At 37.8% G+C, this 144,179-nt stretch overlaps 3 protein-coding genes and 1 long non-coding RNA gene across 7 annotated transcripts; 3 read left to right on the forward strand and 1 right to left on the reverse strand.

The window, feature by feature from the left end:
- Positions 1-30,368: 30,368 nt before the first annotated feature.
- On the forward strand, positions 30,369-31,763 carry LOC149844375 (vascular-related unknown protein 4-like). The gene is made up of 3 exons (XM_089997136.1): positions 30,369-30,680; positions 30,982-31,044; positions 31,561-31,763. Exons 1-3 carry the CDS (start codon positions 30,369-30,371, stop codon positions 31,699-31,701), a joined length of 516 nt encoding a protein of 171 aa, XP_089853262.1. The 3' UTR covers positions 31,702-31,763.
- Positions 31,764-44,395: 12,632 nt separating this feature from the next.
- Positions 44,396-81,792, forward strand: LOC149844376 (protein disulfide isomerase-like 5-4). Of its 4 annotated transcripts, none has more exons than XM_089994345.1 (15): positions 44,396-44,573; positions 48,670-48,760; positions 49,033-49,127; positions 49,319-49,376; positions 57,650-57,834; positions 58,107-58,164; positions 62,663-62,703; positions 62,825-62,899; positions 63,973-64,029; positions 75,393-75,459; positions 75,596-75,742; positions 80,149-80,373; positions 80,658-80,819; positions 80,895-80,972; positions 81,353-81,792. In XM_089994345.1, the coding sequence occupies exons 1-15, from the start codon at positions 44,533-44,535 to the stop codon at positions 81,428-81,430; spliced, it is 1,458 nt and encodes a 485-aa protein (XP_089850471.1). In that variant the 5' UTR covers positions 44,396-44,532; the 3' UTR covers positions 81,431-81,792. The 4 variants fall into 4 exon arrangements, with proteins under 4 accessions (XP_089850471.1, XP_089850476.1, XP_089850482.1 ...); XM_089994350.1 differs by having other exon boundaries at positions 44,479-44,573; positions 48,670-48,707; XM_089994356.1 differs by having other exon boundaries at positions 44,544-44,573; positions 49,055-49,127.
- Positions 81,793-110,092: 28,300 nt separating this feature from the next.
- LOC149844377 (early nodulin-like protein 9) lies at positions 110,093-111,047 on the reverse strand. The gene is made up of 2 exons (XM_089997137.1): positions 110,861-111,047; positions 110,093-110,391 (listed from the first exon to the last, which is right to left on the reverse strand). Exons 1-2 carry the CDS (start codon positions 111,045-111,047, stop codon positions 110,093-110,095), a joined length of 486 nt encoding a protein of 161 aa, XP_089853263.1.
- Positions 111,048-112,963: 1,916 nt separating this feature from the next.
- LOC149844378 (uncharacterized) lies at positions 112,964-113,976 on the forward strand. Its single transcript, XR_016430399.1, has 3 exons — positions 112,964-113,031; positions 113,107-113,184; positions 113,537-113,976. It is a non-coding gene; the product is annotated as an uncharacterized LOC149844378 (long non-coding RNA).
- Positions 113,977-144,179: the final 30,203 nt, after the last annotated feature.

A 144,179-nucleotide genomic window follows, 5' to 3' on the forward strand; every position in this document is an offset into this window, starting at 1 on the left:
TTGTGTTTTTGCATGTGTTTGTGTTCTTTTATGGTATCAAAGCCACCATAATTGACACTACTTCAAATGCCAGTTTAGTCGCTCGTGATGGACCATAGCTTAAGCTCGACTGCAGGATATTCCTCCTCCATAACTGGTATGGTTTCCAATAATATTTCTCCCATGATGCCTAATAATGTGCATCTTCAGAGAACTACCTTGTCTAGGAGTCTCAGTTTATCCTAATTTTACATACTTATGGGCTTATGGGGTATGTTGCTGGTATCAAGCCTGAACCTCTAAAGTTTCTAGAAAACTCAATGTACCTAAATCCTACTTTCATTGAATCATTAAAATATGATCAACTTATCCTAAGTTGGATCATATTATCGTTAACTGAACTCATTCACATTCAAATCGTTGGCCTTCACTCTGCCCATGCCGTTTGGTATGCCTTTAAAAGTTCTTATGCTGCCCAAACTAGATCTCATATCATGCAACTTAAATCACAGTTGTAGGATCTAAGAAAAGGAAATCAAAATATAAATGAGTATTTTTAGCAAGCCAGAGCTATTGCTCACCAACTCGATGAAGAAATGATTCTTCAAATCTTGAGACACCTTCCAAATGAATACATGTTGTTAGTTTATGAAACATGGATTGAGGACTTTGATGACTTCACTATTGATTCCTCTGTCTATACCGCAAATTTCTTTGCCAGATAATTTGGTCGAGTTAGAGGCGGTCGTGAGAACAATAGAGGTCGTGGCAAATTCGATGGTAGATTTATTAACAATCAAGGTGACAAACCTAGAGTTGTGTGCTAATACTACAACAAACTCGGTCACATGGCTCGTCAGTGTTATCAAATTTTGAATGTCTCAAGGTCAATCGGCTCCATCTCCTCCCATTGCTCCACATGCTGCACCCCACACAAATACACCTACTTATAGTGATGAATGATGGTACCTAGATACATGAGCTATCAATCATGTCATCAATGACATCAATGGTCTTTCTATTCACAGTGAATATTAGGAACCTGATTCGGTGAAGATTGAGGATGGTTCAAATTTGAAAATTGATCATACTGGTTCTTCTAAATTTCAGCATGAATTAATTTTAAAGGATATTCTACATGTGCCAAGCATTACTAAAAAATTATTGTCAGTTCAAAGATTTTGCAAGGATAACAATGTATTCTTTGAATTTCATGCTAATCGATGCTATATGAAGGATCTCAGCACCAAGAACTACCTCTTTCAAGGATCAAGTAAGGAAGGTCTTTACAAGATTCACATTAAGAACTCCAATAATGAAACCCATGTTGGTGAGTGTGCGTCTGTTGATTAATGACACAAGAGGTTCAGTCATCCAACTTTGTGGTTCAGGAAACATTGTCTAAATTTGATTTGTCAGTTGAAAAGTTCTCTAATAATAATATGTGTGAGGCATATTTGAAAGAAAAAATCCATAATTTACTGCTTGAACAATACTCTAACATAAGACATGGTCCTTTAGATATTATTTATTTTAATGTGTGGGGACCTGCTCTCGTGGCCGGTAATAATGGTACTAGATATTATGTTACATTCATAGATGGTTATTTCAAATTTACTTGGCTTTATCTTCTTAAGCATAAATATGATGTTGTAAGGGTTTTCAAAAAAATTAAGATGCTTGTTGGAAATCTTGTGGAAAGAAAAATAAAGTATCTTCATTCTTATTGGGGAGGAGAGTATCAATCACTCTGAAATATTTGGTTGAATGCGATATTAATCACAAAATATTGTATCCCCATACTCATGAGAAAAATATGGCAGCTAATAGAAAACATCGACTTATTATTGATACAAATCTATTCGTGATGACTCAAGCAGGAATACCAACCAAGTTTTGAACATTTGTATTTAATACTACAATTTATCTTGTTAATCGTATTCCTTTTAAAGTTATCAATGGTGTTTGCCTTCTCAAGAAACTTTTCAATAGTGATCCTGACTATAATTTTTTAAAAGTTTTTGGATGTGCCTACTATCCTAATCTTCGGTCGTACAAAAAGCATAATCTGGATTTCAAGTCGAAAAAGTGTGTTTTATGAGCTATGCTCCTCAACATCATGGATATTACTGTCTCAGTTTAGCTTCTGGGAAAATGTATACATCATGCCATGTTATATTTGATGAGAATCTTTTTCCTTTTTAAAGTTCGTCTATGTTCAACACGTCCCAAGGAAATAATCTTGCCATTATGTCTTATTCAGATAACCCTGTTATTATTTCATCTTCTATCACCACTATCCAAAATGTCCCACCAGAAACCCCTATGAATTGTTTCTCATCATCTCCTAATGAATAATGTCTCTCATGTGATCCATCTATATCTTCTCTATGCCCAACAAAACAATCCCTTGAAAGTCAAAGGCTTGAACATGTACCATCTAAAACTCATCTTCTGATTACTCAGTTTCAAGATGGTACCTTAAAACCCATAGTTTTTCAAACTACCAAATATCATATTCCTATTGTTCTTCTTACTTTACTTCTCCAAGATCAATAACCAATTTCCTTTAAAAGAGCTTTTCAAGATAAAACCTGGCATGATGCCATGCAAAAAGAATATGATGCGCTCATAAAAAATAAGACAGAGACTCTGGTTCCTGCAAATAAAGCTCCACATGTTGTTGGGTGCAAGTGGATTTTCAAAATTAAAAGGTGTGTTGATAGAACTCTAGAACATTATAAGGCAAAGCTTATAGCTAAAGGATACAACCAACAAGAAGGTTTAGATTATGTTAAAGCTTTCAGTCATGTGATCAAACCCGTTACTATCAGGTTAATTCTTTCTTTGTCCGTTAATTATGGGTGAACTATTCGTTAGTTGGATGTGCAAAATGCTTTCCTATATGGTTATTTGACTGAAGATAAGTACATGTAGTAACCTCATGGTTTTGAGAGTACTCAATTTCTTGGTTATGTGTGTAAACTTCAAAGAGCCTTGTTTGGTCTTAAACAAGCCCTAGAGCCCAGTTCGCTCATTTGAGCTCATGTCTCCAAACCCTTGGTTTCATTGGGGCTAAAACTAACATATCGTTATTTTTTTGCAAGAATGCTTAGGGGGTTGTTTATGTTTTAATCTATGTGGACGACATTATTATCACAGGTAGCTCTTCTCTGTTGGTACAAAAATTGATTGATAGACTTGGTGATGAATTTGCTATTAAAGATCTTGGTTCCCTTTATTTTTTTTGGGCATTGAAGCCAGGTTTAATCTACATGACTTTGTTTTATCTTAGAAAAAATATATTCTTGATCTTCTTATGAAGACATCTATGCAGGGAGAAAAGCCCGTTTCTTCACCTATGGCTCTATCTCCTCCTTTGTCTGTGAACCCTAGATCAAAATTCAGTGGTCTCACTCTATAAAAGTATTGTGGGGGCCTTATAATATGCTATTTTAACTCACCCAGATATCTCCTTTGTAGTGAATAAAGTATATTAGTTCACGCATTCACCTACTGATTCCCATTGGGCAGCAGTAAAATGCATACTATGTTACTTAAAGGGCGCCATTCACTATGGATTTCTTTTGAAACATTCCTCTCACCTGGTTCTTTCGGCATATTCAGATATAGATTGGGCAGGGTGCCCTGATGATCGACGATCCACAAGTGGTTAGGATATCTTTTTTAGTCATAGCCTAATTTCTTGGAGTTTCAAGAAACAATCTTTTGTGTCTCAATCAAGTACTGAGTCTGAATATAGAGCTATAGCAAATGCTACAGTTGAATTGACCTGGGTCTAATACCTCCTACATGAATTGGGTGTGATTAATATGCATCCTCCTACACTTTGGTGTGACAATGTTGGGGCCACATATCTGTTTGCTAATTAGTTTTTCTTAGTTGTAGCAAACACATTGAAATTGACCCCCATTTTGTTCATGAAAAGATTGCCAGAGGCTCTTTATGTATTCATTATATCTTGACACAGGATCAGATTGACGATATATTCACTAAACCTCTTCCCTCACCATGCCATCAACATCTTTGTTGCAAGCTCAATGTGATTCCTACCCATTGAACTTGAGGGGGGATGTTAGAATACATGTTGGAGTTGGAGCTGGACTCTCCTACGTTAGATGATCTCAACATAAGTCTATCCTATCTCAAGGCAATCTAGAAGATAGAGATAGACTTTTATCTCAAGAAAGACTCAAAATCCAATAGCGATCAAGAACAAATTTCTAAGGTTGGCAACATATATTTCAGAACCTAACAACATAGGCACATAAGCATTCATTTCAAAACATATATTTCAAAACCTAATCACATAGACATAAGAATTCATTTTAAATAATATATTTCATAATCTAATCGCATAGGCACATAAGCATTCATTTCAAAAAATATATTTCATAACCTAATCACATAGGCACAGAAGCATTCATTTCAAATACTATATTTCAAAATCTAATCACATAGGCACATAAGCATTCATTTTAAAATATATTTCAGACAATAGCAGACGTAGTTGTGCCGCTGATCATGCGTGTGATCAGCGGCACAATTTTTGTTTTTGCCCAAAAATGGCTTTTAACTACAACCTTCATCTTTTTTAACATTTCCAAATAGGTTATCTTTGTTGGAGACCATTTTCAATCTAGTCATCATGTGGTGTTTATAATTTTAAGAGATTATAGAAAAGAACCAGACTAAGGAATTAAATGTGAATTTAAAAAAGTTATGGTCTTAACATATTCAAACATTACTAAGAAGAATGTACTTTTGGATGGAACCTTAAATGGGGAAACATGAAGAAAAAAGACAAGACAAATTTTCACAAATAATCAATTATCTAATAATAGAACAGAACAAAATCATGTCTTACAACATAATAATTTGTACCTAACTCGAAGACAAACTCTTCCAATTTATCCTTTATTGGACTACTAAAAGTGTAAAATTTTCTTCTGCTATCACAACAATAACTAATTAACCAGATGGATATCTTGCAAATCAATATTTACCCCAAATGTTTTAATTTAAGTCTTGAGAGAGAGAAAAAAAAAAAGACGTGTGCAAGGAAGGTAAGAAAACACAATTTTTATGACTTATCCTAATTCATAAAATGTCACTTATATAATCTCTCAAGAAAAAAACGGTATTGAACCATCAATTTGCCTTTGTCCCATAGAAAAGAAACAAAATTGAAAATAGAATTTGGTTCAAATTTCATAATACCAACGCAAGAGAACCATCAATTTCCCTCTCTCAACTGAAATTTGCTTTAAAAAGAATTTTATTCGAAGCTAAACAAATTCCAACTTCTGAAAAAGTAAAAAAGTCATATAACCATAAGGGAAAAAACATCAAATTTCACCTTTAAAATTCAGAATATTCATACTTTTGTAAAAACCAAAATTTACTTCAACTACCTAAATACTAACCCAGAAAAAATACCCAAATATGCCTAACAAAACATTCTTAAATTTGAAATACCTCAACTTGTTTCATAATACCCATCCAACAACACTAAGACTAGAACTCAATCCATAACCCCCAAATTTCCCAATTTTGGGAAGTGAAATTTAGAGGACACAAACTAATATCCATTAGTTTGATTCATGTTTCACAAAGTAATCTAAATATATATCAATTTAACAACATATAATCTTTATTAAAATATTATGTTCTCGCACCATTATCTCAACTACCCATTTTGATATTCAAATGAAAAACAACATTGAGACAAAACAATTTTTTTGTAATATTTAGTTGCTCTTTAGGGATCCAAAAATTTTCAATTATTTCTACAAGTAATAGTGTCACATTACCCTAGAAAATTAAGAAAGAGATGTCAAAACCCTTGAGAGAGAGATGTCGAAACCCTAGAAAATCAAAGAGAGAGAGGTTGAAACCCTAGAAAATTAAGAGAGCAAGCGAGAGAATACGAACCAAAGAAATACATTAGAGAAGAACTTGATTATGGGCCTCTCCGCCCAAACATGAAAAAGGAGCAGTGATCGAGAGGTGGTCGTCGTCGGTGTCACCCGAGCAGGGAGGAGGATCGAGAGGTCATCGTCGACGGTGTCACCTGAATAGAAAAGAGGATTAGAGGTGGTCTGACAAGATCGTAGAGAGAGAGAGAGAGAGAGAGAGAAAAAGGGTCTGTCAGGGCCTTTTTAAATACAACTCTATAACGGTGACATAACTCTTGTAGTTATAGAGTAAAACCTATAACGGCGCAATCGAGATCTCATTGTTGTTGATCAATAACAATGAGATTTTGTGGTCGTTAAATATTATTGATAAAGTATTTTAACAACAATATTTAATTACAGAGAATCTCGTCGTTATAATGTCTTTACCAGTGATATAACTCTTGCCATTATAGAGTAAATACCCTATAACGAGGAGATTCAGATCTCGCCGCTATTGATTTATAACACGAGATTATTTGCCCGTTAAATATAGCTGTTAAAGTGTTTTAACAACAATATTTAACAACCATATAATTTTGCCGTTATAAACAAATATTTAACGATGACGTCCTAATGTAGCCATTATAGATATAAGCAATAACAACGAGTTGTGTGTAAGGGCAAGGCATTCAAGGCCCAGTCCAGTTTGCCGTTATTGATGAAGCAATAATGGCAAGATTCATGGTCATAGTAGAGTAATAACAGCATGATTTTTATGTCGCTGCTATTACCTATCAATTAGCATGTACAAAAATCTTGCCCTTAATACTTGATCAATAGCGGCGAGTTTTTTTCTTGTCGTTAAAGAGTCGTCGCTACTGACCCTCATCCTTGTAGTGATTTATATATATATATATATATATATATATATATATATATATATATATAATTTTGTAATCCTATTTTTAGTAGCTCTAAAACAATGTAATTTTTTTATACAAACAAGCCCGCTTCTGGTTTAACTCAGGTTTATTATGAGCTCAAACTAAGCTTGGCTCACCACAATAATAAGTCAAGCTTGTGTCAGCTCAGCTCGTTTACCAGCCCTAACTTCCCATCAGGCCTGCCATCTGATTATATGCTATGTATGAGATGATACAACATGAAACATAAAAAAAGGCCAAAAGCAAAAGGAAAAGGGAGAAGGTGACCCTGATCATCAATTCATCATAAACCCCCTTATAGGGCACGTTTGAATCTCCGTGTGAGCCCCTTCTGCACCAGGTGCGGGCCCCATGTGCATCTGCGTGCTCACGCAAATGTGGTATGCACAGACACAATATTGGTGCATTCCGCGGATGGTTATTTGACGCCCGCCGCTGTTCCGTGTCTTCATGGAACAGTGGAAAACAGACACTCTCGGACAAAAAAAAAAAGAAATCCATTTTTTTGGGGCATGTGGACAGGACAGGAAACTGCATCCGTTTGTAGAAGTGCGTGGACGTTCCGGCGCATCCTGTTCATGCACGTCCGCGATTCAAACACCTGTATAGTACACCTTAGTTTGAAGCATGGGATCTCCCATTGAATAATCGGTACCTTCTTCCGAAAGAACCCCTACTTTTAGTTCTAGTTGGTTGTGCTAACCTGTATTTGATTGCTTCAGTGCTCACACCAAAAGAAAACAGTCCATCACTTTGCATAATCCCATAAGAAACCCACAGTTTCGATGTGGAAGGTTCTTGCTCAAGGTGCGTCATTTGTCCTGGGCAGTCTTGGTTAAGATTGCCCACATAAATATACCGCGTATCAAACCCAGTACCGTGCCTGGGCAGGGACAGGCCTGTCCTGGTCCAGGTGCGTCGTGCGAGTCAAACACGCCTTAAAGGACCAAAATTTCCATATATGGAATACGTCATGGAGGGGATCGACCAGATGAAGTAGCTCCATTTTGAGTTGTTTCATCCTAATCAGCAAATGTTATGAAATAATTACAGAAAGTAGAAGATCACGAATTTAAAACTCTCCAAAACCAACATTATACAAAAAGCATCATAACGGAACATTGTGTGGCCGTATGCTTATGAGGTCTTAAACAACATAACCATAAAAAATAGATATCCGATTCTGCTGATCCTCAGACTGTTTTTAACAGAATTGGAAGGACTTTTATTTGCTATAATGCCAGCTCGTGTATATAGGAAATTAGTCATGGATGGAAGATTGCCCACATAAATATACCACGTACGATAACCAGAGATCTCATTAGGGAATGGCATGGCCAAGCCAGCTGGTTCGACCATTAGGGGTGTCAACGTGTCGGGTTTGGTTCAAACCCAGGTGGAACCAGCAGTCATGGACCAGATTTTCGTAACGGGTCCGGATTCGGGTATACTATAAGAGAAACCATACCTGAACCCGATAAGAACTACATGAAGTAGATGCGGACAATACCCGGTAAAATAATATATTTTTTATCATTTTTGAATTGAAAATTTGTGGGTCTTAATCGGAACTCGGGTCGAGTCTGGATCTAGTATAAAATTTCAAAAACTATACCTGAGTCCATGTATTAATCGGACCTTCGGGTCCGGACTCGGGTCTTCTTAATTATTTGTCACCATACTTGGACCCTAAAGGGTTTGGTCCGGGTATAACCCGAACCGTTGACACCCATATTGACCATGGTATCACCAACCTAGGGGCATCATGTGGACCCTGGTTAGATGGTACACACAATAATGCTGGGAGCCCACCTTGCCAGATCCTTAATTTCCCAAGCGTCTCTGGACATGCTTATAACCAACTTTTTAAGTTCATTCCTCAAAAGCGCGTCCCTCTTCCACTTGTTCAACAGGAGAACAGATGTAGTTGTTTTTCTTGAAGAAAATAAAATTTGATTATAATCAGATGGGAACAATTGAAAACGTTTTACCCGATCTAGTAAAATAGTGTTTTACGATATTTTTGTGAAACTTAGTCTACAAGTAACTACTTCACAGTGCAGGTACCCCTTCTATTCTATGTTGATCATATTACTTAAAAGTGTTTTACCTCATCTTCTCATGTTCAACACACACAAACGTATGGTCATGTACTCATGTACGGACACAAGTTATATTTTTGAAAAAAAAAAAAAAAAACCACCCTCAAGATCAGAGACCTAGCCGCGCGATCTCGCTGGCTCTGCCAGCAGTACATACGATCAATGTCTCCTGGCAGCATAAACACTATTCCTTGCCTTTTGTCGTATAAATTTTGCTTACATGTGTGTAGAGGTGCTATATCACATTGCACAAAATTGGTGTGCCGTTGCACATGAGAGCGGCCATCTTTCTAATTACAGCATGTGAACCGTGGGGCCCAACAGCAGATGGTGGGAGTCAGCACACCAAATTTGTGCAATGTGATACCCTGATCCGGAGCGGTATGTGTGTGTGTGTTTAGACTTTTACATAGGGCAAGAAGAATTCATTTTTGATGAAGGCTGAGTTTCTTTACTCCCGGCCGTCACTACTACACGGCCACCAACCTTTCTTTTCCCTTAAATAAACCTATTCGGGGGTCCTCTTCGTATGCCCGCCTACGAGAATGGTGGTGTATGTTCGCCCCCGATGATTCACTGAATCCCACGTCTGTGTTCGGGGGATCGAATGAGCGCCACGTATTCATGCACATGGGGCTCGTATTCCCGTGTATGTTGACATAACTTTGCATCGGACTCTGGTGCTGTTGCAAAGACTTAATCACCCTTACTTGCTTTTCCTGCCCTGAAATGACGGTTCGAGGAAATGACAAAAATATCCTCCATTCAAAAGTTGTAAAACGGCGGGTCGATAAAAAGACAAAAAAGTCCTCCATCCAGAAAGTTTGATGTTAACATGGAGACGTTCCCTATTCATTAAACTCCTGCGCCATCTGCTGTAACAGTTGCTCCCATTATCAACCAAAACTTTGCCTTCGTCTCCAGTCTAGCTTTCCGCCTTGTTTTTTATCCTGTTGTACAACACACTGTCGCCTTCTCGTGCCTGCCTTGCGTTACAAAACATTCCAGTGTCTTCTCTTCATTTTTGCTGTCCTTAGGCATCATGGTAGAAAGCAATGATTCACAAACATTCCTTCCAGTGCCATTAAGGCAGCGTGAGTAGCTTTTCATCTCATCATGCGATCGATGAAGAAGGCATGTCGTCTTATGTGCCATTAAGGCATTGTTTGGTTATTGCAGGTAGATCTTGTTCTTACGAAGGTTGGAAACTTATCGATATTTGTAAGACGCTGGGACCTATTGACAAGAATGCTTGTTTGCAGATGCTAGGAACGGCCTCTACCCCATCAGGTATCCTACATTCATTCATCGTATGCATTGTATCTCAAACCGTTGTATTAGTAACAGACTCCTGTTTTTGTGAGATACATTTTTGTTAGTTAATATCGATTTGTTTGCTATTATGCTCAACTTCTTCCTTATCGATATGTAATTTATTGTGCGATATATTTATCGACCTTTTAGATAGTATGGTTTTGTATCGTCGAGTTGTAAGTTATTATGCTGAACTGCCGCATCGATTTTCAATATCTTACAAATCGCTATACATACATATCGTTTGTGTAAGATATTATATTTCATGTAATATGTATTTGTAAGATATTTGTACACAGACTTTGAAAACATGTGGATGCAGAAACACATCGTTACACGAATGGCGGGGCGATTTTCGCATGCATATCGCTGCTCTCTCAGCGACTTCTATTGAACTCGCTTTAGAGACTCGTGGATATTATGAGAGCGTTATCGTCAACACACATGTACGACATGAGTATTTTATTGGCATGGTAAGCGATAAGTCGATGCTCAGTATAAGCAAACATCAAACTGCACTTGATTTGATACTGTCATGCATTAAATCGTTGCTTTGACTTGCTTAACCCTACTGGTATTCGTTGTTATATGCATCCTGATTAAATCGTAGTAAAGCTATGCCGCTTGCTAACGCAAATTGATATATTGCTTACAAAACATTCCACTGTCTTATTTTATTTGTCGTTGTTGTTAGGCATTATCGAAGAAAGCAATTATGCACAAACATTCCAACCAGTGCCATTAAGGCAGCGTGAGTAGCTTTTCATCTCATCATGCGATCGATGAAGAAGGCATGTCGTCTTGTGTGCCATTAAGGCATTGTTTGGTTATTGCAGGTAGATCTTGTTCTTACGAAGGTTGGAAACTTATCGATATTTGTAAGACGTTGGGACCTATTGACAAGAATGCTTGTTTGCAGATGCTAGGAAGGGCCTCTACCCCATCAGGTATCCTACATTCATTCATCGTATGCATTGTATCTCAAACCGCTGTATTAGTAACAGACTCCCGTTTTGTTAGTTAATATCGATTTGTTTGCTATTTTGCTGCAAAACACAAATTGATATATTGCTTAAAACATTGTTGAGCTTATCATCAGGTTGTAATAAAGACGATGTAGCTGAATCCATCGAAAGATCTAGAGAATTGAATATCTATACTTATGACGCAACTGAAGTATTGAACATCTGCACTAACAATGCACATGAAAAGAAGGGTGCAGGCATTAGACCCACTCTTGACTTGAATGTTCCAGCGGAAGAAATGCAATTCAATGATGAGTTAGACTACCATGACAGTGCACATAATAAAAGTGTAGGCCCCGGGAATGTACACGGAAGTACACTTGACTTGAATGTTCCAGGAGAAGAAATGCAATTCAATAATGAGGTAGATTTTTATGACAGTGCACATAATAAAAGTGTAGGCCCCGGGAATGCACACGGAAGTACACTTGACTTGAATGTTCCAGGAGAATAAATGCAATTCAATAATGAGGTAGATTTTGATACCGTAGGAACTAGGAATGTACATGGAATTACACGTGACTATGTTCTTGTAGAAGGAATGCAGTTTAATAACGAGGAAGATGCATATAAATTTTACAATGATTATGCCTTAAAAATTGGCTTCATTGTGAGAAGGTTTTCTTGGTCAAAAAATGCACAGGGTGTCTTGGTTAGAAAGACATATGTCTGTTCCAAGCAAGGTTGGAAGAAATCAATGGGAAATCCAACAAGGAGCATGCCAGAATCAAGATGTGGATGTCAGGCGAGATTGGTTTTGAGAAGACATCTGAATGAGAAATTTGTCGTGCGTACTTTAATCAGTGATCATAATCATGATTTATCTGCATCATATATGACTGCTATGCTAAGGTCACATCGTAAAGTAACTGTAGCGCATGCTGCAATGGCTGAAATAGCCGATAGCGCCGGCATTGCACCAAGGAAGACATACAATTTGTTTACCCGCATAGATGGTGGTCGCGAAAATGTGTCATTCACTCCTTTGGATCTAAGAAACCACTTGAGAAGGAAGAGGACAGATAACATGAAGAACGGAGAAATATGTTGTTTGGTTCGCTACTTACAGAATAAATCAAGCAATGAACATGGTTTCTTTAGTGCAATTCAAGTGAACGAAGATGAATATGCTGTGAATATGTTTTGGGCAGATTCAAAGTCTAGAATAGATTATGAATGCTTCAATGATGTGCTTGTGTTTGATACTACAGTAAAGATTAATACTGAACAGTGGCCATTTGCGCAGTTTGTGGGAGTGAACCATCACGCACAGAGTTGTATATTAGGCGGTGCTTTTGTGTATGACCAGACCAAGCAAAGCTTTGAGTGGTTGTTCAGAGTATTTACACAGGCAATGAACGGGAAGCATCCTGAAACTGTACTTACAGATGGTGATCACGCAATTGCGGCTGCAGTGCTTCATGTGTGGCCAGATGCACATCATCGCCTATGTTTGTGGCATATCTTTCAAAATGCTGCAAAGAACATAGGACACATATTTAATCAGAATACAGGGTTTGACAAATCGTTTACAAGGTGTGTACTTCATAGCATAGACGAGGTCACTTTTAAGTCAGATTGGGACAAAATGATTAAGACATACGACCTTACTGACTGTCTGTGGTTACAAAATTTATATGCAGAAAAAGAGAAGTGGGCATTGGCATATGGAAGACAATACTTTTGTGCAGGTATGATAAGCACACAAAGAGCTGAATATATGCATGCCACCCTGAAGAAAACTCTGTATTCATGTTTAACAATGTTTCGTTTCATGGAACAATATGAATTATTTGTAGACGGTCTAAGACAAAATGAGCTTGAACATGACGTGAAATGCTTCAATACACGACCTCAAACTTTTGGCATGGAAATATTGATGCGACCTGCAGCTCTGTATACACTAACTGTATTTGAATGGATCAAGAAAGAGGTGTTGCATGTCATGAATTGCAAAATAGAAGGACTCGTGCAAACTGAAAATATGCACAAATACCATATTTTTTGTCAGGGCGAAAAGCATCAGGAAAGGCAAGAAGCACATGTCACGTACAATGTTGACAACAGAAGGGTAGAATGTTCGTGCAAAATGTATGAATTCAAAGGCATTCTATGCTGTCATGCATTAAAGGCACTCAATCAAGAGAAGATACAAGAAATATCTGAGTCTTACGTAATGCGAAGATAGACCAGACGCGCGAAGATTGAAATGCTCGTTATGGACAATGCGAGTAAATCTGGTGTTGACGAGAAGTGCCACATAGCCTCCCGTTACCAACAACTGTGTAGGTCATTCATGCATGTTGCTGATTTGGCATCGAGAAGTGAAGAAGGCTATGCATGTGTGAGAAAAGCTGCAACGGAGTTACTTGAAAACGTGGAGTTAATTCACATTAAGTCCGTTGCAGCGAATGAATACCAGACGAAGATAATGGGATCGAAAAGCGTAGGTCAAAATCATGTTTCGCTTGACACTCCTGAGAAGTTGCACCGAAGCGTAAACATTATCTTCAACAAGTCAGTAGTGAACGTTGTTGATTATGATGGACATATTCATGAAGCGAAGGGTATCAAAAGAAAACCTGCCTCTGATCGCAGTCGTAGAAGGGCAAAGGGTGCAGTAGAATTGGTTGGCAAGAAGAGGATTAAGAAACAACCTACCTGTAATAAAAAACAACAAGGCCCTTGCAATGAACAGGTATGTAAAACATTATATTGCTTCCCATTGCGAGAAGCTTGTCAAATAGCTAACTCGTGTAATGTCCATCATGCAACAATACCATGCCGAAGTACCACCAAACGTTCAAACCTACATTCCTCCCGACCAGATTTCCGGCAACGATCGCTACAGTTTTACAAGTCTTTTGGTATGTAATCAATGTTGTGAGGAGGTATGCATTTCTTGTGAAACTTAATTCATTGTCTAATATTTTCTCTTTCATGACAGGCTCTAATGCATTCGACAGATAGGTATGGGACACAGGAATCTCGTGTGGGCCATTAATTTAGTTGTTATGCCTCTTTGCATGCTCTGATCTCCACAATGCCGGATTTGTTTTTGAGTTTATAGTCATTTGTAACTGACGACTTGCGGTCCGTGGTTGGATTTGCTTAAATCGATAGATAGCGATTTTTTGCTTCTGCAGGAAGTCGATCGATGACATCATTGTATGGCGATTTGTGATTACCGTTGATTAGCGATATGTGGCATCGCAGCGAAGTGATTTGAGTGTATTGTTCGAATGTCGATCAAAGCGGGATGACAAAGGTTGTTCAAGTAAGCTTTTTTCAGGCAATGAGCAAGGTTGCGTTCCATTTTATGATCTAAGTATGCTATCACCTGCGCGGTTGAAAGCCTACTTGGATCATAAAATAAAGCGCAACCTTGGTCAATGCCCTAAAAAAGCTTACTTGAACAACCATTGTCATCGCGCTTAGAGCGACAGTCGAACAATACCCTCAAATCGCTATGCTGCGATGCCACATATCGCTAATCAACGATAACCACAAATCGCCATACAGTGATGTCATCGATCGACTTCATGCAGAAGCAAAAAATCACTATCTATCGATTTAAGCAAATCCAACCACGGACCGCAAGTCGTCAGTGACAAATGACTATAAACGCAAAAACATACCCGGCATTGTGGAGATCGGGGCATGCAAAGAGGCATGGCAACTAAATTAATTGCCTACACGAGATTCCTGTGACACCTTCAATTGCCTTTTTAAATCATTATTGTTATCTTGTGAAATGTTGTATCCATATATTATAAATAAAAGGCTACTCAATGTGTCTTTTCTCTTCCTCACTTCATTTCTTAAGAGGTAAGTCAACCTCTTCATCTGGTACAGGGGGAACATTGTTCGCTTTAACAGTCGAAGTGCAAGTGTGAGTGGTAAAGTATAATTTCTCACAATCGATATGTGGTTCAACCCATGGGTTTTTTTTAGATCCGTGGGGTTATTATGAACAAACGTTCACTATCAATTTATACTAGTATCGTTTAACACCGCAAATCGGCGTTGACTAACACCCTTTACAAAGGCCGAGTATTGCTGCACAAATCGCTATTCAACGATAACCACAATATGTAGTCGAATTACTCAGTTACAATGGATAACAATAAATGTTTGATTTGTCGTACAATATTCATTGATCATGTTGGTTGAGCAGTACATCTTTTAGGTCATAAATAGTCGCACGGGTACTAGAAGCTGTGTTTGTCTTCTACTTCGTGAACCAGCAACAATCAAACAGACGGTTCCTTCATACATACAAACTTACACAGACGAAGATAGCTACACGATCAACAATGGCGAATCATGGGTATATTGTCTACACATCGTCTATATTTTCATCAAAATCCGTCTGTTTTATGCCGTTTTTTGCGATTTGTGTTTTGTGTACTGTTTAATGTATTTTCAATATCGTTCGTTGCAATGTCCACATTCATTTCAGTCGCACATCCACCGACAAAGTTGGGCGAAAACTTAGTCAATCACTCGTGGAGGACATCAACATAATGCAGAGTGAATTCGCACAATACAACATGATCAGTAATTTTGTTAGTATGAAACTAGTAGCAGTTGTCTATATACGTAAGCCATGTGTACGTCCGTTAACAACAACATATTTGCTGCAAACAGACTATATCCGATTTCGTCAGTTATATTAAAAGCAGCGCACCAAGCCAGACTATATGCATCGTAAGCCCGTATTTTATGGTATATCGGTTTTATTTTATGTTGTTTTCCGTTATTGATTTATTCCAATTGATTTGTATGTTATCGTTAGTGTTAGCAATGTTTGGGTTTGCAGACTATCTTACGTCGTTTGCCATACTCTAGTGGATTTCAAGACGGCATACCTTATTGGGTTAACGGTAATCACTGCAGAGACCCTTTGTCAAGTGAAAATGTAAGCAAACAAACCTAGAGTGCAATATTACAGCACAACAAGTGCTAACATCAATTTTTCGATCTATTTGCAGATATTGATTCCTACACTATGGCAATCTGAAAAGCATTGGGTCTTATACGTGATGGATTTACGCGAAAAACAACTATGGTGTTACAATTCGTTGGAAGTTGACAGTGGTTTACGGCTAGACATTTCCCATCTCGTAAGTTTCAATATCTATGTGAGGAATAAGTCATGTACTGGGGTCATGAATTTACTGTCGGTCGCATTATTCTCAGATCGGTTTCCTCAAAGCCATTTTGGGAGTCGATGCTAGCGAGTGGATCTATCGCATGGCATACAATGCTCTTTTACAAGATAATGGCGTTGATTGCGGGGTATTTGTAATGAAGTACATTGAAGCAATATACAATGGTGCAGAACCCTTATTCGACGTTGTATGCCATTTCTTCGCCTCTGCTATTGGGGATTAAGTGCATGTCTATTGCTTCTACTTTACAATCTGTTTTTGCAGGTTGATATACCCGGATTCCGCGAAGAACTCTGCAAAAAATTGACGTCCTTTCTAATTGTGGAGGAGAAAGTGAAGGAGGCCTTGCGAGCATCTAAAAGGCTTGCAATTGATAAAAGATGTGTGCTCAACCGACGTGGTTGACAGTCGCTGAGTGAGACTGCGATGTATTTTAATGAACAAAGACTTCTAATGTTCGAAATGATAATATTCAACATCGCTATGAAATGTTGTATGCTTAAACATCGCTTTATTGCTGGCATATGAAAAAAGTGGTGAATAACGGCCATTAATGTAGCTTTCGTATTTTACGAATAGTACGAAGCGATACGCTTAGTGGTCTACCGTCAACTACACTGCTACCACCATGAAAACTTGTCGGTGTGAATATTATCGATTTGTCGGTTCCTTATTCGCGAAGCAAAGTGGAAGTGTGTGTTGTGTCAATCAAATATTAATGAAACGTTCTATCACCCTCCGTCAGTTTTCAAGTATATACGTCAGTTTCATTAAACCAAAAGCAAATCTTCAGTAAAAATGCACTCCGCATTAATGATATTGAACAATGTGGGGGCTATTCCAAATATTAATCAATGCGATTGGACCGAATTTTTTGATCTCAAATAAATCCAAAAGTACGTCCAGACGCGTCCCAAGAAATCGCCTTAGGCGTACCTTACCGTAGGTTCAGCAATACAGCGATTTCTGATTACGATTTACATTTCATAGAACACCCGTCACTGGAATGATATGAACGCCCGTCACCGAAACGGCGGCTGTGCTGAGACCTCCTCGCTAGGGAGAGGAAGACAACGTGGTGGAGCTTCTGCTGGCATCCTGAGCGCGACTGCACCGACTGGGTTGCTGTCGAGGAGGAGGGCAAGAACGGTGATGGCGGAGAGGAAGACAACATATTTTGTCTGCCGTTCTTTTTAAACTCAATCAATTGTTCGCATATTTTGTCGCGTATTTCCGGCATAATATCCTGCAACAAAACATGTAATGTGAAACGAATATATAACAGGAATAAACAATAACATCGGATACAAAGCTCATACAGCGTGGAAAGTAACATCTATTCCATTGTATATTGCTTCAATATGCTTCATTACGAATATGCCACAATTGACCCCATTACTTTGTAAAGGAGCATCGTCAGCACAGAGCAACATTCACTCTGCAATGTCGACACCCATAGCCTCGTTAAGGAATCCCGCCTGTGATAAAGGGATAATATATTACACTCCGGTCCACCTCGAATAGCTACGATTCACCTATGGCCACAATCTTACCAAATGCATAGCGTCGCGTTCTACGCCACTGTGGCAGTCCAAAGAGTTGTAGCACCATATTTGTTTTTCCAGAAAATTCATCTCGTATAGGACCCAATGGTCGGGATTTTGCCAGAGTGTAGGAAGTAAAATCTGCGAATCGAAAAAATAATTTCTCATTCCAGAGACATATCGTGATGGGGATGTTACGACTAAACCTTTGAGAAAAGGTTTGTTCACTTACCTTTCCAAATTTCGAAATGTCTAGGCACTTATCATCGTTGTTCCAACAAGTTACTGCATCTTTGAATCCAATGCTATATGGATTTTGCCGGACGTACATCTGTTGCACGAAATAGTAAGATTTAACCATCAAGAAACTTTAGTACGTAATAAAAACAAACAAAACAACAGCGGAACAACCATACCATGAAATAAGGGGTGATAATGCGTACTGTATTGCTCGTTGGCTTGCTTTGGATGTAATTGACAAAATCACACATTGTCTGCTTGCACAAATTTACGAACTTCAAAACATACAAACCAGAACGACCTAGAAATTGATAGTGGTTAAATACTTACAAAATTACTGATAATGTTCCCAACTGCAAATTCATCTTGCATCTGCTCGATGTCATCTACGGACTCGTCAGAGCGTTGCCGCCCAACCTTGCCTGTGGATGTTGAATTGTGTGCACCATGAGCGTGGCATCCAGGATTTGACATTGAAATTATTGTCTATAGTAAACAACAATAGTCCAAATACGACATGAAAAGGCAAATGTTGACTAAACCGCTCAGGCGTTTCAAAAAATATACGTCTTAAGTGCTAATGCTGGTAATGTGGATGTGGTTGTGTTCTTCTTCGGTGCCATGTCTGGCTGTTTTGCTCCCATCGTCCTCTCCGTTGCCGCTGTGCCTGGTCGTTTTGTTCCCATCGTCCTCTCCGTTAGCGCCGTGTCTGGTCGTTTTGCTCCCATCGTCCTTTCCGTTGCCCCCGTTCCCGGTCGTAGTGCTCCCATCGTTTTTGGCGCCGTGCCGGGTCGTATTGGCCCCGTAGTCGTCTTCTTGGACGCCATGGCTGGTCGTACTGCTCCGATTGTCCCCTTCTTCGGCGCCATGCCTGGACGAAGATATCGATGGCACCTTTGCAACGCAGATACGGAAACACCGTCCTCAGTCAAATACAAAGGTTAAAGTCCTTTTTCGAAAACGCCACCCTTTTTCGAAAACAGCGCCCTTTTTCGAAAACAGCCCGCTAATTAAATGCTTGCGTTTTAAATAAATAAAAATACGTCGTTTCGCATGCCGCCCTTTTTTCCGATAGCCTCTGCCAAATTGAATGATTGCTTTCGAAGTATTTAAAAATACGTCTTTCCACAAACCGCCCTTTTTCGATAGAAATAATTAAAAATACGTCATCTCACATGCCGGACATTTTCGGAAAACAGCCCGCTAATTAAATGATTGCGTTTTAAATAAATAAAAATACGCCTTTTCGCATGCCGCCCTATTTTTGATAGCCGCCGCCAAATTAAATGATTGCTTTCGAAAAATTTAAAAATACGTCTTTCCACAAACCGCCCTTTTTTCGATAGAAATAATTAAAAATACGTCGTCTCACATGCAGGACTTTTTCGGAAACACCCCCGAAATTTAATTATTCACTATTAAATAATAAAAACCCCGTCGTTTGTCGGTCGCATTATAACAAGCTTTTGGGTATGAATAATCTTTCACGATTATTTTATTGATTATCGTATATGGATACATCGATATATTCATGCAACGACAAACCCTTTTCTTATCGCTATTGACTGTTATCATTTACGCCGTCAGAACTCGTTAAATTATTGTTCAAGGCTTACATCGTCAATCCTTATTGCGATATTCTTTCGAGGCGGAGACAAATACAGCGATTGTTAAACAGAAATGATATATCTTAGCGATGCTAGAGAGGTTAGGCAATGCCACGATTTTTGAACAAACATCTATTTTCGATGAAAGTTTATTTATTACAAAAAAGAATTAAACAATAAAAGAATGTCACGTTACTACAACTCATTATACAATTACAACAAAAACCTAGCGTGATAAAAATGAAAAACTACGATTTATTCCGAGGCACTTGACGAATCAGATGAAATATCATAGACTTGTCTCTCACTTTTTATTTGTGCACTGTCTATCCTGCATGACATCTTCGTTGCGAGACCTTTATTAAGAAAACTGGTCATCATCTCTACCACTGAGTTCAATTGAATCCCCATAGTGCTTACTTCTGCCCTTAATTTCTTATTCTCCCTCTCCATAACTTCGAACATTGAGGCAGAGACAATGTTCTCTTTTAGTGCAAGTGTTCGCTCTTCCTCGTGCTTTGTTACTGAGGGACCAGTCGTAGTAACCGGAGAGAGACGACGTTTTCATTGTAGAGGTTGGGTTGCAACATGAGAAGGGGCAGTTGGGAGGCATGGGTTCACAATTTTTTCAATCTTCCGATTTCGCCGCATTGGTTCCCAATACCTTTCGAAATAGAAGGGATCAAATTGTCGTCCTTCATGTGGTTTCGAAATAGAAAGGATCAAACCACCTGAGTTCCAATTTATTAATTCGTCCCTGTAGCGATCGGGCCAATTAACGTTTCTGCTACCACCACTATTCATCTTCCTTCTCACTTCCAAAGGCTTATTTGGGATAGACTGCCCAAAGCTAGATTGTAGAAGAACTCGACTACCTTGCTGCAACTCGGCTTCAAAATTGCAGAATAGCCACAAATCGCGGTAAGACAATCTAGCAGCCACCGCAATGACGTCTTCATCATCGTCCTCCCCATCTCCATAAGGTCTCCACAAAACCTGTACATTGGTAATTCTTTTTAATAACGAATGACAAATATATTAACATTTATTTACACATGATATGGCAACAATGATATGTACTACGGAAGACAATCCTGCAACGATGGATACTTAAGAATGCTGAACATTACAACGATTTATAATACTCAATGGTAAATGCTGTCGCGATTGTAAACAATTTTAGAACGTTTACCTCGTTTAGTTGCAGCCCATCTAAAATGGACTTAGCATTATAAACTGCGACGTTTATTCTAGCCCAACGACCGATCTTTGGAAAACCACAAATTGGAGGACCACAACGAGGACGCAATGGGATAATATGTTCCAACGCCCAGGCCTAACAAAAACAATATTATTAGTAACACTACAACCTGCAATGAGATTGTTCTACAATTACTAAGTATGTAATCAACAAATACCTGAACAAATGGCCAAAATCCACCAACTGTTTTCGTACCGTTACTCGCACGGTGGAGTTGACTGTACAAGTGTGCGAGCATAGCGGCACCCCAGGCATAGTTGTCTACTTCGTCTAAGTCTGTCAGGTACTGCAGCCACATGGAACTTATTCTCGAACCAGAACAATCGGAAAATAATGTAAGACCAAAAAAATATAGAAGGAAGTCGCGCAACTCTTGGTCAGCTATTTCAGATGCACAAGTAGCGGAGTGGCCTTCCCATTTATTACGAAAAAATGAGACCTTCATTGATGTGGAATTTATTCCACCAGAAATACATTGACTCCATTCGTCTATCGACATTCCTAACAGGGCCGTGCATTTCTCCCTTGCGTTATAGTTTGAATGCCGTAACAGGACAGCACTGCCATCGCACTTAAGGCCAGTGATCCTCGCCACATCTTCTAGAGTCATGGTGATCTCAAAAGAATCAAACTGGAATGTGTTCGTCTTATCATTCCATTTATTTACCAGGTGGGTCATGGTATTCCAGCAAGTTTCAAAATATTGCTGGTCCAAAAGGCCACCGAAGTGCATATTTCATAATCGGTCCTTCTAATATGCACTCAGCTGACCATACCACGACAGAACTACAAGCCATTGACACCGACCTCCGAGCTTTTCACCTGGTGCTCTACTTCTCCTGTGAACTCCCTGTAACACAAAATAACATATTATTCCTACCAATTGTAATTTAGTTCCATTTGTACTTATAAATACTATTCTACTAACCGCTATAAATAATATTGGTTGCAGACAGAATATCACAGTAATCGCTATACATATTAATACCTAACACAGTAATCGCTATACCAAAATCGCTAAATATGTTATTAAATCTTCACAGACAGAACGAATATATTTACCTTGATCGCTATTTTCTCCTGTTCTCCCTCCAACCTGGGACTTTCTGGTGGGTCCACTGCCACCAATTGACTTTCAAGCTCCATCTCTACCGGCTCCACCATCGCATGCCTTTCTCTCGCCTTCCTTTTCTCGGCCTCCTTCTCCATCCTTTCTCTATCCTTCCTTTTTTCATCCTGCTTCTCCTTCCTTTCTCTCTCCCTTTTCTCCTCCTCCTTCTTCTGTTTCCTTTCTCTCTCCCTATTCTCCTCCTCCTTCTTCTCCTTCTTTTCTCTCTCCCTTTTCTCCTCTTCCTTCCTCTGCTTCCTTTCTCTCTCCCTTTTCTGCTCCTTCATTCTTTCTCTCTCCTTTTTCGCCTCCTCCTCCTTCTCCTTCCTTTCTCTCTGCTTTTTCTCCTCATCCTTCTGCTTCCTTTCTCTCTCCCTTTTCGCCTCTTCCTCCTGCTTCTTCCTTAACCTTTCCTGCACTTCCTCCTCCTGCTTCTTCCTTTCCCTTTCATTTCCTTCCTCCTCCTTCTCCTTCCGCCGTCTTTCTTTCTCTTCCAGTTCTTGTTTCCTTCTTTCCTGGAATTCTTCCTCCTGCTTCTTCCTTTTTCTTTCCTTTTCTTCTTCCTCCTTCTTCTCCTTCTGTTGCCTTTCCTTCTTTTCCTCATTCTCCTTCTCCTGCCTTTGCATTTCCTTAGCTTCCTCAAACTCCTTCTCCCTCATTCGCCTTTCCTTTTCTTCCTCATATTGAGGATTATTCTGTTGCTTCTCTTCCTCCTCCTTATTCATTTGCCTTCGCCTCTCCTCCTCCTTCTTCAGTAGCCATGCCTTGTTAAACATTGCCCTGTGCTCCAAGTCTCTCCTCTTACATTGTGCCGCAGTTTCATCCACTAAAAATTGAACATAAGTTTGATACTGCTCCTCATTCTTCTTCATCTTTTCCCTTGCCCGTGCGTCAATCCTCAGCCTTCTTTTCAAATTCTCAGCAATATTTCTTGCATTTTCCTTCTCTTCGTCATCCTTGTTCTGCATCTTTCGTTCTTCAGAGTTCTTCCTTTGGTCCGCAGCCTCGATGTCTGATGGATAATCCTCCGCATAATACGATTCCAAGGCTTTTTCCCTATTTTTATCGTTCTCAATCTTAAGTATATTTTGGTATCTTTCAAACACCTTAGATAGATGGGACTGGCGGATCACTTCTCTAATAGACAACCCATAGAACGACGAGGTATCTCTAATCTGATGAGGCGCAGACATTGGTAACCTGCACAACATATTACACGATCATCAAGATTAGAAATCATCGGAATATTTGGGTTCATAAGAAACAAATCGTTGTATAAGAAGCAATCTTCAGATTGAATAAAGAAATTTTACACGAAACTCACTGAAACGATGGGAATTTGGATATTCCAACTGTAAAGTAAGCAGTGGTAACAACTATGTTGCGGTTGCGCGTAAGACGGAAACAGATGCTCTGGAACAAAGGGAAAGGATGCTCCGACGATTCTAGATGAAAGCAAAGAATCTCCGGTAGAGTGCTTAGAGCGAGAATGGATTGTTTTGAACTATTTGAATCCTACAACATAACGCTTGCTACATACGCAAACTCTGCGGAACGTTTTGGCGCGATAACGATGGAGGGCAGTTTTGTCCTTTTCAAGAACCGACGGTTCAGTTATGTAGAATGAGGGCATTTATGTCCGTTCGAGGAAGATGAAGCGAATGGCGGTAAAGGGTACTTAAGTCTTTGTTGCGGCACCAAATTACGATGCAGTATGATGCGGACTGTCATCGGGAACCATGCCGGTCTCGATCGTATACATGGCGCTATTTGGAAGCCCCGAACATAAGATCTCAGTATCGGCCCTGTTCGGGGGGGGGGGGACATATAACCTGCTTTGCCCGCCCACGTATCTTCTAATGTCTGACATCATATTTTCTATTAAACAATAGATCAAGCTCGATCTTATGTTTTTTTGTTTGTTTGTTTGAGGGTTAGACCGACCCCCACCAGTGATTATTCAATCGTACCGCTGAGGTTTTGAACCTGCAACCTCCCAATCACAAGAAGACGTGCACTGACAGCTCCTACCAACCATGCGGAGCCATCGTTGGTCAGGCTCGATCTAATGTGCTGACCATAAACAACGTGCTTCTGGTATAATGATTCTAATGATGCAACATGCAAACCGGAAAGGTGATAACAGAGAAAAATAAATAAACAAGAACGCTTTTTGATATATGGATCACTGGTTTGCAAAACTAAATCCAAATTTTACAGTTGTAATCCTTGCCAAAACAAAATGTTATTATTCAAATCACTTGATCATAGAATATCATGCACTAAATAACTCTTGATTATATCGCATCTTAGGGCACGTTTGAAAGCAAGAAAATAGTAGAAAAAATGCAAGTAGGAAAGAAAAAATGAACTTTTTTCAAACATTACAAACGAGAGAAAAAATTTCAAAGAAAGTTTTTTCTAAAAAGTTTGATTTTTTGATAAAAAGTCATTTTTGATAAAAGTTGTCTCAAATTTTCGTTTTGCTAATCCATATCACATCCCATTCCATGGGCTGCCACAAGAAGAGCTTCTTTAGTCTTATCTTCCTCCCACCCACCACTATTTTCCAGTCTCTCTCTCTCTCTCTCTCTCTCTCGAATCACCTTTCTATGAGAGGGGGCTGATTGACTCCCTCTCATTTGCTTTTACTTATATAAAGATTATGTTGAACAGATGATCCTGAGCAATGTTGTCAGTATCGGAATCGGACCTGTATCATTTTGGCCAACGATTCAGGTGTATCGGTACTCAAGTGTATCGTTTTGAATCGTCAAAAAATAATTAAAAAATATTACGTGTTAATCAGAATGCGACACATGTTAAAACCATTAAAATAATATTTAAAATTTTAATTTAAAGTTATTTTTTATATTTATTAAAAAATTGCCAATTCAGGTCAGTATCATATCGATTTCCTGAGGATAGGATACGTATCAACCAATACAGGCCGATACACACCGATAATGACAACATTGATCTTGAGCATTTTGTGTAAATCAATGTTTCTAAAGTCGGTCTGAACAGGCCAATTTAGATGGAATTGGTTCAATATATGATGATTTAAAAGGAGACAATTCAAAGCTGATTCAATTCATTTTTTACACATTTTTTTAAGGGGGTTACAATTTTTTTGGTATTTTTTATTTTTTAATGACGTTTTATCTGATGGTAAAAATTTGTCCATTAAAAAACCATTCGATTTTTAGGTTTTTTTTTTTTTTAAGAAACTGATTCACTTATTGAATCGATTTTAACAAAATTAGTGTACACACAATGGCATTTTCCATGTGTACAGTTTTGTCATATCATTAGTGAAAAAAAATGTCATGAGAGAGAACGAGAGAGTTGACGTGTCTAAATTCCATGAGGTAGAGGGACAAGACAATGTGGTCATCATGTGCCTGATTGTCAAACGCCAATAGCGTGCATGACTTCCTTGGATGGGAAAAGGCAAGCTGCTTTACCCAAGTTCCCTTGCCTAAAGACAAGAAATCCTCATTGTTTCAGTATAGAAAAACCCATGGCATATTGGCACAAAGCAATCTCTCTTAAGGACATAGGCTACTTGAAGTATCATGCCCACTTTTAGCTCTAATCTAACTCTAATCATGAAAATGAAAGAGCAAGTTGGTTTAATATCTCAATTGTAAAGAAAATATCACATTGACTCAACACACTATCGATAGATCAAACAAACAAAAAAGAAAAGAAGAAAAAAAAATTTAACCACAAAAAGAACAAAGATTTTACATAGTTCAGCAAAAGTTGCCTATGTCCATGGCCTTCATCAGTGAGATCTTCTATTAGATTGAGATACACACTCACAATTACAAAATATGAATTGCTCTCTTTAAATACAAAGAGTCTATGGCAATCTATATAAGACTAAAATTATAAAATTACCTGTAATTAAAAATTAAAGTTTTATATCAAAGTAAGAATCAAGCTCCACACTCCTCCAACTAAACTTCAACCTTGTAACAATTATATGCCTCAAGGTGAAAATGTTGATTAGGATGCTGCTCTATCAAACGTCCTCCACCAATTCGTGTTTGTCACTTCTTATGGAGTGCCCCTGTAATGCTGAGAAGTGCTAGGCCACATATGGACATGAAGTTTGATGAAAACATTTATTTCCTACCACGTCCATCTACATCAACATTCATCGCCGGCTCGTTAGAGTGTAGTAATGGATATATTTTTTTGTCTTTAATTTGAAAATGTGACCTTTGATTGGCTTACCTGCATTACACAGGTGCATGTTTGTTTTCTTTCTTACTTTTTTGGGGGGGGACATGCAAAACGTGGTTTATGGCACCTCTTGACTTCTCTCCAAAATGGGTTAGCTCATATTTTGCTCCTTTAGGGTTTAATAAAAAAAATAATCATTGTTCCTATGAATAAAACAGCTTTTGGGATTCTGTACTCAAATTCATCCTTTGGGAGATCAGTTGCAGATTCCGCTAGCGGATTCTTCTAGAGGTTTGAGTGTGCAATAAATCTAACAAGCCATTGTCACGGTTGAGGCACGTAAGGTTGGGTGGTTGTGTCTTCAACTCAGAGTTTTACTTCGCATGGAGGCAGGCCCATTAAGTGACTTGGTTCTTGGTGAGAGTTTTCCTTGCATTTAAAAAACAAAAAACTAACAAGCGGCTGTTTAGTTTAATGTTCTATTAGAAATGATCTGTTCAGGCATGTGAAATGGTTCCTCTTTGAGTGTTTAGGGTAAAATCCAAGGGAAAGATTTGAAAGAAACCTAACACTACTAATTGACCATAAACCCTAGTGGATTCCTTTGCCGAAAGTACCATGTGTACCAACTGCACCTGGAATTAATAAGCAAACACTAACAATCAGACCAACGGGGGCTCCATGCATCACCTTGTGTCGACGTTGCAAGTTTGAACCCCAAATGGTATGGTTGTATAACTGGTAGGGGTCTGCCTAACCCCAGCTTTCTCTATCGAAAAAAACAAACAAACACCAACAATCAGGTTTTGTTGGGCCTATCAGGGGGATAATATCAATTTTTGTGGACTCAAATCCTTGCCCTTCCATGGCTTTTGAACAGAACCATGTTTCCATTTGATCCCCTCCTTGTTCAAATTGTGCATTAAACTGGCCATGGGATTAGGTTGACAGGAGAAGGAATCCATCTATGAGGATCTAGGCCCATAATGAATTGACATGAATGTTTCCCCCAGATGTCATAAGAAAAAAATATAGGTCATCCCCATAAATCAATCAATAAAAAAAATGTTATCCATCTATGGGGATCTAAGCCCATGACGAAATTGCCACGAAGTTTCCCCCAGATATGATAAAAAATTATATAGGCCTATCCTAATAAATCAACAGAAAAAAAAAAAGAGTAACTAAAATATGAACCCATTCTTCTTTTTTTGTTAAAGTCTAAAGGATGTTTGTTGGGGAACATGATCAGTATGACGTTTACGTAACCCCCACCCTTAAATCATAATTGTCCTTTCAGAAAAGTTTCCACAAAAAGCGTTTGGGTGACAGAAGTTGTAGGGTACCCCTTGAAGGAGTCTAACTTTTGGATTTAATTGCAAGTGGGAATTTAAAATTAAAATTTGCACCTCATGGGGTTGGAGAAACGGTTAGGACTAGAAAGAATTTTGTAAAACAAAATTTTGTTGTTCCTTTCTGCAACTGTGTTATCTAAGACCCATAAAGTAGCAGTATGCTGGATGTTTTCTTCACCTTCCATTTATTTCTGCACCGTGTAAATGGTTACCAACGTGCTAGAATTGGAAATCCTCGTTAGCTCTCCTAGTTGTTTAATTTTGTCTGAATTATCTTTCTCCCAAACATTAAGAAAATACATTTTGATGTTTACCATTTGGTTATAATGTCCTCTGGTCTAGTATATATGTCATGTTTTAATTTCTTTATCATTCAATATGGTTAAGTGGTATAATCAACTTTTGACTATAGCATGTCCCCATCCAACTCAGGGTATACATCAGTGATTTAAACACAATGAAACTGACATGAAAGCCCCACAGGTTATATGTTCCCCCTCGGAACAGTTCTCAAGTCTGAATGAGCACCATGTATGTAAGCAAGTGGGGCTCGTATCCCCATGTGTGTCGGCATCACTTAGCATCGGAGTTTGGTGCATTTGCAAAGACTTAAGTATCCTTTCCCGCCATTAGCGCCATAAAATGATGTTTCGAGTAAAGAACAAAAATGTTCTCCTGCCAGAAAGGGTTACTCTTTGATTTGATTTCTACTGTAAATCGCTCTTTTCAATAAAGAGTAAAAAAAATCATAGCCGGCTAGAGAAAAATCTTATTGCTCTTTTCAACAGTTACAAGAGAAAAAAAAATTTATACAAGGCAAGGACGACAACCCTAAACCTAAACAAGTTGGGTCTGATCCATAAGAAACCGAGTCTCAAACATAAGCCCAAGAAAAAATTGTTTTATCTTACAGGAGCGGGAGGACATTTTCATCCAACGCATATTTGTCTTACGGGAGGATATTTCTGTCAAAAGCATATATACCTTTTTTATATGTTATTTTATTATAAAGTCATCGTGGGCAACCTTTGTATATGAATTATCACGAGTCCCAAGATATTCCTCTGTGTACACACATGAACACGCAAATTTGTGTTCCAGAAATAACACACACCACCCTCTCCACCAGTTGGGGCAAATTCCTGAAGATTCCCTTTCTCTCTCTCTATCCCTCTCTGTTCTGTGTACTTTGATTAAGTCTCAACTCAGCACTCTTCATCAACAGATCCAACAAGACTAAGGCAAATTCTGTGGACTCCCAAGGAATTAAGCTGATCCAATCAAGCCAGAACTTTTTCAACAACCATCTAAGACACCAGCAGTAATTGAAAACTTTGTGGCCGTCTTGTACTCTTTTTTAGTTTCCATATCAATTGCACCAAAGTCATGGCTCACAGAGATGGAAGTCTACTCATGACCTACATAGTCGTTAGGGCTCGTAAAGATGGAAGTCTATTCATTACCAACGTAGCCGTTAGTCCCACAAAAAGAAGTCTTCAGGTGACCATATAGGAAGATGGTGAGAACGGGTCTCATCTCATGTGTTCCTTATAACTACATCTCATGTCTATTCTATTATGAATAAAATAGTTTTTTCTACCTTACAGCTCATGATTATGTTAGCCGGGATAAAATGGTTTTGTTCTTCTACCACCACTCATCCTTGCTCACACTCCAAAAGAAGAATTTTTTCTTTACAACAAATGGTTGGAGAAATGCACCTTATGCTCATGTTATGCATTTTCATTTTCTAAATGCTGAAGATATGCCAAAAATTTGTTTTCCACAATGGCAAATACTGATGGATAGCATTTTGAAATTTGTTTAAAAATACTATAACATTCACACAAGCAGTGGGTTTGCAAAATTTGTTTATGGCCGACAACTCTAAGAGAGCACTTGAAACGCTCTTTGCTGAAGTAAATTACGATGGTATCCCTACCTGATTTAGTGGTCACTGAGCCATCCTCTACCGTTCATCACAAAGATGACTATTCCGGAGAACTTCACCGATAATTAGACATTATAGAGATCTACAAGGGTATCATGACCGTGCTACAAATGATTAGGAACTTGTATGTCACTCATGGAATAAGCTTCAAATCACTCATTTCACTTGTAACACATGAAATCTTATATTTAAGAGGGCATACTAGGTGTATCAGCAATATTATTATACTGAGACCATCCCCGTTAAAAATAAAACACCGTATTACCATGTACCAAGAACCATGGAGGTAATGCTGTCATGACTTCATTTTATAAATTAAATTCCCATTCAGTAAGTCAATACCATGAAAGGTTCATGGGACCCTCATGCTAGTTTTTCAAGGAAAAACCTGTCACCTATAAATATTTTGTTGAAATTTTTACCCCACAAACAGTTCCATAAAAAAATTCTTATGCCTTTGTGGGTCAATTGCCTTTTTGCTTTCATTGAACGCTACCTCTCTCCAACCAACTGCTGCTTTCAACTTCGCCTCGATATATATAATAATATCATCAATCCTTTCCTTGAGTAACTCCATCACCCTATAAATATTATTGACAGACAGCCCTTATTCTTGTAACTAGAAATTCGCAAACACTTTTCTGTTGTGATGAAGGCATCGGCGGATCACACCATCCTTTCAGAAGAAAGAGAAGGGTCTCAAGAATCCGGATGGACTATGTACTTTGAAGATTTCATGAAACAAGAGAGAGGGGCAAAGAGCAGCAGCTCATCTGAATCTGGGGGCTCTTCAACTGTGTCAGATGCTGCATCTGCTGTTCCAACAAAACTATTATACCGCACGGGGTTCTCGACACGAAAGGCATGCAAGGATCTGAGCTTCAAGAGGAGGAAGACGATGGCTGCGTTGGATGAAAACCCTTTCGAGGACACTGCCAGCTCCCCTGTGAGCAGCCCAAGGGTGAGCATCTAGAAAACTTTTTTTTTTCTATGGACGGAAAACAACCCTCGGAATCAGAAACCTAATCGTGCTGGCTAAGCCACCGCCGGACAGTTTAAACCCGTGGCGCTCCTCTTGCTCCCAGGGAGTCGCAAAAGCTTATCCCTTGCCCTCATTAATGCCCCCGTCTAATGACCAAGGCCCCTTTTACTACACCAAACCCCTTGGGGCTAACTTATCTTTTAGTTCTGTCTTCTTTTTTCTTCCGTTTCATCCTTTCCATTTCTCATGGCTTAATGTGTTTCCATGGTTTTGTTAATAGGATAGTGGGATAACCTCGGTCATAAATTCATGCAAGAATGACAGAAACCATGTGATTTCTCAGGTATATTAATCTCTCTCTCTCTCTCTCTCTCTCTCTCTCTCTCTCAAATGATCATTTCTAAATAATCACAAGAAAAATTAAAAGCCACGAGGTCCATCTGACATGGGACGGTCATGCTTCAAAACCCATTGGGGGCATCCTTTGCCGCAAGGTCGAAGCTGAGTGTGCTCGAGGAGTGGTTAGATGATCAGACTCGAGTACTCTACAAAGTACTCGGGCCATACAAAACACAGAAAATCACTACCCTGTTTTTATGCTACTAGATCTGCTCCAGGTGTGCTCTCTGGTGGGTCGGTAATTCTTCATGAGTTTTATCGATGGAAGGCCTACCTATTTTCAGTTGGTAATGGGGGTTTTGCCTTGTCCTAGCCGAAAAAAACGAAGGTACAAATGAATAAAATGGGGTGGAAGATCAAATAAACTAATGACATGATTGGTGATAAAATTACCCTGTATGCTCTTTTGCATTGCTTTCATTTGAATTATGTCTATTAATTCACGGGCTTTTGGAAACAGGCGGATAATTATTCAAGCAACTGCTCCACGTTGCAGCTACAGGACAGAAACAAGGTGTTTCATTTTGCTGGTGAAAATGACTGTACAGAACTGAAGAAGTGGGGCTTATGCCTCGTACCTGTATCAATGCTAATGGACTAAATTGGATAATTGAACATATGTGCAATGAATTATGTACAGCAACCTCATTCTTTCTGCCTCCATCTGCCCTCTTTTATCCTCTGTATTTTTTTTTCAATGGACTTCTTTGCCTTTTATTTCTTTGTTTTGAGCAGAAGTATATGGTGTTAGAAGGCCCCCATTCCTTGAGTTCACAGTAATTTCATTAATGAATGCAATTCATAAATACCAATTACAAGTGATTGATGGTTTCACCGGGGTTTCTTGTATAGTTGAAACATTCCTTACCGTACAGATGTGATCCATGAACTTGATTTTATAGAGATCACTTCTTTAAATGTTCGATTGAGACACAGGAGTGGGTTTTTATAAGGTTAAAAGAATCAACGGTCTAAAATCTTTATAAATTTTCAAGGCTCTAAATATCATTGTTTTCATTGAAAACGCATGATGCAGGTATTGGTTTCTCGTAAATCGACCATGCCCAACCCATTTATGGGGTTGGAACTGCAAAAAAAATACTGGAAGAGCAAAAAAGCCCATTTAGCACATATCATTTAGCACCTACCCATTACTCTCTCTCTCTCTCTCTCTCTCTCTCTCTATATATATATATATATATATATATATATATATATATATAGAGAGAGAGAGAGAGAGAGAGAGAGATAGATAGAGAGAGGTGCAAATAGCTTAGGTATAAAAGATGCATTTTCAAGGGTTTTTTTCTTTTTCCTTTTTAATCTGATCAGATGTTATGGGTATACTTGATTTTGTAGATATTAGCCTATGAGTTATCTGCAGACTGACTTGAATAATTGTTTTAGGACTTCAAAATCAACGGATCAAAATTTTTGTAAGTATTGGAACATCAAAGGATCGTGTTTTTTCATCAAGAAAACAAATCAACAGTCGATTCCTGACAAATGGAACATGTCCAACATAGATGCGAGGTTGGATTTGCGAAAAAAACTACCAGAGATGGCCCCTTTATACATAACATGTACCTATAGTTGTATGTACCAACTCCCAATCCCATATACACATAAATGAAGGTTAAATTGTGTCAAATTCCTATATCTTCCATCATTTTATAGCCCATGGATTTTTTCAAACAAGATTCTTAATTCGGCGACTCTTTAAAGTAATTGAATACATAGTTTTTTTTTGCTGATATTTAATGGTGGGAACCTCGATTCAGATGGTGGGGGCTGTGAAAGTTTGACAATAGCTTACCTTCAAGCGGTTAAACCACTTAACTGCCATGTCTGCCCAGTAGAAACCCTGCCGCTTTGGCCTTAAGACAAGGGACGCACACCCAGGTATTGAACTCTTGACGTTCTTCAACATGAACACTTTAAGCCGACCCATCTAGCTAGGTACATGAAGCCTTTTATGAGCAATGGAATACACTGCACCATTTCAGAATCGTACTAGTAATGTCATATGGTGGTTCACCAACTTAACATGGTTCCACCCTTTTGCCATGTTCAAAATGCGATTGGTCATTGAAATTCGTGCCCACTGTTCAATTATTCACTTCCTATGAGTCTTCCTGCATGTCTTGTATCATATGACATAGATTGTTAAATTAGCAAACGAGTACTTACGCATTGCAATAAGAAAAGCCCAAAATGAGAATCCACAAATGAATATGTTATTAGGGACAGACCGGGGCATCGGTGCCGCAATCAAAGGGCTAATTGGCTGTTAAATTGATGGCCTCTATCTGCAACCGACCAGAAAGATTGGATATTTTGAAGTGGGAAAGTAGCAAAGAAAAGAGAGGAAGGTGGGATCGAGAAATAGACCCCGGCATGTGCATGCATTAAATCAAGAGGTTTGAAACGTCATTTTGGTAGGAATATCTTGAATGGTTTGGTTTGGACTCCCCCACTAGCTTAAAGAATGTGGCCTAAGGTGAACCAACATAAGTTAGGAATCTTCTTCATGCAGTAGGAAATCCGAAAATCAAGGAAATTTGATTTTGCAGAAGATTTAGAATTTCATGGTCTTTGTGCATTCTCATTACTAATAATAAATTCAGTAAAACTCAATCTGGGTTGCATCCAAACATGCATCAAATATGGTTACATAGCTACAACAACAAATCAGGATTCTTAATTTGAGAAAGTGACCAAGTTCTCTTAGATTCAAGTTATGTAATCTGGCTTCTCACAAGATGAAAATGGCTTTGGTTTTGGGGCATCCTTCTCTAGACAATGATGAGGTGAAGGCCCTAGTGGTGTAAACAATAAGAGTTTTGAGAAAAATTGGATAATCGATGGGGAGACCGCATAACTCATCTGTAGAAGATACCCCTCAAAGGCTAAGGAAAGAGAAAGATATGGGGAACTCTGACAACTCTCAACCCACCTCATTCCTTATGGCTAGCTCATTTTGGTTCCAAACACTAAACAGGGCACTGCAGGCCGAGTCTTGACCCACGATCCCCTTCATGTCTCCAGCCCCCACTTTCGTCTTGCTTTCATGCACACCACAAACCACAAGATGCTGAATCCTAGATCGGCTCCACTCATCCCCTATGTGATCCCTATCTTCATACCCGTTCTTGGGATTTCATTGATAAAAGTTGATTTGATCAAATCGAACTCTACAGATGTGATATACATCTTTCATTTAGTGAAGATCGACATTTAAATTGCCGAAATCAGACTTGTGTGCAGGATTTTTTGGTGATCCAAAAATCAACGGTTCACAAAACACAAAATTTTGTGATTTCAAAATCATATTTTTTAATTGAAAGAATACGATCCTTACTAAAATTTACCATGCTGAATCTATCTATAGGGCCAAGTTTAATCAAAACAATTTTAAGCAATAAGATTTAAGAGGAGTATGAAGATGGAGGATGACATAGGGTATGAGTGAAACCTAACTCTGGTGGATCCTGATTTGGTGCTATCCAAAGCAGAGATTGGCAAAGTGCACTTGAGGCGAAGCTGTAGGCCCCACCAACTTGTTACCCCCTTAACCAGAGTACTCAAATTATTTTATTTATACAACTCTCTCTCTCTCTCTCTCTCTCTCTCTCTCTGTAGTTTGTTCCATCATACACCAAGCAAGTCATTGCCATTGCACCAACGGTGGGTGGCTCCGCTTGTCTGGTAGGAGCAGCTAGTGCACGTCACCTTGTGTTGGGAAGTTGCAAGTTCAAATCCCATTGGTATAGTTGTATAACTGGTAGGGGTCTGCCTAACCCCAGCTTACCTTTAAAAAAAGAGTCATTGCCATGGCAGGCCTTGGCTGAATTAAAAACTCAGGCCTACGACAGAACTGTGCGGCATTGATCTATCATAAGTCACAAAGCGTCGTACATTTCTACCAACACAAGATATGGTGTTCTCGTAACTCGGTACGTTGTGGAGAATATTGTATTGCACTGGATTTTGCATTTGCTATAATCCAAGATTAAGTGTGTTTTGCATTTTAAGCACATAAAGGTAGTGACATTCCAACCTGCAGGCCTAGCTGGGTTTGTTCACCAATTCAATAGGTTGTGGAGGGGAGCTGTTGAAGTGGCAAATTAGAATAACAAAGAAGGTTCTTTTTTTTTTTGAAAGGCAAGCTGGGGTTAGCCAGACCCCACCAGTTATTCAACGTACCACTGGGCTTTGAACCTGCAACGTCTCACCACAAGGAGACTTGCACTGACATCTCCTACCAACCAGGCCGAGCCCTCTGTTTCAAAAAAAAGAAAAAGGAAGTGTCAAATTAGAATAAAAGCATGGTAGAAGAAAAGCCTCATCTAAATTAAAAAAGGTGCAAGAGACAAGAATATTCTTAATGGTTAAATAAAAGTGGCTTCTTTAGTTTAACATAAACCCTCAAAAGCGCAACTTATTATACTTCTCCCGCAATGAGCCAACTCATTCCATTATAGGTGGTTTCGATGTTGCTCTCAATGCTATATATGTTACAGGTCAGGGCTATGATAGTTATTGGAAGTGATCCTTCTCCTCCTAGGCTAGTGTTACCTGAGCAGGTTGACATTCTTGTGAAGATTGGATGAAAGCTTGTTTGTGTGTATGTGTTTTTTTATAGGCCCGGGGTTAGTCTGGCCCATGCCAGTTCATTAATAAAAAAAACAATTTACAAAGATAATTCCTAAGAGGAAGCCAATCCCAAAAATACGAGACAATTTTCAAGAAATAGCCCTCAAACAAAATTCCAAGACCCAAGCTTAATATTACTATTCTATGATGGACCTTGATTTTCATTTACAGCTCCAGGTCTAAGATCAAGAGATCCAAGACCCATGTTGGGTTTCCCATTAAACTCTTTATCGTTTTAACTTTCCTTAAACGACTCACTTTTTAGGGGTCGAGATAAGAAACCTTTTTTCAACATAGCAGTTTTGCCACTCAATTTTTTTTGATAGGCAAGCGGGGGTTAGAAAGACCTTTACCAGTTATACAATGATACCATTGGGATTAGAACTTGCAACGTCCCAACACAAAGTGACGTGCATTAGCTACTCTTAGAAGTTTTGCCACTCAATTTAAGAGATATTTCCTGAACATTTGTGTCACGGGCCTATTTTCTTCAATAAGACAGTGCGGTGCAACGATCCTTCTTTACCATCGCAAACTTTCTTATCACTTGCTTGCCGGTTGCGGAAGCTTGTAATCAGAGTGCAAGAGGATAAGAGAGAATAGAGGAAGAAGAATTGCAATCACAAGAAGCGATCACAACGAGGGTGAACAAAAAAAAGCTCAACGCATTTAATTCATTCACAATTTAGCCTCTAGGTCTCTTACAGTTCAAGTATACAGGCTGCTTCTTCGGGGTATTGATTAACCTGAACCAGACAACTTACATCAGACTCAACGAAAGCAAAACAGACTCTAGACGCAACTTTACAATATAAGTCATAAGAGAACATGCTCTCCCCTCAAATCATGCCTCATCCTCGGATCCATCTGTTTTATGGTAAGCCCTGACTTCAGCCGGATAGCGTCTGTTCATCCGAAAAGCTGGCTCTCACATAGGTTTTGATGTTTCCTCCCACTGCACTAGGTATTTCTTTGTTTCGCCCAAGTAGTTGACCTTGTGGCGAAGGATCTGACTAAGGTGCTTCTCGGCTTGTTGTGTTGCCGGTGCCCTCCACATGATGAGAGCGCGTTGTGACATGTTATATTCTCGATTTCCATCATTTGTATGAAACTGTTTGAGGTTGCACACATGGAACACCGGGTGCACCTTGAAATCTGGGGTCAATTCTAACTTGTACATCAGTTTGCCCACCTTCTTTGTGATGATGAATGGTCCTTCATACTTTTTTATTAATCTGCGATGTCGCCCTCGAAAGATGCCTTTGCAATCAGGATAAAGCTTCACCAATACTTTGGTCCCCAACTTGAAACTCAGCAGATCGACGATGCATGTCTGACCACTTCTTCATTCTCTTTGTCGCTTTGTGTAGGAATGCCTTCGCCAACTCATTATGCTCATGTCAGTCTCGAACAAACTGATAGCTAAAGGATGACCTTCCCTTTTCTTGCACAACAAGAGTGTGTAGGGTCGGCGGCTGCTGCCCCGTGGCTATTTCAAATAAGTTGTGGCCTGAAGACTCACTCTTCTGCAGATTATAACAGAATTATGTTACGTCAATGAGCTTTACCTAATTTTTCTGATTGACACTAATAAAGTACCTAAGGTATTGCTCAAATATCCCGTTGATGTGCTATGTTTGCCCATTGATCTGCGGATGAAAGCTTATTGAAAATAGTAAATTAGAGCCAGGTAACCAAAATACTGCATGCTAGAACTTGCCCGTGAAGCGAGCATCACGATCACTCACAAGGTTGTTTGGTATTCCCCAGTGCTTCATCACATGCTTTACAAACAACTCTACAAGGCACTCCTTAAAAGTTGGAATGAATGTGGCATATTTTGAGAAACGATGAACCACCGCTAGGATAGAGTTGGTGCCATCTACCTTCGGCAAACTAACAATGAAGTCTATGAAGATGCTTTTCTAAGAACGTTCTAGAATTGGTAGAGGCTCAAGGAAACAGTCTATCTTCTGGTTGGTCCCCTTTTTTTGCTGGCAGACGAGGCATATTCGCACATACTCCTCCATGTTGTCTCTCATCTGCAACCAATAGTAGCTGCGCTCAAGGAGTGTTAAGGTTCGCTCCTGACCATGATGGTCGGTCCATAATGTATCATGGCACTCCTTAAGCAATTCTCGATGGAGGCTTTCCTACCGCGGCATGAAGACGCGTCCCTCTTTTGTCACGAGGAGGTTATCCTATAGCCAAAATCACTGAGTCTTCCCTGCTTGTGCCAGAGAAACAAGGTGTTGCATCATTGGATTCTGCTGCGTACCTTCATGGATGTAGCTCAGCAAAGCGCCCTCCAAATGTACTTCGAAAGGCTCTGCACGCACAACAACCAGTTCAACCCTGCGGCTCAAGGCGTCTACAACTATATTGGTCTTCCCAACCTTGTACTTTAAGGCAAAGTCGAACTTAGCCAAAAACATTTACCACCAAGCTTGTTTTCGCATCAGCTTCTTCTGTGTCTGAAAATAGTTCATGGCAACATTGTTCATCTTGACGATGCATTGGGCACCAAAAAGATAGTGTCGCCAGGTTCTGAGGCCATACACGATGACTGTTATATCACATTCATGCACCGTGTAACACCTCTCTACATCCTTTAGCTTACGACTCTTATATGCGATTGGATGACCATCCTGCATAATAACTCCACAGATGGCAAAGTCTGAGGCGTCTGTGTGGACCTCAAAGGGTTTCGAGTGATCAGGCAGTCACAACAGTGACACCCTTATTAAGGCTTTCTTCAAGTCGTCGAAGACATCTTGACATGCTCCTATCTAGAGACAAACATGATTCTTCTTTAACAAGTCAGTGAGGGGCGCAACAATGAGAGAATAACCTTCAATGAATCGCCGATAGTAATTCGCCAAACCAAGGAATAACCATAACTCTGACACTTTGCTTGGCAAAACTCATTCTTGGATGGCTCTTATCTTTTGCCCATCCATGTGTAGCATACCATGCCCCACAACGTGGCCAATGAAGTTGATCTTCTCCTGATCGAAGAGACAATCCTCTCATTTAACACAGAGGTCATTCACTTTTAGTACCTAAAACACTGTTCGCAAGTACACAACATGTTTCTTCATGTTGTTGCTATAGATCATGATGTCATCCAAGTAGACTACCACAAACTTGTCTAAGGATAAAAAATCTGATTCATTAGGGTCGTGAATATGGCTAGAGCATTTGTCAACTCGAATGACATTACTAAGAATTTGTAAGCACCATAGCGGGTGATGCAAGTTATCTTCGACTCATTACCATCTGCAATCTTTATCTGCTAGTAACTCGATCTCAAGTCTAGCTTTGAAAAGACTCAGACACTGCCCAACTGATCGAACAAGTTCGCTATTAGTGGCAATGGGTATTTGTTCTTTACCGTGTCCTTGTTTAGCGCATGGTAGTCCACATATAACTAGGGGTGGCAATCGGGTCGGGTTGGCGGGTCAGCATGCCTCAACACGAACCTGACCTGTTTATTAAACGGGTCGGCTGTGGCAAACACGAACCTGACCTATTTATTAAACGGGTAACCCGACACGACACGTTTAACCCATTCAATAAATGGGTCGGGTCGGGTAAACAGGTTGGTGGGGCAGGTTCGGGTAAACAGGTTGGCGGGTCGTGTTCGGGTAAACGGGTTGACCCGCCCGCCTAACCCATTTATTAAACGAGTCAGCCGGGTTGGCGGGTTGGCATACCCCTAACATGAACCCGACCCATTTAATAAACGGGTTAGGCGAGTCGACCCGTTTACGACACGAACCCGTTTAAGCCAAACCCGAACCCGGCTAAGAAGGGGGTTGGTAGGTCATGTCAAATTTTGCTACCCCTATATATAACCGCTTGGAGCCATCATGTTTCATCTAAAATAGGACTGGGGCACCAAATGGTACTTTTGATAAACAAACGATGCCTGTATCCAATATCTTGTCTAGCTGCCTGTGCAACTTCTTTAGCTCAATTGGCCCCATGCGGTATGAAACCATTGAAGGAGGCTTTGCTTCTCGGGTCAACTCAATCTTATGGTCAACCTCGCATATTGGTGGTAGACACTTTGATAATTCTTAAGGCATCACTCCCCAAAACTTCGCCAATAGTGGGGCTAGGGCTAGCAATACTGCTATATGTACCTTCCCTTATTCTGCGTGCACGACAACTAAAAATATTTGCTCTCCATGCTTGACACCCTTCTTCAATTGCATTATTGATAACATTGTAGTCTTGCCATTCTAAGTAAGGCATTGAACTGTGTGTGACAAGTTTGACCCTATAATCGTCAATGAGTTAAACTTTGGCAGCATCATCATATTTTGGTTGTGTAGAAACTCCACACCAAAAATCATTTTAAAATCGTTCAGGGCACCGCAGAGAAGTTGGCCTTGCCGACCCAACTCCCAATTTGGATAACCACATCTCTTGCTTCACTAAGGATGGGTTTGACCTCAAAGCTCACTGTCTTGATGGTCCTCTACTTTGGCCTAGGCTTCATGCCTAACCACTCCGCCTCTTCCGACGAGAAAAAATTGTGTGTGGCTCCGGAGTCTACCATTGTTGAAGTAGACTTTCTATTCGTAATGATTTTTAGATACATGAGTTCCTTATTGACCTGTATGTTTTCAACTGCGTTAATCAATTACATAACCTTCATCCTTGGTTGTATGGTCTCAGTATCACTACATTTTGCCTGCACCATATTAGCTTGCCCATCATCCTTTACAAGACGCTTCGAGCACTGCTTGACGATATGCCTATCCCCATAGAACCAATAAGTAACAACTGCTCCTTTGTTGCTGTTGTTATACTTTTTGAAGTTCAGATTCTTATCAAATTGGTGAGATGTCAATGCCTCACCTTTGTTGTCATGTCGCTCATCCTTCTTGCCTCTGTGGTCAGACTTCTTCCTAACCTTGGTTGATGGGGTAAAGGGCTTGCATTGAGTGTCAACTAAGCGCTCAGTCGTCACATATACATCTTCCAAAATACTGAGGTTGCTCTTTTTACTTTGGATTATGCCTATGGCTAAAGTCTCACAATGAACTAGTTGAGATTGTCCTCATCTAGCATGTTAGGCACCTCAAGCATAAGCTTTTGGAACGTTCTGACATAGTCTTGCAACAAACCAGTATATTTAAAATCTGATACCATCCTGTAAGCCTGTCTTTGTGCATTCTTCGATATAAAGTAGTTGCACAATTTCATTTTGAAGTCATCAAAGATGCTTATCACACATTGACCCCTCTCCATGTCACTACGCTTTCGCCTCCACCAAGCGATGTGATCTTCATCCAGTAGAGCTATTGTAGCCTTAATCCTAAGATCTTTAACCGTCACGTTTTGAATATTCAAGTAGTCTTTTACTTGAAACAAAAAATTCTCAATGGCCTTGCTGTCGCGAGAACCATTAAACTTTGCTGGTCTTGGCACATCAATCCTTGATGACCTCTCACCATTTTCTCCATTTAGGGTTACTGTCCGCTGTAATGTGTGGTTCTTTAACTGAAGCTCTCCTACTTCAGTCTGCAAGTTGACCACTATTGTCGTCAACGAAGTGACCCATCCCATCAGTAAGAGCACCTGCTCTTGTAGGCTCACCACTACATCATTCAGTCTACCGAATAATTCAACTGCACGTGAAATCGCTTCTTCGTGCGAAGTCACATCTTCCATCAGCTTGTTGACAGTTGCAGTCATCTGCTCTTGGCTCCAAGGTGAACCCATCTTCTCAACTTCGGTAACTGTCTTGCCTTTGGTGTTACGCAAGTTTTGATAGGACGCCATGATGTCTTACTCACAAATCATAGCTTATCGGTGCGTTTGTCGACACCGACTCCAGAGCCCCTTCCCTAGCACGAGAATGGACTCTGGTACCACTTGTCACAGACTTATTTCTTTCAATAGGCCAGTGCGGCACAATGATCCTTCCTTACCACCATAAGCCTTCTTATCGCTCACTTGCCACTCGCAGAAGCTTGTAATTAGGGTGCAAGAGGGCAAGAGAGAATAGAGGGAAAAAAATTGCAATCACAAGAAGCAATTACAATGAGGGTGAACAAAAGAAAGCTGAATGCATTTAATTCATTCACAATTTATCCCGTAGGTCTCTTACAGTCCAAGTATAAGAGCTACCCCTTTGGGGTATTGATTAACCTGAACCGAGTAGCTTACATCAGACTCAACGAAATCAAATCAGACTCTAAACACAACTTTACAATGTAAGTCACAAGAGAACAATTTGATTCTTTCATTAAAAGAATCCATCTCCTTAGGAACCTTGTTAAACCAATGCATCTCCTTATTAGATGCCAAATCAGTTTTGGGGCCCTTTTTAGCTAAGCAAGCAAAATTCTATCAAAATCTTCATTAGGCACATCTAATGAAATATCTGTGGTTGAATTATTGTTAAAAACTATATATGTCAGATATATGTAATACCATGATATTGGTGGGCCCTTCCTATGATTCTTATTTAGCCAAGTAAATAAATAAAGCTTAGCCACGAAGCGTTTGGTGTAGTGGAGGGGGCCTTGGCAACTAGACGGGTGATTAGTGTTTCATTCCCATTAGTGTCATGCCCCTTGCATTAATAAGGGCAAGGATAAGCCCTTGCTCAGTTGGAAGCAAGGTGACTCCCTGTTGCTAGGGGTGCGCCATGGGTTAAGTATAAAAGACTTAGCCGGTGCGACTAAGTCTCTGATCCCGATGGTGGTTTTCCCATCCTTCATAAAAAAAGGAAATAAAACTTTGAAATGTTTTCACATGAATTGGAAAGGAATGAGTTTCTTAAAGAAGGATCATGTCTAAAAAGTGAAGGTAGTCCTTAAGTTTTACACTAACAAAAATATCCTTTTTGAGTTTTGCCAATGAAGCATGGGAAGTAAGTAAAACGTCCTTTCTTCCCAATGTTTTTTTTTTCTTCGATAGGTCCGGCCCATTAAGTGACCCATGTCTCTACAAAGGTTCCTTGTCATAAAAAGGAAAGTTTGCAACAAAGCCTAAAAACAATAAAAAGAAAATAATCTTAACAAGAGGTTTTACAAAAGATTTTGCTGATAAAAATGGTCCTATCATAATAAGGTCACAATATATTTATGTTTGCTATAATATCTACATATTTATAATCTCTATTATTTTGCAAAATATCACAGCATTTTTGGAATGTTTTCAAAGACATATCAAGAACCGTGACGCAGATAAAAGAGGGACCAAGAAATTACCCTGCACCATATCACGACAAACCTGCGATGAAGTTTCCAAAAATATAAAAAAATACAATAAAATTTTAAATCATACAGATAAAACTGTGTTGATATCATGATAAAATCACAAGAATCTGAAATATGGATGATATTTCCAAAACGCTATGATTCCTTTGGGACGTTATCAGTTATTGAAAGTATCATGATAAGATTAGGATAACTTTCATAATATGGCCATATATGCAACTATGTAATTAACTCCAACTGACTTTCCATCGAGTCGGATCGTGTCGTGTCAACCCTCTACTCCAACTCCAACAAAGAAAATAGATGAACCGCCATCCTACGCTGCTAAAGAAAGGGTCCACTAATCACTATCCCTTTCAAATCCCCGGGCATCCGGTATTTAAAGAAAGACACCGCATCCAACAATCAGCACGTGCCATGTTCGTCCATCGCTGGCTTTCATACGCTTTCCACCATTGATTTGGCAACCGGGTGATCCAAATTGTCAGATGTGGGCCCACAACCTCCCCTTTCATCCATTGTCCCAATTCCTCTTTCTACCATAACATCTATTCACTCTATCAATAACAGAGCCTGAGCGATTTGCCTTTTCTATAGTTTCTAATGGGTTGGATAAATTTTTTTTTTTGAATGAGGTATTCAACTTCAAGGATGAATATAAAAAGAACTCTTTATTGGTTCTACCTTGTATTTTTTTTATGAAGTGAATGAATCTTTTTAATCGATGGATCAGAAAAAATGAGTTTGGATCTCGAGGCAATCAATCAATATAGATTGATCCAATAGTTTTTTTTTAATGAATAGATCCGATCACAACTTTGAATATGAAATTCAAAAGGATTAAATAGGAAATGTTAAAGGGGCATTTGTTGCACTCTCACTCAGGAGTAGTGATGGGAGTGGAGGCGGGAGACAAGGTCTCCACCCTGAAAAAGTCTCAAAATTCTGCCTTCATTCTCGCACAGGTTTTAATTTTAACTTCCAACTCTGCATCCATCCCCGTTTCATGTCTTCCATCCCTTGTCCAAATGGGGCGAGGCGGTGCGAGACCTCATTTCTCTCCCATCCACTACCATCCTTAAAGGTATTTTAGTTATTTTACTAATGAGGATCGGGACGGGGTGGGGCGTTTGAAAGTGTAAGTCCAACCTTACTCACCGTCTAGTGTTGTCCATTGACTTTTATCCCTTGCCAAGGGCTCGACACATTCAACCTTACTCACCGTCTAGTGTCCCTTTTTGTATTTATCATATGAATCTTACCACGTACTTTTCGTGAGCATGTTTGTTTCACTTTTCTTAAGAAAGATGGCCTATTTTCTATGAAAGAGAACCACTTTCATGAGAAAGAGCATGAAACAAACACCACCTAAAAAGGTAAGAAACGTAAATGCTGCTGCTCTGTGCAACAATTGGATCAGCTCTAGCAATCCGCTCCCGCGTTACGACCCCTAAAACCCTAGAGACACGAAGAAGAAGAAGAAAAAGAAGAAGAAGAGAAGGGGGAATTCCGGAGATCGCTCGTGCTTTTCCACCATGATCTCCTCCGGCAAGCTCAAATCCGTCGATTTCTATCGGTAGCGCATCTCTCTCTCTCTCTCTCTCCTTCTTCTTCGTCTTTTTCTTATTCTGCGACTAGATCAACCCAATCCCCCTTTAGTTTCATTATCCTTGTCGCGAGAAACTGGGGGAGTTTTGTTTTTGTTAGATCTGGTGGATTTTTCGTTTCGTTTTTACGTTTCTGAAATGGAAGTCGTTGATTCGGTTTGGTTTTGCTTTAGATGCTGATTCAATTGGTATCGTAGGGTAAGATCGGAGCTTATCTTTGTACATTGACTTTTGTTGATTGCTGTTTGGTTTCTCGATTTCGAACTGGGATTTGAGAGCGGAATTTGATGATATAGTGACATTTTTTGGCTGTTTATAGCTTGAAAATGTAAAATCTGGAAAGCAGGAAACACATGTGTAGATGAAATAAGGGTTGAGGGTCAGATCGTACCTTTTTTTTTGAAAGGCAAGCTGGGGTTAGGCAGATCCCTACCAGAATTTATTGAACTAAAAAAAAGAAACCTTACAAATGACTATGTGCAATCCCTCAATGGGGACCAGTCCGGGGGGTCGTCCTTCCAGGACTTGTGCAACCCCACTTTGGCCAATTTGACCAGATGTTTCATATAATGTTAAGAGTTAAAATGAACATGCTGTATGTCAAAACTATACATGGCTGGGATGAGCTCCACTGGGAAAGCAAGGGACTGGTACTTACCTTGGAGGATCGGTTTGATGTTTGCTACCAAGTCTGACCTTCCACTTTCTAAAACCACCCATGAGCTGGAATCTACCCGACTGAGTATGCGATGCCACCCGCACCACTCCTTCCTCTCTAGGTTGCCGATCATTGTGAAACAACCGGCCTCAGTGAAGACTCCGGAGTGGCTTTGGATTGTGAAACCGAAATGCCAGTTCATGTAGAAAATGCCACACACTGATTTGGGTCCAACCTGGTGGTGGGTGGGGTGTCCAATAACGTAGGCTCTTCCATGGGATAGCTATGGCATCTACCGAGTTGTAAAGGATACATAAGGTGTGTTCTCCTATAGCATGAAGGCCTTCTTTCTGAAGCTGAGTTGGGGTTTTCTTTGCTCCTTCAAAAAGTTGTTGATTTCGCAATTTCCAAATTGTCCAAATAAGGATTTGAAAGGATGTCTCCCAACTCCACCGGGTATGTTCTCGAAAGTGATGGAGAACCACGAGTGAAGGTCTCTTACCAACTTGCTGGAAGGCCTCCATTGCACACCATATAAATTTGATACCCTTCTCCATAGGTATGCTGAAACCAGGCAAAGGAGGAATAAATTGTCCGCATCTTCTGACTCACCTTCACATAACGGGCATCAGCTTGGGAGATGGAAGCCCAATTTTTGTAGCCGCACTTGTGCGAGAAGACAGTCCTCAACCGCCCATGTAAGCGTGATTGCAGCTTCAGGAAAGGCCTTCTTTGTCCAAATCATGGTGAAAGTTTTTTGCTTAAGACCCTTCTCTCTTATAGCCTCCCATACCTCTTTTGAAGAGAACGAGTGCGATGGCAACCAAGTGAGTTGGTCCGGGGCACTGGGGTCCCATGTTTGCATGAGAACTAATCTTTTCACCTCTTTTGGTACCCTGAAGATGGATTCCACATAGCAACATTGCGGAAATTGGTCTCTATCAATACACTCATTAAACTTTGACGGTCTCAAAATGTGATACATCACCTCACTCGTGCTCGGAGCAAGTAGGTGGGAGCATTGGCCCACGTGAGCTCCAAGGGTCAAACCAAAAGTCTATTTTCGATCCTTACCCTATCACCCACCTCACATGATTTAGGATGGTTGCTGCTCTATACTTGACCCCACACCATCCAGATTCCATATGACCCCCTCTGTTGGTGCCTCGGGATCCACAATGATTCCTCCCCAAGGTATTTGCATTTAATCAATTGAGCCCACAGTGAGGCTTGGTGATTGACCACCTTCCATGCTAGTTTCTTCAAACATGCTACATTCATTTCCTTGAGGCTACGCACGCCCTGTCCCGCCTCCTTTAGTGGTTTGTAGATTTTGTCCCAACTCAATAAATGCGGGTGCTTTTGAATTTCCGTGTCGTTCCAAAGGAACTTGCATATGATGGTTTCAAGGCTAGTGATAACATTCATAGGCAGGTGAAAGGAGCCCATCCAACAGATAGGAGAAGATAAAAGTACAAACCTAATTAACACTGTCATCGCTGCCGTGGATAGAAGGTGGCCACTCCATTAGGCCAATCTGGACCGGAATTTTCCGATTATGATTTTCACATAATGCCTTTGTGAGTCTACCTTTGAACATCGGAAGTCCCAAATATGTGAAGGGAAGGTTTTTCCATTGCCAACTGCGCCAACGGGATATAGTGTCAACTATGCTGCTGGGAAGGTTTCATGCAACAAAGATGGATTTATCCTTGCTTATCGATAGGCCTGACACTGCTTCAATGGCCTCCATGATCCTGAGGAAATGCCTAAGTGAGTGCCTGTCATCACGAAGAAAGAACAACACATCGTCAACAAAAAATGAGTGATGCCAGAGAAAGCCTTTTATGAAGATGGTCCAGACCGTACCTTATTTCTTTGTATTGGTTGATTTTTTATGTTCACGAGAAAAATGAGGGATTGTAAAGAATTGAGAAAGTGTGTGCTTAGTGACATTTATGGTGAGACTTGACTTCTGCTTGGTTGGAATTATTGGCATGCTGGCACTCGGAATACCATAGTGGAAAGAAGATTGGTGTTTGTCACTCTGTAATTGACAAAATATGATTTCTCAATCAATGAAAGATTGAAGTTTCTGTCAGCATGCTTGATTCGTCAAATGGATGCCCATCCTGTAGAGGTGTACTTTTGGGAATTGCATGAGATTCATTATGCTACCATTCTACAAAAATGAGGAAAAAACATATTCTTAAACATAAGAAATCTTTGTCTGCTATGCCTTCATTCTCGCACATTGGATGATGATAATGAAGCTGGGAAAACCATTTAATGTTTAGTCAAGTGTAATTTATTGATGTCATGTAGTTGATGGTGATAATACAATTTTATGCCACCTTTACGACAATAATCTTTGAACTATATCTGGAAACATTTCGTCAGAGTGAGTGGCTGACTGCTATTTGTTGGACCAAATGTGATAGGTTGAATCCAGTCTCTTTGGAGCCAATCTTTGATTTTGGAACTTTAAGAGATTTCCTGTGTTGCTTGTCAGATTGAAAATGCTACAAGTCCCTGTTGCACACTCAAAGGTTTCTGCAGGAAGTTGGCTATGACTGCACATGAGAAACTGAAGTTTGGAAGAAGTTAGTAAAAGGAAAGGAAACTGCAGTCAATGGACATTGTGTATTCTCATTATCTTTGATTTTTCATGAAATTGGTCTAGATTTATAGTGTTTTTTTCTTCAAAATCTCCTTAATGATAGTAAAATGAAAGTGAACAAGTTCATTCCCATTCTTATGTGATTCATTTTCTGTAGACCCACATAGCAATGCTGCAGAATAGAAACTATTCATGAATGAGGAGGCTTAGACAAGAATGATACCTTGAAATCCGTTCACAGGTTGGAGGACCTGGATGACGGAGAAGATGGCTAAGAATTGGAGGGATGTGGTGCAAGGTGACATGAAGGAAAATAGAGTTATTTAGGATATAGCTTTAAAATGACCGGAGAAACAATGTGCATAAGGCCAACACAGTATAGGTTGGACATGTCTTTGGCGATTTTGATGATCATGCCCATATGATGCACTGCTTGTAGGATACTCCATATGCTTGACAAGTATTCAAGTTCATATTAGTGGTAAGGATCACATGAAGCAGCCATACAAATGTTTTTTCATTTTCTTATCAGCCAGTGATTTGGCTTATTTCTAATATCAGTGTTTAGATTTAGAGTGGTTTTCTCTATCTTTAACATATGTGAATGCTTATACTTTGTTTTTCTTGTAGACTCAGTTTCAATGGAAAGCAAACATAGCTGTTTACCAAGAACCATCATGAATAATGTGTTACTGTTTAAGTCTGTTCTTACTTTTCTCTTGTCCAAGTTGTAGTACATTACGCATTAACTGACTCTAGATTTTTGGATTTTAACAATTAACTACAGGAAAATTCCTAGAGATCTGACAGAGGCATCATTGTCAGGTGCAGGACTATCCATTATAGCAGCACTCTCCATGGTTTTTTTGTTTGGAATGGTATGGATGTGAATAATATAATTGTTCTTGTGTACATGTATGTATGAGATTTTGATTTGATGACTTGAATTTTTTGTCTGGGTGTTCATATTTAACTGTGTTTCATTGTCTTCACTTTTTCTAGATTATGAAGCTTATCCTGATAAGAAAGTATCAACTTTTTAAAATGCATAAGCTTGTCTTGTAGACATGGCTTTGCAATGTATTCTTTTGTCCTTTTTACTATCTGTCTCTTGGTTATATTATTATATTATGCATACATCAAATTGCAGGAACTGAGCAATTATTTGGCAGTAAGCACAACTACGACTGTCGTTGTTGATAGGAGCATGGATGGGGATTTCTTACGCATTGACTTCAACATAAGGTAGTTGAATTTCTAGAGCCTTTCTCAAATTGGCTGCTAGCTTGGATTGGTTCATTCTTTAGATCATAGTTATGTTTTGTTTGGCAATTGAAATATTAACTGATTCATGTTAATGATCCTGGAAATGGGAGAAAAAAAAGTAAAATAAAAGCGAATTAATGTCATTCTAACTTGTTTTCTCCATCTTGCAGCTTTCCCGCTTTGTCTTGTGAGTTTGCATCTGTTGATGTAAGCGATGTGTTGGGCACAGTAAGTTCCTCAATCATGTGAAATATACACCTAACATGAATTATATCTGAGAAATGTGCTCGAACTCAATGATTTATATTGTTTCCCCATTTAAGTCATGTATATGCATATTTGATGGTATGAATATACCCTTGATTTATGATAAAGAAATACCTATGTATGTGTAGGCAATGTTTCTTTATGATGTTCATATGTATGTCATATGAAATGCTTATGATGATGATTGCATCATGTATGAGATTTTATGAAAGTGTATGTAGCATAAAAAAATATGGTTATTGTGTTCCACTATTATGGAATGTACGCATGTGTATGTCATGACCATGAACCTTGTGAACATTGTTAAATTATGTATCAATTGTAATCTTGTAAATATTCATATATATATATTGAAATACATATACATATGTACTGTGTATATATGTATATGTATCTCAATATATATATATATATATATATATATATATATATACTTATTTCCTTTTTTGTTTCTTTTTACCCAAAAAGGGTATTTCTGTAAATTCCTATTTTACGCATATTCCCCTTGGAATATGATTGTAATTCTTTTTTTTCTTTTTCCTTTTTCTTTTCTCTCTTTCTTTTCTTTTTTTTCTTTTTCTTTTTTCATCTTTGGTTTTTGCGCCACATAGGGAGGCTCCCCAAAGAGTCATTGGGGAGCCTCCAACGGTCACATATGTGACCATTGGGGGCTCCCAACGACTCTCTTGGGAGCCTCTTTTTGTGGCTCCTTTGTGTGATTATAAATAGGGGTTTCACCCCTTTGTATTTTTCATGGCTTTGGGTCAAAGCCCAAGTGCTCAATAAAGTGATTCTAATATTTTTTATGCCTTTGCATTTGTGAGATTTTGTGAGTTGTGCTTTTGTGTACAAGTGTTCTTATCGTGCATATGTGCTTAGTTTGTTATCAAGAATATTAAGGTCTTGATCTTAGTATCTTGTTAGAGATACTTTTACATTGTATCAGAGCCTCACTGAAGGAGGATCGTGTATCTCTTCATTTTTTAAGTGTCTCGAAAAACGTGTCTTCAAGCTATTGGAGTTTGAAGTGGATCATCTTCTTCGTGCAATATTTTAGAAGTCTCTTTTGTCAAGAAAGACTTGAAAATCTTTTGAGGTACGTGTTATTTTTTATCTTCTACCCTCTCTAATGGGTGAAAAAGACTCCCACTTCTCCCTCGGTTTTAAATTTAGTGGTTCGAACTATCATGTTTGGGCCTGCAATATGGAAGCCCATATCAAAGGAAAGGGCTTTTGGGAGTATGTTTAAGGTTCAATATCGGAACCCGAACCCAAACTTACCATCATTGAAAAAGGGGATATTAAGATTCTTGAAAGGGAAGATAGACAAAAAGCCCTAGAAGATTATTCAAAAAAGCATGATGAGTGGGAGATAAAAAACTTCAAGATCTTGTCTTGGATTTTTTCATCCGTAGAAACCAAGATCAACGCCAACATCATTAAGTTCATAAAGGCTTCCAAAGCTTGGTTGTACCTTGAAAAGATGTATACTTCAAGGGATTTATCACACAAGTATTACCTCCAAAAGAAGACATTGACCCTTCAACAAAACGATTTGTCTATTCGAGAATATTTTGCCGAACTATCGTTTATTTGGGACGAGCTAGCTATGCTCGAACCAAAATGGAGTGGAGAAGCAATTGAGTTAAGACACAAACAACTAGAGGAAGTTCGATTCTTCAATTTTCTAAATGGACTTAGACTCGAATTTGAACAACTTCGGTCCTCTTTTTTATCCGCCTTCACATCTCCCTCTATTGAAGATGTAATCACTAAGCTTAGTGGTGAAGAAACCCGTATGGGGATTAGTAAAAATAATCCTAGCATCCTTGCTACATCTTCTTCTCAAGATGATTGTGAAGGGGTTAATGCCGTGTCAAGACTCGGGAATAATATGAAGGCCTACAAACCTCCTCATTTCAAAAATCAAGGTCAAGGAGGAAATGATCGATATGGCAAAAGAGACTATAGCAAATTAACTTGCCTTTTTTGCAAAGAACCCCAGCATATCAAACCCATTTGCCCCAAATGGAAGAAAATACTTGCTGCGGCTATGGCATCCCAACCAGAGGAACAACCATCTTCATCAAATGAGCCTCTTTCCCTTCAACAAATTGTGGATGCTCTACAACCTCTTCTCAAGGGAGGCATTTTCGGAGCCGCTATGTCATCTTCCTCGCCTCCCGGTAAGACATCTTGGCTCCTAGATTCCGGTGCATCTTTTCACATGACTCCAAGTGCTTGTTCTCTTTCTGATTTTTCTAAAAATTCTCTTCCATCTTTTGTCTCAACGGCGGGTGAAACACCTCTTGAAATTAAAGGAATAGACAATTTTGAAAAACAAGACTTTTTTATTCCAAAAATTCGTCTTATACCAAAATTAAACTTAAATTTACTTTCGGTCTCTCAACTCTTGGACTATGGTTGCGATATAAAATTTTCTTCTAATAAATGTTGGATACATGATCGTTAGTCCGAGAAGTTGATTGGGGAAGGCTCTAGGAGAGGAGACCTCTACTATGTTGATTTTCTCCAAATTCCCAAGAACCAGTGTTGTAATGTTGCTCAAAACAAAGATATTCATGTATGGCATAAGAGACTGGGGCATCCCAACATTGTTAAAATCTCTTATTTGCCTTTTATTAAGCATATTTGTAATGAGAATTTTGTATGTAATAAATGTATTATTGGGAAAATAAAAAGTCTACCGTTTACTCAAAGATCCAAGTTTACAACAAAATCTTTTGAAATTGTTCACTCCGATGTATGGGGTCTGGCTCTTGTGATATCTAAAGGAAGTTTCTCATACTATGTTATTTTTGTGGACGATTACACTAGATTTTGTTGGATATATTTTCTTAAACATAAACATGAAGTTTTTTTAATTTTTAAAACATTTCATATGATGATTTTAAATTAATTCAATGGAAGTTTAAAAATACTTAGAACCGACTCCAGTGGCGAATATCTTTCAAATGAATTCAAAAGTTATCTTGAAAGTTATGGTATTCTCTATAAAAAATCTTGTCAAAAAATCTCATAACAAAATGAGTTGGCTGAACGAAAACATAGGCATATCATTAAAACAACTAGAATCTTGCTCATTTCACATAATATTCCAAAAAGACTCTGGGTTGAGACAACCCTTACATCGGTCTATCTCATAAATAGACTCCCATCAAAAAATTTGAGCAAAGTTTCTTCATTTGAACGATTGTATGAAAAAGAACCTGATTATAGCGGGTTAAGGGTTTTTGGATGTAAATGTTTTGCCCTTACTGATAAAAATGACAAACTCTCCCCCAAGGCCATTCCTTGTGCCTTTCTTGGTTATTTCGAAACTCAAAAGGGTTTTCGGTGTTATGATATTAAAAATGATAAACTATATGTCTCCAGAAATATAAGTTTTTTGGAAAACCTCAGTGGTTTCGAAAAACTTGAACCTAATGACGAGAATATAGACTATTATTTTCTATTTGATCTTTTAACGGAAGGTGATGAAACTAGTGATGATGAGTCAAATCAGAATGACTCAAGTGATAATGAAACCAGTCCTGTGTCCTCTTCATTTCATCAACATGTCAATGAGGAACCATATAGAGATCTCATAACCTATACTCATAGAGATAAAAATACTTTCAGGAGTGCCCTTGAAAGATATGATGATGCTGGTGGGACTGCTCCTCAAAGTGAGGAGAATCTTAGTAGGACCGAAAGACATAGAAAAATCCTTCTAGGTTCATCTCATATGAGTCTTTTTCACCTAAACATAAAGCCTGACTAAGCGCCATTCATTCTTACATAAAACCTAGAAACTTCGAGAAAGCACGAAAATGTCCTGAATGGATAGCCGCAATGGATAATGAACTCAAAGCTCTGAGAAGAGCCGAGACATGAGAATTTCAAGACCTTCCTAAAGTTATGAAAGCAATAGGGTGTAAATGAGTATTTAAGGTTAAGACTAAGAGTGATGGGTCCCTCGAGAGATACAAGGCCCGTTTGGTTGCAAAAGGATATAGTCAAGAATATAAGATTGATTATGAAGAGACCTTTGCCCCGGTAGCTCGAATGGTCACTGTCCGATGTCTTATAACCGTTGCCTTAATCAACAAGTGGAACATCTATCAAATGGATGTTAAGAATGCATTTCTAAATGATGATCTAAATGAAGAAGTGTATATGGATGCTCCTTCTGGAATGAAGTCTCTTAAAGGAAACGTGCTTCGCCTTCGAAAAACACTTTATGGTTTGAAACAAGCCCTCAAGGCTTGGTATGATAGGTTTAATTCTGTAATGATATAAAATGGTTTTTCATCCTGTTTTACTGATACTGCTTTGTTTGCTAGAAAATCCAATGCAGGGATTGTTATTTTACTTCTATATGTGGATGACATGCTTATAACCAGAAGCGATTCTAAATGGATTAAAAGCATAAAATCAATTTTAAAGGATAGGTTTGAAATGTCTGACTTGGGATTTCTACCTTATTTTTTGGGTATTGAAGTAGAATACTCTCATAGAGGGTATTTTTTGTCTCAAACTAAGCTTGCATCTGAGATTATTGAGAGGTCAAATATTACAGATGATAAGGTTTGTGAAACTCCTGCTATAGTAGGAGCTAAAATGAAGATTGATGATGATGTTCTTCTCTCCGATCCTACTCCCTACAAACAACTTGTATGATCGTTGATGTACCTAAGTATTACCAGATCAGATATCTCACATGCAGTTCATACGACAAGTCAGTTTCAGCACGCACCAACTTTTGTTCACATGAGTGCCGTCTTACGAGTCGTAAGATACCTAAAGGGTACTCTAAATAAGGGAGTTTTTCTGTCATCTTCTTATGATTTAAAATTAATTGCTTATACTAACTCTGATTGGGGAGGTGACCCAAATAACCGTCACTCCATCACTTGTTTTTGTGTGTTCTTAGGTGATTCACTGATCTCGTGGAGATGTAAGAAGCAACAAAAAGTTTCTCTCTCTTCAACTGAAGCTGAATATCGTGCCATGACAACTACTACCATGAAATTGTATGGATCTATTAGCTGCTTGAAGACATGAGGATCACTATTGAAGGGCCCACTAAGCTATGTTGTGATAACAAGAGTGCAATTTATATTACCAAAAATCATACTTTCCACGAGCGGACTAAGCACATTGAAATTGACTTCCATTATGTTTGTGAAGCCTATCTAAAAGGAATCATTGATCTACCTTATGTTACTTCAGAATATCAGTTGACAGATTTCTTCACCAGAGCTTTATGTACACCACGATTCAACTTTCTTCTTGGCAAACTTTCGGTCATCATGCCCTAAGTTTGAGGGGGGGTGTTAAATTATGTATCAATTGTAATCTCGTATATATATTCATATATATATATATTGAAATACATATACATATGTACTATGTATATATGTATATGTATCTCAATATATATATATATATATATGAATATATTTACTTATTTCCTTTTTTGTTTCTTTTTACCCGAAAAGGGTATTTCTGTAAATTTTTATTTTACGCATATTCCCCTTGGAATATGATTGTAATTTTTTTTTTCTTTTCTCTCTTCTTTTCTTTTTTTTCTTTTTCTTTTTTCATCTTTGGTTTTTGCGCCACATAGGGAGGCTCCCCAAAGAGTCGTTGGGGAGCCTCCAACGCTCATCAGACAAGCTTTCTTTGATTGTATCGATGTTTCAATCCCAGAGTTGTTATCTTTTGGACTCATAGGTTAAAGTCAACATCTCTTGTTTGACATGTATGCCTATTAAATTTGTGATCCAATGATTCAATATATTTTAGGTCTATGAAATGGATAAGGGAATAACTTTTTCTAATATGACAAAAAAAAGAGAGGAAAGAGTAGTACCCTATATGATTAATCCAATGCAAAAGGATTCATAATACCAGGAGGTCTAGCAGACAAGGTTAGCATTTTGTATACTCATCTAAGGGAAAATATTCAGAGGTGAAGATAAAGCAATAACATTTCACTAATGAATGGAGTTTTACTATCCATATGCATGTGTGATTGCATAACCTTAAGGCAAGAAGCAAATACTCTTCAATGATAAAAAGAATACCTATAGAAACATAGAAGTAAACAAATAATAATAATAAAAATAAAGAGTATGATTAGTTTTCTATCTACAATCTTAGCACTTCCATTGAGAACCTTTGGTCCTTTAGTACACTTGGACTGTGCATGAAAGTAGGGTTTGGCCCAGGGTCCTTTAGTACACTTGGACTGTGCATGAAAGTAAGCTCACTTCCCAATATCAGGACGTGGGTTTTCTTTTTTTTTTTGGGCGGCTTGGAGCTTTTAACAATTTTTTTTGCCCAATATCAAGAAAACTCAATTCCTATTCGTTTACCACTCGAATCCTAGGTCACTTCCCTCTTCATTTCCTCTTAACTTCTGGTTTGCTTCTCTTCTCGCTTCCGAGACGAATCCTGATTCGCTTCTAAGTCGTCCCTCACTTTCCGCTTCCTAAAATTTTATAAGTGCCCCGCTTCCACTTCCTGAATCGCTTTCCGCTCCCACTTCCTGGATTGACAACTCTGATTTGGCCATAACCTTTCAATTCTTAAATTCAAGAAACACAAAATTCTTGTTTGGGCAAGGAAATTTTTTCTCATGAACAAGACAATGGAGATCTCCAATGCTTTTGTATTGTAACTAAGGTATGATATTAGTCATTGTGATTTAAAATTTTTTTGAATTATAATCTGACTGAAGATGCGGATTCTAATATTATTATTTGTGGAACGGATGGTTCCTTGTACATTTTCCCACATGTTTTGACTTGAAATGAAAGGAAAGAAAACAACTATATTTCAAAATCAGTGATTACAAAATTTGTGTGATGCACTCTCATAATTCTAATTTATCAAAATGTGGAAATATTGCAGATTACTGATTGGCTGATTAAAACAAAATAGAAAAGTAGAGATCTGGGGAGAAAGTCAGAGATGATGTGGAAACGGCTGTTGTTATGTAAAGAAAAGGCTAAAGCCTAAAAAATGATTCTAGAGAGAATATGCTCTATCTATTAGCCATAAAAGCAATTTTGAGAGAATAGATAATGGCTAGTGGCTACTCTACCTGATCGCCAACACCTACATAGCAGCCTGATCATCAGCACCTAGATAATGGCTAGTGAGAATGCTCTATCTATTAGCCATAAAAGCTCAGTGATTGCAAAATTTGTTTTTGCATTCTCATAATTCTAATCTATCAAAATGTGGAAATATTGCAGATTACTGATTCGCTGATTAAAACAAAATAGAGAAGTAGAGATCTAGGGAGAAAGTCAGAGATGATGTGGAAACGGCTGTTGTTATGTGAAGAAAGGGCTAAAGCCTAAAAAATAATTCTAGTGAGAATGCTCTATCTATTAGCCATAAAATCTCATACATAAAAGCAATTTTGAGAGAATAGATAATGGTTAGTGGCTACTCTACCTGACCGTCAACACCTACATAGGAGCCTGATCATCAGCACCTATATATAGCAGTCCAAGGGGAACGGATGCTCAAACACTTCATAAGAATATTTGTATCCCTTCATCTACAACATTACCTATGTGACAGATACGCACACAGGAAAACACTTCAATTATGCTGGCTTTGTATCTATTTTAGTTTCCAACTGTTGAACTATTGTATGCTTTAACAACTAATCTGTCTTCATGACTGTGCTAATTGCAAATGGACTTGATCTGATGATTGAATGGAATTATCTTCAAGCATTATGTTCGCCTAAGTCAGGCATGTTGGCCTAGACTTTGGTAAAATCAAATTTTATGTTCTCCAATGTGGTCTCATGTTAGCTTAAGATGATTTCATAGAACTTGAATTGTATTTTTTGTCGGTGACAGGTAAAATTTCAATTGGTACTTTTCATTTTCTGAACAGTTTAGCAGTTTTAGGTGATGATTTTTTTTGTCATAAATATCACTAGGAGCTCTTCTTGTGATTCTATCTGTACATGTAACATTTGAGTTTATTTAGATTGTGTACTAGTAACATCTGGCCTTAGATGCATGCTATTGTTTCTGAAAAAAACTTGATTTCAATTGTTTTTTGTTTTTCATTAGAGCATGTAATCATTTCTTTCTTATATTTGTTTCTTCTTGTGTAAAGAAACATTAACTGTTCTCATAATTTTTATGTATGTAATATAGCAGTTCTAGACAGATTCTAACAATTATTCTACTCTGCAGAACAGGCTGAACATCACAAAAACTGTTCGTAAATTTTCAATTGACCGTAACTTGAAGCCAACAGGCTCCGAGTTCCATTCTGGCCCCATCCCAGCTATTCTGAACCATGGTGATGAAGTTGAGGAAGACTTTGGTGAAGGATCTCCTGACATGAACTCACTTGTTTTTGATAGATTTGTGCATCAGTAAGTTGAATTTTCACATGTTTTTTTCTTATGTAACATGGGGAAACCACTTTAATGGTTTGGATGTTCCCATACGGGCTGAGAGGTGTCATTTTCACATGTAATCTGTTGGTGAAATTATCATGTCTATCACTTGCTTTCACTTTTTATGCAAGTAGAAGAGGGAGGTGCATGAAACACCCTGTTTCGGCATGTGTATATTACTATATGTCTGTCTGCATAATTGCATATTTCAGTTGTGCTTATTTTGAACAAGGAACCGTTGTTTGTAGGTACCCGATTTTGGCTGTTAACTTCTTTGCCCCTTGGTGCTATTGGAGTAACCGCTTGGTAATTTTGCTATCTTTTCTTTACATTGTTGCTTCATTAAAATTTTTGATGTATTGGATTTTAAAATCTATACCAGTGTTTTCTCTGATTGGTCTTGACCCATGCATAATTGTTTTTTGCTCAGATGGAAATTTGACCCTTGGTCTTTTATCCTCTATTGCAAACTCTTGCTAGTATGGCTTTTGCCTTCCTTGACAAAAGCATCTTTTGGGTCATTGCTAGTATGGCTTTTGCCTTCTTTGACAAAAGCATCTTTTGGGTCATTGCTAGTATGACTTTTGCCTTCTTTGACAAAAACATCTTTTGGGTCATTAAGTAGTTCAGTAACTATGTATTGTAACTGGGATACATAACGGGAGTCAAAATGGAGAAAAACCTTGATGGAGCACTTGGGTTCACATAATACTTTATATGTTGAAAAAGTTGAACAAAAGTTGGATGGTTCAGATACATATCATTCTCAAAATGTCGAGTGTTTATCAAATTATATGAATTGGTTAATCAATGGTGGAAATGTAAAAGTATGGCCTGTGAATTGTGGAAGCACACTTATATTTGGGTCTTGGTTCCAGCAGCATATTCTTGCCTAAGCAAAACTAGTCAATTAAGCAACAGTTTTGCCTATCCAGACAGGACCAGGCTTCCACAAAACGTAAATCTTTTACTCCTTTACCAAATAGAAGCACACTTTTTTTGCAAGCTCTAGCTTGGGGAAAAAAATGTATGGGAGTTCAGTCTTCTTTTGAAGTAACGTTGTATCCAGATTTCTACACAGTCACTCCCAAAAGATGTTAGTGTTAACCCATAGGTTTCATGTCCAGCCATTCATTTGACATTTGACTACATTAATATGCAAATATCAGGAAGCATGCTATGCAGTCCCACAAAGAGGATAACAGTTCAGATTTCTGCTACTTTAATTCAAAGTCACATTTGTGTAAACATCATTACTGGAAGCTTTAGGTCAATCTGCAAAGGTTGACTAGAATGCAGGAGCCAAAATGCTTCCCTAAGTTGTGAAGCTCTAAGGGAACATGACGCCATCCAGTGGTCCATCATGAATTCATCTAGCTGGAATCATCTTTCCATGAAATAGAAGCATGGTTCCCAACATTTGGAACATGTTATTTGTTGTTGTTTACAGAAATTCCATATAAAGGTATATTTATTTATTTTTTGGAATAGTATGTTATATTGATTTACATAATTTAAGGTGCCGGCTTGCTGTTAGCATTCATGGCATTTTAGCACACATTAACTAGTTGATAAAATGCCTTGACATGTTTTGAAATACCATGGTGGTTCTTGACATTAATTAGGAGCTTTAATTCTTAAGCTACAACCGAAAAAGTACCTTTTTCTTTTCACAAAAAATCAGTAAATCAGCCCTGAGAGTGACCGCTAAGATATGGGTCCAACTATATCATTTAAAATATGTTTAGGGGCAAAAAATAACTAGAATTTCTTGCATGTACTAAAGCCTCTGGAGTTTGGACAATTACAGAGCCTGTTTACATGTTAATGCTTTCCATTCATTACGGCTTTTTGTTTTTCATCCCTCCACCCCTCACCTCTTCCCTGAAAAAATCCTCCCTCACTCCCTTACGGGTTCCTGTTCCCAAATCCCTAAAATCTTAACTTCAATGCTTTCCTTGAAGCTTTCTCACTTTTTTTTCTCTCTCCTCATTCTTTGGCAACCATGTCATATAACCACACGATCATACATTAAAGAAAAAAGAGAGTAATAATCTCATATTTTCTTTTTTTTTTCTTTTCTGTTTTCATTAGGATATGTTCTTGAGTCTGAACATCTGTCTCAGCTCACGTAAACAAACATTTTTGTTTCCTTCCTTTTTCCATTAGGATACGTTCTAGAGCTTATTAATGTTAAAATCTATGTCGCATGGGTGCAGGTGCGGGTGCGGCACTTTCAAAAAACTTGGGTGCGGGGGTGCGGCAAAAATATAAAAAATTATATATATATATATATATATATAAAGTCCAAAAGTTGAACATAAATGACCCTGGGTGCGTTGACTGCACCTAGGGTCAGGTTGACCGCATCGGTTACGGGTGCGACGCGGGTGCGACACCTAGTTGGAGAGTCCCTGTGACCTATGTCACATGGGTGCGGGTGCATGGGTGCGGCACTTTCAAAAAACTTGGGTGCGGGGGTGCGGCAAAAATATAAAAAATTATATATATATATATATATATATATATATATATATATATATATATATATATATATATATATATATATATATATATATATAAAGTCCAAAAGTTGGACATAAATGACCTTGGGTCTGCACCCAGAGTCAGGTTGACCGCATCGGGTGCGGGTGCGACGCGGGTATGGCACCTAGTTGGAGAGTCCCTGTGACATAGATTGTAAGTATGGTGGAGTGCCATTGAGAAGATGGTGATTATTGTATCTTCTATATTGCCTTGTCATAAACAATTTCCTATTTCCTTTATGGATATTGGCATCTTATCCTTCACAATATGTTTTCTCTGACATGTATGTTAAGCATAGTAAAAAATATTAGGATGTCGTGAAAATATTATGATATTTTGCAAGATAATATAGATTTTTATGATTTTTGAAAATATTGCAAAAATATCAAGCAGATGTTGGGAATGTGGTGGAAAATATTTAAAAAATTCACGAAAATATTGGGAGAATATCATAATCTTTCTTTTTTAAATTTTTTGTCAAAATTTGCAAATCTTTTTTGTTGTTTACTTATTGTTCCAGGTGGTCCTTGCTTATTCACACGGATTCCACGTGCCCCATGCTACTCGGGTCAGAGTGCCTGTGTTATGGATAATTCTTTACTTTCAATTAAAAAGAACTTTTATCTTGATTTTTATCTTTCTGTTTTGCCAAGTCTTTCATGTAGAGTTCATATAAAAAGGAACAAAATATCCCAACATATTCATTCTAAGAAAAAAAAAGAAAATATCCCAATACATTGCCTCATAAGATATTGTCAAGACCCATGTTGTTGACCATGGAAGATGAAAGTGCAAAGCATTAATTAGCAGCGATAAAATGTAGATGTTAGATTGCAGTCTCTAACATGGGCCAACATGAAACCGAGTTATCATCATGCAGATTGTAAATCTCTCTTAATGGAGACCACAATCATGCATTATGTGGGGACTCACATGAAGTATAAATCTCAGTTTTTGTTGCTTTGCGATGGGCATCTTTACTCATCATTGAATGAGAAGCGAACCCAAGTAAAATTTCCACCTTCTCCTCCTAGGCTGTCTTCAAGCAGAACGTTGCATGCTTAAGGTCACTTTATGAGTCAAGCACAAGAATTTATAGGATATATGTAACATGAACGTATTCTTGAGTGCTGGTGTGTGTTGCTTCTGTATATACCACATGTTATCCACTGCAGAATAAATGTTATATATATTTACATACTATATTGAGTTCACATATGGAAAAGGTTCTCTTTGCAATTAGAAATGCACGTCCACAAACTACTTCTTAGCTCATGCTCGTGAAAAACCTTTCAATTGAACATTCAATTCATCATCAATTACCAACCCTTATGTAGTAGCAAGCATGCATTTCTTTATAAGTTTCTATTTTCCTATTTAATGAGATAACAAGCAACACTTGGAGCCTTCACTATCTTTTTGGAGCACTTGGAACCTATATCACAGGGACTCACCTAAGTGGCCGCCGCACCCTCGTTGACGCGACGCAGGTGGGGGTGCGACACCCGGTGCGGTCAACCCACTCCCAAGGTTATGTTTGTCCAAAATGGACTTGGTCAATTTTGACCGAGTCCATTTTGGTCCAAAATAAAAAATTGAAAAGCAGGTGGTGGTGGTGGTATTAGGGCACTACTGCTCCCACCCGACTGCTCCTCCTCTCCCTCCCCTCCTCTTCCGATGACTGCGACGATGACAAATACCACAGAGAAATAGGTACCTCTGTCTTTCTTCTTCCTTCACCTCCTCCCTCCACCGCCTCCTCCTCTCTTTCTTCTTCTTCCTTCCCTCATTGGCGCAAGGGCCGAACCCAAGCCTGCTGCTGAATCCAGGTGCGGGTGTGGATGATATAATAATTGTTTATATGTTAACTGCTTTTATTTCATTAGTGTTAAAACTGGTAAAAATTATATGTACCCTCCCCGCACCCGAGTTTTTTTAAAGTGTTGCATCCGCACCTATGTCACCTATGTGACATAGCTTGGAACTAGTCATTTTGTTGAATCAGAATCTAAATGGATTTTTCTGTTGCAGGAGTGTTGTAAATTTGAACAGGTTTTAGGGTTACAAGTTGGATATTGTGTTTTTCGAACTGGTGGTTGCTCATCACCTCCTTAGCGTTACAATTTAACTGAGAATGAATGAACTGTTCCATTGAAGAAGAAATATAACTTGATATTTTTAAGGTTTTAGCAATGCAATTAACCATCAAATTTCAGTTCTGCTTTGACATGGCCGTGTTGCTGTTTGTTTGTGACAGAAACCATCATGGGAGAAAGCATCCAAAATAATGAGAGAAAGGTACTCTCTTGTGGTTTTTTATGCACCTATGTTTCATCTCTTTCTCTTTGCTGTTAGAGCGGTCTTTTCTCCTCTTGTCTTGCATTCTGTTTTTTGAGTCTATTCAATTCATCTTCTTCAGATATGACCCTGAAATGGATGGGAGGATCCTCTTGGCAAAGGTTGATTGCACAGTAGAAGTGGATTTGTGCAGAAGGTATTGCTTACTGAAAATTTTCAAACATCAACTTTTCAGAGATAATAATGGTGATGTCATTGATACAAACAAGGTTCATATCTTCCCTCCTTGAGCTGATTGGAACCATGGAAGATTGGAAACAGAAAGTGATACTTAGTATCAGTCGTCCTTTTGTCTCCATAATACCATTTCTTTTGAGAAAAAGTAATATTCACAGTCATGTATTTCCTTTTGAAATCGTTTGATTTTTTAAAAAAAAAACTCCTTTTGACTTTAATATTCGGGTTATACTTCTAGGCTGGACCAAAGTGTTAGTAACTAGCCAATGTGATTTTGCTTTTCTTTTTGAGATTTTCCAGTATCAAGCATTGCTTTTAGGGCATGCTTGGAAGTGATAAAATAGTAAGAAAAGTGAAAGTAGGAAAGAAAAAATTATAACTTTTCCAACCGTTCCAAACGAGGGAAAATTTTTGAAAGGAATTTTTTTTAAAAGTCTTATCTTTTATAGAAAAAATTCCTCCACCTAGAGGGGTGGAGGAATTTTTCCTATAAAAAATTCTTTTTTCATTAGGCCAACCATTCACCCACAACACATCTTCATTCCATGGGCTGCCACAAGGAAAGCTTTCTCCCACCCACCACCCTTTTCAGGTCTCTCTCTCTCTCTCTCTGGTGTGGTTGACCACCTCTCTCTCTCTCTCTGGTCTGGTTGAACCAGGCTGATCGACCCTCTCTCTCTCCCCCATTTTTTCTCACATTTTTCTAATCCATTTTTCTCATGCTACACAAATAAGTGAGAATTTTTCATTTGGAAAAGTTATGTCAAAACTTCTCAGGCAATTTTTTTTTCCTATGAGAATTTTTCTTACTTCCAAACATGCCCTTACTCTAGGCTATTTTTCCTGGAATTGTCTGTTCCAGCAATATTATGAAAATTAAATGGTACTCTATTTGAAGTTGAGCTTGTTTTCATATTAATCTTATTCATCAAATTTAGTAATGGGTTTACTATTATTAAGTTGCCTCTTTATGAAAGCCAACCCAAAGTTTTCAAAGTTTTCAGTTGCATTTTTCTATTTGTTTTGCTGCAGGCATCATATACAAGGCTATCCGTCCATCAGGATCTTTCGTAAAGGAACTGATGTCAAGTACGTATTTCTAGTCACACTATGTTTATAAATATAGCAAAAAACATTGGGGTCTTGTTTTGTTTCTAGTAACATATGGATGATTGTATAGCAAAAACCATTGGGATGCTGATTTTGTTATTTTTTTAGCTATTAACCTATGGATGGTTGTTGCTGGCTATAAGTCAATAAAAATACTGATTTTTTTTAAATTTCAAGTTATGCAGCCGCAATGCTGCTTTCTTGAGGTTCCTTTGGTTTCTTATTTTCTATATTGCATTTGTATTTCATTTGTCCAACAATTACAACACTTTTGCAAAAAGCTACTTGATTTTGGAGTGCATTGACTTTATGTGTGATAAATTTGCTGATTGAATCTACTAATATCTGCTTCTTGTGGACATTCACTTTTTGCTAGTAATTGCAAAGATATTCTGTCCAAAGTGTTTGGTGCAGAATAAAATCACAATCTCTGGTTTGTTACTTCTGTATTTCTACTTGTTTCCTAGGTGTCTTTTTATTATGATTGTATGTTAACTGCATTCTTTTCATGTTAAGTGGACACTGATGGCTCAAATTTTTAGCAAGGTTGACATTTTAATGAATCTTCTGGAGTTAGCTAGACCAGGAATCGGTTACACACCCATGCACACATGCCCACATGCACATGTTAAATTGTAATTCATAAGACAATGTATTTTCTATATATAAAAGAAGATACATATACATATATATTTCATATATGTGTACATGTATCCATCTACTTATATATATAAAATATATATTTCTTTCTTGTATTAGCTGTAGGGGTAGTTTAGTCATTTTATGCATATTCATGTTTTTGAATATGATTGTAATTCTTTCTTTTTTAAATTTTTCTTATTTTTTTGTAATTTTTCATTTATTTTTCTGTACAATTTCTTATTTTTTGTAATTTTTCAGTTTGAAATAAAGAATCGTTGGGCTGACTCCCAACAGCTCTAATTAGAGCCGTTGGGAATAGCCCAACGACTCTTTTAGAGTTAATGAGCCTTATAAATAAGGGTTGTGTGAGCCCATTGTATGCAGTGTATTACTGAGAGGAGTTTTGTCTCACATTTATAAAAACAGTGCATTTACTGCACTTCTTTTCTTTTGTGGTGGAAAGCATTTGAATGCTATTTTATACTATCATTTGAAGTATCAAGTTATTTGAAAACTTGATTGTTTGCACGGATTTTTAACATGGTATCAGAGCCGCTGGGAATTATTGAAGAAGAAAGGTGATTGCTGAAGAAGATCGTGTGCCTCGAAAGGCGTGCACCTACATTTCTCTTGATCCTCGACTTGGAGACTCCTTGCAATATATATCGAAAGAATCATACCACATCAAGTAAGCTCTAAAGACTAGCTTGTGGTAAGATGCTTTTCACTCTATATTTTTTTCTTCTCAAAATGGTGAAAAAAGACTCACTTCTCTCTTGGGTTTCAAACTCAATGGCTCAAATTATCATGTTTGAGCCAGTAATATGGAAGCCCATATCAAGGGTAGAGGGCTTTGGGGATATTTCCAAGGCTCAATACCGGAACCGGAACCGAAACCGAAACCAATGATTACCTTGGTAGAAAGAGGAGAAATAAAGATTTTTGAAGGTGAAGAGAGAATCAAAGCGCTTGAAGACTATTGTAAGAAACATGAGGAATGAGAGATGAGAAATTTTAAAATCCTATCATGGATATTCTCATCCGTTGAAACAAGAATCAATGCCAACATTATAAAATTCAAAAAGGCCTCTCATGGCAATATCTTGAAAAAATGTACACTTCAAGATACTTGTTCCACAAGTACTGTCTTCAAAAAAGGGCCTTGACACTCCAACAAGGCGAAATGACTATTAGAGAGTATTTCACGAAGTTGTCCTCTGTTTGGGATGAGCTTGCCATGCTTGATCCCAAATGGAGTGGCGAAGCCATTGAGCTTAGGCATAAACAATTAGAAGAGGATCTCTTTTTCAACTTTTTAAATGAGCTTAGATCCAAATTTGAACAAATACAATCCTCTCTTCTATCTGCCTTTACTTCCCCTTGTCTTGAGGATGTAATTACTAAATTAAGTAGGGAAGAGACTCGTATGCGTATAAGCAAAAATAACCCAAGTGTTCTTATAACACCTTCCAACCAAGAATAAGGTGAAGGTGTTAATGCCGTTTCAAGACCGGGAAACAATTTGAGAACTTACAAACCTTCCCACTTCAAAAATCAAAATCAAAGAGCAAGGGAAAATAGTGGGCAAGGCGGCAAAAGAGATTATAGCAAAGTTGTGTGCCACTTTTGTAAGGAACCAGGGCACATCAAACCGGTTTGTCCAAAATGGAAGAAGTTACTAGCCATGGCTACCATATCCCAACCCCAAAAGGAAAAAAAGTTCATCTTTTTTCAATGGAGCCCTTTCTTTGCATCAAATTGTGAAAGCACTTCAACCTCTTCTCAAGGAGGCAATTTTTGGAGCCGCCATGTCAACTTTCTCTCCTCCCGGTAAGACTTATTGGCTTTTAGATTTGAGTGTCTCCTTTCATATGTCTTCAAGTATTTGTTCATTTTTCGAATATTCAAAAAATTCCTCTCCATCCTTTGTTTCAACCGCGGATGAAACTTCTCTTGAAATCAAAAGAATTGGCAATTTTGAAAAATAATATTTTTTTATCCCCAAAATTAGATTTATACCCAAATTAAACTTAAATTTGCTTTCGGTCTCTCAACTCTCGGACCATGGATGTGATATAAAATTCTCATCTGATAAATGCTGGATACAAGATCGTCAGTCCGGGAGGTTGATTGGGGAATGCTCTAGGAAGGGAGATCTATACTATGTCGACTTTCTTCAAATTCCAAAAAACCCTTTTTGTAATGTTGTCCAACATAAAGATATTAATGTACGACATAAAAGGCTTGGACATCCTAATAATGTTAAAATTTCTTATTTACCTTTTGTTAAACATCTTTGTAAAAGTGATTTCACTTGTAATGATTGTACTCTTGGAAATATGAGAAGTTTATCTTTTAATCAAAGATCTATGTTTACAACAAGACCATTTGAAATTGTCCATTCGGACGTATGGGGACCGATACTTGTTTTATTAAAAGGGGGGTTTTCGTATTATGTGATTTTTGTTGACGATTACATTAGATATTGTTGGATATTTTTTCTTAAGCACAAACATGAGGTTTTTACGATATTCAAAACATATCATATGACAATCAAAAACCAATTTAATGGCGACTTGAAAATTCTTAGAACTGACTCTGAAGGAGAATACCTATCAAATGAATTCAAAAGATATCTTGAGAGTGATGGTATTCTCTATAAAAAATCTTCTCCAAAAACACCTCAACAAAATGGATTAGCCAAAAGAAAATATTGACATATCATTGAAACTACTCGAACCCTTCTCATTTTCGTCTTTTGAAATGTTGTATACAAAAGAACCCGATTATAATAGGTTAAAAAGTTTTGGATGCAAATGTTTTGTTATTATACATAAGAATGACAAGCTTTTCTCAAAAGCTATCACGTGCTTTTCTTGGTTACTCCGAAACTCAAAAGGGGTTTCGTTGTTATGATACTAAAAATGACAAATTATATGTGTCCAGAAGTGTGAGTTTTCTGAAAAATATTAGTGGTTTTGAAAAATATGAACCTCATGAAGAAAATATGGATTATTTTTTTTATTTGAGTTATTATCTATAAATGATGATGCTACTGATAATGAGTTCCCACATAATGACTCTAGTGAAAATGAAGTTGAGGAAAATAACTCTTTACTACACTCATCTACCTATCAACATATTAATGAAGAAACATCTAGAGATCCTATCATATATTCCCATAGAGATAAAAATAATTTTAGAAGTGCAATAGAAAAATATAATGAATCTAGTGGAACTACCTCTTCAAATGAGGAAAATCCACGAAGAACTGAGAGAAATAGAAAAGTCCCTTTTAGGTTCATTTCTTATGATTTATTTATACCTAAACATAGAGTTTGCCTTAGTGCCATTTACTCGTATGTAAAACCCCAAAACTTTGAAGAAGCCAAAAAAAGTATTGAATGGATAAAAGTTATAAATAATGAACTTAAAACTCTCAGAAAAGTGAAGACCTGGGAATTTCAAGATCTTCTTAAGGGTAAGAAAACCATAGGGTGTAGATGGGTGTTTAAGGTCAAAACCAAGAGCGATAGATCTCTAGAAAGATATAAAGCTTGTCTAGTAGAGGATATAGTCCAGAATACAAGATTGACTATGAAGAAACATTTGCCCCTGTTGCACGAATGATTACTGTCAGCTGCCTTATTATTATCGCTTCTATTAAAAATGAAACATTTACCAAATGGATATTAAAAATGCCTTTTTAAATAACATCTTAATGAAAAAGTGATTATGAATGCTCCTCCAGAAAGCACTTTATGGACTAAAATAAGCTGCCAAGGCTTGATATGATAGATTTAACTCTGTAATGTTAAAAAATGGTTTCTCCTCTTTTTTTACTGACATCGCTTTATTTGTCAGCTATGTCACATGGGTGCGGGTGTGGGTGCGGGTGCGGGTGCGGGGATGCGACACTTCCAAAAAACCCGGGTGCGGCAGGGGCAAAAATGTAAATATATATATATATATATAATTTTGAAATTTTAACAGTTTAACATTTAACAGTTAACATTGTCATAATATCATTCATCATGCATGCAGTATATCAACCTAAATATCAAATTATCAATCAAATAAGTAAATGCTCCCACCTCTATTTTCCTCATTTTTTGCTCACGTTGATCCTGCAAGCCGAATACCAAATATAGCTTCAATGGAACAAATAAACAGACCCCATAAAGCGAATACCAAATATAACTCAATGGAACAAATAAACATATCCTATAAGTCGAATGCCAGATATAGTTCTCAATGCAACAAATAAACACATTACTATAAGCCGATTACCAAAAATAGCTCAATGGAACAAATAAACAAAGCTGTCAAAACTCTAAACAAATTCAACATCCCATAATATAACCAGCAAATCACCACATGCACCCCACATTCATAAAAGAGCTAAGCATAAAGCTTGAATATTAAACAATCAAAGAAAGAACATACGAAAAGAGGAGGAGGGGGGAGGGAAGGGGATGAGTTTTTACTTCATAGTGGCAGGTTCGCAACTGCATTGAACGCAATGGCTAGCAGTAATGGCGTAGCTCCCATTCGCGACGATCAATTCGGCATCGGAAGCGTATCTCGGAAACCCAGAAGTACAAGCTACATTCAATCCAAACCCCAAATTTTTCACCGAGAGAATACACATAAAGGACTACTCTCTCAGGAAAAACGAGAAAGAAATCGAGGAAAACGAAACGATGGCGGGGGAGCCCATGGCATTGACGGCCATGAGGTCAGAGAGGGTGGTGCTGTACCTGGCAGCGATGGCCAGGAGGGTGTCGGGAGGCTGGACGACGTAGGACAGGTAGACGGTGGGGAGGCCGTTATCGGAGGAGTTGAAGCAGGCAAGGTGGAGGGGGATCTTGAGGGGCTGGCCGAGGTCGATGAGGGCGGTGGCAGAGATGCCCCTCACCTGTTGAAAACAGAGGGAACGAGAGGGGGGGCTCGGCCCCTCCCCTGCTGACCCAACAAGAGAGCGAGAGGGTGCAGGGGGGGCTCGGCCCCTCTCCTGCCGACACAAGAAGAGAGCGAGAGATGGTACGTACCTGCGAAAGGAGAGGAAGAGCCTGTGAGGTGGAGCTGGGGCGTCGGTAGGAGAGAGCTCGAGATTAGGGGGAGAGGAGAGGAGAGATTAGGGGATTTTTTTTTGCCCTAATCCTCCTTTTCATCGGGGATTTTTTTTTTAACGCTAGAAAGTGGATAAAAATGACCCTGGGTGCATTGACTGCACCCAGGGTTGTGTTGACTGCACCCAGTGCCGCACCCGCACCCGCACGCGCACCCGCGTCGCGTCGCATCGACGCGGGTGCGGCACCTGTTTTTGCCGAGTCCCTGTGACTTAGTTCGTCAGAAAATCCAATGTAGGAATAGTAATATTGCTTTTATATATCGATGATATGCTAATAACTTGAAGCGATTCTAAAGGAATTAAGCGCATAAAATCTATTTTAAAAGATAAATTTGAAATGTCTGACTTAGGATTTCTGACCTACTTTTTGGGAATTGAAGTTGCATATTCACATAGAGGTTGCTTTCTATCTCAAACTAAACTTGCTTCTGAGATTCTTGACAGGTCAAGTATTCTAGATGATAAAATTTGTTAAAACTTCTGTTATAGTTGAAACCAAAATAAAAATTGATGATGGAATTCTTCTCAAAGACCCCTCCCTACAAACAACTTGTAGGCTTCTTGATGTATTTGAGTATTACTAGACTAGATATTTCACATGCAGTTCATACTGCCAGTCAATTTCAACGTGCACCAACATTCGTTCGTATGAGTGTAATTCTGCGAATCATCAGATACATAAATGAATTTATGAATAAGGGAGTATTTTTATCCTCTTCTTCTAAATTAAATTTAATAGCTTATACTGACTCTGATTGGGGAGATGATCCAAATAACCGTCACTCCATCATTGGCTTTTGTGTGTTTTTAGGAGACTCACTAATCTCATGGAGATGTAAGAAACAACAAAAGGTATCATTATCCTCTACCGAAGCTGAATACCAAGCCATAACAACTACTACCATGAAAATTGTATGAATTCATCAGCTACTAGAAGATATGAGGATTAATGTATATGGGCCCACCAAGCTATGCTGTGATAACAAGAGTGCAATTTATATTGCCAAAAACACACATTTCATAAGCAGACCAAACACATCGAGATGGACTGCCACTATGTCCGAGAAGCATATATGAAAGGAGTTATAGATCTTTCATATGTAACTTCAGAATATCAGCTGACAGATTTCTTCACCAAATCGTTGTGCTCTTCGCGATTCAACTTCCTTCTTGGCAAACTTTCGGTCATTATGCCCTAAGTTTGAGTAGGGGGGTGTTAAATTGTAATTTATAAGACAATGTATTTTCTATATATAAAAGAAGATACATATACATATATATATATATATATATATATATTTCATATATATGTACATGTATCCATCTACTTATATATATATAAAATATATATTTCTTTCTTGTATTAGCTGTAGGGGTAGTTTAATCATTTTACACATATTCATGTTTTTGAATATGATTGTAGTTCTTTCTTTTTAAAATTTTTCTTATTTTTGTAATTTTTCATTTATTTTTCTGTATTATTTCTTCCACTGACTGCTGTACACAGTTTGAAATAAAGAGTCGTTGGGTTGACTCCCAACGTCTCTAATTAGAGCTGTTGGTAATAGCCCAACGACTCTTTTAGAGTTAATGAGCCTTATAAATAAGGGCTGTATGAGCACATTGTATTCAGTGTAATACAGCGAGGAGTTTTGTCTCCTTACATTTATAAAAATAGTGCTGCACTTCTTTTCTTTTGTGGTGTAAAGCATTTGAATGCTATCACTTGAAGTATCAAGTTATTTGAAAACTTGATTGTATGCAAGGATTTTTCACAGCACACACATGAACGGTCCATCCCAATGGAGGGTGTAAAATAAAGAATTAAGGTGATTAGTTAGCATTTTTAAAATTTAGGAAATAAAAATATTATTTATGTTTGTGATAGATTTAGTAAAGCAGTGTCAATTTGAATTTCTCCAAGAAAGGTTTTGATCTATAGTGAAAAAATTGAAACAAAAATATAAAAGAAATCCTACTCCTTTTAGGATAAAAGCTAATGGACTCCCTCTCTCTCTCTCTCTCATGGCATTACATTCCTATAAAACACTGAGATATCTTTAATTTTTTTTTTTGGATAACCAGAGAAGGTTAACATTACATTTTTGGGTAATTTACACACACAAACCATCCGTCCCAATGGAGGGTGAAAAATAAAGAATGAAGGTGATTAGATGGCATTTTTAAAATTTAGGAAATAAAACAATTGTTTAAGTTTGTAGTAGATTTAGGTAAACCAGCGTTAATTTGAGTTTCTGCAAGAAAGGTGCTGATCTATAGTGAAAATTGAAACAAAAATATAAAATAAATCCTACTCCTTTTAGGATAAAAGCTAATGGACTCTCTCTCATGTGCATTACATTTTTATAAAGCCCTGAGACACCTTTAATTTATTTCTTTTGGATAATCAGATAAGGTTAACATATCATTTTTGGGTAATTTCCAGATACCAATGAGCCCATCATAGTTTTTATGCTTTTCAAAGGCCCCCAAACTTTTGTCATTTTAACCAAATAACCTTAATTGTTTACCACCCTTAACCTTAAATTGGTATTTGATTACAGGATTAAAAACACTATATTACTGTCCTAGAAATGCATACACAACACTCTTCCCACATTCTCAATGAATAATTATTATTGCCTCTGAAATTATGAGGCTAGTATTGTAAGGTGATGTTTCTGCTAGTTGATGGTTTTTTTGTTGGAGAAAAGTGAGTAAAGCCAAGAGCCGAAGTTAAAGTGAGCTTTAGTTATGTTTATAAGGGTAGATTTGTCTTTTAACATGCAGCTTTTACAGCCGTTATGAACGTTTGAGGGCATTTGAAAATTGCCACATTATTAACTTTCTTATCAAGCAAATCAAATTTGCGCTAGGCTACCCCTGCATCAACTTTAATGAGGTTAGATGTATGTATGTGTATATATATTCATGGAAGTTATGGTTTTGTTGAAATAACTTTTCCTTTTGGAGTCACTTTTTCACGTTTTCTGTTGTTTAATGTTTTCAGCTGACATAGAATGCATCATTGAAAAACAGCAGTTTTTAATGTGGGACCAGAAATGTTTAACCAGTGTTATTAAAAACGCGCTTCAAGGCGCAAAAAACACGCCTCGCCTCAAGGCGAGGGGCTTTATGCCTTGAGGCGCATGTGTAAAGCTCAAAAGCCCCGAGGCGTGCGCCTCATAGGCCTTAAGGCGCACACCTCGAGGCGAGGCGTGCCTCAAGATGAGGCGTATACGCCTCGATGCATTTGGTCAAATGAGGGTCAAAACCCTCATTTGACCAACAATTAGGGCTTAAACATAAAGGGTCAGGGCTCTTTATGTTTTGATTCTCGTTTTTTTCTCACCCCTTTAAGAGAGAGAGAGAGAGGCGGGTGTGTTCCCATCACTTGGCTAGGATTTTTTGCATCTCAGAGGTCGATTTCTTCCCCTCTATTCTCTCTTTTCTGTTGTCGATTATGTGATTTCTTTTCTTTCTTTTGTTGATTTGTTGATCTGGCTTTGATGTCCATGCAGAACTCTTAGTATTCATCTATTTCTTTATAATGTGATCGCTATCGCTTGATGTATTGCGGGATGTGGTTAGATATCGCCTATGATGGTTACGTCCTCACTAATTTCTGTTATTCATAGCTAATTTCACAGACGAAGCATTTTTTTGTTTGATTTTCTGGATAGCTGGAAGGGTCTTCTGATTGAGAATCTGTTGTTTTTTCCTTCTGTTTTCTCCCATTTATAAATCGTTGGTTCTGTGGACGGAATTGTTTCTGCTTATTGTCCCGATGGATGGCTCATCGGATTTCCGAGTCTCTTTTCTGTTTATTCAAATCAATGAGCCTAATCATGTGTAGATTGCAAACTCTTGAAACTTTTGTTGCGGCTGGAATAGATCCGGTGACAAGTAGTTCAATCTTTGTCTTCCATTCCAAAGTTCGACAGTTGATGTTGGTTGAAATTTGTGGTATCGTTTTCTTTGCATTCATGTATTAGATCTATTATTTCCTATGTCACAGGGATTCGGCTAGCAGGGTGCCGCACCCGCGTCGACGCGACTCGACGCGGGTGAGGGTGCAGGTGCGGCACCGGGTGCGGTCAACACGACCCTGGGTGCGTTGACCGCACCCAGGGTCATTTCGGTCCATTTTTTTGGATTTTTTTTTATTTAAAAAAATTGCCCTATGAAATGGGCTGTAAAATTTAAAAAAGATAGCACAGACCAAGTACCTCAAAAAATAAAACAAATAAATTTGTTGATCGAAGTAATATACAAGAAAATCACTAGAAATGCACGAACAAAGATATACAAAGAGAGAAATATTGAGCATTTTCTTGCTTCCATATTTGTGAAGTCCCAAATATATGGAGAGAGAGAGAGAGAGAGATTACTTGTTCGTCGCGACTCTCGACCATCTCTCGCTAGAACGAACAAGCGATAGAGCCGGAGAGAGACAGAGAAAGTTTATCTCTGATGGCGCTTTTATATTGGCTAATTTTTCACGGAGAGCATTGTTCCTGTACAGGGAATGCTTGTGAAACGACTTGTACGGCTGCAACACATGATTCCTGGATGGACAGTGTAAGGTCATAATTGCTTGAGCGCTGTGCTTTTTCATGATGGGGTGAGCCACACCTTTTTCTTGCGTAATGAGAACCATCCATCTTTTCGACGTGGTGGGGATCGTGACAGTCTCGCGTTCGACGAGGGATGGTGGCAGGGCCATCATTTGTGCATTCTTCACCGTTCATCTTGTGACGTGTTGGCGCAATCTGACGCTACCTTTTTGGAACGCGGGAATATAATGGGCATGGTGCAGTGACAAGTTTGGGTTGGATTTTATCCATAAGTTCTTGCCCCGATCCATTTTTCTGAGCACGCTGACACCAAACCCGTACTCTAGTTTTGTTGGATTTGGGACTGGCATGTCGTATTATGGGCATCCCATGTCCAAAGATCACATTTTTGGTCTGGACCTGCAGGGGAAACCCCCGGACCCCCCTTATATATATATATATATACATTTTTTCCCCTGCCGCACCCCCGCACCCGGGTTTTTTGGAAGTGCCGAATCCCCGCACCCGCACCCGCACCCGCACCCTCACCCGCACCCGCACCCGCACCCGCACCCATGTGACATAGATTATTTCAGTTGTATTGCAAGTTTTCGTGAAGAAAAAAGTGAGTTTCTCCTCATGTTATGTTAGTACAAGCTGCGTTAGTTGTGTGGAATTGTTTGATGTTAATAGCTTGTGTACAAGCTCCTCATGTTATGTTAGTACAAGTGAGTTTTTCAGTATTTATTTGAGATTTTTTATTTTTTGTTGGTTGTTGCTTTATCAATAAAGCATTTTTTATTTATTTATAATTTTAGATATTTTTTATAGTTTTTTTAAGTTTAAGAAAAAAATTGAGGCTTACGTCTCACCTCAGATTTTGGTGGAGCGCCTCGCTACGCCTCAATGCTTTTCACAACACTGTGTTTAACATTTCTTGAAGTTCTAGTTATGAGTAGATATTGAAGTGCACATATAATTAATTTATCTTGCTATGGTTTCTGATACAGAGAAGATCATGGGCACCATGATCATGAATCTTATTACGGTGATCGTGACACAGATAGTCTAGTAAAGGTATGGATCGACCTTAGAGTGTTTGTGTATTGCTTTAGATGCAAGGTGCTAGCTGAATGTGTCCTGAGAAGTTAAATTCTCAAATAGGCCCTGTATTCCTCTTCTCTAGGTGGTTTACTGGATTTGTCATTTGCAGGCAATGGAGGCATTAGTTGCACCAATCCCAATGGAATCTCACAAGCTTGCATTGGAGGATAAGTCCAATGATACCACAAAGACTGCAAAGCGGCCTGCACCATTGGCTGGAGGTTGCAGAATAGAGGGTTTTGTGCGTGTTAAGAAGGTACAGTTAGACTTTATCTATTAGTGGTCATTCTGTTGTCATTGTAATGTTACCATTCCCTGGAATGTGAAGAGCTAGAGCAGAAATTGATTAATAATTTCGGCTTTTTATTTTCCATAATGATTCCAACAATAAACATTTTGCAAAACTGTTAAATTGGTTATGGAAAATATATTGAGTAGTCCCTGCAATTTCCTGTGCTTTTTCATGCCACCTTGAAGGAGATTAGCTAGCTGACCTAATCATTTTACAAATAATTATAAAACATTTATCCAAGTTACATTTGGAAAGGAAAAATGTGCTTGAATGAGATGGCAAAAGGTGCAGTGCATTTAAAAGATGGATCTATGGATAGAGTTGTAACTTTATGCTGCTGAAAAGTCAATGTTAGAACCAGACAGTGTTAGAACCAAGGTTGTAAGTATCGTATTGTTACACGTATTGGTCGAGCCCAAAATAAGATACATAGCATATCGTATCGTAAAAAAAATCATAAATTTTTAATAAAAAAATTTCTAAAATTCTAAAAAAAATGAAAAATCAGAAAAAAATTCTAAAAAGATATGGGTTAACTTCGTTTTTGGATTGTACAACCAATCCGAGTGTTTGAACATGTTTATTATGGATTTTAGCCCCAGATATAGATCTCAAATTGGATCCAAATACCAAAAAAATATAAAATTTATGTAATTTAAAGAAAAAATAGGAAATCATATTTTTTGATATAAAAAATTTAAATATAAAAATCCCTAATCACATTAAACCCTAATTCAAAAAGCTCTAATTTTAAACCCTAATTTAGAAAGCCCTAATTCAAAAGCCCTAATAAAAAACCCTAATCAATCAAACTCTATTTCGAAAAGCACTAATTCAAAAACCCTAATCAAGTGAGAGAGGGAGCCAACACGTAGCGTAGGCCCTATGGCAGGGATCCCAACCTTGGATATGAAGCATTTATGTCTCTATGAGCTGCATAAGACATCAACTATCTTACGAACACAATGCAAAATATTAAATATCTTGCAATTAAGAACATGTCACAAGACTCATATTTTCATATTAAATAAACAAAAATATTATGGCAATAGTTGCACTCTATTTTCAATCGGTTTTCACTCATTAATTGAGTGTCCCATTGCCATGTCGGATCATTTGATGCCATCTTTGGAAGGTAGTTTTGTAATTTTACTCATAATAGAGACTTTTTTACTTTAATCTACTTCTTTGAGTGAAAAAATGGTGGAAATACACTCTTGATCTAACTGTCAAAGCCCTCTCCCTTGCTTACGGATCAGCCCCCAAATCGCTCTTACGACTCTTAGGGTGCATGGATATCTCTCTAATGGCCTCTACACAAATAAGGAAGTCGGCTTTCAAGAGGTCTTTAAAACCCAAAAAATAAAAAACAGGTTTCGGCTCCTTTTAAAGTGTAGAAAAGGTGTATCCTACGATACACTCCATATTGTACGATACATATGATACGGATACAATATTCACTCATATCGCTATTGCCCATAGTAACGATACGTATCATATCGTACGATACTTCCGACATTAGTTAGAACTTAGAACTCTAATGTTACTTTAAAAGCAAAAATGATAAGTTCTGTTCGTGTATATATATATAAAATTTTTCCCACATATGTAAGGCCTTGATCATCTTCTCCAACTTTAATTCTCCTATTGTTTAGAGTTGGCCTGTTCATATTCTTCTCTATGAATAGTCTTTCCTTTTATTTTTTCATGAGCTCGGTTCCTGTCACAGAATCCACATTCTTAGAAAGACCTCATCCATCTTTTCGTCTAAAATCTTAACTCTCATGAACTTTTATCAACTTTTTGGCTTTGAGATGAGCCATTCATTACATTCATCTCTTTCAGGTACAATCATATTCATTGGAGAGGAAATTGTTTATTAACTGAATACAAGGTCATTCAACTACACGGAATATCAACTGCTAGTCATGCATTATTGACCTGTGATAGATATGAAACATTCAAAGAATGAAGATTGGAATTATACAGATGAAATATGTATTTACCTTCTCCATATGCTCCAGTTTCTGTCACTTCTTGTGCTATATATATATATATATATATATATATATATATATATATATATATATACCGAAATACCCAACAGGGGTATTTCGGTCATTTAAGCTGTAATAGGCATCAGCCCATTAGGGGCTGACTACCTTTTGTTTATTTTATTTTTTGTGTACCTTTGTTTATTTTTCTTTTTGTGAAATGATGGGGCAGCTGCTCCCAACGGTCACAAGCCCAACTAGCAGTTGGGATGCTCCCTTGTGGCCCCTTACATTTTAAATAGGCCTCTAAGGCCCTTGTAATTTCAACTCTCCTAGAGATTATTTTCTATGCAATAACAAGAATATTTTTGACCCTTGTGTAGGTGTTGTGACTTAATCATTCAATTGTTTCTCTTGATTGAGTGTGTTCTTACAAGTCCATAAGTGACGTCTCTTTATGTTTGATCAATTTCATTACGTGGTATCAAAGTTTTGGTGCTCTTGAAGTATTATTCATTCGGATAATAACAAGAGGAGGATCGTGAGCTTGGTGGAGCATCGGATTGTTGATCGTTGCATCGGGAAGCGCTCTATCAAAGAGCTTCTTAACAAATCTTGTATTATCTTCCGTTCTCTCTCTCTCATCTCTTTATGGTAAAACATGGAGAATAAAAGAGAAGTAATCGTCTCTATTTCCGTGCGACTCAATGATACGAACTATATGATGTGGGCATCCATAGTGAAGTACAAAATATGGAAAAAGGGTCTATGGGGTTTGGTTGATGGTATCAAAAGAGAGCCTAAACTCATTCTTACCAAAATTGAGAATGGAAAGGAAGTCACTTTTCAAGAACAAGAAATGTCTAAATCTGTCTTCGATTATGAAAAAAAATGAAAAGAGTTGAGGATGGGCCATTCCAAGATAATTGGATGGCTCATCAATAGTGTGGACATCCACAAGTGATCTAGCTTAATAAAATTTAATTTCGCTAGTGATGCATGAAAATATCTTAAAGATATGTGTAGTCTCAAGGATATTGCTCACATATGCAATGTGCAAAATAAAGTAAGAACTATAACTCAAGGAGAGATGAATATTAGAGAATATTACAATGCATTCTCTCTTCTTTGGGATGAATTAGCTCTTCTAGAGCCAAAATGACATTGTTCTCAAGATGTAGAACTCCGTGAAAAACAAATTAGAACGAAGCATTTCTACCAATTCGTTCATAGGCTTAGACCCGAATTTGAAGGGACCAAGTCGGCTCTCCTTCACAGAGGAGGTGTACCTACCATAGTTGAAACTCTTGAAGAGTTAACTATAGAAAAAAATAGGTTAAAGAAACCATCCGCCTCAAAGGATGAAGAATTCGTGCTTGCTATGTTAAAGTCCGGAAACCAGACTAGGAGTTATAAACCTCCTTTGTGAAAAATGAGAATGAAAGAAATTTCAATGACTATGGAAGAAGTCAAAGCGATAAAAGAAGTGATCATGAATACAAAAATGATGGCAAAATCGTATGCTACCATTGCTATGAACCGGGACACATCAAGCCATTTTGCCTACTCTCCTAGAGAGTATTTTCTATGCAATAACAAAAATAATTTTTTTACCTTTGTGTGGGTAGCGTGGCTTAATCAATCAATTGTTTCTCTTGATTGAGTGTGTTCTTGCAAGTCCATAAGTGGCATCTCTTTGTGTTTGATCCATTTCATTACACACGTCTAGTGGCAACTTTGTGCAACTTACTCTCAGGAAGGCCATGTCTACTGCATGAACCTGTGGCTGATGCTGCTGACCTAGACAAGTGAAACTAGTAGGAAGCCAAGAGTCACTACCAAGCAATCATTTTGTTTGGGTTACCTTAGTCTCTTCTTTGTTGACATGTAGACCCAGCTGCATATACTGCATGTCAGGCTAATAAAGTTGCTATTCCATCTGACATTTATTTCAGTCATAATTTCTATATCATCTTCTAACTTTTTTAATTGCCTCTGCTGAATCCATAGCTTCATAAACTTTTTGCATTTGGCTCATTTACATGTATCTGAGGACAAGGCATTATTTTACATTTCCTTTTTATGCATCCAACCTTGGAATAAGATGGGTGTCTATTTCACCAGAAAGTTATTGCATTTTTGTGTGAACAGTATCACAGAAAGGCTGCTGAAACTGTTAATTTCATTAGTACACGTGTGTATGCACATGTTTGCATGTGTGTGCACATGTGGTGCTACTGGCAGAAGTGTTGTGAAGGATTCAGAATGCATGATATAGACAGAACTTCCGGCTTGCGTTATGCATCATTCCTTCCATATCTTTAGACTTCCTAAGTACAATATTTCCTTAGCTCGATGGTCATTTCTGATGTGCAGGTTCCAGGCAGCCTTGTCATATCAGCTCGTTCAGGAGCACACTCCTTTGATGCTTCTCTGATGAATGTGTCTCATGTGATCTCCTATTTCTCATTTGGAAAGAGACTTTCCCCAAGAATGCTGAATGAAGTGAAGCGTCTTATGCCTTATCTTGGTGCAAGCTCTGACCGTTTAACTGGAACTGCTTACATAACCAAACAAGGAGATGCAAATGCTAATGTTACTGTGAGTCTATGAATCCCTTTGACTGGTTATTTTATCGATTGGCGTCAGAATAAAAACTTGCCTTTGGTTAGAATTAACATGGTCTTGAATTTTTGGGTATTTAAGTTTGTGATTTTTTCTTGTAAAAGTAGTACTGCCTTGGATGCTTTTAGTGGCTGATTTAGAAAGTCCACCTCCAGCAGCTTGAAAAGTTGGACATATGTAGATCACTACATTGTACAGATCTCAGTATTTGGGGATTAGATTGTGAAATCTTGATATGTCAAGTATTTTTGCTTATGCAGATTGAACACTACCTTCAGATAGTGAAGACTGAGGTTGTATCGAGAAAGGCTAGCCAGGAATTTAAATTGCTCGAGGAGTACGAGTATACTACACACAGCAGTTTGGTGCAGAGTCAGGACATTCCTGTTGCTAAGTTCCACTTTGAGCTCTCTCCTATGCAGGTTGGCTTATTTATGCTTTTCCTTGCACAGCTTTTAACATTTCAAAACCCCTGTAATCTGTTTGTTTTGGTTTAGGTACTGGTGACAGAAGTATCCAAATCCTTTTCTCACTTCATTACAAATGTTTGTGCCATCATCGGTGGTGTTTTCACGGTCAGTTGTCTTGTATCACTTGCTTGATGTTGGTGTTTTTGTGTGTGTGTGTGTGTGTGTGTGTGTGAGAGAGAGAGAGAGAGAGAGAGAGAGAGAGAGAGAGAGAGAGAGAGAGAGAGAGAGAGAGAGAGAGGCCATCTCCTAATGAGTGCTTTCCAAGAATACAAAAAGATCTCCTGACCTCTATTATCAATACAAAGGCTTGTTATAAGAGAGCATCTGTGACCACAATAGTAATGAAAAATTGGAAGCGATAATGCATGACAAAATTTTTAATAAAGGATCGAACATGAAACTATCTTTTCTTCTTTTATTGTAAATTAGGTTAAACTTTGCAGGTTTTTTATTCTTTTTCCTTAATGCTGTCAATATAATTCCAGGTTGCTGGGATATTGGATTCAGTACTTCACAGCACAATGCGATTGATGAAGAAAGTAGAATTAGGCAAACACATATAGCAGCAGGCGAAGTTGCTTCTATCAGAGGTGCTGAAAATTTGCCCCATTACACCTTAATAGGCCTCTGATTTTTTGGTGCTATGTAAATTTTATTAGTTTCTTTCTGTGTTCCCTTTCCCATGTAACTGTAGCCCATTAACAGTTGCCAACAGAAGGCTCATTGTATTTCAGTTCCTATATTAGGATTTCTTAGAAAATGATGTGAGGTTTACATGATAAATTGTACTTTGATTAGTTCGATCAAATCGAAGAGCAAAGTTAGATGGATTCCATTATTGTAATTTTAAAACAATTGTGTGCCAACATGTTCTAGCTTGATCTGTACAAATTCAATGCAATTCATCTGAAATATGTTTCATTGCTTACATGATCGGAACTTTTCTGGATTCAGATTCCAATTCAAATCAGTACCTTTTTGTTGGATCTCTAATAATTTTTGCCTGTCAACAGAACCTGAATAGGCTGAGGATCAGCTTGTCTTGCTTCGAGTAGGACTGCAAACAAGCAGAGGACTAACCGACTAATATGGTCTGTCTCTGGGACATTATCTTGCCAAGTGATGCTAAGCCTGGTCTGATTCACTAGGATTAGGACAGGTTCACAAGCTTCAGGCTGACTTATCCTACAAGCTGTAGTTCGATTTGGTTCATTCCTGTGCCAGATCAACAAAGTGGTTTGGTCTGTTTGTTACATATACTTGGCTCACAGTCCCAGTTAGTCAAAGGCCTGATTTGTGCTGGTTTGAGAAAACAAAAGATTTAAGACATTGCCTTGCCAATCCATGCTAGCCGTTGCCTTGTAGGAGCTAATGAACAGATTCCTAAAAATGAGACTGACTTGGCTCAGTCGTGCATATGGATCGGATTAGGTTGGATCTCTGATCCAAATCCAGCACTATTTTAGGATTTGGATCTTAAAATAAGGTCTGAATGCAAACCAAGACTGGATTTAGATTTACATTGGTCTTTTCGAATTTGGGTAAGCATCTTCTGCATTCAGATCCAGATTATATCCAATTCTTTTGCACTTTTTACATGGAAAAGCTTTGTTTTTTAATGTTTTCTTGTTGGATCCAGTAGACTCATATCAAATTCAATTTGGACTCAACTTTGCTGCATGGGATCTAGTTTAGATTTGGATCTGAACTCAGATCTGTTGCATAATGTTTGGATTCAGATTCTGTATATTATTATCCGACCATTTGCACCCTCCTTTTCCTACATCCTGTGTGGTATGTGTTGGCAAATTCCTATTCTAGATCAGTAAAGAAGCTCGGTTTGTTAGTCTCCCTGTTAGTTCACAGTCCCAAGTAGTAAACTGCGGACCTTTGAAGGGTGTACTTAATCAGGCTAGAGAGCTGGGTTCTATGCCTGTATTCACCCCTTTATGCTGTATTTATGAACAGCTTTAACAAGATTACATGTTTAGAGGATTTAGTTGTAGTGCAATCTACACACAATACTCAAGACCAGTGTTGTGAGAGGCGTACGCCTCAATACCTGAAGCGTACGTCTCATAGGCGAAGCGCACGCTCAAGGTATTGAGGCGTTTCAGGCTTGAAACACATGCTTCACTCATGTGAAGCGCACGCCTCAAGTCGAAACGCGCTTCGCTTCTAAAGCGTACACATTTGTGTAGTCCCTACAAACCGCCCCTTTCCTCCCAAATTCCGCCGTTGGGGACATTGACAAGCAGGTTGGTGCCGCGAAGCCGATGGCGAAGAGGGCAAGGATCCCGACGACGACAAGGATCACGATGAGAACTGCCGGGGAAACCTCCCTTGCACTTGCGCCGTCGGAGGAGCACCATCGGAGTGTTCGGGTTAGGGAAGGGTCGGACGCGCAAAGTTGGGGGTTCTGGAGGAAGCTTTGGTCGAACGCCGCGGTGTCGAAGGCGCTGGGGATCTTTCCGGTGAGGGCGTTGTTGGAGAAGTTGCGGAAGGTCGGCTTCAGTCTGCCGAGCTCCGGCGGTATCTCGCCGGAGAGGTTGTTCTCCGAGAGGTCCAGACTGTTTAGGGACGACAGGGAGGCGAGCGACTTTGGGATGCCGCCATTGAGTTCGTTGTGGCTCAGATTCAGGATAGATAGCCCCTGCAACGAGCTGATCTCCGAGGGTACCGGGCCGGAGAATCAGTTGCGGTCCTTCTGGGAGCCGGTGAGGCAGAACTGGGCGAGGGAGCAGACGGTGCCGAAGACCTCGAGAGAGAGAGAGAGAGAGAGAGAGAGAGAGAGAGAGAGAGAGAGAGAGAGAGAGAGAGAGAGAGAGAGAGAGAGAGAGAGATGAGGATGCCCTAGGGGTCCGGGTCTCGAAGGGTGAAAATGGATCGGGTTCGATTGGACCCGATTGATCATGAAGCGTATGCTCCAACGCCTCGAGGCTTACGCCTCGCTTCGTAACATGCTCAACGCCTCGCTTCGCCTCAGCGCATTTAACAACCTTGCTCAAGACTTTAACGTGGTTTGGATTCAAGATCCTACATCCACGGTACCCTCTCTCACTCAACCGTCATTGAGAGAGGTGTTTCTCATTATATATTATTCATGAGATACAAGATTTTATCTCCCTGTTGGGAGTGTCCAAGACAATTGTCTTTCTGCAATTAAGGAGGAATTTCTGCCATGATATCCCTTGAGCAATGGAGCCATGTAATGAGCCAATCTTTACTCTCTCCATTAGAAACTTTTTCTCTTCTTGCCATATCAGAATATGATAATTCCTTACCATTCTTTCTTTGATAACTTCCTTTTGGCTTGCCTATTCATCCAATTTACCAACCTTACTCTTACCTTATTTTGAGCTGATTACATATCTCTTCTATTCTTAACAGCCCCCATCAAGCTTAACAGAGTTGGAAACACGTTGAGCGTGCTGCATAGAATTTGGAACCACTGAGATTGTAAGGGTTTTGTGAGAACGTCTGCAACCTGATATCTTTAGATCATGTATACTGAACAATAATCTCTTTCTTAGCTAGCTTATCCCAAACAAAGTGAATGTCTATCTCTATGTGCTTGCTTCTGTTGTGGTACATAGTATATGCAGATAAGTAAGATGCTCCCACATTCTCAAACCACAAAACTGAAATTTTAGATAATAAAATCCGTAATTCGTGCATCAAATATCGCAACCAAGTTATCTCTGCAGTGGCATTTGCAAGAGCATGGTATTCAAACTCTGTACTGGATCTGGATACAATGGGTTTGCTTGCATGAGCTATAGGATATGAGATTTGGACCACAAAACACACAATAGCCACCTGTAGATTTTCTATCATCTGACCATCCAATCCAGCATGCTCTGAGTAGGCACTCAAGGACAAATCAGAACTTTTGAAAACAAGATTGTACTCAATGGTTCCTTTAAAGTATCTTAAGATACACTTTATAGCTGCCCACAATGATTTATAGTGTTATCCGGCCTTCCAACAACGATTTGTAGTATTGTCGGGCTTTCCTACAACGATTTGTAGTATTTTTGGGTCTCCAACGAGCCGCACAACGATTTATAGTGTTATCCGATCAACCAACAACGATTTGTAGTGTCTTCCGCAAATCACTATAGTGATTTGTAGTGTTTTGGGGTCTCCATCGAGCCCCACAACGATTTATAGTGTTGTCCGATCTTTTAACAACGATTTTTAGTATTATCGAGCCTTCCTACAGCAATTTGTAGTGTTGTCCGGGACCCGCGCCGGGGGAGAGCCTCCGAACCCCTCTTCTGTAAGGGCAAAAACTCTAAATCAGGCTCCACAACTCATCAAGTTGAACGATGCTACCCACGTTGGGAAGAGCCCCCAAATCCCCTCCTGTAAGGGCAAAAACTATGAATCAGGCTCCACAACTCATCAAGTTGGACGATGCTACAGTCAGTGTGCAGGTCAGTCGGTGTTTGATAGAGCAATGTAGGATCGTCTGCTGGATGTGCACAGAAGTAGAAAGAGAAGGAGAGAGAGTGAGAGGGTTGATGTTCATGGCCTTCTCCAGGGGAAACTCTTTGCCTCTCTTGATTTCTTCTCTAGAGAGAGAAGGTTTTGCAATGTTTTACGGAGAAGGAAGAAGAAGGAGATGATAATGAAAAGTTCAAACATACATTTTTGATGGATCAAGTTCGTTTCGTCGGATGACCATCGGATCGTCGACTCACCATCGTTTCGCCGGATCACTATCGGATCGTCGGCTAAGGTTCGTTTCGCAGTGTAGACTTTGAACAATCAACATCATTCTCGACTTTCTGGATGGACATGTTTGTCCTTTTTTTGAACCGTTTGTTTTCCTTTTTGAATGAAGGACATTTTTGTTATTTTCTCAAACCGTCGTTTTATGCCAAGAATAGCAAGAAAGGGTACTTAAAGTCTTTGTAACAACATCAGACTTCAATGCTGAGTGATGTCAACATACACGAGAATACGAACCCCATGTGCTTATATACGTGGTGCTTTTTGGGACCCCCGAACACAGACGTGGGATTCAGTGAATCAGGGGGCGAACATACACCACCCTCCCCCCATGTTTGATTTTTTATAGGAGCTTTGAATTCAACTTTCATTGCATTACGCCACTTGGATTCCTTGATAGTCTCTTTAAAAATTATGTTATCTTTATCTTGCAACAAAGTAACCAAGAGTCTCAAGGTATAGGATACTTAGATGTTGAAAACACTTTGGGTTTCCAAGTGCCATCTTGGAGCCGCGTGACCATATGATGAGTCCGAACAGGTTAGACCTGAACCTGTTGCTCATCATGACTCTCACGCGAGCTGAAAATCGAATTGGCAGGACTCAAAATAGGACTGCTACACATCTCCACAATATGAGAACCATGGCTCGGTTGAGCATTAGAATTAGTCTCTTGTCCTTGTTCTCTATTGTTTTGATTTTGCAAACACTACAACAAAGCAGTAGATTAGCGACGACCATATTCCGTCGCTAATCCGTCGCTAACATGGTTAGCGACGGATTAGCGACAACGAGGCGACAATATGCTTACGTCGCGAATATTTCGACGCTAACTGGCGACGAAATTATTCCGTCGCCAGGTCCGTCGCTAATTGCGAAGGAATAACGAGCGCTATATTCCGTTGCCAATCCGCCGGTACTAAACGGCGACCACGGCTTGGCGACAGATTTAATTCCGTCGCGAAGCCCTCGCTAGATTAATATGTATAGCGACAGAATCATCCGTCGCTAATCCGTTGCAAACACGAAAAAAAATCAAAAAAAAATTATTTAAAAATTTATATTTCCTGTACAATTTCTATTTCCTGTACAATTTATATTTCCTGTAAATAAAAAACAAACCACACAAAAAAATTCATATAACAAGTATCTACAATAATTAATCGTTCCACCTTAAAATTAAGAAGTTTAATTATTTACAATTCAACAATTACATTTAGGAAAAATAAAAAAAATAGAACTTCTTCAACACAGTCCTCTAATCATCGCCAAGATTTTGTGCGTCTTCTTGTTCATTGTCTTTATCTGTCCCTTCAGCTCCACTATCCTGATTATCGCTAGCAGCCTACACAAGAAAAGAACAGTCAGTATTGATAAACAAAATATAATGAAATAAATTACACACTATATGTGATTCTATCATGTGCTCATGTGTGATCTAAGGCAATAAAAAAACTCTATATGTGATTCTATCATGCTCATATGTGTGCTAAGGCAGTCAAAAAATTGAATATGTGATTATAGCATGTTCATATGTGTTCTAAGGCATCTAAAAAAACTCTATATGTGATTCTACCATGCTCAGATGTGCTTTAAGGCAGGCAAAAAACTATATATGTGATTCGATCATGCTCGTATGTGTGCTAAGGCAGTAAAAAAATTGAATATGTGAATATAGCATGCTCATATGTGCTCTAAGGCAGGCAAAGCCAAAAATTTTATATGTGATTCTATCATAAATGATATATAACATGTTCATATGTGTTCTAAGGCAGTTAAAAAACTCTATATGTTATTATAGCATGCTCATATGTGTGCTAAGGCAGTCAAAAAACAGAATATGTGATTATAATATACTCATATGTGTTCTTAGGCAGTCAAAAAACTGAATATGTGATTATAGCATGCTCATATGTGTTCTAATGCAGTCAAAAAAACTTTATATGTGATTCTATCATGCTCATATGTGCTCTAAGGCAGACAAAAAGTTAAATATATATATATATATATATATATATATATATATATATATATATATATATATATATATATATATATATATATATATATATATATATATATATATATGATTCTATCATGCTCATATGTGTGCTAAGGCAGTAAAAAAATTGAATATGTGATTATAGCATGTTCATATGTGTTCTAAGGCATATAAAAAAACTCTATATGTGATTCTACCATGCTCAGATGTGCTTTAAGGCAGGCAAAAAACTATATATGTGATTCGATCATGCTCGTATGTGTGCTAAGGCAGTAAAAAAATTGAATATGTGAATATAGCATGCTCATATGTGCTCTAAGGCAGGTAAAACAACTTTATATGTGATTCTATCATGCTCATATGTGTGCTAAGGCAGTAAAAAAATTGAATATGTGATTATAGCATGTTCATATGTGTTCTAAGGCATCTAGAAAAACTCTATATGTGATTCTACCATGCTCAGATGTGCTTTAAGACAGTCAAAAAAACTATATATGTGATTATACCTGAGAGGGACCTGGAATCGAAGATCCCCTATCCTGAACAGCGGCCTTGATCTCATTTCGGAGAAAGGGGGGCGACGGTGTATTGGAAGTAGTTATTCAGTGATTCATTAATGATCTCGCGTACATCATCACCGGAAAGAATAGTCGGCTGCTTGGAGCTTATGTCGGCGCAAGAAGTCGGTGAGCCGTAACTGGAAGAACCAATAACTGGTGAAGTGTTCATATTACTCCCAAACCCGAACACGCGACCTTTTTTGGGTTCACCTGCTGCAGTCACCCATGCTGTAGGATCAAATGATGGATGCTGAGTAGCGTCTTCGCCATATCGCTCTACCATCTGTTGCTCATATGCCTCCTACAAAATAATGTTTAAAGTATTCATTAATAATTAATGATAACATTATGATAACTTGCATATATATTGCAATGTAATAGAATTAATACATACCGTTGTCGTTCTCACCTTCTCTGATACGAAGACTCCCGTGGTCTTCCGTTTATGTGTTTCTACAAACACATCCTTATATGGTACACTGCCTCCTTTTTCTGCTTCATGTGAAGTTAAATGACAAAAGATTTAGTACACAAGTTTGCAACAATACTTATAAAATTAATATTATATATTGATGAGTTACCATTTTCTTTAGGTGGCTCCCAAATGTCTTAGATCCACCTGTGTGTAGATGGGCTTCGGGCATCTTCGATCGATTTTGTGAAGCCTTCGCAGAGCGATTTTTAAATGCATCTCCCGCCCACTTATCGCACATTTCATCCCAGTAATCTCTCTTGATAGTAATAGGACCATGGCCCTTCCACAGTAATGGATCATCTACTACGCCAGATGCTTTTTTGCTGCAGTCTTCATAGTGTGCAGCATGTCTACAAATCGATTGGCAGCCACCTTCTGCCACACCTTCCTTACATCATTTTCTTCCACCGTAGTTGCAAAGCGATTCGAAGCCTATAAATATTTTCAGAAAGTTAGTAGACATTGCTTAAATAAATTAAATATGAAACACATTAACTATGAGGAACAACTGTATACCATGAATGAGGACCACAATCTGTCTAGCACCTCCTTTGGGTACTCTTTCCATTGAGCAACTGGTCCTGGTAGATGTTGAAGAAGTGAATTCCTAATCTCCCGTACTATTTCTTGTGACTCAAACCTCGTGCTGCACATGAATTGTTACACAGTAAATATCAATATAAAATATTTAAAAGATATGCAATAATTGAAAACAAAATACTTACGGTCGATTATCGATATACACTATTCGAATGAGTCTTCTTGTGCCAGCCTGAGAAGACCCTGTTTCCTGTGTTGGCTGTTGACTTGTGCGATCAACTGTTGTAGGTGGGTCATGTACAGGCGCAACATCATCTGTAAAAAAATATATTAGAAATTCTCAGAATGTGCATTTGAACTAATCAAGCATCTAATTAGTTATATGATATACCTATCACAGGAGCCCGTGAAGATGAAGGTTGAGCCTGGCTACTACTGGATGAGCGACCACTATAACCTCCACGAACCATATTCTAACAAATAACATATGTCATACAATACATTCAAATAATTCACATCAAGTATTACAATGCATTCAAGTCATTCACATCAAGCATTGCAATGCATTCAAATAATTCAAATCATTGACATCAAGTATTGCACTAATTCAAATCATTCGTTAATTGCATAAATTATAATACATTCAGATAATTGAAATCATTTCACATCAAGTATTACAATGCATTCGAATCATTCGTATCAAGTATTATAATACATTCAAATAAAAGTTTTAATCATTCACACCAAGTATTGCAATACAACTCACATCAAGTATTACAATGCATTTAAATAGAGGTTTGTAGTATAAGATTTTGCTCACTAGCTTGAGAATTCTTCCTCGTCACTAGTTTGACTTTCTTCTTCTTCTTCTTCTTCTTCTTCATTGTTTGCCCATCCACTTGGTACATCATTTGGATCACATTCCTCTATGAATGTTTCATCAGCCAATGGAGATATGACATGCATATCATGCGCAACATCGTGACCATAAGCGAAGACACAGACATCATCTGATTGATAGTAATCACTGTCTTCAGCTAACTCATCTTCCTGTAACTGATCATACTCGGAGTATAGTTTGGATTTCACCTTGCAAACTGCCCACCATTCATTTCTATCTGACTTTTTTATACTCGGATATGAAGTATAATAAACTTGTTGAGCTTGCGAGGCTAATATGAATGGTTCATATGTTCCAAACCTGGATTTATGATTCACCTCCACAATGCCTGAAGCTTTGTCGAGTCTTGTTGCAGTTGGATCAAACCAATGACACTTGAATATCGTAACCCTGTTATTCATGCCTAAGTAAGTCAACTCCATTATTTCCTCTATAACACCGTAGTAATCATGTTCATTTTCACCGTAGCTGCTACCCTTGACACACACGCCACTATTTATCGTTGATTTGTTTATACCGTAGTCTTTTGTATGGAATCGATAACCATTTACGATATACCCGTTGTAGCATTGCACAACTTTGGTCGGATCATTTTTTAAATCACATATTCCTTGATCTTTAACATCACCATTGCGAACCTACGCACAAACATAAACAATGATTGTGATCACGATCAATTAAGTAACTTAGTGTTGTTTATAAGTACAAAATTTATGTTAGCTTCTTTACCAACTGTTTCAACCACTCCACAAACTTAGTTTCACGTTCTTTTTGTACTTCTGCATCAGTGAGATGTGAAACTTCATTTCGCAACTCCAGATCAAATCGTCTGCAAACCACAAATACTTATATTACCGAGTCATGTATCCACATATAGAATATAAAAGGATTTATAATTGAGTTGCATATACATATACTTACTCGATGTATGGGTCGATCGCTGAGCAATTAAAAAGAATATAGATGTGTGCTGTATTTTGCTCTCGATCTGTCAATAGCCTTGATCGGCAACTACCAAATGCATGCCCAAGTGGTTGAAATATCGACAGCTTGTCAGCTACAGTTACTTGTTCTCCATCATCGTTACGGGGCGGGCATGTGTAACGTGTTAGAATATGAGGTTCGAAGTACATAGATGAGAAATTTGAAATCTCTTCTAAAGCGTACGCCTCACAAATAGACCCTTCTACTCTTGCTTTATTACGAACCTTTTTTTTAGGTCGAACATGCATCTGACAAGAATATACATTTCAAATTTTAAATATCTGTCATTAAAGAGACAAATATAAAAAAACATATACCTTTCAAATGGGTACATCCATCGATATTGCACAGGGCCACCAACCCTTAGTTCATATGGCAGATGTATGATCAAATGTTCCATAACATCGAAAAATGCTGGCGGAAATATCTTTTCTAACAGACAAACAGTGGTGATGACAGAGTCCTCGAGATTCTTTACATCTGATACAATGACCTCCGATGCGCACAATGTTCTGAAAAATCCGCTCAACTCAGACAATACCCCCCATATAGGTTTGTCTAACATATCATGGAATGCTAGGGGTATCAATCGTTGTATAAAGATATGACAATCATGGCTCTTCAACCCATATAACTGTCCATCGTCAATCTTCACAGCCCGAGCAATGTTAGAGACATATCCATCTGGAAATCTCAGTTGTCTCAACCATTGACATACATGTTTTATTTGATCAGGTCCGAGCACGTACTTCGCCTTTGGTTTCAGTACTTTGCCATTATACTCTTTGAGTTCCAATTCTGGTCTTTTACATATTAATTTTAAATCCATACGGGCCTTCGGATTATCCTTCGTTTTTCCTTTAATATTCATTACTGTATTGAACACATTATCAAACACATTTTTCTCTACATGCATCACATCCAAATTATGTCGTATCAATAGGGTCGGCCAATACGGTAGTTCCCAAAAAATAGATTTTTTCGTCCAATTGTGTTCCTTCCCAAATCCACGGAAGGGTGTAGGACTGCGGGCATCTGTTAATACATCTGGAAAGTATCGCAATCTTCTTAAAATCTCTATGCCAGACAATCTTGAGGATGGACCTTCCGTTTCAGTTGTGCCTGCTGTAAATGCATTCTTTTGACGTCGGAACGGATGATCGCTGGGTAGAAATCGACGATGGCAATCAAACCAGCAAGGCTTCCTTCCATGCCTCAATCTAAAAGCTTTGGAATCCTCCATGCAGTACGGACAAGCCAACCTCCCATGTGTGCTCCAACCAGATAACATACCATATGCAGGGAAGTCACTGATTGTCCATAGAACAGCGACCTTCATGTTGAAATTTTGTTTTTTGTGGGCATCATACGTGGTAACACTGTCATCCCACAATACTTTTAATTCATCAATCAATGGCCTTAGATATACATTAAGATTTTGGCCAGGTGAGGTCGGACCAGGGATCAACAGAGACAAGAAAAGATTTGGACGTTTCATACACAAGCTTGGTGGAAGGTTGTATGGAGTTACAAATACTGGCCAGCATGAGTATGGAGTTGATCTACCCCCAAATGGATTAAATCCATCTGTACATAGACCGAGTCTAACATTTCGCACTTCCATTGCGAAGTTCTGATGAGTACGATCAAAGTGCTTCCAAGCTTCAGCGTCAACAGGATGCGTGATCTTGTTTTCATCGTGTCGAACTTTATTTGCATGCCATCTCATGTGTTTAGCTGTCTTTGAAGACATATACAATCGCTGCAATCTAGGAGTGATAGGAAAGTAGCGGAGCGACTTATATGAAACTTCCTTTGATCTCGTGCTACCATTGCCTCTTGTCTTTGGCTTGAACCGAGGATGCCCACATGACGGGCATGATATGTCGTTTTCCTGCTCCTTGAAATACAACATGCAGTGATTTGGACAAGCATCAATCTTTTTGTAACTCATACCTAGAGCGTTGACCATAACTTTCGCACGATAGAAATTTTGTGACAATTTCTCATCTTTAGGCAACATACTCTTCACAATCATGCACAAACGGTCAAAACATGATTGACTCAAATTATACTCGGACTTCAAATTCATTAGTTGAAGAACTGCAGACAAGATAGTGTGACTCTCACAACCGTTCCAAAGTGGCTCATCAGCATCTTTAAGTAAATCATAAAATCTACTAGCTGCATCGTTTGGTGATTCTTCATCTACGGCAGTTCTTACATCACTAGAACTCATAGCAGAACCCAGTTCTGTTCCTGCAGCATCAAATATCAAATTCGTATATGGATTATCGTGCACAACATTCACCCGTGCATCAAAATCGTTTCTAAATTCTTCTCCATGAAACATCCAGTTCTGATAATCACTCACAAAACCCTTCCTGTATAGGTGATGTCTAACGCCATGAGATTCTACAAATCGATTATTCTTATAAATCTTGCAGGGACACCTAATCCGACCTGTGGGATCTAGCGTACTGACACTCGCCGTTGCAAATTCAATAAAACTATCGACACCATCCATATATTCATGCGATAACTCATTGTCCACTATCCTACGGTACATCCATTCACGGTTTGCAGTCATTCTGTCGTATGATGTTACGAATAGTATCCTAACGAATTAAGAAAAAAACAATCAGAATGCTACGATGAAGAAAATATCAAATTTATCATGCAATATACTATGTCAAACAATAACAAGAATTTTGATGCATGCATTGATAACTTAATATTTTCATGTGCAAACTATTAATGACACGATACAATCATTTGAAGCATGCTTTTATTATAAAATTTCACATGGAAGTCAAAATCAAATTGAAAGTAACTACATGCAAGCATGGATACAATTACATCAAACATTGCAATACATCATAATCATTCATATCAAATAAATGACAAACATGTACCTGCAGCAAACAGACTTCAATATCTCACTAACTACTACCATGCTTAGCATGGACTCCGTACTCCAAAAATAAGAACACTTCCATATTTCTACATTAAAATCATGCTCAGCATGATCTCCGAACTCCAACAAAGCAGTCTTAGATATCAACAACTAAGTGAGTGTGTGAACAATAAAGTGCTGCATTCAATAAATTAAATAACATGTGATACATTTGCATCACTTACTCACCATGGGTATTTACCCGATTTGCATTGTTTTTGTCATTTACTTACCACAGGTGGCCGAGCACGAGTTGGTTCCGTTGAGAAATCTGCAAAAAACACTGTGTTAAAATGAATATTGAAGCTAATTAGGGAAACACAAACACTTATGCAATGCAAAAAACAACTAAATTGTTGATGATATATCTAATGATGAAATACGATGAAATAAAGTGAAAAAGAAGCATTGATGATATATTTTTTTAAACTAGCGTCTTCCCCTAAAAAAAAGGGAGAAAAATTATAAGTGCACTCCGAACCTTGTTTTTGAAGCTTGAACATCAAATTGTAGTGAGAACTCGATGAAAAAACTAAAGGCTAATTTTTCAAATTGCTCCCATGTTTTCAGTATAATTCAAAATTGCACCAATGTTACAAAACATAAATTTATTCAATTCATAAATTTAAATTGAATGCATTCAACTTGATAACCCAATTTAAAATTTAATAAGTTTCAAAAACAATCAACAACTATGGCCACCAAATCATAAATTGTCACCATCTCCAAGAAACCGGTCCTGCCATCACATTGCTCAGCTAAGACTGAGCCTCAGCAACTCCAAAAGGTTTTTAAAATTGAGGTAAGAACCATACGAGACCCTCTCACAAACCAACAATAAGAAAAGAAGCATATAGACAACAAAGACATCACGCCACTTTTCTTGATATACCAATAACTGCAACTCAGTCAGACACCACCCTAGCAAAGTGGTGAGAGTTTTTACAACTGTAGCTAGAAACACGAACCACCTATTGGGTTTTTGAAGTAAACAGTGCACACAGCGATCAGTATCATCACGGTCCTTCATGATCGCCGTTCAAGAATCTCACCATTTCAGAAAGCGATCAAGGAATAAAAAGATAATTACATTGTTTGGTCTCTTATACATTTCTTTAATTATTAAAGATTCTTCATAAAAAAACATGCATTATTCGATTTGGCCTTTAGGTAATATTCATGACACATGGGAATTTAAATCATAAGCATCTTTCATGATTTTATAACTACCCGGCCCTCAAATAGCTCAATCACAACCATTACACATCATCTCAAAAGGCCCTTAAATAGCTCAATCACAACCATTACGAAATATGTGCCTCTTGAATAAAGCACAGTTTCACACTAACATCTGATTCTCACAAATAAAATATACAAAATATATTCACATCAAATATCCGAGAATGAAGTATATATTTGCATCCCTAGCCAAACCCAGGTTTTGACAGTTTGGTCAGAAATTCAGATTTTAAATAATATATTCCAGATTTAAACCATTAACTTAGAAATCCATATTGAAGTAATAAATCCTAGATTTAAGCCCACTTTTAAATTTTTTTAGACCAACCAAGAAGTTAGTTTCATAATAGTAAAGAAAGAACCAAATTTTATCTACCACCAAAAAAAATAGATCTGACTAGTTACATAAGACTCAAATTTTATTTAATCTAAAGCCAGATTTAGCTATCAAACAAAAACTCAGATTTTGTTTAATAAAATCCCATATTTACTTGTTTAATAAAAACTCAGATTGTTTTAATTAAATTCAGACTCAAATCACATTTAAATGAAAACTCACGTTCATTTACTTGGGTCCCGAGTTAAATTACAATTGAATAAAACTCAGGTTTATATAGTTAAATCCTAAGCCAGATTTAACATACAAAGATCCAGATTTACCTAAGCTTAAATAAGGCTTTTCAGAACTAAATCCAAATTTAAATAAATTAAAACTAACATACATAAGTCAAAATTAACATGCTCAAATCAAATTCAACCTAAATAATCTAACATTAGTGAAACAAGGAAAATCAGCATACATAAAACATACTTACATAATGAAACAAAATTCCAGATTAAATTGCAAATATGCGTGAATCCCAGTTTCAACATATGCCGAATTTACAGTAACAGTACAAATGCCTATGCTATAAAAATGGACAAATAGTATGTTGATATACACAACATAAACCAAATTATGCACAACAAAATAATAAAGGGAACCAACCACATACTGTGCACAATTTATAAAAAAAAAGACAAACATCATCTACTATAAATCATATATAAACAGATTCTGATTGAACTCAACTCAATGTGAACATCTGTCCCAAAACTTTTTTTTATCAGTTCAAACCTTAAGAAAATTGGGGTTTGGACAGATTCGTGGGAGCAACCCAAAATCTAAACAGTATAAACACTTACCCATCTCAATGCATAAACACGTCAGATTCAAGAGATGAACTATGCGGTCAACTTAAGCATACTTATTTAACACTGAACATACCACTAATCTGAACATGATATTAATTTCACACGATATTAAAAATATTGGACTTTAAGTCAAGGAAAATCAGATTTCAAAGTAACACAATGCATCAAAGTCTGTGCAAGGTACATGAACTAAATAAAATCAATGCATGGGAAAAAAAAATCAAAGTATGCATAAATTTGCTCACGCTCTAAGCAATGTCAGATCTTACTCAAATAAACAAAACTGGTTCATGCTATTAAAACCTCAAAACACAGATTTAAATGACCAAACTTTTCGTTAACCTCAAGTTGTGCAAAAACGATAGTCTGATCATGCTTAACACGTCAATCTGGTCATGCTAAAAAAAATCTGTAACACGTGAACAAAATCTGCATAGGCTTGCATCTACGAATTTGCAGAAACGTGGTATTAAGGATCTGATCGAGTAAAAAAAATCCAACACAGGAAAGACCCAAAGTATATATATGTAAGCCCAAAAAAATATTGATCCATGATAGAGCAGAATATTGAACAATGGTGGCTCCAGGAGCCAGACTTTCACACAATTATCTCTAACACTTGGAACAAGCCCTCAAATGAGCAGTGGACGGCTATCCGGTGTCATGAGAAGCTGTCTCGTCTCGCTAAGAATATCAATGCTTGACTCTATAATCGAGATGTGGTTAAATTTTAGCAAATGGTTGCTTGAGAGCAAGAGATTTTGGCGTTGTATCAAACTATGTATTCCCCGGAGTCTCTATATGATTTGCACCTACAGAGTTTGCAGGCCAGATCCATTGAGTTATCAATGCTTTTGAAAAACTGGAGGGTCAAAGAGGAAATTAGATGGAAGCAGCGAGCTAAGGTGAAATAGCTTGCGGCTGAAGACAATAATACCAAAATTTTTCACTCATATGCTTCTCATCTTCATAGGAGGAATGTCGTTCAATCAATCACCATTGGGAGTGTTTAGTACTTTAATCAACACGTTATTTCAGCTGTCACTCAATATTTTAAAGATTTATACTCTGTTTTGCTTACCACAAAGGGTGTCATTGGTTCTGTTTCTGTTGGGTCGATTCAACAAGATCAAGCCAGATCTATGCAAATGAAGTTCTTTGAAAACAAGATTTTTAGGGCCATCAAAGGTTTGTCAGGGTGAAAATCTTCAGGTTCTGATGGGTTTCATGTAGATTTCTTCAAAATTTTTTGCTCTTGTGTCAAGCCTGATGTTATGAACATGTTTGATGAGTTCTATTGCAACTCCAGATTGCCTATTCAAACCCACTTGGTAATTATATCTTTAATTTTGAAAGATGATGATGCCACTTATATCTCCAGGTTTCGCTCAATTTCTGTTATGAGTGGCCTCTATCGAATGATCGCCAAGGTATTGGCTAATGGGTTGAAGGCCGTGACTCACCAAATATTTTCGAACTCTCAGTTCACTTTTATCCACAATAAGAGGATTCACCATTCTTTCATCTTGGCCTCTGAAGTCATTCACTCCTTACATCTTAGTGGTCAACCTAATTTTTCTCTTAAATTAGATTTTCATAAAGCCTTTGATTTTGTGCATTGGCCCTTTTTATTTGAAATCTTATCCAATTTTGCCATTGGTCATCATTTTTTTGGGTGGGTGAGAAAATTGGTCTCTATTGCTCAGACCATGATTAAGATTAACGGCATTAGAGGTGGCCAAATCAAGTTGGAGTGTAGATTACGACAAAGTTGCCCTCTCTCGCCTTTGTTGTTCAATGCCATTGTTGAGGGTCTTGTGGTGTTGCTTAAGCGTGCTGCGGAGAAGCGTCTGATAGATCCTTTAGATGTTTCAGATTTCCCGGACCATATTCTTATTTATGTTGATGATATGATTATTTTTTGGTGAGCAAACGTGCAACAAATACTTGGATTCAAACTTATTCTTCAGTTCTTTCTCTTTCTTTTTGGGCTTTCTCTAAATGATAACAAATTCTCTCTTACTATGTTCAATGTTGAGTCTTCTATGCTTGCAACGGGTCAACGAATTTTTAATTGCATGATCTTTGAGTTGCCGATAACGTATTTGAGTCTGTCATTATAAGTGAAGCTTCTCTCTTTCGCTGCTTGGGCTCCAACTATTCAAAAAGTAAAAAACAAGCTTTTTTCGTGGCAGACATCTTAACTCTTCATCGCTGGCCATCTAACTTTAATAAGACATGTTCTTTCCTCTATCCCTGAATTTTTCATGTCTATGTTCGTGATGTCTGTGGGTGTGGAGAAGCAGATTTGTCATTTAATGATGAATTTTCTCTGGTCTAGGTGTCAACTCCAGGGTAAGCGTCATTTGGTTGGTTGACGAACGATGGTGTTACCTAGGCGTATGATTGGCTTAGGTGTTTTTGCTCCTACACAGAGGAGTATTGCTCTTGTGGCCAAGCAATGTTGGATGGCCCATCAACCGATTTCTCCATCTGCTTGTTTGCTTCATGCTAAATATGGTGCTCCTGATTAATCTCTTCTTCGTCATGGAACCCGGGGGTTGGCGATCTCGCACTTGCGAAACATGTGGCTGGGAGCCTTATCATTCTTCAGAGATCAAATTGGGGATGCAAAAAATTATGACCAGTGATTGTAATGGGCGATTGCGCCAAATGGTGTGTTCCACACCCACAAAGTGTATAGATCATTGCTACCCCCGGGGGTCGATTGGTTCTCTGAGTGCGTGTTATGGGCTAAGGGCCCTTCTCCAAGATCTCGGGTCTTGGTTTGGTTAATTTTAAATGATAGGGTTTAAACTCACAGTTATTTAAAGAAGTTGGGTTTTCAGTTTCCTAGCTGGTGTGTGCTTTGTCAAGCTGCTGAAGAAACTACCTTTCATTTATTCTGGTCCTGCCCAATCTTTGTGGCCCTTTTTAATAGGGCATGGAGATCTCAGGACGTAATTGTCAAAAAGTAGTCTTTTGCGCTTGATCTGCTTTTGGGTCTTGTTGGAATTAGATGATGCAAACGGTGGAGGCTGATTTGAAAGACATGGTTGCTTACTACTTAGTGGTTTGTTTGGATGGCAAGCAATGATGCTAATTTTCATCAAATTCTGGTCATCCTTAATAATCTTGTCCATAAAATCCTGGTTGATGTATATGTGATTCTACGTATGCGTCTTAGAGACCTCCCCTTCTTTTTTATCAACGTTTACTCATCGGTGGTGCCTTCTAGTCCAGCGGATCCGGGTTGAGCTTGGCTTTGTTGTTTGTTGTTATCTGTCTGTAGTTTCTTTTTCTTTAGCTTCTTATCTTTCTATAGTTTTATTTCTATTTTCTATCTTGTTCGGTTCATGGGTTCAACATTTTGTTGATCTTCATGAGTGGTAATATTGATCTTCTTTTTACTCTCTCTCTCTCTCTCTCTCTCTCTTTCTTGCTTGCTCGCTGCCCTCTCTCTCAAAACACGATTTTGAGAGAGAGAGGTCTCATGTCTGTTTATAAAAGGGAGAAATCCCCTTTCTTCTTGGAGAGGAGACATCCCTCTTTGTTAAGCCATGATATTTAAAGATAATCTTTCCTTATCTTTAAATATCATGCTAATATTATTATTTTTTAACTAATTGAATACCTAATCTAATTAACTTTTTAAACTAAAAAAATAAAGCCAATTAGAAACCTTAGACCATGGATCTTATCCATAAGATCCACGATTCAATTAGGATCCAAAACCTGTGCCAACCTTTTATACATAATTAAATAATATTATATTATTATTTTACATCAAAATTGCATAAATAATTTTTTTAAAATTCCAGAAAATTATGAGATATTACAACAAGAACAATCAAAACAACAAGATTTGATATCTTTTGATTTTGCTCACAAACTTTTACTCTTTTCAAAAGAAAATTTCTTCTCATCAAATTACAACAAGAGCAATCAAAACAACAAGATTTGATATCTTTTGATTTTGCTCACAAACTTTTACTCTTTTCAAAAGAAAATTTCTTCTCGTAAAAAAAGGCATGCCTTGAAATAAATATCCTGCCTAAAGCCAAATTTAAGTAGTAGTAGCCATAGTATTGAGGGACAGCCCAGAAACTATGGGTGTGAACGCGTTGGGTTTACCCTGACCCAACCCGAACCAAACCCTATAGGGTCCAAGTATGGTGACAAATAAGAAGACCCAATTACGTCTTTGGTCTGGACCCAAAGGTTCGATTAATACATGGATTCGGGCATAGTTTATGAAATTTTATACCAGACTCAGGTCTGACCTGAGTTCTAATTAAGACCCATAATTTTTTAATGTAAAAATGAAAAATATTATTTTACTATGTATCATCCAGGTTTGGTTCATGTAGTTCTTATCAGGTTCCAATATGGTTTCTCTTATAGTAGACCTGATTAAACCTGGTTGCGACCCGATACCATACCCAAAAATTTGGTCCAAGTCTGCTTTCACCTGGGTCCGAACTAAACCCAACCCGTTGACACCCTTACCAGAAACACACATATGTCATATTTATATTCTAATTTATGTCTTCTATAGTCTCGAAGACAAGGAAAGCACAAGCATTCAATTTTTTAAAAAAGCCTTAATTTGGTTGGATTTTAAGCATGACTTCTAAAGGTGTTTTTCCTTTAAAAATGATGGTTGGCATGAGCTTAATCAAGAACATGGCAGAGTTGAAAGCGTAAGACCAAAACTTGGATGGCATGTGGGCTTGGGCCATCATAGACAAACTGGTTTTAATGACATGACAATGTTTGCGTTCATCAACACCATTTTATTTTGGTGTGTGAGGGCATGAGATCTGATGCCATGTACCATACTCTCTTAGGTAACTGAAAATTGGTTGGTACTCACCACCCCAATCAGAATCTAGAAATTTAACCTTTTGGACTGGTAGCATTTTCTATATGGGTCTTGAAAATTTTGAAGACATCAAAACTTTAGATTTTAAGTTCATCAAATAAATTCAAGCATACTTAGAAAATGAGTCAACAAAAATTGACATAATATACGAAGCCATCCTCAATCTCAACTGGGGTTGGTCCCTGACATAAGAGAAAATCAAGTCTAGGGGACCATTAATAGAACTCTTGAAGGGAAATCTATGACTCTTGCCCTTAAGATTATCAAAAGGGAGTCCAAACTTATTTATAACTTGAGAGACTATGCTCAAGGCTGGGCGCCCCATTCGTTAGTGTCACACATCTATATATAGTGGCCTTTTCTCCTATGTAAGTTGCTTTGTCCTCTTTTTAAGCCTCCAACCTCAAGTTGTATAGCCCATCCTTACTTGTTTTGCACAACAGAGTTTTTCCTGTTAAGAGATCTTTCACATAATAACAGTAAGGGTAAAACTCAAAAAACACATTATTTTCTCTAGAAAGTTGTTGTACCGAAAGCAAGTTTTTAGATATGTCTGGCACATAAAGAATAACATTTAGTTATGGGTTATGCTTATAAGATGAAGAAACATATGATCAAACCTGAACCATCTCTGATCTTTAATGCATCCAGACCTTAATATTAGATGTGTGGAGAGGTTATTAAGGTCGTTGGTAATGTGGTGGGTGGTACCCAAATTCGGGTACCAATTCTCATAACCCACAGAGCTCACATTGGATGATGATAGTGAAACATAAAAAGCTTGTGGTGTCGTGTTTTTACCTTGCACAAGAAAAAGTTGATAGCATTTTTTAGCAGAATGCCTTGACTTCTCACACAGCTAATAGTGTGAAAGATGATATAGGTTCAGCTTCATATAACGATCCAGGTCTGGTTCTAGATGTTCTAGTTCTATCGAAGAGTCCAAATGAACCAACATCAAAGAGTCCTAATGATATAAAGTTGTGCAAAAAGATAGGATCAACTATGAGGCAAGTATACATTGTTGAAAAGGATAAGGATAAAGAAGTTAAGGTAGTTGAGAAGGTTAGAGAGACCTGGAAAACTGATTCTACCTATAATGCCTATCAACTAAAAATGTGGCCTAATATCTGGAGATCTAATCTTCAAGATAGATCTCCATTGATCCTAGAAAGGGTTCATTTTATAAGGGAACCTCTCTCTCATGAAATCGTTGAAAAAGGAGTAATGTGGATATAGGCTTTAGTTGAACCACACTATTTTTTTTTCTATTTTGTTTCTTATCATTTTTCTATGTTCGGCTTGTTTGAGGAATATTGGGTGATTGTTGACACTCTTTCATGGTATCAGAGCTAATGACATCTTCTTCCTCAATGATCTCAAGATCATTAGTTTCAAATCAGGCCATTCAATGTAACACTTTCTCAAGTTTAGTCTCCATCAAACTTGAACACAACAACTATTGCTTGTGGAAAACTCAGATCAAGTTTGTCATATACTCTCCAGATCTGATAAAGTATATGGATGGGATGTCTTAGGCCCCTGCTCAATTCGTTCAAGGTTTTGACTCCTCTCAAAATCCTAATCAGAATATGTTATATGAAAGAGAGAAGATCAACTTGCTTTGAGTTAGATCAAAGCCACATCATGTGAATCTATGCTCTCTCAAATTATTCGCATGCCATATGCTCGTAAGGCATGGATTGCCTTGGAATGCTCATATGTGTCCCACTCAGGCCTATGCATATTGCAACTCAAGCAAGATTTACAAAACATTAAGAAAAATGACAAACCCATGGCTGATTATCTGAATGAGATTAAGTTCCTGGCAAACTTATTGTGAGTTGTTGGTGAACAAGTGTCTGACAATGATCTTCTTAGCTATACTCTTAATGGGTTGTCATATGATTATGAGAGTTTTGTGACTACGGTCACCACTATGACTCATCTTTCGTGTTTTGTTGATATTTATGAAATGCTATTGAATCAAGAAAAGAGACTTCAAATCCTAACCCCTAAGCCTCCTGTTAATGACCAAAATTTCAACACAACTTTTTTCATGCAACGAGGAAGAGGTCATGATAATTTCTATTATGGTCGCGGTTGTGGTAGAAATAGGAATTTTGGTCGAGGAAATCAAAACTTTTATCAAAATGATGGTAGTCAACAAGATACAACTAATGGCGGAAATCGTGGTGAGTCTCAAATCATTTGCCATTTTTGTAAAAGACTTTTGAAGAGGAGAGTTTTTCTGCCACATATGCTGTGTTCATCAAATGAGAGTTGTTCTTTTGTGTTGGCCATACATACATCACAACCTTAATCAGCTCGCTTTGAATTATTCTTCCTTTTTGACAATCTTTCACATAGAAATCATGAGAATATAACTCAAAAAAGCATCTATGATATGTAGCAAACTTAAAAACTGAGATCAGATTTTTCTTACCTGATATGGGTAAGTTGTTGCCATTGGCTACCATTATACCATCTGTGCCATGATAATCTTTCTTGTTGGTCAAGTTGGCATCATCGACAGTCATATGATGCAATGCTCTATTATTAGGGCACCAATTCAGATATGTTGTATTATTCATGGCCATAGCTGCAAAGGCCTTGGGTATGTCGTAACATGGCCACCTTGAATACAAAACTTTTTTTTTGAAGCAAAACAATTATTTGAATTTTATTGATGATAATAATGATAGTTTATGTTCTACATGTATGATTGGGAAAATGCATAAGATTCCTTTTGATAAGTTTGAACATGTCTCTAGTGCTCCGCTAGAGATCATACATACTGATCTTTGGAGGTCGGCTCTGATTCCATCAAGACAAGGGTATACTTATTATTTTCTAATGGTTGATGATTTTTTAAGATTTTCTTGGTTATTTTCTTTAAGCTATTTTCAAAACTTCAAAAATATAGTTGAAAAGAAAGTAAGGCACTCTATCAAAATCTTTCAAAGTGATGGAGGAGGTGAATTTGTCTATGGAGCTTTTGATGGGTTTTTAAATCACTGTGAAATTAGAAGAAGGTTATTCTGCCCACACACATTGCAACAGAATGGTGTGGTGAAAAGGAAGCATAGGCATGTAACTGAAAGTGGATTATGTATGATCTTTTATGCTTCGTTGAAATTTGATTTTTAGGTGGATGCCTTTAGATATGTTGTTTATTTGATTAATCATCTACCAACTTCTAATACGAAGGGAACGACATGCTATGAACTGTTACTTGGAAAACGTCTCAACTATGATCTCTTGAAAACTTTTGGAAGCAGATGCTCTCCTTATCTTGTTCCCTATAACAATTCAAAGATGAAACTAAAGTCTAAGGCATGCATTTTTATTGGTGTTGGTACTTCATACAAGGGTTTTCCATGCTTTGACCTGGTTTCTAAAAGAACTTATATTTCCGAACATGTGATGTTTGATAAATAGATTTCATGTATGCTGGAACTCAAACTCTGGTGACCAGTGAGAAAGTGTCAAGATGGTTGAGAAATGAGTCTCAACTTAGGTCTGATCATAGTTTGGGGCATCTCCAAGGGTTGATTAAAGTTGATGACTCTAAGGTTAAGACCAGTCATGATGATCGACCAATCTTTTTGCTCCCACCTAGACTTGATGCCCAGTTTTCTCACAATGAGTCTATTCGCAATATTTCTAATGAGAAAAATCAAGGTTTAGAAAATAATGAACAGATTGCTGAGTTGCTTAATGATAATAGTATTGATGATAATGAGGTGTTTGATCCACACGTTCAGGATCAAACTCATCCAATGGTGACTTGGTCACAAGATTGTACTCTAAGACCAAGATTTACTAGTTTGTCTCCTTATATTTTTTGTGTTAGTTTGGTTAGCTAGTTGGTTCAAGAGAGTGAACCTATTGATTTTCATCAAACTTATAAGAAACCAAAATGGCATCAAGCTATTGAAAAGGAGTATGATGCTCTTATCAGTAACAATACTTGGATTCTTGTTTCTCCTAAGAAAACGTTTAATATTGTTGGATGCAAGTGGGTCTTCAAACTCAAGAAACATGCATATGAAACCATAGCCAGGTATAAAGCTCGCCTTGTATCTAAGGGTTATAGCCAACATGAAGGGATAGGTTATTTTGAGACCTACATTCCAGTGGTTAGACCTGCAACTATTCACATGGTACTCTATATTTCTATGAGTCGTGGTTGGGTTGTACATCAACTTGATGTAAACAATGCTTTTCTTCAAGAATTTTTAAAAGAAGAGATATACATGTCTCAACCCCTACTTTTGAAAATAAACAAGTTCCTCATTTTATTTGCAAATTAAATTGTGCTCTTTATGAGTTGAAGCAAGCCCCAAGAGCATGGTTTGAGAGACTCACAATACTTTGAGAAATTGGGTTTTACTGGTTCTAAGGTTGACTTTAATCTATTTATTAAAATTTCACATGGAGTGACTCTATATGTGTTAGTTTATGTCGATGACATAATAATAAGAGGTCGTTCTCAAGATATGGTCCAACAACTCATCAAGGAGTTTGGTGCATAACTTTCTATAAAGATTTATGTGCCTTATATTTTTCTTGGCTATATAAGTTGTTATGAATGACGCAGAATTTCTTCTTACCCAAAGAATATATATGATCTTTTTATCAGAACAGGAATAGAAAATTGCAAGCCTCTCTTGACTCCTGCAGTAGCAAATGTTCAAGTATCCAGATACAAAGGTGAGAAACTTAAAGACCCAACTCAATATCACAGTATTATAAGGGCTCTTTAATATATGACCTTCATTAGACTAGACTTGTCATATGTTGTAAATAAGGCTTGTCAATAAATGCATGATCCTGCAGATATCCATTGGTTGCTTGTGAAGCATATTCTGAGATATCTCAAGGGTACCATTACTTTGGGTCTTCAAATCTCCAAATCAAATAGTTGTATGTTGTCTGCCTACACTTATGCCGATTAGGCTGGATGCCCAGATGATCGAAGTCCACTAACAGTTATTTGTCATATCTTGGCTCGAATATGTTGTCCTGAAAGTCCTCTAAGCAACAAATTGTCGCTAAGTCTAGTACCGAAGCAGAGTATAAAGCATCAGAACTTCTTTGGTTACAACAATTAATGTGTGAACGTGGTATTCAAGAATCAAAATCTCTGGTCATATGGTGTGACAATCTTGAAGCAACTTATCTATCTAACAATCTTGTTTTTCATGCCAGGACCAAACACATAGAAGTGAATTTTCATTTTGTTAGAGAAAATGTGGCAACGTAAGAAATTGATGTCAAGTTTGTTCCTTCACAAAACTGTTAAGTGATACAAAATTTAGTTATTTGAGAGACAAGCTTAATCTTTGAGAGATTAGCTTGAAGGGACATGTTAAAGATGATACAGGTCTGACTCCATATGATGATCCAAGTCGGGTTGTAGATGTTCTAGTTCTATTAAAGAGTCCAAATGAACCAACATCAAAGAGTCCTAATGATACAAGGTTGTGCAAAAGGATAGGATCAACTATAAGGCAAGTATACATTATTGAAAAGGATAAGGATAAAGAAGATAAGGCAGTTGAGAAGGTTAGAGAGACCTAGAAAATTGATTCTACTTGTAATGCCTATTAGTTGAAAATGTGGCCTGATATCTAGAGATCTAATCTTCAAGATAGATCTCCTTTGATCTTGTAAAGAGTTCATTTTGTAAGGGAACCTCTCTCTCATGAAATCGTTGAGAGGAGTACTGTGAACGTAGGCTTTTGTTGAACCACATTAAAAGTTTTGTTTTGTTTTGTTTCTTATCATTTTTTTTGTTTGGCGTGTTTGAGGAACATTGGGTAATTGTTCACACCCTTTCAAATAGTAGACTTTTGGACCCTTGTTACCTTGACCACCATTGGATGGGTTATGTTGTCTACCTCTTCAATTTTTTCCATTACCATGATAGTTTCCCCCCATAACCATATTCACTTTCATGATTTTGTTGATGATATGACTGCCTACTTACAAATTCATGGAAAGAGTGAAACAAACTGAATCATGCTCTCCTAACTCACTAAGATGAGCTTCTTGAATCAACAACATACCATGAAGCTCATTCAAAGTTAAAGGATTGAATCTAGTCTCAATCGTGGTTTTGAATGTGAGATACTAGTTGGATAAACCTCTAAAGACTTGCATGATGATATATGCTATGGGTTTTGAGACAACAACCAACTGATGTGCAATAGACTTGGTCCTCTGGATGTATTCATCGATGCTCTTTGAACCATTTCTGGGATCTTAGAATTGAGATTTTATCTGCATGATTCTTGACCACGAGTGTAAAACATAGGACACCTTCAACAAGTTCCAAACCTTATAAGAAGTGTTAAGCCAAATCACTTGGCTAAGAATGAGTTCACACAAAGAGGCATAGATCCAATTAAGTAATATCTAATCATGCCTTCTCCACTCAAGGTTCAGACTAGTTGGATCACTGTGAGTAATGGGTGGAGCAAGTTTTCTCCTATCAATATAGCCGATCATGTCACATGTGAATAGAATCGACTTGAACCGCGACTCTCAAAGGAGGTAGTTTTTAGTCATAAGTTTAATGGTGAGAAAGTGATGTAGATTACTTAGGACTTGAAAAAATAAAAACAAACTCGACATACCAAATGAAATGCTTGAGGATGATAAACTGGATAAAGAACTCGAGCTTTTGGCCACAGTTAACTGGGGCTTTGATACCATAGAAATAAAAGAACACACAAAACTCAAGTCTTTTAACGTGGTTCGGATTCAAAATCCTACATCCACAATGCCCGCTCACTCAACTAACATTGAGAGAGTTGTTCCTCATCATATATTATTCATGAGATACAAGATTTTATCTCCCTATTTGGGAGTGTCCAAGACAATTGTCTTTCTACAATTAAGGAGGAGTTTCTGTGATGCTATCCCTTAAGCAATGGAGAGAAGTAACTAGCCAATCTTTCCTCTATCTTCATTAGAAACATTTTTCCTTCTTGCCTTATCATAATATGGTAATTCCTTATCATTCTTTCTTTGACAATTTCCTTTTGGCTTGCCGATTCACCCAAGTTACCAACCTTATCATTTGATCCTCTTGCCTTATCTTGATCTGATTTCATATCTCTTTCATTCTTAACACAATCAACATAATTATGTTTTCAATTGTTTATACACCCATAGATCTCATTGTTACTTTCTTGTTTGGGAATCACTGTACAAGATTGGCTAAATGATGTTTGGGTTTTGGCTCAAAACTATCTAGGTTTTTTCTACTCTTCATCCTATATTTACCTAAGTTAGTGGTTGTTCATTTATTCCTACAAGTTCTCTCACATAGAAGAGTGTGAGAACTTGGTTTTATTTAGTGTGATGTTTCCTTTATAGGCAAGGCCCATTGAAGGCATATTAATTTAAACCTTAAACTTTGGGCTTTGGATTTGCATTTTGCTTAATTTGGACTTAGACTTGAACTTGGACCTTGGACTTTGGATTTATCTTTGACTTTGGACTTGGACCTTGGAGTTTGGATTTGGATTTAGCTTTGGATCTTAGATGTAGACTTGGATCCGATCTGGCTTGATTTAGTTTCATTTGATCTTTAAGCATTCTTTTTAGTACTTGGAATGATTTTAATCCTCAAGTCTAAGATCGATCATTGACTAACCTATTTAGGAACCTTGACCCATACTTATTACATGTTGGAACTAATCCTTGTCCTTGACCAAACATTTATGCATGGCCAATGAATACTCTGAAGTTCCTGTGCTGCTCAAGCCCTTTGAATGTTGATCATGCATCAAATTGCTGGTCATTGACGCACATCAGTAAGGCCTTGTTTGTCCTATTGACTAAGACATTTTACCCTTTGTTTTTCCTAGCCATTTAACCAACCCTAGCAATTTATTGCGGGCTGTTTGGATCCACTAAATATACTTTTGTGGGCATTAATTTTGAGTTATTAGATTGAGCCTATATATACCTCAGCCCTCTCCCATTCTCTCCATCACTCATCTTTCCTCTCCTCCCACGATCTCTCTCTCTAGAATCCCCTAGCTCACTAAAGATTTCTCTTTCCCTAATGCTTTTCCTATTTTTCACTATAGTGCATTTAGACTTTCACTTAGTCAAGGCTTTGCCTAAATTAAGCCTAGGGTCTCTGCCTATGTTGAGCCTAGGATTTAATCTATCATAGGTCAACCTAACCTAGTCAAGAGTATATTCAAAAGGTGGTCTGTGTTGAGTTGCTCGGTCTCACCCAATGCAAGAAGTTTATTGATCTTTGCAAGAAAGTGAAAGCGTGGTTATAACTTGGGAGCGAAGTTGCATGTATACCCATTGCATCAAGGACTTGATTCTAAGTAGGACAACTATCGCTTGAAAGACAATGTGTGTAACGTGTGCCTTCGAGCGCACCTGGTTCAAGCTCAGTTGCCTTACTCATGGAGTGAAATATTTTTCAACAAATGCTACAACAACCTTTGTTTTTTTTGGTTAATAACATAAGTAACCTTTGGTTCAAAATTTTTGTTTTGTATCTAGATATTTCTTGGGAGGAAGGTGCTACGAGCGAACTGCATTTGATATTTTATTAAGTAATACAAAGACACTTGATCGGTAAAACCACCATAATACATTGACAATCCAATCAAAGGATAAAAATACCAACAACTCGATACATGAACAACAGTGAAGGGCACAAGAATGGCACAAACGCAGGTCTTAACCACAATCTAACACAAAATCAAAATCACAGAACGAGAATGCAGGGGCCTAAAAGGGCTCCAAAAATGGCAACAAATTTTCTCTGTTTGGAAGACGAGACACCATTGGTGGCAGGAGTGGAGGATTGATTGGTTCTATCAGCCATCACTATAACCACAAGCTTCTCATTGTTCTTGCAGTTGTTCTCAACCCCACTGATGAAATAGTAAGGGCCTGATTGTTGGAATTTGAAGGTAGTGCGACCGTCGTTGAAGGTGGCAATTGGTGCTGTTGTATTGCATTTGGTGTGATCATCCTGGCTTACTTGAAGCACCGAATCGCTGCCTGCTTGGTAAACAAACACTGCATATAGAGCAACTTCTATGAGTTTCTCATATCAATGTTTCTCTAACTTGGAATTCTAGAGATAACACATGATATCTATACTTACACTGAAAATTATTCCTACAAACTGTCTTATACAGCCATGCAGGTGTAAAAGTTAGTTATTATCCAAATCCCTTTTACCTTTTTTCAATTCCTAAAACGCCCCCTGGTGTTGTGGCAGCACAAAAAATCTGGCTTTTGTATTAAAGTGGTATTTGGTAGTCACTGTAAATCAGTTATACAAATCCTATAGACAGTACACCAGAGAGGCCAATGCTGGTATGCCTACATAAGCTTGACATCCTCATTGCTTGAGCCAGCCCATGCAACATGGGTAAGTCAGCAATGATATTTAAATCAAAATTTAAACCGCCACCAATGGATTATGATGTGATCAGAAGGAAGTTTAATAGAAATCTCATCTTACATAGAGAATCTCCAATCTGAAATCTATTCTTCCCAGCCCATTGGTTGTACGGGTTCGTGGTAGGATCCTTAGGCACAGTCCATCCTTGGGAGTCCCCAACCTGGAAGACTGTGGCAGCTTCATTCAAGCAAACCAATACACCAAGAACAAGCATTGCATGGCTTGCTATCTTAGTTGTCCATGCCATTGTCTAATAGTTAAAGAGAAGAAGAATAGGACTGACAACAATGGCAAAATGGCCACGGTTTCAGGAGGAAAGTTGGTAGAAGCTTAAGGGACTGCGGCTGTTGGTTGGGATCTGAGTTATGGCCTTTCTAGACCGCCTTCTTATAGCCTTTACAGTCTTGTGAAGTTTTACATTGACGCTGTAATCATTGCTCTTTCTTTGGGCAAAATGAGAATGCCTTAGCTCTTAGTGCCAACCAAGCATAAGATCACTTTATTACTTTATTGCTGTCGCCGTGTGCTTTAGCAACTTTTCTGTTTTTTGATTTATAACCCAAAGAAATCGCACCCGGCACAAAAACCTGGCTTATGCTACGTGTTGACTTGCGCAGAGGGGGCAACACCCATGGGAATCAGACCTTGAACCTTGACCGCCCGTCTAACAGTCAAGGCCCCGCCAACCTCCCTTGGGGCATGTGCTTTAGCATCTGCTTTTGGAATACATCCTACCATTGTTACAACTTACAAACCTTGCTTTACACCACGAGAAGAATATGGGTGCCTTCATTCTTTGGTTTTGATGAACTGTTCTGATGATGGGGATGATAAGATATCATAAGATGATGATTTTTTTTATTAGTTAAACCTTTTAAAGAGATTCTTCTTCATCTCATTCCTTTGCAAAGAATAACAGAAATTGGGGGGCTTGCTTTTCTGCAAAGAAAATCGGTTTGCTTATTTCTTGAACTCCAAGTTACAGATGAAAGAACACTTGTTTATAGCTCTGGAGGGATGATCAGAAGCATATTGGAGATGGCTAGTATCTTACTTGATACAAATAGACTAGGACATTAACTTGGTTGGATCCCAGTAAGGTCAAGGTAGTGCTTTCTATTTCAATCTACAATCTACAATCAGTTCATTACAATCTTCTGCCTAGAACCTATCTAGGATTATCCATAGGTAGTTGTGAATGGTTGTTGGGTTATGAACAGACTGACCATGAATCTGCCTTTAAGCACATTGATGTGGATGTTGATTCCCTATTTTTCCTAAAGGAAAACATCTGGATGCTACTGAATGCTTATTGATATGGATTGATCCTCCACTATTCTAAAAGATAAAGGAATGGACGTTATTGGATGGCTACTAGATTTCTTGCTTTCATGCTCGAACATGATCCATTTTACCTTTATTGAACTACTCTTAAAACCAAACCAACCTGCATTCTCTTAGGTAACATTTGGCATCGAATGAATGACGGCCGTATTCATTGTCTCTACCAGTTTCATGAACTTGGTTTGTTTATCGGTGCCACTTGTACCCTGAGCAAGGTCATTTACATTTTTTAAGTTAATAATTAATTGAAAAAAACAAAATAATTGTTGCAGTGACAACCTTTATTCATTAATGGGTTAAGATTTGGTACAAAAGATTGTACCTGTAATCTAGTTTGAATCTCACTTTGCGAGTTGTTTTGACACAATCTAACTTCATAGATGTGTTTAGCTGGAACTGCTTACATAACCAAACAAGGAGATGCAAATGCTAATGTTACTGTGAGTCTATGAATCCCTTTGACTGGTTATTTTATCGATTGGCGTCAGAATAAAAACTTGCCTTTGGTTAGAATTAACGTGGTCTTGAATTTTTGGGTATTTAAGTTTGTGATTTTTTTTTGTAAAAGTAGTACTGGCCTTGGATGCTTTTAGTGGCTGATTTAGAAAGTCCACCTCCAGCAGCTTGAAAAGTTGGACATATGTAGATCACTACATTGTACAGATCTCAGTATTTGGGGATTAGATTGTGAAATCTTGATATGTCAAGTATTTTTGCTTATGCAGATTGAACACTACCTTCAGATAGTGAAGACTGAGGTTGTATCAAGAAAGGCTAGCCAGGAATTTAAATTGCTCGAGGAGTATGAGTATACTACGCACAGCAGTTTGGTGCAGAGTCAGGACATTCCTGTTGCTAAGTTCCACTTTGAGCTCTCTCCTATGCAGGTTGGCTTATTTATGCTTTTCCTTGCACAGCTTTTAACATTTCAAAACCCCTGTAATCTGTTTGTTTTGGTTTAGGTACTGGTGACAGAAGTATCCAAATCCTTTTCTCACTTCATTACAAATGTTTGTGCCATCATCGGTGGTGTTTTCACGGTCAGTTGTCTTGTATCACTTGCTTGATGTTGGTGTTTTTGTGTGTGTGTGTGTGTGAGAGAGAGAGAGAGAGAGAGAGAGAGAGAGAGAGAGAGAGAGAGAGAGGCCATCTCCTAATGAGTGCTTTCCAAGAATACAAAAAGATCTCCTGACCTCTATTATCAATACAAAGGCTTGTTATAAGAGAGCATCTGTGACCACAATAGTAATGAAAAATTGGAAGCGATAATGCATGACAAAATTTTTAATAAAGGATCGAACATGAAACTATCTTTTCTTCTTTTATTGTAAATTAGGTTAAACTTTGCAGGTTTTTTATTCTTTTTCCTTAATGCTGTCAATATAATTCCAGGTTGCTGGGATATTGGATTCAGTACTTCACAGCACAATGCGATTGATGAAGAAAGTAGAATTAGGCAAACACATATAGCAGCAGGCGAAGTTGCTTCTATCAGAGGTGCTGAAAATTTGCCCCATTACACCTTAATAGGCCTCTGATTTTTTGGTGCTATGTAAATTTTATTAGTTTCTTTCTGTGTTCCCTTTCCCATGTAACTGTAGCCCATTAACAGTTGCCAACAGAAGGCTCATTGTATTTCAGTTCCTATATTAGGATTTCTTAGAAAATGATGTGAGGTTTACATGATAAATTGTACTTTGATTAGTTCGATCAAATCGAAGAGCAAAGTTAGATGGATTCCATTATTGTAATTTTAAAACAATTGTGTGCCAACATGTTCTAGCTTGATCTGTACAAATTCAATGCAATTCATCTGAAATATGTTTCATTGCTTACATGATCGGAACTTTTCTGGATTCAGATTCCAATTCAAATCAGTACCTTTTTGTTGGATCTCTAATAATTTTTGCCTGTCAACAGAACCTGAATAGGCTGAGGATCAGCTTGTCTTGCTTCGAGTAGGACTGCAAACAAGCAGAGGACTAACCGACTAATATGGTCTGTCTCTGGGACATTATCTTGCCAAGTGATGCTAAGCCTGGTCTGATTCACTAGGATTAGGACAGGTTCACAAGCTTCAGGCTGACTTATCCTACAAGCTGTAGTTCGATTTGGTTCATTCCTGTGCCAGATCAACAAAGTGGTTTGGTCTGTTTGTTACATATACTTGGCTCACAGTCCCAGTTAGTCAAAGGCCTGATTTGTGCTGGTTTGAGAAAACAAAAGATTTAAGACATTGCCTTGCCAATCCATGCTAGCCGTTGCCTTGTAGGAGCTAATGAACAGATTCCTAAAAATGAGACTGACTTGGCTCAGTCGTGCATATGGATCGGATTAGGTTGGATCTCTGATCCAAATCCAGCACTATTTTAGGATTTGGATCTTAAAATAAGGTCTGAATGCAAACCAAGACTGGATTTAGATTTACATTGGTCTTTTCGAATTTGGGTAAGCATCTTCTGCATTCAGATCCGGATTATATCCAATTCTTTTGCACTTTTTACATGGAAAAGCTTTGTTTTTTAATGTTTTCTTGTTGGATCCAGTAGACTCATATCAAATTCAATTTGGACTCAACTTTGCTGCATGGGATCGAGTTTAGATTTGGATCTGAACTCAGATCTGTTGCATAATGTCTGGAATCAGATTCTGTATATTATTATCCGACCATTTGCACCCTCCTTTTCCTACATCCTGTGTGGTATGTGTTGGCAAATTCCTATTCTAGATCAGTAAAGAAGCTCGGTTTGTTAGTCTCCCTGTTAGTTCACAGGCCCAAGTAGTAAACTGCGGACCTTTGAAGGGTACTTAATCAGGCTAGAGAGCTGGGTTCTATGCCTGTATTCACCCCTTTATGCTGTATTTATGAACAGCTTTAACAAGATTACATGTTTAGAGGATTTAGTTGTAGTGCAATCTACACAATACTCAAGACTTTAACGTGGTTTGGATTCAAGATCCTACGTCCACGGTATCCTCTCTCACTCAACCGTCATTGAGAGAGGTGTTTCTCATTATATATTATTCATGAGATACAAGATTTTATCTCCCTGTTGGGAGTGTCCAAGACAATTGTCTTTCTGCAATTAAGGAAGAATTTCTGCCATGATGTCCCTTGAGCAATGGAGACATGTAATGAGCTAATCTTTACACTCTCCATTAGAAACTTTTTCTCTTCTTGCCATATCAGAATATGATAATTCCTTACCATTCTTTATTTGATAGCTTCCTTTTGGCTTGCCTATTCATCCAAGTTACCGACCTTACTCTTACCTTATTTTGAGCTGATTACATATCTCTTCTATTCTTAACAGCCCCCATCAAGCTTAACAGAGTTGGAAACACGTTGAGCGTGCTGCATAGAATTTGGAACCACTGAGATTGTAAGGGTTTTGTGAGAACGTCTGCAACCTGATATCTTTAGATCATGTATACTGAACAATAATAGCTTTCTTAGCTAGTTTATCCCAAACAAAGTGAATGTCTATCTCTATGTGCTTGCTTCTGTTGTGGTACATAGTATGTGCAGATAAGTAAGATGCTCCCACATTCTCAAACCATAAAACTGAAATTTTAGATAATAAAATCCCTAATTCGTGCATCAAATATCGCAACCAAGTTATCTCTGCAGTGGCATTTGCAAGAGCATGGTATTCAAACTCTGTACTGGATCTGGATACAATGGGTTTGCTTGCATGAGCTCTAGGATATGAGATTTGGACCACAAAGCACACAATAGCCACCTGTGGATTTTCTATCATCTGACCATCCAATCCAGCATGTTCTGAGTTGGCACTCAAGGACAAATCAGAACTTTTGAAAACAAGATCGTACTCAATGGTTCCTTTAAAGTATCTTAATGTACACTTTATAGCTGCCCCACCTGGAGAATGCATATATTGACATACTCTATTTATTCCGAAAGAAGTATCTGGTCTAGTCATGGTGGCATGCTGCAATGCACCAACCACACTTCAATAAAGAGTTGGATCTTTAAAACTGGGTCTAGAAATGACAAACAATGGTGGCACCAAAGCTATGATGGTAGCGACGGGTTTTGCTTCAGTCATCGATGTTTGCATAAGGAGGTCCAAGATATATTTTTTTCTGGATCATAACCAAACCACTTTTTGAAAACTGAGCTTGTATACCCAAAAAGAAATACAGCGATCCAAGATCTTAAAGTGCAAATTCTGCCCCTAGCCTCTTGATGAGTTATTGAACATATTTTGTGGCCTTTTCAATAATTATAATGTCATCCACATATATGAGTGCATACATTCTAACCATTTCTAAGAATAAACAGTGATGTATCCATTTTTGCCTCCCTGAATCCCATAGTTTGGAGAAAAGAACTCAATCTTGAGAACTAGGCTCGCCATACAAGGCTTTCTTTAACTTACATACATAATGAGAAATTTTTGGATCTTGAAAGCATATAAACTTTTTTCAGACAAATTTTCATGCAGAAATGGATTATGGACATCAAGTTGTTTGATTTTCCATACATTATGGATAGCAGTAACCACTGAATACTTATGGCCTTTATAATCGGACTAAATATTTCAAAATAACCAAACCCTATTGTTAGTTATACCCTTTGGCCACTAAGCAGGTCTTGTATCATTCTAAGGATCCATCTGTCCTTTTTATTTTATAGATCCACTTATGACTCGCTTATTGACGTGGAACAAGCTCCCCATGTTCGATTTTTTATAGGAGCTTTGAATTCAACTTTCATTGCATTACACCACTTGGATTCCTTGATAGTCTCTTTAAAAATTATGTTATCTTTATCTTGCAACAAAGTAACCAAGAGTCTCAAGGTATAGGATACTTAGATGTTGAAAACACTTTGGGTTTCCAAGTGCCATCTTGGGGCCGCGTGACCATATGATGAGTCCGAACAGGTTAGACCTGAACCTGTTGCTCATCATGACTCTCACGCGAGCTGAAAATCGAATTGGCAGGACTCAAAATAGGACTGCTACACATCTCCACAATATGAGAACCATGGCTCGGTTGAGCATTAGAATTAGTCTCTTGTCCTTGTTCTCTATTGTTTTGATTTTGCAAACAGGCTTTGAGTACAGGTATAGGTGTAATGACCCCAAACTCACCCCTAAAAATTTGCAGTTTTTTTTTAATCAAACACATGTTTTTAAATCATTGCAAAAGACAACTTATGGATATGGGGCAGATTACAAATTTCATATCCACCAAACCAACATTCATTTAAAAACATAAATTTATTCAATTCATAAATTTAAATTGAATGCATTCAACTTGATAACCCAATTTAAAATTTAATAAGTTTCAAAAACAATCAACAACTATGGCCACCAAATCATAAATTGTCACCATCTCCAAGAAACCGGTCCTGCCATCACATTGCTCAGCTAAGACTGAGCCTCAGCAACTCCAAAAGGTTTTTAAAATTGAGGTAAGAACCATACGAGACCCTCTCACAAACCAACAATAAGAAAAGAAGCATATAGACAACAAAGACATCACGCCACTTTTCTTGATATACCAATAACTGCAACTCAGTCAGACACCACCCTAGCAAAGTGGTGAGAGTTTTTACAACTGTAGCTAGAAACACGAACCACCTATTGGGTTTTTGAAGTAAACAGTGCACACAGCGATCAGTATCATCACGGTCCTTCATGATCGCCGTTCAAGAATCTCACCATTTCAGAAAGCGATCAAGGAATAAAAAGATAATTACATTGCTTGGTCTCTTATACATTTCTTTAATTATTAAAGATTCTTCATAAAAAAACAACATGCATTATTCGATTTGGCCTTTAGGTAATATTCATGCCACATGGGAATTTAAATCATAAGCATCTTTCATGATTTTATAACTACCCGGCCCTCAAATAGCTCAATCACAACCATTACACATAATCTCAAAAGGCCCTTAAATAGCTCAATCACAACCATTACGAAATATGTGCCTCTTGAATAAAGCACAGTTTCACACTAACATCTGATTCTCACAAATAAAATATACAAAATATATTCACATCAAATATCCGAGAATGAAGTATATATTTGCATCCCTAGCCAAACCCAGGTTTTGACAGTTTGGTCAGAAATTCAGATTTTAAATAATATATTCCAGATTTAAACAATTAACTTAGAAATCCATATTGAAGTAATAAATCCTAGATTTAAGCCCACTTTTAAATTTTTTTAGACCAACCAAGAAGTTAGTTTCATAATAGTAAAGAAAGAACCAAATTTTATCTACCACCAAAAAAAATAGATCTGACTAGTTACATAAGACTCAAATTTTATTTAATCTAAAGCCAGATTTAGCTATCAAACAAAAACTCAGATTTTGTTTAATAAAATCCCATATTTACTTGTTTAATAAAAACTCAGATTGTTTTAATTAAATTCAGACTCAAATCACATTTAAATGAAAACTCACGTTCATTTACTTGGGTCCCGAGTTAAATTACAATTGAATAAAACTCAGGTTTATATAGTTAAATCCTAAGCCAGATTTAACATACAAAGATCCAGATTTACCTAAGCTTAAATAAGGCTTTGCAGAACTAAATCCAAATTTAAATAAATTAAAACTAACATACATAAGTCAAAATTAACATGCTCAAATCAAATTCAACCTAAATAATCTAACATTAGTGAAACAAGGAAAATCAGCATACATAAAACATACTTACATAATGAAACAAAATTCCAGATTAAATTGCAAATATGCGCGAATCCCAGTTTCAACATATGCCGAATTTACAGTAACAGTACAAATGCCTATGCTATAAAAATGGACAAATAGTATGTTGATATACACAACATAAACCAAATTATGCACAACAAAATAATAAAGGGAACCAACCACATACTGTGCACAATTTATAAAAAAAAAGACAAACATCATCTACTATAAATCATATATAAACAGATTCTGATTGAACTCAACTCAATGTGAACATCTGTCCCAAAACTTTTTTTTATCAGTTCAAACCTTAAGAAAATTGGGGTTTGGACAGATTCGTGGGAGCAACCCAAAATCTAAACAGTATAAACACTTACCCATCTCAATGCATAAACACGTCAGATTCAAGAGATGAACTATGCGGTCAACTTAAGCATACTTATTTAACACTGAACATACCACTAATCTGAACATGATATTAATTTCACATGATATTAAAAATATTGGACTTTAAGTCAAGGAAAATCAGATTTCAAAGTAACAATGCATCAAAGTCTGTGCAAGGTACATGAACTAAATAAAATCAATGCATGGGAAAAAAAATCAAAGTATGCATAAATTTGCTCACGCTCTAAGCAATGTCAGATCTTACTCAAATAAACAAAACTGGTTCATGCTATTAAAACCTCAAAACACAGATTTAAATGACCAAACTTTTCGTTAACCTCAAGTTGTGCAAAAACGATAGTCTGATCATGCTTAACACGTCAATCTGGTCATGCTGAAAAAAATCTGTAACACGTGAACAAAATCTGCATAGGCTTGCATCTACGAATTTGCAGAAACGTGGTATTAAGGATCTGATCGAGTAAAAAAAATCCAACACAGGAAAGACCCAAAGTATATATATGTAAGCCCAAAAAAATATTGATCCATGATAGAGCAGAATATTGAACAATGGTGGCTCCAGGAGCCAGACTTTCACACAATTATCTCTAACTCTTGGAACAAGCCCTCAAATGAGCAGTGAACGGCTATCCGGTGTCATGAGAAACTGTCTCGTCTCGCTAAGAATATCAATGCTTGACTCTATAATCGAGATGTGGTTAAATTTTAGCAAATGGTTGCTTGAGAGCAAGAGATTTTGGCGTTGTATCAAACTATGTATTCCCCGGAGTCTCTATATGATTTGCACCTACAGAGTTTGCAGGTCAGATCCATTGAGTTATCAATGCTTTTGAAAAACTGGAGGGTCAAAGAGGAAATTAGATGGAAGCAACAGGCTAGGGTGAAATAGCTTGCGGCTGGAGAAATCCCTAACGCATGTAGTGAATTTTTGTGTAAATTACAAATACAGAAAATCGCTACGCATGCAGATATTTTCTGTCTAAAACATAAAAGACATGGCCCAAGTACTTTGTAAAGTACCGGGGCCCAAACACTGGATCTGCTATAGTCTAGTACTCTATGGATACTCTCCCCAGCCAACTAGAGATGATTTCTATTTGCTTCCATTTTGTGGCAGCCTGAGTATCGTACTTATGGCATCCTTCAATTTGAATGCCTTGAGCCGACCCAACTAACCAGATGCGTGGAGCTTTTTTTTTTGATAAGAACGCGGGAGGATAGGCCTCCACTGTAACTCCCTCCAGCAATTTTAAGGGATGAGATAAGCAAAAAAAAGAAGAGGCGGTTCCCCATTTGGGAAAACCGTCTTCAGTAAACCCTAAAGGGGTGAGGATAAACCTCACCCCCAAAATCCGCAGGAGGGGGGGTGAGGGTTATCCTCATCCCTCACCCTGCGTGAAGGCTATAAAAGCCCTCACGCAGTCCCTCTCTCTCCACCACGCAGCGAGCGAACAACAGAAAGAGAGAGAAAGAGCGGAAGAGAGAGAGAGAGAGAGAGAGAGAGAGAGAGAGAGGAAAAAAAAGTGAGATTGGAGACTTACCGGCGATGAGGTACTCCTCCCTCCTCTTCTCCTTCTTTATCGTCTTCTTCTTTTTTGTTTTTTTTCGATAGAGGAAAAAAAATGAAGGTTATGGGAGAGAGAGTGGGGAGGGTCGGCCGACCGACCCCGGTGGCCGCCCCCTCTGCCGCAAAAAGGGAGAGAGAGGGTCGGCTCCGACGGCCGGCCCCTCTTTGATAGAGATGAAGGGGAGACAGAAGGGGGTGATGCCCTTTTTTCCTCCCCTGTTAGGGTTTTATCGGAAGAACCGAGTCGGTTCGGGTGCGACCCAGACCGAACTGGGTTGGTCTGGGCACGACCCAGACCGAACCCTCTGGTCTGGGTCACGCCTAGACCAAGCCAATATATATATATAGTGAGACCAGGTCGGTTTGGGTTGCGCCTAGACCGAACCAGAGGCTGGGTCAAATTAAGTTAGGAAAAAAAAATAAAAAATAAAAAATAAATAAATAAATAAAAAATAAAAAAAAATTGGTCAGTTCAGGTAGAGTCGGTTCAGACCGAACCCGACTGAATCAAACCAGTTTGGATCAAACTGTGTCAAACCGAACTGGTTCAGTCTGACATAGTCTCAGATTGATTTTGATTGGATATGTACCAGACCAACTCTAGATCTAGTTTGATTTAGTCAATCTAGATAGATCCAAATTGAACCAGATCCAAAGGGATCTGAGTTTGAATCTAGACCGATTGCTCTAGATCCAAAACAGAACTGAATCTGGTTCAGATCAGTTCTGGGTCTAGATCAGAATTGGATCTGATTGGATCAGTTCTAGATCCAGAGTAGAACTCGATTTAAATCCAGTCAGACAGCTTTGGATCCAGATCAGTATTTGACCTGAATTGGGTTTGGATTATTTTTGAATTTTTAAAAATAACCAAAGTACCCTTTTGGGTACCTGAGATCTATTTTGGTAAAATAGGCATAACTTTGCACCCTAAACTCAGAATTGAGTGAGGTTTAGTGCGTTCGATCATATCGTAGAGGAGAATCCACTGGTCTATTGGTTTTGGTTAAATTAGTGATACAAAAATTGAGGTTTCATGAGTCAATTCAGGAAGGATATTTTGGTAATTCTATAAGAAGTTTTGTGTATTAATGTAAATATGTCTATGTAATGATCAGATTCTATTGTGAGAGCGTCTTGAGACTTGATTGCATCTAGAGTATAGTATTCACATTTGAGGTAAGGGATATTATGAGTAATTTTTAGAAGTAAATAAACATTTTTACGTTGCATGGTATTGTAATGTTGTAAATGAATATGATTAGCATGATATTTTTTGAGTGAGACCATGACATGCATAAAATTTTCATGCTTGACATTATGAGTTGATTTCATATACATGTTAGTTATGATATACGTGTTAGTTATGGTATGTCATACATGTTAAAAAGAGATCATTTTGTGATCACATGTTTATGTGATTATTAATAACATGCATTATGATGAGATTATGTTTAGATTGAAGTCTCATTTATTCTATTTAGGGTGTGTGAATGGATATATTGAGATCAACATGCATAACCCCTTACATCCCGAAAGTGTCGACCTATGGCAAGGGCTACCTAGTTCGTGGTTAGAGTGTAGCCATCATGGAGAGTGGGCCATCGGTGATTTAACGATGTAGAGACACTACATCGTTGCATGCTTAGTTAGAGATCATGTGAGTCCTAATGTCATCATGAGATTAAAGAGTGAGATCAGTCGTGATCAGTTTACGATATCACTCATGAGGGAACGTGTGAAGTATAATTTTTGAGAATGTGGTTCAATGTGTTGAACTTAGTTATGATTTAGGGTTACACTCATACTAGGTTGGGACTATGGAGGACCATGGATGGTTGATAACCATCATAATTAGGATATAACATGAACCATACCGAAATTGAGAACCTGACCTCCCGGCTAGCTATCAGTGGAGTCTCCGTGGTGGTTTCACTGTAGTGCCTGGTGGTCCAGAGACCACTGAGAGTGTATGATTCATTATCTGACCAACATTATAAAATTTGGGTGTTCTACGTGGGTTGCTACGTTCATAGACAGCTATGACCGGTATAGTCGACTTAGTGATGGTTGTTGTGAGAGAGTGTTTGAAAAAGTTAATTGGGATAATTAAAATATACAAACTTGTGTGGTATGTCAAAAACTAAACTAAGACTAGGGGCTTAGAGCCCACTAGAGTTGTAAGTTTAAATGTTTATTTGCTTATAATTATTTCTTACTGGATTGTAGACTCACCCTTATGTTTAATTACAATTATAGGTTCCTGGTACATTAGCACAAACAAAATGTGAGTAGCTTCTTCGTCTTCAACAGAGTACTTGGTAGATTCCATTTTCTTGTCATTGAATAAAGATATAATTGCTTTTCTTTTGTTATGAATGATGAACATTGTAAAGAAAAAGCTGATTATGGGAATAAAAAAAAACAACCATATTTTCTCTATGTAAACTTTGAACTATTGTCCTTTGAAAAGTAATAGCAACCGAACTCGAACTTCTAAGGTCTCAGATCGAGGTGTTACAAAGTGGTATCAGATCCAGGTTCACACAAAGAAGTTCATCATATATAACAAGTTAAATGACATAAAATGTGATATAAGTCTCTGCTCAATAAGAACACGTTAGTAATTCGATTATTTGTGATTAGAAAATAGCTAGTGAACACAACAATTACGAAGACCTTAGAGTACAAAATCATTCAGAGCCACCTATCATAGGAAGAAAGGAGTTTGTTGTTGCAATAGTGATGGCAATTAGAGTCATGACAAGCATGACTAAAATAGTTAGAGATCTTACATCACGACCCCATCAATTTGTATCATTGTCGAAGAAAGAGACACTTACCGATAGGGCTACCCCGACACTACTCGGAGGCAACAGATAATCCTACAGGCGAGAGATTCATCAGTCCTACCGTCAGAGAGCTCGATCAGTACATGGCCGGATAAGGATAGATTGGACGGAGACTCGAGAAGGAGTCTCAAGGAGAGCATCCCCTAGCGCCTACTTTGTGTCTCGAGGAGGTTCTTGTATGACCAATGTACGGGGATGACATATGTCCTGAGTTAGTTATGTGGTTGCAATGAGTACAGTCATTCAAGGAGTGTCACAACCAGGAGAGTTTCTTTTTGAAGAAACTAGGAGGGCGGCAATTCAGGTCGCTGAAGCAGCATGGCAAGCTGCTGAAACAAGCAAAAGCAGACCAGGATTAAGGCATAGACAGGCAACCTTGGAGAGTTTGGAGGGAGGCGAGGATAAAGACCCCACTGATGATCCTGCCTCACCTACCTATACTCCTGCCTCCCCTACCCACAGTTCTTCCACACCTACATATACCCCTACTTTGCCCCAGTATGACCTGAATGTCCTTCCTGCGAATCACCCTCATCAAACACGAAGGAGTTCAGGGAAAGGACCAAGCTTCGGGTGGATTAAAGAGTGATGTGGAAGAACACTAGAAACAGTTAGTTTATTTAGTTTAGTTCTACTTTTTGTCTTGCATTATTTTTCTTCTTGCTTGCTAGTAATATTTCTTACATGCATTGAATTGATTAATGAAATAAAATAAGAGATTTTTGGTCAATGAGTGTCATAATTGTTTGCATGTAATGAAATTTCATATGAGTATAAATGAACCAAATAATGATAACCCCGTTATGCGATGATTTCAACGCAACATATATGGCCACTCGTAGGAGAATGTCCTATCTATCCAAGGACACAGTAGCTGTCAAACGAGAGAGAGGGCAGCTAGATGCAGCAGTTGGGGATAGGGAGCACCTTGGTGGACCATCCTGAAGGGCGCCTTCATCACCGCTCACGATGGAGGATGCTCAAGATCATCGAGCACCTTCGTCTATTGGTGCTCCTGAAAGTTAAGCTCCTCGTGTGGATGAAGAGCATAGTATGGAGATCCCACAGGAATAGCTAGCAAGAAGCTCAATAGGAGAGAGAATGAAGATACATACTGAGTACACCATGAATCAAATCTTATACGAACTCTTGCAAGCGACTCAAGCTCATTAGAGTCAGCTTCAAATGGTTATTTTTGGCATCACCTCTTGGGCTGAAAGGTTCAAGAACATGCAACCTCCACTTTTCGATGACATTCTTGATGGTGTTGCAGCGAAAAATTGGCTAATGCAAGTGGAAAAGGCCTTAGATGTCATACAGTGTCCAGAAGATTAGAGAGTGTGGATAGCTGTGTCAAATTTGACTGACAATGCAGAGCACTGGTGGAGATCCATTAGAGATACCTTGAAGTAGGAAACATATTTTCCTTGGTCTACCTTCGTGAGAATATTCTACAGGCAATTCTTTTCGAAGTGCCAGAGAGTGGAAAAAGAAGAGGAATTCAAGAAGCTGAAGCAGGGCGATATGATTGTAGCCCAATATCCAGCTCATTTCAACTCTCTTTCTCATTTTGCCAAGTCATTGGTGGCAAATGAGAAAAAGAAGTGCAGACATTTTGAGAGGGGCTTGAGACCCAAAATTCTTAGATTGGTCGGCCCACAGCAGATAAAGAAATATAGTCGGCTCATGAACTACGCCTCCAGATATGAGTTCTGGAAGATGAGGACCAAAGAAAATCCCCAAGAAAAGAAAAAGCCCAAGACGAAAGACAAGACCCAACACAATGGTAGCAAGGTGGCAGAGTCCTCTTGAAGGAAGTTTCAGTATAGAGGAAGATTTCAGCGAAAAAATAAGAGACAGTATAGAGGTCAAACCCCTGGTCAAAACTAGGGTAAGCAAATAAAAAATGTGAGAGGTCAACAAGCAAAGAGGCAGAGGATTCAGAAGCCAGCCCAGTTGGACAATGCATGCAGGACTTATGGTCTTCAGAGGCACGAGGGCAAATATGATCTAAGGAATGTCAAGTGCTTCAACTGCCAGCAGATGGGTCACTATGCCAACGACTACCCTCAAACGGATCGGAGGAGCAGTGTACCCCTGAAGCAGAAGCCAGTGTTACCCGGTCGCGCTTATGTGGCTTCTCTACAAGAAGCTCTTACTAGTCCAAAAGTGGGTAAAGGTACACTCTCTATTTCTGATATTCTAGCACATGTGTTGTTTGACTCTGGGCCACACATAGTTTCACTATTTTAGCCTTTGGGAGACGGTTGTCAGTGGCACCTTCTCGGTTGAATATTTCTTACCTGATAGAAACATCTCTAGGAAAGCCCATCATTGTGGGCACGGTATATAACAATTATATAGTGAAAATAAAAAATTATGAGTTGCATGTAAACTTATTGCAACTTAATTTCAAGGATATAGATATTGTTGTCGGCATAGACTGGTTGTCGAACCATCATGCCATCGTTGACTATAGAAAGAAGAGTATCAGTTTTTAAAACCCCCAGACTCCAACTTTCACATATCAGGGTGTTAGAAAACTATCGAAATCAATGATCATATCTCGCCTGAAGGACAACAGATACATTCAAGAAGGATGCATGAGCTTTCTGACCTACATGAAGACCAGAGAGAGAATATCTCACCATATCTGACATGGACATAATTCAAGAATATGCTGATATTTTTTTGAAAGATCTTTCAGGTCTCTCTCCCAATCGAGAAATTGAATTCTAGATAGACCTTATCCTAGGAACAACTCTCATTTTGAAAGCTTCTTATCGGATGGGACCCACAAACTTAAGGAACTTAAAGAGCAACTGCAAGAGTTACTGGAGAAAGGTTTTATTTGACTGTTTGTATCTCCTTGGGGTGCTCTAATTCTGTTCATCAAGAAGAATGATGAATCACTTCGAATGTGCATAGATTATTGGTAGCTAAATGCAGTGACCATTAAGAATAAATATCCATTGCCACAGATTGATGACTTGTTCGATCAACTTCAAGGAGCTACATGTTTCTTGAAGTTAGATCTGAGATTGGGTTATCATCAATTGGAAATTAAGAAAAAAGATATAGCTAAGATGGCATTCAGATCAAGATATGACCATTATGAATTCTTGGTCATGCTATTTGGTCTGACTAATGCACCAGCAACCTTCATGGATATAATGAATAGAGTTTTTATATCATATTTGGATAAATTCATGGTGGTATTTGTTGATGACATCCTCATCTATTCCACCATGAGGGAGCAACACGAAGAATACATGAGAATAGTTCTACAGACACTAAGAGAACATCAACTCTACACCAAATTCTCTAAGTGTGCCTTTTGGTTGGAACAAGTGTCCTTCCTTGGACATATTATTTCTAAAGATGAAATTATGGTAGACCCTGTAAAGATTGAAGCAGTCACTAATTGAACTAGACCTAAGAATCCTATCAAGATTCGTAGTTTTTTGGGATTGGCTGGATACTACTGGCGATTTGTGAAAGGGTTTTCTCTGTTGGCAATTCTAATGACAAAGCTCACTAAAAAAGACATAAAATTTGAATAGAATGACAAGTGTGAGTGGAGTTTTCAGGAGATGAAAAAGTGTTTGACTATTGCTTCAGTACTGATCTTACCTTCTAGATCCGAAGGTTTTACTATTTACAGTGATGCCTCTCACAAAGTATTGGGTTGCGTTCCAATGCAGCATGGTAAGGTGATAGCTTACGCTTCTTGCAAAGTCAAAATGCATGAAGTCAACTATCTGACGCATGACTTAGAGCTTGCAACAATTGTTTTTGCCCTCAAGATATAAAGACACTACTTATATGGTGAACAATTTGAAGTTTTTACTGACCATCAAAGCCTTAAATATTTATTTTCATAAAGAGACTTGAACTTGAGGTAGAGAAGATGACTGGAATTTTTAAAAGATTATGACCTTGAGCTGAAGTATTATCCAAGAAAAGCGAATGTGGTCGTTGATGCTCTTAGCAAAAAGTCAAGATCATTAGCGAGACTCGCAGATTGAAATTTATTTTTCTCGATCGCGCATCAGAAAGCAGAAGCCCAATACTTATCAGGTCGATTATTATTTGTGCAAACTACATTGAGGTCAAAATTGTGAGAGCAAATTAAGGAAAATCAACCATTAGACCCTGAGTTGGCCCAAGTAAGACAAAAGATTTTGAAAAATAAGGAGTCAGACTTCAAAGTTGATAATCAAGGACTTCTCAAATTTCGTAATAAGATGTGCATTCCAAAGGATAATTAGCTTAGACAACAATTATTGGATGATGTACACCACTCAAGATATGACATCCACCCTGGCAACAGCAAATTATATCGAGACATAAAAGAGACATTTTGGTGGAGCGCTATGAAGAGAGACATTGCAGAATTTGTAAGCAAGTGTCTGGTGTGCTAGTAAGTAAAGATTAAGCACCAACGACCTAGTAGACTACTGCAACCACTCTCCATACCTGAATAAAAATGGGCAGATATCACTATGGATTTCGTTTCAAGACTTCAAAGAACCAAGAATGAGATGGATTCTGTATGGGTTATTGTAGACATGCTAACTAAGTCAGCTCACTTTTTGGTCTGTAAGACAACTTACACTTGTGACCAATTGGCCCAATTATTCATCAAAGATATTGTCAGACTTCATAAAGTACCAGATTCAATTGTTTCGGATAGAGACTAGAAGTTCACATTGCGATTCTGATAGAGTTTTCAAGAAGCCTTGGGGACACAATAAAGATGCGCATGACATTTCACCCCCAGTCTGACGGACAATTGGAACGAACCATTCAGACCCTGTAAGACATGCTACAAACATATACCTTAGATTATAGTGACTCGTGGAATAATATTCTACCTTTGATGGACTTTGCCTACAATAATAGTTTCTAAGCAAGTATAGGTATGGCTTCGTTTGAGGCACTATACGGTCAATGGTGCCGAACACCCTCGTGTTGGAATGAGGTCAAAGAAAGAAGATTGTTAAGGCCTGATTTGGTGCAGCGGATGGCAGACCATATGAGATTTATTCAAGAATGTATTTTGGCAGCTCAAAGTCGACAGAAAAGTTATGCAGACCAAAGACATCGCGAGTTAGAATTTGAGCAAGGTAATCATGTATTTTTGAAGATATCTCATTTTAAGGGAGTGATGTGTTTTGACCGAAGAGGAAAATTGAATCTAAGATATATTGGACCCTTTGAGATACTCGGGAGAGTTGGTCAGACGGCATACAGACTGACTTTGTCACCTTCCTTGTGTCAAATTCACATGTTTCACGTATTTATGTTGTGAAAGTATATGCCTGATCCCTCCCACATACTGGATATTGTTGAGTCAGTGCTAAAAATTCAAGATGACTTAAGCATGAGTGAGAAGCCTATAGAGATTCTGAATATGAAAGTTCAAAAACTAAGAAATAAATAGCTAATTATAGTGTTAGTTAGATGAAGTCATCACAACAATAAGGAGGCTACATGGGAGTGTGAATCAAACATCTGCGAGTAATTTTCACATTTGTTTATAGGTAAGATTCAGGATAAATTTTCTTTTAAGGGGGGGTAGAATTGTAACTCCTTTCGACAATTTCGTTGGATGGGATAAGCAAAAAAAAAGGTTGTTCCCCATTTGAGGAATCCGTCTTTGGTAAACCCTAAAGGGGTGAGGATAAACCTCACCCCCAAAATCTGCGGGAGGGGGTGAGGGTTATCCTCATCCCTCACCCTGCGTTAGGGCTATAAAAGCCCTCACACAGACCCTCTCCCTCCACGATGCAACGAGCGAACGATAGAGAGAGAGAGAGAGGGACTTACCGGCATCGGCTGAGATACTCCTCCCTCCTCTTCTCCTTCTTCATCATCTTCTTCTTTCTTATTTTTTTTGTGGGTTGAGGGTTGGCAGCCATGACTGTCGGCAATTCACCGAGGAAAAAAATAGAGGTTATGGGAGAGAGGGGGGGGGGTCGATCGATGCCGGTGGCTGCCCCCTCTGCCGCAAAAAGGGAGAGAGAGGGTCGGCTCTAACAGTCGGCCCCTCTTTGACATAGATGAAGGGGAGATGGAAGCCCCCCCCCCCTCTTAGGACTTTATCGACGGGGGGGGGGGGGGGGTATGGATCGGTTCGGGTGTGACGCAGACCGAACCCGCTAGTCTGGGTCATGCTCAGACTGAGCCAATAATATATATATATCGGGTCAGTCTGGGTGCGAACCAGACCAGACCGAGTCAGTCTGGGTCACACCCAGACTGAACTCGAGGTTGGGTCAGATTAAGTTAGGAAAAAAATGGTCAAACTGGTTCTGTCCAAACCGGTTCAAGTTGAGTCGGTTCAGACCAAACCAGTACGAACCAAACCGGTTTGGATCAAACCGTGTCAGACCGAACTGATTCAGTCTAACATAGTCTCAGATCCATTTTAATTGAATCTGTACCAGACCAACTCTAGAACCAAGTTTAACCGGATCCAAAGGGATCTGAATCTGGAGCCAGACTGGCTACTTTGGATCCAGAATAGAACTGGATCTGGTTCATATCAGTTCTGGATCCAGATCAGAATTGGATCTGATTGGATCAGTTCTAGATCCAAATCAGAACTGAGTTTGAATCCAGTCAAACATCTTTGGATCTAAATCAGTATTTGACCTTGTGATCATTGCAAATTTTTTCCTCTTGTTCTCTTTTCCTCTTCTCCTTCTCTTTTTCTCTTTAGCCTCAATTCCCTTTTTAAAGAGGAATAAAAAGATAGAAAAGAAAAGAAAGAAGAGAGGAACTCTTTTGCAAATGTCTCACTTGACCTTTATTTGAAAATATTTTGAAATTACTCACCTCCGTTTTTGAAAATTTGCTGAAAAAATGGAGAGACAGGATTCACTCGTCGGTACGAGGTTGTTATCATCGCAAAAATTTTTCCCCTCCCTTGCGAGAGAGAAACGAATTTCGCGAGTCAAACTCGACCAAAGTTTTGAAATTGGTTTTAAAAATTACTCGCCTCCGTTTTGAAAATTTGCGGGAAAATTCCGTAGAATGGGATCCGCCTGTCGGTACGAGGTTCAACCGTTCCTGGCGCCTTTACCAGGGGTAATTGAACCAAGGATCAATTATGTGCTTTAACTTGACTCAAATATCTAAATGATGCTCTATTTTTCCTAGAATGCACAAAGAATCAGGCTTGTGCTATGGAATTTTAAAAAAATGCAAGTTTGAAAAAAATATGATGTTTGCTTTGGAAAATTGAAATATGCTGGAAAAATGATTGGAAAAGTACTTGAAATTGGGATTCTTGGGAAAATCATTGAAGTTCATTGAAAATCAGAAATTTGCATTGGAAAGTGATTTCTCAGGAAAACTTGAACTTTGGAAAATCGATTTTGAAATTTGGAATTGCTTTTCTGAGAAAATGGATTTGAGAATTCTAAGAAAATCTAAGAAATTCATTGGAAAATGACTTTTGAAATGGAAAATAAATTCTCAGGAAAACTGGAAAATATGAGAAAATCGATTTCTGAAAACTTGGGATTTTGAAATTTGAGAATTTGAAAACATAGGAAAATCTTGATTTGAACTTGGGAAATGCCTTGAAATCTCATTTGAAAATTTGGAATTCTGAGAAAATCCAATCCTGAGAAACTTGGAAATTTTTGGGAAAACTGATTTATCTAAAATTGAAATTGGAAAATGAATTTGAAAATAATGCAATTTGAATGATATGAATGAATGAATATGAGTTTAAAAGAGAATTTCAATTGAGGAATTGGAAAATCCTTTTAAAACTTTAAAAAATGCAGTGCATTTTGAAGTTAGCCTAAGTGTGTAGGCTGAATGTGGCTAATACGAAGATCATAAATCTTGGTTTTCTTCGTATTCTGACTATGGCCATAAATACGAATCCCACCGAGTTTATAAACTCCATAAAAGCTTGTGCACGTGCCATTCGTGTAAACCATAGTGGATTTGAAATAAATGCACATGAATCATACATTAAATATCGAAATTTGCATAAATTAAACTATATGCAATGCAGCCCTATTCTAAGCAGAAAAGTAACTCTTATTCCAAATTATTACATTTGAGATTACATTGAATTGAAATAAAAAAAAATCTAAGTCTTCTTCTTGAATGTTCCTGCAAAACTAGAAAACAAGGTTAGCACAAAAATGTAGGTTATTCTGAATTTATCCGAAAATATGAGAAATTATCGGATATTATTCAGATATAAACCCAAATTCATACCCCCCTTTGATATAAACATAATAAATAATGAATAAATTTGGAAAATAAACTTGAAAATTCGAAATTGGGGTTCAAAATGACCAAAATACCCCTGATGACCTTGAAATCAGGGTTTTATGAAAGAATTTTTGTAAATTTTGGAATTTTGAAAATCAAATGAAATAAATCAAACATAATATGATAAAATATGATGATATGCATGAAATTTTGGAGAATTAGAAATTGAAATTTCGAAATTTAGGTCAAAATGACCAAAATACCCCTGATAACAAGACTATGGCCTTGAAACCAGGGTTTTCTGAAATAAATTTTGCAAAATTGAAAAATATGAAATGCAAATGAGATTAAAATTAACCCTAATATGATTCTACATGCTTATGTACATGATACAAACCCTAAAATGGCGAAAATATCATAAAATATCAAATTTAACCTGATTTTCGCCTGATTTTCGCTTCTGAATTTAAAGATAAACTAACACATGGAGCAAATGAACTTGGAATTAAACCAAATTTGGCATGAACACCTAAAATAACCCTAAAAACAGAATGGAGCTCGAAAATCTAATTTTTTTGTACTTTTAAATATGAAAATTCAAATAAAAACCCTAAATTTTATGATTTTTGCCTAAAATATTGATTCTAAAGGAGATTTAGGATATCAAACTTCCATAAAAATTTCCCAAATTTTATGGGATGACAGAGGACAGTAAGGCAAGGATTTTTTCCTTTTACACTTTCTGTTTTTGACCTATGGTCGGAGCTGTACCACTCCGGCAAATCGGATCGGAATCCGGCGACTCTAGTAAATGAAGGAAACAGACAGGTTTCGGTAGAAAATGTGGTAAAAATGGCAGACAGATGGTAAAATGGCTGAAATTGTGGGAAAATGTCTCTGACAAACATAGAAAGATTTTATCTTTTGACACTATTGGGATTCGGGTTACGGTTTGGAAAAGACCACACTATTATCAGAGACCTAAATCTCTGGAATTTCTGGACATTGGAATCTGTTAGACAGAAAGAGAAAATCCAGGAAAAATAATGAAACAGATCCAAAAATTCCCAAATTTTGGGAAATGACAGAAAATCATGTTAGGAACAACTTTCATGTTGAAAGTTTTTGCAGACAAACTACAGATTCGGATGAGTCGGTGCATTAAGATCTGTCTATATCCTGACAAAAGAAAATCGAGATTTTCCCAGGGGTCTGAGAAATCCGATTTTTTACAGAGGTCAAAACTGACTGGAAAAACCTCAAAATTTCCAGATCATTAGTAGATTCAATCATGAATCTACTGTGATTTTTTGAGGACGATTTGAATTTTCCATGAGGGTGGTGCCGGAGGTTCTTGTCTGCTAAAGCAGAAATTAGAAGTTCTGGAAATGGGAAATCCCAGTTTGGGATTTGATTGGTTTGAGAGGGTCCCAAAACCCAAATTGAATCAAATTTTCGACAGTAAAACAAAGACATGTAAACCTGGTTACTCTAAAATTTACAAAATTTTTAAATGCAGAAACTCACGTAAAATGATGCATGGACTTTGCACAAACTTGAAACTCTACAGATTCTAAATCAATCTATTAATAAGACTGTAAAATGAATAAATACATGATGAAATTTAGCTAAATGCAAATTTTTTTTTTAATTTAAAATTGTATAAAGCATAGAAATAAAAATTAAAATCATCATGAGGGGGCTTGACCTATTTTGATGTTGGCTCTCAAAACGAGAGAATCCATCCAATAGATAGATGAATCTTATCGTTTTACTTAGCCTAAATACGTGAGATGAAACTACTATCATGTTTCTCAATTTAAGAATTATGGAAAAGCATTCACACACCACCAATTCAATTTTTTTTTTAATTTGATTCCATAGCATCCATAAAAAAATAAAATAAAATAAAGCTTCAAATCAATGGACGACAAAGATGAAGTGTATAGGGGTTTCACTAAGAACAAGGAGATATGAAATAAGGGGACGATGGGCTCACCTTGGAGGGTTCGACTACTACGAATGAAATTGAGACAGCGCCGGTGGAAGGTAGTGGAGCTGAACTTGAAAGGGGTGCAAGGTAGGTGCTGGAGTGAGTATGTGTTGGTCGACCAACGAGATTACTCCAAGATGGTTGCTGCTGGACTCAACCGGAGATGGTTGCAAGTTGGACTCGAGATGCCGCCTAGGTTGATTGAAGGATGAAAGCTCAAAAGGGCGCCGGCTAGAAGGAGTTGAAGGTGGTGTTGCTGGAGTGATAATGGTGCCTTGCTACAAGGAGGCGTGGCTGGAGGTGTTGCTGGAGTGATAATGGTGCTGCAGCTGGAGATGACCGGAGGTGCTGGGCATGGAGCTTCAAAGAGGTGCTGCTGGCTGCAAGGAAGAAGATGGCTGAACCGTTCTAGTGGTGGCTGCAGCTTTTGTTCGATGGCTGGGCATCCAAAGAGGTGGCTGTAGAGAGGTTGGAAGGCTGCTGTGGCTGTAGCAGCTAAGGAGAGAAGAAGGGAGGTAAAGAGAGAGAATATGAGAGAGAATAGGAGAGAGGCGTGAGATGTGAGAGGAGCCGTAAGTGGCTTCCTTTTCTCTTTCCCTTTTAACCAAACCCAACTTAGGTCTTTAATCAGCCTCAACTTAGGGTTTTTAGGGGTTAATGAAAAGAGAGGGAAAGAGTGTACGTGAATGGGCTGGAGAAGGGAAAGGAAGGAAGGGAAGGGAAGAAGAAAAGAAAGGGAAGAAGAAGAAAAAGAAAGAAAAGGGAAAAAGAAAGGAAAGAAAGTAAAGGAGGGAAAAAGGAAAAGGGAAAGAAAAAAATGAGAAAATGGAAAGTGGGGCTGGAGGCTTGGGTGACCACCTTGTGGGTCCCACCTCCTCTCTAAAAAAATAAAAATAAAAAAATAAATAAAAATCAATAAAAACAAAAATAAACAAATAAAAAGAAGCATTTTTTTTATATAAAATAGAAAAGTAAATGAATGGGCCATCTCAGAGCGGGTCCAAATTCCACATTTGAAATTCATTTTGACGATTAGAGGGGTAAAATAGTCTTTTTAGAAAGTTTCTAGACGAAACGAGCTATTTTTGGCAGTTTTTGAAACGAGCTCGGATTTTGAAGTTCAATACCCCGTTGCGAAGCAAATCCAGAGTAGAATTTAAAAATGTAATTTTGAAAGAAATCCATATTGTTTTTCTCGAGAAAATGCTTCCAACCGAAACGAGCTATTTTTGGCAGTTTTTGAAACAAGCTCGGATTTTGAAGTTCAATACCCCATTGCGAAGCAAATCCAGTGTAGAATTCAAAAAATTTGAGTTTGAAATAAATCCAGATTATTTTTCTTTAGAAAATATTTCCAAATTTAGACTCCTGGGGGTAAAAATGTCAATTTTGGAAACCCAGGGTTTGAAATTGATTTCTGAAAGTTTTTAAAACTCAATCTGGATTGAAATTTATAAAACTGGAGTTCTGGACTTCGAAAATGGAATGAAATGTGATGAAATGTTATGAAATGCTGAGAAATGATATGAAATGATGAGAAATGACATGAAATGCTATGCGAAATGCTAACTCTGAATGAAGAATTTTGGATGTCAGACCCCGATTGACACTTGTATCAGTTCAAAAAGTGTTAAAATTGACAAAATTTGCAAAAATGGTTGAAGAAATGATTTTCGAGCTCTGCCAAGCTAGAGTGACACTAGAAATTAGGGTTTGAGCTAGATTAAACTGAAATGAACTGGATTGAGCTGGGTTTTAGAGTTTTAGAACTCAAATGAACAGACCAGGCACTGACTCAACTGACCTTTCTGACTGAATTTTCAAGAAAAGCTGCCATTTTTAGAGAAATGATACGGAACGATCACTAGAGTGAAGTGAATTACGAACCTGAACTGGGTTTGAGCTAGAACAAAGGTCAGTAATACTGATATGAACTAAAATCAAAGCTTGAACACTAGCTCAATTGACTGAACTCAGCTCAATTTCAGCTGAAAGAGCTAAAATGGACTAAAATGGGCTCCTAGACACTTGAACTGAAACTGGAGCACTTGAACTCCTGGTGAGCTCAAGTTAGACTCTGGGGAACATGACTGACTGAGAATGACTGACTTAGAGACAATTGACTTGGATTCAAGTGAGAAATGAGCTCATTTTTGAAGAAATGATCCCATTTTGGCAGGAATGGTCAGAAATGAAAATGGTCTGTTCATTGTGAGCTCAGATGAGCTTGAGATGACTGATATTCTAACTGTCTTGAACTGACCAATGAGCTTGGTTGACTCCGACTGACTGGGGTTCGGGATGACCTAGGGGTAAAATGGTAATTTTCCTAATAAAAATGGGTAAAATGGTGATTTTCTGAAACTGACTCGGGGTTTGACTCCTACACTGACCTGACAGGGTTGGCATTGCCTGAGGAGGATTGTTTGAGAATGAGTGAGGAAAATTTGGGGTGTTTACAGAGGTTCAACCGTTCCTGGTGCCTTTACCAGGGGTAATTGAACCAGGGATCGAATTTTATGCCTTTTGCTTTGCTTAAATAATGTCTAAGAGATTATTCTAAGTCTACAATGCATATTGAAGCATGTTTGTGCAATGCAAATGCAAATGCAAAGATATATGATTTTGAGATAAATAATTCAGAAATTTTAGGATTTTCCAAGTGATTTTGAAATAAGTTTGAAAATATTTAAAGAAATGGTCTTACAAAGTTGAACTTGACTTGGAAAAATTAAATTTTGGATTTAAACTCAAAGTCTAGAATAAATTTGAGATTTGAGAAAGACAACTCGAAATTCTGAAGTTGAAATCATATCTGAGATCAAAGATTTGAAATGGAAGTAAACTTGATTTGAAGAAGGAAGATTCAATATTGAAAAATGAAGATGAGAATGGAATTTGGAGTTGACATTGAAACTGAGGTTTAAACTTTAAAATAACTTTGGAAACTGGAATTAGAAATAATATTTAAAATAGAATGGAATTTCAAAGTTTGAATTGAACTTTTTGAATTTGAAATATTGAGTTGGCTTTGAAATCGAATTTGGAAATGAATCTTGAAATTGAGATTTAATTTAGAATCTAGAATTGAATTTGAAATGGTAATTCAAAGAAGGAATTCTGGAAATTGAAATCTCAAAAGAATGAACTTTGGAAATAGAGTTGGGATTTAAATTTAGAATTGAAAATCAAGATGGGATTTGAAAAATGGAACTGGAAATCAAGATGGAGCTTGGAAATGGAATTGGATTTGAGAAATCCAGATGGATTTTGAAAATGGAATTGGATTTGAGAAATCCAGATGGAATTTGAAAATGGAAGTGAATTTGAGAAATCCAGATGGGATTTGAAAATAGAATTAGATTTTGGAAATCCTGAATTTGATTTGAAATTGATCTTGAATTTAGTGAAAATCGAATTTAGAACTAATCTTAGAACTTTGATTTTTAATTTCAAAGTGAATTGCATTTTGAAGATCAAACTCAGAAAATTTCAGAAAAGAACTTAAGGATTTGGGAATTTGAAGTGAAAGTATAGAATGAAACTTGAATTCAAACTTGAATTTTGAAATCAGAAGATAATTTAGAATGTTTGGATTGAATTTCAAGATAAATCTCAAAATTGATTTTGAATTTTAACAGAATTTTCAAAATCTTGATTTGATTGAAAATTCAAGATTGGTATGGATTTTGAAAAGATAGAAAAGAATTTTGAATGAAAAATTGGAATTTGAAACATGAATTTCAGAAATGATAATTTAAGATAGAATTTGAAAATAGAAGATGAATTTGAATTGAGAAGTAAAAGTTGAAAATGATCTGAAAAGTATATTTGAAAATTTTATCTCAAAATCACTTGGATTTTTGAAGATAATTTGAAATAATTTGAAAATAAAATGCAATTCTATCCTAAATGATGAATGAGTTAAAAAAATTTGAAGATTGAATTTGAAAAACATATTTCATTCTTTAGGAGAATTGAAATAAGATTGAAGATATGATACATTCATGACTATGGTCATAAATGTATTATAAAATAATCTGTATTTAAATTCAGATAAAGAATAAAATACATTTTTTGTGTCTTTATAGGGTTTGAAATTAAATTAACCTTCAATATATCTTGACTATGGCCATGAATGCATGTTTTAAGTTAATTTACAAATCAAACACTGATAAAGGTAGAAAATCTTAGAAAATATGGTGATTTTTGAAAAAGACCCCAGTGTGGATCCAATGTTATTCCATAAAAGATAAAAATCCTAAGTATTGTTCACATTTTGACTATGGCCATAAATGCAAATCATTTACTTAGGATTTAATTACTTTTTATTAGAATGTTGCACGTGCCATTTGTGTTTCACCATTGTGGATTTTTTTTTAAATAAAGGCAAAAATAAGATGAAATAAATAATCCTATAAAAAATGCATGCCCATGCATTCTAATTTACTGCAAGAAAATGAAAATTCCTATTAACATCTAATTATTAAAATCTTGAATAGAATTTAAAATTACAAATTCCTAATCTGGAAAAGGAATTTGACAATTTACATCTTTCCTGCAAAAGAGAGTTAGCAAAAGATAACTGATGCATATTGCAAGATATCATATTGAACGTAGAGTATAACTATTGAAATACTCATGCATATATTTTGCACTAATGAAAATATAATGTAAATGGCAAAATATACATTGGAATGATATTTTTAAGCTAATGAGGAGTAAATGTCAGAATATAGATGTAATATCCTAAGATGATGATGAAAAATAGATGTTGAAACATGTAAATGATATCCTAAGCTATTTAGGACATATATGTGATATATCATCTAAATGGAAATGCAATGCTCACATTTGATGAGGGAATGAATGTAATTTATGCTCATACAAAGTTATGATTAATGGAAAGATGTAGCATGAAATCTGCCCAAAGGCTGGGCTGGTACTAAATAATGCACATGGACTGTTATGACAACACACAGTGGTTCAATTAGATGTTGCGAAGGTGTTGATGCTACAGAGGATTGAAGATATATGGGGTATATTGGAGGCAAATGGGAATGCAGGGAATAAGGAAGTGCAAGGTACAGGTGCCGGATACTACAATATGCTGGAGGTGATTAGCGCCTCTACAAATGCCCCTAAGGAAATCACAGCAGTGCCTAAGCACTGATGCAAATGTCAGGAGAGATAAGACACAACAGTGCCTTGACATTGTTGTATGCTTGTAGGAAGTTACAGCAGGTGTTGTGCAAGTGGGTGTGAGTAAATGGTTGTGACAAGTGGGTGATGGTGTGCATTAGAGGGGTGTGAAAGTGCTGAAACATCAATGAATGTCGTGCTGGGGAAAAATGCTATTGATGTATGAAATGGTATGGAGTTGTAGCTGATGAAGCTGAAAAGGTGGTAACTAATGGTGTTGGAAGTAGATGTGGTTGAAGGTGTTAGGTGAATATTGACAGTTGCAGAAGGTAGCTATAGGCGCTACAACAGGTTGAAGAGGTGATGAATTGGGAGTGTAGTTGGGGTTGGACAGGGAAGGCGAAGATAGTGTGGCACTACAGGTGGTGTGATTAATTTGAAGGTGAAGTATGACACAACAATGCCTTAACAGGGTGCATATGCTACTGCAAATGGTACTATAGCAATGAGGTGATAGGTGGTGAAGGCAGGTACAGAGTGTGTGTGAGGGTGCTATGAATTCAGCAGTGGTAGATGAGGTTGTGCTGGGTGATTGGTATGAGAGGGTGCTGTGAGTTCAACAAAGTGTGGCGGAGACAGATAACATGCATAAGATGGCAAGGTGAATGGGATATATGTGTACTAGGTGCAAATGAAGTGGAAATTTAAAAGGGCAGGCATTATCAATCTCTCGATGCAGTGCAGTAATGACAAAAAGTAAAACCAACAGGGATCAAAATTATGACAAGAAAAGGAGTATTGAAAGTTCACAGGACCCAACAGGATGCTGGAGCTTTTTCTGTAAAATGCTCAAGTCAGGCTTGTATACCCATATGTTACCATCATCAACGATAAGTTCCTTGCACATAAAGAGGTCTGGTACAGGCCAACAACCTGTTACAAATAGCACATGAACTACTTTGCCTACCTGAGATGCCGCCAGTTTTTGCCACTGATTAACCTCTCTATTGTTTAAAGTTCAACAACCCAGCCACCTGATGCTCATCTAACTTGATTGTTTTCTTCAAGACTTTTGAAATCTGGATCCAGTTAATATCTAAATTTGATGTATGCCGTATATCCATGAATGCCCTTTCCCATCACCACCCAACATTGACAAATCTTGATCTGGAGGTGGGTTTCGTTGGATTATCATAATAATTTGCAGCTGGAGAGTAGAGCATGGATATAAAAGTACAGAATATGATACAGACAAGAACAATTTTTAGAGAAAGAAACTTGCAATTTGGACTCCTGTCTTGTATGGAACCAGGACTGGACTTGTTAATGTCCTTAAAATCCTTAATCCTCTGAATTTTTTTTCGTGCCATCACTACATCCCAGTACCCTGTTTGTTGATGCCTATGCTCGTTAGAATTGAGAAGTGCACCAAAGGACCCTCTCATTCTGATGCAGTTTCAGCGAGTGAGGGCATCAATCGATCTGATTAAAACAGTGAGTGCTCAGGGGACAAAGTTCAGCAAAACCAAGTTACTTAGAAGCAACAAGATGAGGGGCATACATGCATGGGCATACAATTCTTTCAGAAGCAAGGTTACCCAGAGACCACAAAGGTGCAGATAATAAAAAAATTAACCTCTCTTTCCAGTTGGGCGAACAGGAAACCAAACAAGGATAGAGTGCGTTGTATTAAGGAAATTCAAAAGGTAGCTAACAAAGTGAAAAATAATTGGTAAGATATAAGACTAATTGAAGATCATTGCAAATCAAAACCCGATTGAAAGAAAATAACCAAAAATTAGTAGGAAGTCGAATCACAATACATACAGAGAAAGGAAAATCATAAGTGTCGGCCGATTATCCACAAAAAACAAAAATTAGATGTGAACCAAAAATTACAAGTGGAGAAAAATTAAAGGTAACATAAACCATAGACTGGAATGTAATATTGAACGAAATAGCAAAACATAACAGAACATGAGAAGGGAGAAAATGTGCTGGAATGAGATCATTCCTTTAATCTTGCATTGTATAAGTCGATTTTGCTATAAGCAAACTGACATTACAAGGGTGCTTGAAAATAGGAAAATTAAAAAGAAGGCAGGAAAAACCAGAAGTTATAGAGATGAAACGGGGAATTGAACATCATAAGGGAAATAAAAAAAAAACTGAAAAGGGGAAAAGTGAAATAAAACTCAGATATAAATTGAAAATCAAAGTCCAGATGAATCGGCGATGCCATTGCGAGGCATCGCCGGTTACCAGCATGTAAGGAAATGTATTAAACGAAACAGGGAATCCACTGTGAATTTGAAATAGAAATAAACACAGAAAATTAAAATGTAGATGAGGAGTTTATATATAAATAGACGATGGAGGCGAAAATAGAAAAATTTGAACTATAAACATGCGTTAAAAATCTATGAAAATCAAAGAAACTCATGGATAAATGTTGAAAGGGAGGAGTTCTTACCTTGCTGGCAGAGATTTTGAAGGAGGGAGGAGAATTTTCTTCAGTAACTCAGAGGGGAAGAGATCAGAGGGAGATGCATGAAAGAGGAATCGAGATGGAAGGGTGAATGGCAGATGCGTAGAAGGATGGAGGGGAACCAGAGGAGAGGAAAGGAAGAGATGCGTGAAATGGGGAGGTGAAGAGGCGATGAAGAGAGGCTTCCCCCGCGGTCTCTTTTATAACGAGAGACCGTTAGGGAAGTTTCAAATTGAGTTCCTCTATTTTTTGTAATTTTTCAACATGAATGTCTTTTACAAAGCTTTTTCTTAAAAAAGGGTTCTAATTACGAAAATGTTTTCAAAGGAGGATTAATCTACTTCCTTTTTTTGAATTTTCTTTCTTTTTCTATTTTTTTGTTCTTTTCTTCAGGTTTTCTATTTTTTTTGTATTTTTGAAAGAAAACTTTATAAAACTATGGAGGAAATAAGGGTTTTTGAAATATTTTGTAAAAAAACTTGAAAATTTTATAAAGGAGGGGTTTTCTGAGAATACAGGGTTAATCTTTTAGAATTTCTTTAGAAAATGGGTCTGGATCCAGAGTTTTGAGAAGATATTAGAGTTTTGGACCTCAAATCGAGGAATACAGAGCAGTGGATCCAAATGGATATCAGATGAACTACCTGAGCCATTTAGAAAATTATTTTTGTATTTTTATAATTTTGATTTGAAAAATAGATAATAAGGCTCATAATTGGATTTTCGATGTCAGATCCGGATCTGAAATTGGGTCAGATATGAAAAATGGATTTGGATTTTAGTGAATCCGAGAAATAAATGAAATTTGATCAGAAATTGACCCAAATTATTTAGAAGATGGGGCAAAAAGAGAAATTTTATAATTTTTTAAAAAAATTTGGGGTGTTCATAAACCTGATTCGGGTTTGGATTATTTTCAAATTTTTAGAAATAACCAAAGTACTCTTTTGGGTACCCTAAATCTATTTTGGTAAAATGGGTATAACTTTGCACCCCAAACTCAGAATTGAGTGAGGCTTGGTGCGTTGGACTCGTATTATAGAGAGGAATCCATTGATTCATTGGTTTTAATTAAATTAGTGATACAAAAATCAAAGGTTTATGAGTCAATTTAGGAGGGGTATTTTGGTAATTTTATAAGAAGTTTTGTGCATTAATGTGAATATATTTATGTAATGACCAGATTCTACTGTCAGAGCACCTTGAGACTTGATTGCATCTAGAGCACAATATTCGTATTTGAGGTAAGGGATATTATGAGCAATTTTTAGATATAAATAAATATTTTTACGTTGCATGTTATTGTAATATTGTAAATGAATGTGATTAACATGATGATTTTTTAGTGAGACCATGACATGCATAAAATTTTTATACTTGACATTATGAATTAATTTCATATACATGTTAGTTATGATATGCGTATTAGAATTATGGTATGTCATGCATGTTAGAAAGAAATTATTTTATGATCGCATGTCTGTGTGATTATTAATAAAATGTATTGTGATGAGATTATATTTAGATTGGAGCCTCATTTATTCTATTCATGGTGTAATATTAATGAATATATTGAGATCAGCACGCATAACCCCTTAAATCTCGAAAGTGGCGACCTGTGGCAAGGGCTACCTGGTTCGCGGCTAGAGTGCAACCACCATGGAGAGTGAGTCACCGGTGATTTAACGATATAAAGACATTACATCATTGCATGCTTAGTGAGAGATCGTGTGAGTCTTAATGTTATCATGAGATTAAAGAGTGAGATCCGTTGTGATCGGTTTACGATATCACTCATGATAGAATGAGTGAAGTATGAGTTTTGAGAATGTGGTTCAATGTGTTGAACTTAGTTATGACTTAGGGTTACACTCACACTGGGTTTAGACTCTGCAAGACCATGAATGGTTAATAACCATTATGGTTAGGATGTAGCATGAACCATACTGAGATTGAGAGTCTGACCTCCCGGCTAGCTACCGGTGGGGTCTCCGTGGTGGTTTCATTGCAGTGCTTGGAGGTCTAGAGATCACTGAAAGTGTATGATTCATTGTCTAGCCAACATTGTAGAATTGAGATGTTGCTACGCCCATAGACGACTATGACCGGTATAGCCGACTTAATGATAGTTGTTGTAAGAGAGTGTTTGAGAAAGTTATTGGGGGTAATTAAAATATAAAAACTTGTGTTGTATGTCGAAAACTAAAGTAAGACTAGGAGCTTAGAGCCCACTACAGTTATAAATTTAAATATTTATTTGCTTATAATTATTTTTTACTGAGTCGTATACTTACTATCATGTTTAATTACAACTATAGGTTTCAGGTACATTAGCACAAACAGGACGTGAGCAACTTCTTCCTCTTCAGCAAAGTACTTGGTATATTCTATTTCCTTGTCATTGAATAAAGATGTAATTGTTTTTCTTTTGTTATGAACGATGAACATTGTAAAAAAAAAGTTGATTATGAGAATAAAATGAAAAAAATTAAACCACATTTTCTGTGTGAACTTTGAACTATTTTCCTCTAAAAAATAATACCAACCAAACTCAGATTCCTGAGGTCCCAGATCGTGGTGTTACATCCACCTTATTATTGATGGTAATATTCACATGAGTTTACTAGGAATATACAGGGAAATATACATC

This window comes from Nuphar pumila, chromosome 2 (genome assembly GCF_984573655.1).
Source record: "Nuphar pumila chromosome 2, dmNupPumi1.hap1.1, whole genome shotgun sequence".
In the NCBI taxonomy this organism is placed as follows: domain Eukaryota; kingdom Viridiplantae; phylum Streptophyta; class Magnoliopsida; order Nymphaeales; family Nymphaeaceae; genus Nuphar; species Nuphar pumila.

Coding starts and splice junctions, on each gene's coding strand:
- LOC149844375 (XM_089997136.1), top strand. CDS start 30,369: ATGAAGGCATCGGCGGATCACACCATCCTTTCAGAAGAAAGAGAAGGG. Junction 30,681..30,981: donor CCCCTGTGAGCAGCCCAAGG/GTGAGCATCTAG, acceptor TTTTGTTAATAG/GATAGTGGGATAACCTCGGT. Junction 31,045..31,560: donor GAAACCATGTGATTTCTCAG/GTATATTAATCT, acceptor TTTTGGAAACAG/GCGGATAATTATTCAAGCAA.
- LOC149844377 (XM_089997137.1), bottom strand. CDS start 111,047: ATGGCATGGACAACTAAGATAGCAAGCCATGCAATGCTTGTTCTTGGT. Junction 110,392..110,860: donor TCAGATTGGAGATTCTCTAT/GTAAGATGAGAT, acceptor TTTACCAAGCAG/GCAGCGATTCGGTGCTTCAA.
- LOC149844376 (XM_089994345.1), top strand. CDS start 44,533: ATGATCTCCTCCGGCAAGCTCAAATCCGTCGATTTCTATCG. Junction 62,704..62,824: donor TCCAAAATAATGAGAGAAAG/GTACTCTCTTGT, acceptor CATCTTCTTCAG/ATATGACCCTGAAATGGATG. Junction 80,820..80,894: donor TTGAGCTCTCTCCTATGCAG/GTTGGCTTATTT, acceptor GTTTTGGTTTAG/GTACTGGTGACAGAAGTATC.